The sequence below is a fragment of the Ictidomys tridecemlineatus genome, chromosome 2, assembly GCF_052094955.1.
Source record: "Ictidomys tridecemlineatus isolate mIctTri1 chromosome 2, mIctTri1.hap1, whole genome shotgun sequence".
NCBI classification, from domain to species: Eukaryota; Metazoa; Chordata; class Mammalia; order Rodentia; family Sciuridae; genus Ictidomys; species Ictidomys tridecemlineatus.
In genome coordinates this window covers 170582141-170726319 of record NC_135478.1, presented here as the reverse complement: position 1 = coordinate 170726319, position 144179 = coordinate 170582141, and the positions used below count along the sequence as shown (strand labels likewise).

General features: G+C 33.7%; 1 protein-coding gene and 1 pseudogene across 8 annotated transcripts; both read left to right on the top strand.

Annotated features, from left to right (window-relative positions):
* Nucleotides 1-58057: 58057 nt before the first annotated feature.
* Nucleotides 58058-138161, top strand: Cd36 (CD36 molecule (CD36 blood group)). Of its 8 annotated transcripts, none has more exons than XM_040291695.2 (17): nt 91833-91954; nt 106842-106939; nt 108534-108633; nt 112211-112299; nt 112754-112963; nt 122252-122412; nt 123891-124038; nt 124434-124613; nt 125900-125991; nt 127861-127907; nt 130930-130999; nt 132017-132204; nt 132898-133016; nt 133935-134008; nt 134516-134570; nt 135355-135511; nt 137222-138161. In XM_040291695.2, exons 5-17 carry the CDS (start codon nt 112844-112846, stop codon nt 137230-137232), a joined length of 1422 nt encoding a protein of 473 aa, XP_040147629.2. In that variant the 5' UTR covers nt 91833-91954; nt 106842-106939; nt 108534-108633; nt 112211-112299; nt 112754-112843; the 3' UTR covers nt 137233-138161. The 8 variants fall into 8 exon arrangements, with proteins under 8 accessions (XP_040147630.2, XP_040147631.2, XP_040147632.2 ...); XM_005340670.5 differs by lacking the exon at nt 91833-91954 and adding an exon at nt 105404-105539; XM_040291696.2 differs by lacking the exons at nt 91833-91954; nt 106842-106939 and adding an exon at nt 58058-58128.
* On the top strand, nt 66995-82084 carry LOC101961886 (ribose-phosphate pyrophosphokinase 2 pseudogene; annotated as a pseudogene).
* Nucleotides 138162-144179: the final 6018 nt, after the last annotated feature.

The window sequence follows — 144179 nt, the reverse complement described above, 5'->3', positions numbered from 1 at the left end:
GAACTAGTGAAAATGGAAAACTTTCTCACAGAAAGCTTCGATGAGAGCTTGCAACTTGTTTGCAAGTGTCTATGTTTCTTTCCATTTAATATGTTATCTTAATCTTTGGTTATTAGAAATTATTCCAGGTATTCATGGAATTGTATTCCTAACTGATGTGCTAGCATTTTCTAGCTTATTTGTCACAAGTAGAGAGGATGACTTGTTTCCAGAATTTTAATTTTTAGTGCATTTTGCTAATGAGACTGTAGAGTGTGGCAGTTTGTTCAATATATATCAATTCCTACTATTGCATAACTTTCTTCTTATGCCACTGACTTTCTCCTTCTGTAGGCAGTATTCTCAAAGCAGGACTAATACTGTTAATGAGTCTGTGTATACTTAAATGTATGATGTAATTCGAATGGTTTTAAATTTCTTCACAAACCAGAATGAGTATCTCAAATTCCCATATTGGCCACACTTTAAAAAAGGCAGCTCTTTTGATATATTTATATATTTTTGTTTGTTTTATTTGTTTTAATTAGTTATACACATCATCAGACTGCATTTCAATTCATTGTACACAAATAGAGCCAACTTTTTCATTTCTTTAGTAGTACACAATGTATCATTACACCATTACTGCAATCATGTATATATACTTAGGGTAATGATGTCCATCTCATTCCACTATCTTTTCCAACCCCATATCCCCTCCGCTTCCCTCACTCCCATATATTTGTTTGTATGTTTCCCTATGTTGTTCCCTATTTTCACATTTCATTTCTCATAGTTTTAAAGAATACTGTAAAATTGTGGTTATTTCAAAACAGTCAGTAGAAAGAAAGAGAAAGGCTTTAGTCACTGGTGAGAGGCTGAAATCAATCACTTCCTTTCTTATTCCATAGTAATTTATACTCCAGTGTTGAACAGAGAGGGTCAAGGAAATCTACTGTTCTTCCCATGATTTGGAATTATAACTTTTGATCTATGATGAAGGATGTGTATGTATGTTTTTCTCTTTTTCAATTGATGTTTTATTAACTTATTTCAAAATCTTCCAATAGTTCATATCTCTAATCAAGTTGAAATGTAATCATAGCTAAACCCCCAATTCAATTATTAATTATTGCCACACTACTTGGATAAGATAATATGACACCCAAAGTACACTGAGGACTTAATGACTGAAATGATTCTATTTTTCTTCTTCCTTCTTTTTTTCTTTTCTTTTTAATTTTCATAGTATCATATATACAAGGTCTTTAATAAATACTATTAGACTAACAAAATAAAAAATTAAGTAGTAGTTATACTTTACAACATTATTCAGTTATTAAAAAGATTTTTGGAAGAAAAACCTAGAAAATCTATTCTTCTGAGTAGTTTTAATGAAGACTTAAAATATATTTTCCAATGAGAACTAACTCAAAATAGGTGAATTCAGAATTGTGATGAGTAATAAATAAAGTAATGAATAATAATAAATACATAATAAGTCATTATAGTTTACATATAATTTTAAAATGTAGGTCAAGTATCCCTCCATGGAAGACACAAAGTGATCAGTGAATGGGCTACCTTAAAAAATATTTTCCAAGTTTCTTTTGATGAATAGCTCATGATATGTTAATTTTAAAGAATGGATAATCTTCTAAACAGTTCCATAAATAAAACTATATACAGAAAGCAATAATTGGAGTACCAAATATCAGCTGGATGGAGTGATTGTTGCAGTATTATGAAAAGTTCTTGGGTATGAAGGTTAACTTTGACAGAATATCAGAGTATCCCTCAGAGTCTCATCACCAATTACTTCTCTGAATTCACCTTGGATCTTCTACTTTTATGGATCACTTTGCTATGCTTTTTAACCTGCATTTATTTCTTAGATCAGCTGCTTCTTTAGTATGACTGTATTTGGTCTTAATTGGCCTAGATTCATTATCTCCCAAGGCCATTAAACATTTTAAAACAAATATAAATATATATTTATGAACATGCTCTATTGCTTTTCTTTAAAAGAATGTAACCTTTATTATTGAAGAATGGTATCAGGTCTGAGAGAAAAGCAAAGGATTCAACTGAAAACATTAAATTAAAATTTCAGAATTCTATTTAGGAAATCAAAGGATTCCAAAGCCTTATTCAAATTTACATTTAATTGCTCATTTACTCATTATTAAATAAGGTATTACAGACAAATGAGAATGAATGTTTTGATTTTTGCTATAATTTTTGGCTATGATATTTTAAATTAATATAAGTAGATTGAAAGGCTTGTAATGAAATCCTAAGTTGTTCATTTAAATCTTTTTGATGTTCCATAAAATAAACTTCTTGAATTTGTTCTTATTAAACAATATAAATGCAAAGGATGACACTTGGCCATCATAGGGCTTATCAGAATCCCTAAAATACTTTTGTCTTTGACTACATCAGCAATTTGCCTCTAGGCTGATTGCTTTACAGGTTTTGTGCATTGACTCATGTTCATAACTAGCAAAATGATTCAAGGTAAACACAAAATGAAAAAGTATACTCTTTAGTTTCTACATTCCTTGAAAAATCTTTCCAAGTACAAAGTTATACTATTATTACCATTAATAATATTAGTAGTAGTAGTATTGCTAAAATTCCCACCTTTCAAAATTTATGTAGTAGAAAAAAATGAGAGTTTGTGTTTTTAACTTTTTTGTATTCTTATTTGTTATATATGACAGCAGCATGCAATTCAATTCATATTACACAAACAGAGAACAATTTTTCATGTCTCTGGTTATATACAAAGTAGAGTCAGATCATTCATGTTTTCATACATCTGCTAACGGTAATGATGTGTGTCTCATTCCAACATCTTTTCTACCCCCATCCTCCCTCCGTTCCCCTTCCTCCCTTACTCTATCTAAAGTTTCTCTATTCCTCCCATGCTGCTCTTCAGGATCCCCATTATGAATCAGCATCCTTATATCAGAAAAAAACATTTGGCATTTGGGTTTGGGGATTGGGGATTGGCTTATTTCACTTAGCATTATATTCCCCAACTCCATCCATTTACCTGCAAATGCTATGATTTTATTCTCTTTTAATGCTGAGTAATGTTCCATTATGTATATAAACCACATTTTCTTTATCCATTCATCTACTGAAGGGTATCTAGGTTGGTTCCACAATTTAGTTATTGTGAATTGTGTTGCTGTAAACATTGGTGTGGCTGTGTCCTTGTACGTGTTTTTAAGTCTTTGGGATATGAACTGAGGAATGGGATAACTGGGTCAAATTGTGGTTGCATTCCTAGTTTTCCAAAGAATCTCCATACCACTTTCTATATTGGCTGCACCAATTTACAGTCCCCCCAACAATGTATGAGTGTGTCTTTTCCCCCACATCCTCACCAACACTTATTGTTGTTTGTATTCTTAATAGCTGCCATTCTGACTGGAGTGAGATGAAATATTACAGTGGTTTTGATTTTCATTGCTCTACTTGCTAGAGATGTTTAACATTTTTTCATATTTTTGTTGATTGAGTGTATATCATTTTCTGAGAAGTGTCTATTCAGTTCCTTGGTCCATTTATTGATTGGGTTATTTGCTTTTCTGGTGTTAAGATTTTTGAGTTCTGTGTATATCTTAGAGATTAGTGCTCTATCTGATGTGCTTGTGATAAAAATTTGCTCCCATTTTGTAAGCTCTCTATTCAAAATCTGCTACATCTTCCTAATGCTCTAATTTCTGCTAGAATTCCATTCCTGTTTGGGAGCAGCTTTCCAACATCCTCTTCCTTCCTGAGCAAACCATAGAAATGAGGAAACTCAGCTAGAAGATCCTTCAGAGCAGAAACATGTTGCATTTATATTTTTTATTTTAGACTTTCTAAGAGTCCCTGAGGCACAAAAGACCCTTAAAATATACATATTCACATTCTGTATCACTGATTAAATGTACACATCAATGAAAAAATAGTGATGAACAGACATAGCTCTTGTAACAGAAAATCTGTCACCTTGCCCTCCCCTTATTCTTTCAAGTTACCTGAAGAGGACAAGTATGATTGGCTATTTGCTTATTCTTCAGTGTAGTTAGAATTTTAAAAAAAATTCTTAAGATTATTTTGGCTTAAGGACTAATACTATATTAATGTCTTAAATTTAGTTTTATTAGGTATATAGGTCTTGGGTGTCCTTATAATTCTTTGAAATCAACATTGTTTTCTTTCTCTTTTTTTCCCTCTTTCTTTTGCATCTTGAAAATATTAGGCCCAAGGAAAATACATTCTTCAGGTTGTTGTATTATTTTTCAGAGTGAATCATATCAATTTTCTTGTGATTCTCTACCTTATCCTATAAGACTTTCAAAAAGCAATGTCAGGAAACTGTTATCCTTAGGAAAGCTGAGCAATTGAAAACTGAGTTATAAAATTCATATGAAACAGAAGACATTTTACAACTTATTTGAATAATAATAATAATAATAATAATATTTTCTTAGAGGCATAACCAAAAAATAAAAGTAAAAAATATAATGAATTTCTTACTAAAGAATAATGAGCAAAATGGCAAATAAAGCATACTATAAAATTAGATATGGCATTAACTATAATATTTCATAAATATTTGAGAAAAACATGGTAATTTATTAAATCTGGAAAAAGTCAAAAGCTTGAAATTTTATGGCTACGTGATATTTATAGACTGTATAAAGTATGTGTTAAAATGTTTTATATTCTGGATCTAGATAATTTTTTCTTTTTTATGATTTTTTTTTTGTTTGTTTCCAGTGCTGGGGATTGGACCTAGGGCCTTGTATAGTATATTCTACCACTGAGATATACCCAAACACTCTTAATTTTTCTCAAATAAATCAGCCAATCTAAAACCAAGTTTTCCTTAGTTAAGCCACCCATGGCTTTTCCCCACTTGGCCCAATAGTACACACAATACCCTTTTCCCCTGCTGTCATTGCTAATAAAACATCTACTGAATTCCACATTGTCAAAATAGTCATGAGTGGGTGTTCCCTGTCTACTGTTATCTGTACTATACTCATTTGGGCCACTAGAGTACCTTCTCCCCCACATGGCTCTCAGAGGGTTTTGTATTCACCCCACTGTACCCAAAGCCACTGTTTATAGTGAAAGATGACTTATAGAAAGACTATACTATGGCATTCAACTGGAACCAAACCCAACATAGCAATCTTAGGAACTGAGCCCTTGTCCTGTGGGTTCTGATGCTTTTTCTAGGGAGAAATTGTCAGAACTGAATTGAGTTAGAAGACATCAGCTAATGTCCACCACTGCAGAATTGCTTGCTTGTTGGGTGTGGAAACCCCATTCCCTCTGGTATTAGCAGTGATCTATGTGAGTATGTAGCAAGGGAAAATGCCTAAGTTTGATTTTGAAATTGATTTTTCTTAACACATTAGGTGTTAGAAATGCCATTCACTACAACAGCCCTGGAAAACAGAAGCATGGTTTTTGAAAAGAGAAAGTATAAAAGGATGACAGATGAACTGTGATTCTTCATGATCATGTGGTCACCCATGTTATGGAGTAGCAGCTGCTTCAAAATTACCTATTATTAAAAGTAAAAGTTACCAATGAAATTTAAGATGGATCCAACTTCTGGAGAGTTGGTTCACTGAATACATAAGAAAAGAAAACCAATAAGAAAATAGCATAACATATAGTTCCTTTGTTATTGCTATCTGTAATAGCTAAAATAAAGGTAAAATAGAGCATTATGTCAGGCCTAGAGGTTAGACAAACTCAGATAGTGGTCTATCCAAATTCAGGCCATTACTCCTCTTAGGCGGAAAATTATGCCCCCTTAGTACCTCTATGATCTGTGGTTACCAAGAAATGTTGAGAACCACAGCTGAAGGGGCCTCAGCAAACTTCCAGCTGCCAGCAAACTTCCAGCTGCCAGCTGATGATTGGCTCACAGCGGCCCCAGCAAAATTCTAGCTGCCAACTGATTGGCTCCTCTGCATTGATGCTCATTGGGCTGTTTCCCCGCCCTTTCAGACCACAGAGCTGCTCATTGGGGGACTTTTTTTGGCTCCACCCATGTGACCCAGCCAATCGGCCTCTAGAGCAGGAGGAGTAGGGGAGGTTGAGAAGCTTGTGGGAAGCCAGTGGTGGCAGTTTGGCTCTGAATGTTTTCCTGAAGAGTTGTGTGGTTTGGCGTGTGTGGTTCTAAAAATAAAGTTCGTTTCTTTTGACAAGTGGTTCCTGAATTGTGCCCAGCCAGACTGCAGCAAAGAAGGAGGTTAATGTGGGAGAAGAAGAAAACCAAGAAATCATCAAAACTAGAGGGTATAATGTGAAGAAGTTGTCTCCTTTTATAGATCGGTATAATCAGCTTCCTGAGGAACTTTTACTAAAATAGATTATTAGAGTAACTAATTTAGTAGCAATGTCTTCTATTTAAATGCAGTGGAGTTAAAGAAAATTCTTGATTGTTGGAAGACCCACAACCCATCATAAAACAAGCACATGGGTTATTTGTAATACATATACATAGAAGGTTATTCACCTGGCAAACTGGATAAAGGCCATTGTAAGGTCTATTAACCCTGGAAAGATGAATTGGTTTTCCCTATAAATGCCAAAAGAATGAACCAAATGAGGAACCTGACATGCTTTCTGTGTGAGCCATGTTGGCCTGAATTTTTGATGATCAGAATATACCCATGAATATACCCCAGGTTACGGTAAATGCTGGGGTAAGGAGGCTCCTTCTCCGTGAGCAGCCCACTTAACCTTATGGATGAAGAATTAACAGAAAAGCCTTGTTAAATTTTCAACTTCCCCTCATGGGTCTTATGAATGTTAGTAAAAACATTAGGTTAATTTAAAAAAGATTGGTAAAAGTCATAGAGCTTATCCAAAAAAGATAGGTATTTTTGAAAGTCTATTAAGAAACAAGGTAAGTAAATAAAACATTTGCAGTGATGAAACTAAGAGTTAAAAGGAAGAGAAGAGTCATGGCACTCACCCCAGCAAAGTGGAAATGTTTTTATGGCTATTAGGAAATATGATGGACAAATTGGAAATTGATGGGGTTAAAAAAGTTTTAATACAACAGTATGGAAGGTTAAGTGGAGCAAAAGGAGGCCCTGCTTGATCCCCAACATTAAAGAACCCTAAACAAGTTTCTTACCTTTACTACCATTTGGAGAAAAGTTTAAAAGGCAGAAGGCAGAGAAAACAATGAGAAATTTTGATCAGAACTTGTCTGAGGCAGTCGTCACACAGATCATTCAAAGTGAAGAATGATTGGGTCCCTTAGCTCCTGCTGAAGACTCCAAAGCCTTTTCCATAGAAGAGGGTAAGATGGTCCGGGGATAGGGAAGAGAACTTCTTAGATTGGAACATAAACATGTAAGGGTTATTAGAATTGTAGAAGTTGGAATGTTTCAACAGGCTTTATGTAAAAATTGTGTCTCCTCACGAATGTACAACCAACTAATTCTTGACAAAGTCACCAAAATCATATTGGAGAAAGGACAGCCTCTCCAATAAATGATGCTGCGAAAACTAGATGTTCATGTATACAAAATTTGAAGTCAATTCCTCTCTTTCACTCTGTATACAAGTCAATTCAAAATGGATCAAAGATGTAAATGCAAGACATGAAACTATAAGAAGAAAACAGAGGAGAAACACTTCAAGACATGGTATGGACAATAATTTTTTTTTTTTTGGTATAAGAACTAAGAAGCATAATAAAAAGACAAATAGGATTAGAGCAAATGAAATTTCTGCCCAGGAAAGGAAACAATCAACAAAGTCAAGAGCCATTCTACAGAATAAGAGAAAATAGGTGGAAACTATTTATTTGACAAAAGATTAATCTTTAGAATACATAGAAGACTTAAAAAATGACAACAACAAAAATATGAACTTCAACAACAAAAACATCCAGTATAATTGCGCAAATGATCTGAGTATGCACATTCCAAAAGAAGAAATACAAATGGCCAATAAATTAAAAAAAAAACTCAACCTAGTTATTCTTCAAGGAAATACAAATAAAAAATGCAATGAAAATACTACCCAGTTAGAATGGCTAATATCAAAATGATAAAAAATAAACACTGACAATGATGTGGAAAAAATGGCATTGGTGGGAATGGAAATTTGTACAGTCATTATGAAGTGTAGTTTATTGTTTTCTCAAAAAAATAAAAATAGAATTGCCATATGATCCAGCTGTACCAGTTCTTGTTATATATCCAAAGGACAGAATATCAAAGAGATACCTGTCTGCCTATGTTTACTGCATCACAATATCCAAGACATGGAGTCAACCAACGTGCTTGTTTATGGATGACTGCATACATAAAATGTAGTATATATGCACAATGGCATATTATTGAGCAATCAAAAATAATGAAGTTCTGTAATTTGCAACAAAAATGAGTGGGTATGGGGACGAGAACATCCTGAACTGGAACATAAACATGTAAGGCACAGCAAGACAAATACCGGATGTTCTCTTTGATGTGCAGAAGGTAAAAGTCTATCTGAATGCAGAACAGTGATTGCTACCAACTGGGAAGTGTGCAGGGGAAAGCAGCCTGAGGAATGTTGGATAAGGATTCCAAATCAGAAAGAAGAGTAAGTTTAGTGTTCCACAGTACATTGAGGTGATCATGGTTCACAATAACCTGTTCTGTATTTATGAAACACTGAGAAGAGAGGAGCTTGATGACAGTATTAATTGAGTACCCTAATTTTATCAATGTATTCTGTGCATGTATATTGAGCTATTGCACTATACTCATAAATGTGTACAATTATTACATGTTAATCAAAAATAATATTATAAAATGGGATTGTAAAATTGTACTTGAGAGTGTTCAATTTGGACAGGAAAAGACAAACATTTCATGAAAATGTCTCTTTGGCCAGCTTCCAAAGAACTCTAGTGATATAAAGGAATGGAAGAAAGTGGGTCAAAAGGCAAAACTCCTATAACACATGAATGCCAATGGCAAGAAAAATATAAAAAAAGAACTATGTTGAGGAAATTCTTTTTTGTTTAGTTTAATAAAATATTTTATGAAGAAGAAACGAAAACCAGCATAGAGATGCATTACACTAAAAGAATAGTCAATTAGAGGAGAATCAAATCCAATTTAAGCCACAGAAATAAATCAAAATGTCAGGAAATACAAATTATATGTTATGGTTTACAGGTGAGGTGTCCCCCAAAAGCTCATTTGTGAGACAATGCAGAAGAAATTATTGGGTTATAAGAGTCGTAACCCTATCAGTGAATGAATCCCCTAGTGGGTGGTAGGGTGTGGGTGGTAGGCTGGTAGGTTGTGGCTGAAGGAGGTGGAGTGTTAGGGGTGAGTCGTTGAGGTTTATATTTGGTATCTGACGAGTAGAGTTTCTCTCTGCCTCTGATCATTATGTGAGCTGCTTCCCTCTACCACACTCTTCCACTACGATGTTTTGCCTCACCTTGAGCCATTAGGAATGGAGCTGGTTGTCCATGGACTGAGACCTCTAAAACAGTGAGCCCCCAAATAAACTTTTCCCCCCCTAAAATTGTTCTGGTCAAGTCTTTTTAGTCATGGCAGTAAAAAAGCTGACTAAAACATTCTCTCTCAATAATAACATTGAATATAAACAGTCTAAACTCTTCAATCAAAAGACATAGGTTGGCATATTGGATTAAAAAACAAGATCCAACAGTAGGTTGTCTGCAAGAGACTCACCATATAGGCAAAGACATCCACAGACTGAAGAGGAAAGGATTGGAGAAAATGAAACATTCACATGGGACTCATAAACAAACAGGGGTTCCTATTCTCATATCAGATAAAGTGGACTTAAAACCAAGATTAATCAGTAGAGACAAAGAAGGCTGCTTCATACTGTTAAAGGAAATCATATATCAATAAGATAATAGTCATAAATATTTATGCCCCCAAACAATGAAGTATCTATTTTCATCAAAGAAACCCTTCTCAATATTTAGAATCAAATAAAACAGGATATAATAATACTGGGTGACCTAATATGCCTCTCATCATTCAAACACATGCTAAGTAAATATTCTGCAGAAGTAAAACATACAATTTGCTGCAGTCTTGGCTGGGCACAGAATCACAATCCACTCACAAATTTGTAGATTCAAACAGCAATTCTTTATTCCCGAACTCACACCGGCCTCCACATACGTTCAGGGGAAATCTCAAAAAATGCCCGAACAATTCACGTCCCAAATACTTTCTCAATTCCAGGAGAACTCAGGCAGCAGGAACACCCTATTCCCAGCAGCAATAAACTTAAACCTGGAACTTCCCTAAAACTAGATTGTCTTAAACCAGGAACGCCCTAAACAAGGAGCGGGATACTTCCTCAAACCTGCAGGATACACCTTAAACCTGGATCCACCCTCGTCCTTGAGCAGGGTCACTTTTCTCAAACACACATGCAAGGTCACAGCGGATTTCCAAGGCAAGTCCATTTAACATGGGGTACGCTGGCAAGGAAATTTCGATGCGTCATTCTTACTTGGCAATGGCCCTCAGCACAATTAATAATAATATGTACCTTACAGATATATACTATTTCATCCATAGGTGATTAAATTAAATTTCTTCTCAGTAGCAAGTGGAATGTTTTCTAAAATAGATCACATTTTAGGTCACAAAGTAAATCCTAGCAAATACAAAAAATTAGAGAATATATCTTGCATTCTATCAGACCATAATGGAAGAACAGTGATACAACATATTCAGATCTTTGGGATGTTATGAGGAGAAAAGTTTTAAGAGAAAAGTTCATTACACTAGAATAGTGAATTAAAGGAAAATAAAGTCCAATTTAAATCACAGAAATAAATCAAAATGGCAGGAAATAAAAACTATGTGTTATGGTTTGGAGGTGAGGCGTTCCCCTAAAGCTCATGTGTGAGACAATGCAAGAAGGTTTAGAGAAAACATGATTGGATTATGAGAGCCTTAATCCTATCAGTAAATGAATCTCCTGGTGGGATAAATTCAGTGTTAACTTCAAAGAGAAAAGTTCATACCATTGAACTCATACATTAAAAGAATAAAAAGATTCCAAATAGAAAATCTAATGTTATATTTCAAGGCCCTAGGAAAAAAAAGACAAACCTTTACCCAAATCAGTAGAAAACAGGAAATAATTAAAATCAGAACAGAGATTAATGAAATTGAGATTAAAACAAATTTACAAAAGAGCAATGAAACAGGAACTGATTTTTTGAAAGGATAAACATGGTTATTTAACCCTTAGTCAAACAAACCAAAAGTAAGAGGGAAAAATCTCAAATTATTAAACTCTTAAGATGAAAAAGGAAATATAACTGCAGACATTACTGAAATGCAGAGGATAATCAGAAACTTTTGAAAATTTATACTCCAATTAGGTAAAAATTCTTGAAAATATTGACAATTTGCTAGGATTCATGACCTTCCCAAATTGAACCAATAGGGTATAGAAAACTTAAACAGATCAATTTCAAGAAATAAAATTGCAGCAGCTATCACAAGCCTTCCAACCAAGAAAAGTCCAGGACCATAAGGATTCTTGGCTGAATTCCACCAGACATTGAAAGAGCAAGTAACAATCCTCCTCAAATTATTCCATGAAATAGAAAGGGAGGTAATACTGCCAATCCATTTTATAAATACAGAATCAATGATAGAAAAAATAGACAAAGACACATCAAGGAAATAATAGTTCAGGCCAAGATCCTTGATGAACATAGATAAAGAAATTGTTAATAAAATATTGGTAAACTACATGCAAAAACACATTAAAAGCATAGTGCACCTTGACCAAATAGGTTTCATCTCAAGGATGCTAAGTTATTCAACATATGTTGTTGGTTCAACATACTTCAAAAAAAATGTAATTCAACACATAAATATATATGTAAAAATATAATTCAACACATAAATAGATATTTATTAAAAAAATAAATATCACATGATTATCTCAATTGATGCAGGTAAAGCATTTGACATAGGGCAGTACCCATTCATTTTTTAAAACACTAGAAAAACTAGGGATAGAAGGAACTTACCTTAACATTGTAGTGGTTATATAAAATAAGCCTGTGCTGAACATTATTCTTTTTTGTTTATTTATTTTTAGTTGTAGATGGACACAATATCTTTATTTTTTTTTAAATTTTTATGTGGTGCTGTGGATTGAACCCAGGGTCTCACACCTGCTAGGCAAGTGCTCTACAACTGAGCTACAGCCCCAGCCCTGAACATTATTCTTAATGGATTAAGACTGAAAGCATTTTTTCTAAAAACAGAAACAAGATAGGATGCCAACTTTCACCATTTCTTTTTAACATAGTTCTTGAAAATCTAGCCATAGCAATCAGGAAAGAGAAAGAAATTAAAGGGATATAAATAGGAAAAGAAGAGCTCAAATTATCTCTGTTTGCTGATGACATAATGCTATGTTTAGAATGCCCAAAAACTCTACAGATGACTTCTAGAGCTCATCAATGAATTCAGTAAAGAAGCAGGATATAAGATCAAGACTCATAAATCAACTGTGTTTCTAAACACCAATGATGAATGAGCTGAAAAAAAAATCAAGAAAACTATTCCATTCACAATAACCTTAAAAGAAAACAAAACAAACTTTTGGAATCAATCTAACCAAAAAGGTGAAGAACTTCTACAATGAAAATAAATTAAGAAATTGAAGAAGTTCTTAGAAAATGGAAAGATCTCCCATATTCTTGGATAGGCAGAATCAATACTATCAAAATGACCATACTACCAAAAGTACTATGTAGTTTCAAAGCAATTCCCATAAAAATTTCAATGACATTCTTCACAGAACTAAAAAAAAGTAGTGATAAAATTCATTTTTTAAAAATAAAAGGTTCAGAGTAGCCAAAGCAATCTTTAGCAAGAAGCAAAGCAGAAAGCATCATAATACCAGGCCTCAACTAATACTACAGATGTATAGTAGCAAAAACTGCACTGTACTGGCACCAAAACTGGCATGAAGAACAATAAGATAGAATAGAAGACACAGGGAGAAACCCACATAAATACAGTTACCTGATACTAGACAAAGGTGCCAAAGTCATATGTTGGAGAAAACATAGTCTTTTTAACAAATGGTGCTGGGAAAATGGTAAATCCATATATAGTAGAATGAAATTTAACCTCTATCATCCTGCACAAAACTAAACTCAAAGTGAATCAAAGACCTAGAGATTATATCAGAAACCTTGGAACTGCTAGAAAAAAAATTTGTAGAGCCAACACTCTAACAAGTAAGCTGAAGAACTGACTTACTTAATAAAACTTCTAAAGTGCAAGAAGTAAAATAAAAAAAAATCAGTAAGTTACATGGCATCAAGTTAAAATGCTTTTTTGCAGCAAAGTAAACAATTGAAAGCATGAAGAGTGATCCAATAAAATGGGAAAATTCTTTGCCACCTGGTCTTAGATAGGGCTTTATTATCCAGGATTTACAAATATCTCAAAAAACATAACATAAAACAAAACAAAACACAAATAACCCAACAAACAAATGGACAAAAGAACTAAACAGACACTCCTCAGAAGAAAAATATAAATGGTCAACAAATAACATCTCTAGCAATTTGAGAAATGTAAATTAAAATTACATTCAGATTTCATTCCAGTCAGACCAGCAATTATCAAGAGTACAAGCAACAATAAATGTTGGTGTGGGATGTGGGGAAAAGGGTACACTTATATATTATTGGTAGAACTGCAAATTAGTGCAACCATATTAGAAAGCAGTATGCAGATGCCACAACAACTAGAAATGAAACAAACATATGACTCAGATATCCCATTCCTCAGTTTATATGCAAAGATTTAAAATTGGCATAATATAGTGACACAGTTACATAATGTTTATAGCAGCACAATTCACAATAGCTAAGTTTTGGAGCCAACCTTGGTGCCCTTCAACAGATGAATGTATAACAAAAAGGGGGCATATATGCACAATGGAGTATTGCTCAATCATAAATAAGAATAACTTTATGGCATTTGCTGGTAAATGAGTAGAAGTGGACACCATCATATAAGTGAAATAAGCCAGTCCCCCAAATTCCAAGGTTCAATGTTTTCTCTGATATGGAAATGCTAATCCAAATTAAGGCAGGGGAGGGGATAAAAATATTAGGAGATCAGAGGAGTAGACAAATGGGATAAAAGGAAGGGAGGTAGGATAAGATAGGAAAAGACAGTGTAAATAATCTGACCTAACATTCCTATGTACCTATACAAATATAGCACAGTGACTCTCACCATCATAAATATCCATAAGACACTGAGAGAGAGGGGAGGGAAAGGAGAAATACTAGGGATTGAATTAGAGCGAATTATATTCCATGCTTTTATGATTATGTCAAAATAATTCATATTGATACTTATAACTAGAAATAATTAAAAAATAAAAAGGAAGAATTTTCTCATTTTAATGTGGCTATCCTGAAGGTCTGGAATGGTGCGTGATAGTGGGTACTCAGTTAATGTTTGTGGAATATGTAAATAAGCACTGAACACATTACTTTCTTGAAGTATCTGTGGAAAATTCCAGCAACTAGATTGAAGTATATGTAACTACTAATAACTGAACCTTCTTTACCTGTGAAAAAATGGTGATTTCATGACAGAACTTCAAATGAATGATTCTAATAAAATAAATAATAATAATAATGCTATAGTGTGTTAGAAAAATAGTCTACCAGCTATGCAACTGGTCTCTGATAATGGCAAAGGATTATTTTATTTGATTAGGTTAAATGGTTTAGTATAAGATTCATAGGAGTTTGTTAAAATAAAAATTTCTGTATTCTTTACAATTGGGATGCTACTGTATTAAAGCAAGACTAAATCCATGTGTGGCACTGAAGGACTTTTACATCAGGTTGTGGCTTCTGTGTTCAGTATAGCTCCTCACCAACTCCTTCTTTTCTCTGTACTTATAATGATACATTGCACATTCTTCTCCCCGGCCTTTGTTGTCTTTCTCTGAAATGCACCGTTTTGTCAAATTAAAGAAGCTCTTTCTTTATAGGCCGACTTAATTATTGTCGGGTCCTCCCATTAAGCTGGTAAATTCCCCAATGGCAGGACTATTTGTTGACATCTGCCTGGTACCTTTATATGGTAAATACAATGTGATCAATAAACATCTGTAATATCTTTGCAGTAGAATGGTCTACCATAGTATAAAGCTAAATGACATAAATATAAAACAAAAATGGATATTCTATAGGATGGCCTGCAGAGGTTTCACTTATTAGTTCCACTGGAGTGAGGGGTAGTTTTAACAAACGCTTCATTTAAATGGTGGCAAATCAGGTTTGAGTTTGTTTGAAGGCTAGGGATTTTGCCTATAAGCAAGAACTGACTATGGTTCAGCGTTTTCTCCCTCCCTCTCTCCCTTTCCATTCCCGTCTCTCTCTCTCAAAATGGAATGTATTGTACATATTATTTTTCATTAACTTCTCAAGTGTTATTGTTTCTTAATGTCTACCTGTTTTCATTCTTCAAGTTCTCAATATCACCCTAGTCAGTAGTTCTACTTTTTGTTTTCTTATTTCTTTAATACAACAATATACTGTTACTAGTGTTCTTAACAGCAAATTCCTGTCAGCTTTGTATAATTCTCTTGGAATTTGTGCTCACTATAAAAAGGAGTTGTCTTTTGGAAGCATCCCAGAAATTATGACCTATGATTTATAACATTTACTTAATGATACAAAAGAAAATAAACAAAAGAATGTTTTTTAATAGCTCGGGAGACTTTCCCCATTAATATGTAATTTTAGATTGTTTTAGTTGCTGCTGTTGGAGCTCTTGGAAGCTGGAAGTTCACAGAGTGCTTTCAAATTTGAAGAAGGCAGAGAACATATGGGACCAAAGTCCTGTTTTTTATATTCTACATTTTAACCTTTCCCTTTAAAATTTAATCAGCATGAGAGGAAATAAACACTTTTTGCCTCCATTGTACAATGGGAGTGATATCCTCCTCCATTTCCCCACTGATAGTCAGGTTCCAGATGGCTGCCTTTTACTGCAAAGTTTGATTTAGGTTCACTCCCAAAAACAACTTGATAAATATTTTTACCAAGCAGAAAACATCTGCTTCTAAGATGAGGCAGAGGTGAAGGGCTAAGTATTACTCTAAAACTATTCATAGATTCATATGTCTAAACTGGACAAAAATCATTTGTGAAAATAACTCTTCAATATTGCATCTGAAATATAACCTAGAGGGGAAAAATTACAAGAGGAAGTTAAGGACTTATAGAGCACAAAGTAAATTTCAAAAATTGATTTATGCTTCAGAATATTTTCTGAACAATGATAAAGATGTAAAATTACAAAGGGGAATAAACAGAATATGCAGAGCCCACTACATTTTCTAAGCTTTTAATGGCTTCATGTAAAAAAACAACAAAAGAAGTACTTGTGAAAACACATAGGTTTGAAGAATTTTACCCATGTGTTTGATTCATTAAAAAAGAAAAAGGAAATTTTTAGATATGAATTTTTCCATTCTGATTACATCTGAATTGGAACAGTATAGCTCTATATTGACTCTACATAGTATCCAAACTTCACAGTTCTACATTTTATTGACATCAAAAATAAAAACAGATATTCTCATTCACTAACCTTGGAGGAGGGGATATTATAAATCTGAAAGAAGGGGATTTTATGTTTCATTGATTCTGCTATTTGGATGAGTAACTAACTCTCTCTTTCTCTTCAAGAAAGATCTGAAAATTTCTATTAACACCTAGTTCAGTAAGAGTCTTATGTAGGATATAACTATTCTTTTCCTTAAGTTTTTATTGAGACATCTTCTTCTATGCAAAAATTTTTGTCAGTGAATACATTCTTTCTCCAGATAATTTCAGCCATTAGATCACTAAATCATTCATGAAACTTAAAATATGTGGGCAACATTTTGTGGGATAATTGTTCTCGTTTATTGAGCTGCACTTGTGTGTGAGGGGCCATGGTAAGAACTTGGCACACTCTAGTCTTCAACTGAGAATTGTCATATGTATAAAAGGGGGAGGATAATGGTATTTACCTTTTACCTTTATTGCTTGAAAAAAAAAAGGATTGGTAAATGAAAACACTTGGAACAGTGCTGGCCATAAAGTAATTTCCATATGTATTAAAATATTTCTTAGTATAATATCTAAAACAATATATCAATATTTTACTTTGTGGAATTATCTCATGGCGTTGATAATGTTTAACATTTAAACATTGAGGAAATTAAAATTTTAGAGTTTAAATAACATGTTTAATTTCACAAAGTATGCAGAGAAGACAAAACTGGAATTTATATCTCTCTAAATCCAAAGCCCACGTTTGTAATCTACCTCTTCTGTTGGTCCAATTTGCCCACCCCTCACACTTGTCTCCCAGCATAGAGAGCATCACCATGAAGAAGGCATGTACCTTGACTCCCGTGCTCAGTTATGTAGAGCCTGTTCCAAAGGAAGCACTTGCCCCAACTATGCTCTACATAGTCCATTTTTACTTTACTGTATGCTACTCCTCTTTTTACATCCCATTTCTGTTTCTTGCTTTCTGTTACTCTTACTCGGTCTTACCTCATATTCTTTCATCTCCAGAAAAAGATGAGAAAGTTTGTCTACTTGAAAGCAAAGCTATCCACTCTATCTTGGTGAAAACCAGATATCTTTTTTTTTTCCCACCACTTCTTCATATTCAAGAGAAAGGGCACAGCGCTTGCTTCAATTAGTCTTGAAATCCTGTCTTGATTTTAGTTTGCAATTTGAAGTTTACTTAAGAATACTTACGATTCTCTTAGAAGAGTAAGGCTGTGTGAATTTATAGGGAAGAAATGAAACTCCAATGCATTGTTCACAAATGTGGGACTCAGTTCCAGATAAGGCATGATTACCGTGAGGAGGATAGGCTCATCCCTCTGCAGAATGTCTAACCAGAAGAGTAGTTTAATTTGGAAGAAGTAAAACCACGGAGAAAGGAGTAATTTGTAGACAATAATCCACAAAACAGTAAAGAATTTCTGAAAAAAAACACCACCTTTTTTGAGTATTGATTTTCATCATTGAAATATAGACATAACTACTTACTCAGGTTGAAAGATCTTTCTGCCTCTTTAATTAAGAATTTGTAAACAAGTAATTGCTGTGATACAAATCAAGAGGAAAAGTCGCCCTGTTACTTCCTGCTTTTCAGTCAGGAATATAGGCAGAGCTTCCGTCTCTCTTCCTGTTCTTTCAGCAATAACCTCCATCCTACTGGCCTAGCAATAACCTTTTCTGTTACTGTTTCCCCAGTGAGAATGAATTAATAATAATTTGTCTTATAGAAACCCAATTGCATATCAAACTAAAAAGCAAAGTAAACAATCAAAAATGTGATGAGAGAGCCTAGATAATGGGAGAAAATCTTTACTACCTGCATGTTAAATAGAATTGTAATCTCCAGGATATATAAAGCACTCAAAAAGCTTAACACCAAAAAAATCAATCACCCAATAAATAAATGAGCAAAGGAACTCAACAGACACTTCACAGAAGAAGAAATATGAATGGTCAACAAATGAAAACTGTTCAACATCACTAGCAATTAGAAAAGTACAAATTCAAACTACACTGAGATTTCCTCTCACTCCAGTCATAATGGTAGTTATCAAGAATACCAATAACAATAAATGTTGGCGAGGATGTGAGGCAAAAGGAACCCTCATACATTGCTGGTGGGATTGCAAATTGATGCAACCACTCTGGAAAGCAGTATGAAGATTCCTCTGAAAACATGGAATGGAACCATCATTTGATCCAGTTATTACACTCAGTATATACCCAAAGGAATTAAAATCAGATAATATAGTGACATGGCCATATCAATGTTCATGAAAGCTCAATTAACAATAGCTAAGCTATGGAATCAGCCTAAATGCCCTTCAACAGATGAATGAATAAATAAACTATGGTATATATACACAATGGAATATTACTCAGCCATAAAGGGAAATGAAATTATGACATTTGCCAGTAAATGGATGGAACTGGAGAATATCATGCTAAATGAAATAAACCAACAACTGAATGTTCTTTCTGATATGCAGGTGCAAACTCACAATAAGTGGGTGGAGTGTTAGGGAAAAATAGAAGTACTTTGGATCAGACAAAATGGCATGAAGGGAAGAGAGGGGGACTGAGAATAGAAAAGATAGTAGAATAAATCAGACATTAGTTTCCTACTTTCATATATAAACACATGACCAATATAATTCCACATCATATACAACCAGAAGAATGGGAAGTTGTTCTCCATGTATGTACAATATGTCAAAACATATTCTACTGTCATGAATAACTAAAAAGAAAAAATGGAAAAGAAAAAAAAGAAACTCAATTGCTATGGAAATAGGGGCTACTTATATTGACATTTCTCAACTTACTCTAAAAGAACGACTATGAATAGTTCATTGCTTAAATATGCTGTGTATCATGCTAGGACATATAATTTAGAATATGTCAAAAATGTAGCAATTAATGCATTCCACAATGTACTGAAGATATTTTTCTTTTATAATGTTGGTTCACATATCTTTAAATAAATTTATCAGGGTAAGTTGACATAGCATGACCAACTTGAGATTAAATAAAGGAGTCAAAATTATCTGTTCAAGATGACAGAATACTTATTTTGAAATAAGGACTATGAAGAACTAGTGTTAGAATACTTTTCAAACATATCAGAAAACTATGATAAAGCTTCTAATTCAACTTTCTCTGTGATAGCTTTTATTTATGGAGCCAAACATTCTTATGCAGTTGGTAATTCATCTAAACTTTTCTTTCCCAAAGCATTCATATGTCTTCTGTTCGATTTTCACACCCTCAATAAATACTTTTTAGTTTGTTCAATTTGCAAAATTTTATGGCCTTTAATTCTCTTGTCTAATTCTTCAATTCTCCACATGTTTAAACATGTAATCTACTTGTTTATGGAGTTTGGGGATTAAATGAATGTTGATTTCACTTGGTTGAAAACTCAGATAAAAGTGTCTATCAACACCTTTTTATTTTTTGAAAATTCATTAGATATATATGACAGCAAAATGCATTTTCATTCATTGTACATAATTGAAGCACAACTTTTCATTTCTCTGGTTGTACACGATGTAGCATCACACCCTATAGGCAGTCTTAGGGTAATGATGTCCATCTTATTCCACCATCTTTCCTGCCCCCCTGCACTGTCCCCCACCTACCTCTCCTTTGCCCAACCAAAGTTCCTCCATTTTTCCATGCCTCCTCCCTCCCCATTTTGGATCAGCATTCACTTATTAGAGAGAACATTTGGCCTTTGGTTTTTGGGGACTGGTTTATTTCACTTAGCATTATATTCTACATCTATTTACCTGCAAATGCCACGATTTTTTTAAAGTTGAGTAACATTCCATTGTGTATATATATCACAGTTTCTTTATCCACTCATCTATTGAAGGACATCTAGGTTGCTTCTACAATTTAGTTATTGTGAATTAAGCTACTATGAACATTGATGTGGCTGTGTTACTCAAGAATGCTAATTTTAAGTCCTTTGGGTATAGACAGAGGAGTGGGATAGCTGGGTCAACTGGTAGTTACATTCCAAGTTTTCTAAGGAATCTCCATACTGCTTTCCAGAATGATTTGCAGTCCCACCATCAATGCATGATGTACCTTTTCCCCCACATCCTTGCCCAATATGTGGAAAAAATATCCAATAGGAAAGGATGCTAACTACCACAATTTCTTCAATTCCCTAGAAAATTATTAATAATTCATAGGAGATTTAAACAAGAAAAAAAGAGATGGGAATGAGAAGAAAATAATGAAGAAAAGATTTCCAGAAAATCTGAATAGTTATTTTATCCTTGAGTAACAAATTAGATTTCTTAAATTTTAAACATTTGTTGCTAAAAAAAATTAGAAAAAATCATAAAATATAGTGAAATTCATGCACCCAACCATTTTATTTAGTTATTATTAACATTTTGCCATATTTATTTCAAATAATTGGATTTTGATGATAAAAAATTGGGGGTAGACATTCTAGTCAATGCACATTTCCTAAGGAAAGGCACCAGGATGAGGCTATTCAGAGTTGTTTAAAAACAAGTTAATTAGAATGATAGGAAACAGAAAGGAAATCAAGTTTGTGATACAGTGGTGTCTGGATCACAGGAACAGCAAGCTCAAGAATGCAATGTGTGTGCATTAAGGGGTGACAAGGATAGAATCGAGATAACATTTGTGTGTGTGTGTGTGTGTGTGTGTAAAATACTATAAAGTATCCTCTCATCTATCTTATTTCTAAAAGATTTTCTGTATCTTTTTCTCTAGTGGACAGTAGTCTTTTCCATTAGAGTTTCTCTTTGGGAAAAAACTCTAGCATGATGGATTGAATCATGGATTGAATGATCTTCAGGGAAGAATGAAAGCACAGAAGTCCATTCAGGGACATGGTATAATTGCAACATGAGTGCTAATGAAATAAAGCCAAGAACAGGGATTGGAGAAGGATTGAAGTTATGAGTACTACTTTAGATTAACTTTCAAGACATGACAATGGACTTCTAATGAATCCCAAGGGAAAATAAAAAACAACAATAAGAAGAAATAACAATAAAAAAGAATAACAATAAGCTAATATTTACTGAATACTCACTGTGTGCCAACACAATACTTAAATTATTTCATGAAATATTTGTAAAATTCAAAGTCAAATGTCATTGTTTGTTCTATTTAAAAATACGAAGAAAACTTGAATGTGAAAGGAGTTAGAAAACTTCAAATGAGTTAAAACAAGTTTATAAGTAGAAGACCACTTGTTTAAGTCCAGTCCTACTTGACTTCATAGTCTCTCCATTTTCTATAGTACCTCCCTAAATTCACTTAAAAATAGATATTGAGTAATAGCAGAAAAAAAGATGGTGATGGAAAAACTCTTCATGGAATAAAAAAGATGAGTTTGCAAATATTGTCACAGAAACTACGATTGTCCTTTAATACCATCCTCCTCCTCTTCCATAGTAAATTGCCTTCCATTTTTAGAGTAGTACTAGGCTGTTTAGTATAAATACATTCACTAGAATCTTTTGCAATCAAGTATGAACAGGCAACAAAATTCTAGCCAGTGGGATGTAGGTGAAATACTAAAACAGTGTCCAGGGAATGTCATTAAGGATCAGATTTGTGCTTTCCTTCCACCTCCTGGGAGATGGAAGGTAAAGACCATGGCTGAAGCTTCATCAGGTATCCAGTCCTGGAGACTGAAAGTCCAACAACAGCATAGAAGTGTTTTGGATTCCTTCCAATGTGGATGAGAAAGAGAACCAATTTTTAAAGTTGTGATTACATTGGAATTTCTGCCATTGGAAGCACAATCTTTTCCTATCACTGAATTTGGTTTCTCTTATATTACTTCTTTAGACAATCAATGGCTCTTTCTACTGTGCAAAGGGAAATAAATACTTTCAATGTATGAATGTCTGCACTTTTGTTTTTATTGTTTTTACATCCTTAGATATTTGAATGATAACTTTTGAACATACATTTATTGTTAGTATTGCTTTCTTCCATGAAAGCATTGTGTAAGACTGAAAGGGATTTAGAAGTTAAGTATAATTTCAGTTTGAATCTCACCAGTGCCAAATGCTGTCTGTGTATCCATAGAAAATTCCCTAGTGTCTCTGAAATTCTTTTTTCCCCCATATTTTTTAAAAAAAATCTGCATGAAAAAAAATGTTGTAAACAAACATAGGGAGATATGTATAAATTGCTAAATAAATCTGTTTTTCTCTAATTTATAAACTTATAAGCAAGTTCTGGCATGCAAAAAGTGATACTAGTTGAGTAAATTTTAATTTTACAGATGGTTGTCCCAAAGTAAATATGGTTTAAGTGTTAAACAAAGGCCATATTGTGGAAACTGTGGTCAAGAGGGTCTCAGTAGTTAGTACTATTTTTAAAAACTAAGCACTGGGTATAACTTAATGACTTATATACCTTTTGATCTATATTTTCCAGTGAAAAGACACCACAGAGAAGTTAACTCTTTAATGCAGAAAGACACAAGTTTATGTAAATCCTCAAAATTTACAGCGAGTACATAGATAGTATACAAGGAACAAATATTTAATGTTTACAATTTATAACATCACTTCTGGTTCTTAGTTGAACTTCAGTAGACTTCTCATATATTTATGATACTATATTAGAGCACTTAGTAGTAGTGTACTGAATAGTCTGGGTGAGTCTAAGCCAAAGAACCTAATGTTATAATTGTTAGACTACTGTCACCATATACCTCATATTAATAATAAAGAAATAACGATAACTGGAAATTCATAATGAGAAAGAAACAGCTCTGGAATTAGTAGTGCATTTTATGTAGAATATCTTCCTTGGTTATCAAAAGACCATGCTTGATTTCTATGGAAGTTGAAGAAATTTTAGGAACATGTGACATTTTAGGATTAAACTGTTAAGTATCTGTGTTAGTCAGCTTCTAATTGCTATGACCAAAATACCCTACAAGAACAAATTTGGGGGGAATGGGGTTGTGGCTCAGTAATAGAGCACTTGCACAGTACATGTAAAGCACTGGGTTTGATCTTCAGCACCACAAAAAATTAATTAATTAATTAATGTGTTGTATCCATCTACAACTAAAAAAAAACATAAAAAATTTTAAAAAATTCTGGGGAAAAATTTTATTTTGAGCTAATGGTTTTAGAGGTTCAGTTAATAGTCAGACAACTCCATTGCTCTGGGACCTAGGAAAGGCAGAGCACCACAGCTGAAAGACATGTGGAGAAAAACTGCTCAGCTCATGGTAGCTGGGATGGGGAGGGAGGGAGGGAGGAACCAGAAAGAAGATATATAACCCCCAAAACACCCCCAGTGATGTACTTCCTCTAGTCATACCCCATCTGCTTACAGTTACCATCCAGTAGTCCATTCAAGTTATTAATCCATCAATTGGATTAGTCTTCCTGTTATTAGGGTACAGCTCTCATAATCTAATTATTTTATCTCTGAATATTCCCTCATTGTTGATCACATGAGCTTATTGGAAACACCTCATATCAAAACCATAATGGCATCTATCATGTTTTTGTGGGGCTGACTTTCATTTGTTCTAAATTACTTTCCTAAATAATTTTTTTAATATAATGAATACTCAATCTCTGAAGAATAATTTATGTAGTCTGAATAGTAGAAGAATTTTCATATGGTAGAAGGAGAGTTAATGAGCAAAAGAAGAAAGAAAATGGGTTATTAAGAAATGTTACCCTCAATGCCAGAAATTATATATTGGATCTATTTGGGATACATTAGAGAGATGCCATAAAATATACACCTTACTTTTAATTATTTTGATTGATGGAATATGTTTCTTTGCATGTAACACTGATTACTTGAACTAAATCATGTATAACATATATACATGTATTGTTCCTGGTTTTGACTATTATAAACAACACTCCTGAGATCCAGAATATTTATGTTTGATACTCCCTTAGTACAATTTATGAAATATCAAATACTCTCCCCTAAAACCAAAGTGACATTGTGCACAATACGAAGATAATCAAGCATCATATGTATACTACATTGTAACAAAGAGAGAGAGTTATTGATATTGAACATAGCCCTGGAACTTGACTGAATGCTCACTATTGACTTACCCATGTAAAGTTCAACTGATATTTTTAAGATTCTCTTTCTTTATAGGTATTGAAAACTTTTTTTTTCTTGATTGATAGATATATACTTAGTACCATATATGTCAAAGTGTTCAAATAAAAGTAACATATTCACATTGTTACTGCAATTGAGGCCACTTGGTTAAATCTATGGTAGACTATTGTCATCCACAGAGTTTTTGCAACACTTCTTCAAGTGAATTAAATGAAAATATTGTGATAACCACCATACACATATCACTAAATCTTTGAAGATAATATTAATCCTTAAAGTTCTACACAGAATATTTTTTGCTTCTGAAATTTTAAGAATGAGAAATTTCAAAAAGATCCTCTTGTTTTTTGTTTTTTCCTTTATGTTATCTTAATTAATTGTTCTTACCACATGTATTACAAAACACATATTTTCAGCTGAAAATGTATCCACCTCAGTTTGGACTTGTATATCCACAAATTGACTATAGTGTGATCTTTGGTCTTGGGATCTAGAAACTTTTTATTAACTGGTGTTTTAGTCAGATTTCATTGTGACAACAACTGGAAAAATAAAAACACCTAAGACAAGTTTAATTTTGACTTAAGTTTTCAGAGGTTTCATCATGAGGTCAGCTGGATCTTCTGTATCAGGTATTATGGCAGAAGGGGCATGGTAGAGGGAAGCTACTCACCTTATGGCAGATGGGAAGCGGAGAAAGAGAGAGAAGAGAAGGGAAGGGGAAAGAGAAAGAGGAGAATGCGAATGAGAAAGAGAAACAGTCTAGGGACAAGACAAAGACCCTAAAGGGCATGTTCCCAAGGACTCACTTCTTCATTTAGATCTAACCTCCTACACTTTCCTCCACCTCTAAAATGACATCAAATTAATAATCCACTGAATACTCGTGATTCAATCATTTTTCACAATTTCACCTCTGCACAGAGTTGAATTAGGGATCAAACTTTCAACACCTGAAATTTGGGGGGACATTCCAGATCCAAACCATATCACCTGGCCTATTATAAATCATAGTATAAACAGGGATCTATGCTTGCTTTTATTTCTCTTGATGAGGTAGGGAGATAGATTTCCCATAGGCAGCCAGGATAATGGCATTGGAGAAGGACAGAAAGGGAGGGGGGCATCATGTCCACTTGAAAGGAGATATCAGGTCTGAAAGACATCTTGTGACTTGCTTCTCCCTGCCAATGTTAAACATAATGACTTCTTCTGGGTTAGAATACCTGTTTCTGTTCTGACAACTCCAATTACAGTAACCCTTCTATAGGGCTTACCCCATGCAATGGCCAACCACAAGCAGACTAGTCCCAGAAATGCTTCCTGTTTCCCATGGATGTGTCAAACTACAAGATTGGACCTGCCCTTTTAATTACATAAACAAGGGATTGAAATTAAGCACTTCTGATTGGCTTATTAAATTTGGAGCTTGAGAGTTTGGTCCATGCTAATACCAATTACCTGTGCTGGGTCATCAACTATGTCTTTAAAATCCCTTAGACAACAGACAACCATTGGCATCCTCTCTTGGATTCTTTCCCTTTTGGTAGCTCTGCTTTCTTGCTATTACTCTAATAAATTCTGTTACTTTTCTCTCACCCTGTGTACATGGATTTCATTCCTCAAATTCTAGTACAAATAACCCAACTGGCTACTTCCATTTTACGTCTCATTTGGGTTCCATGAAGGATAAGTAATAGGAACAAGGGAACTCTCATTCCTCTTTTCTGTGTTCTTTCTTAGTAGACAAACTATCTTTAAACACTGGGCACATTCAGCCAGTTAAAAGTGATGAGCTCAGATGCTGGTCTGAAGACTCGGATGATAGTCAGAGATGACCCCCCTTTACCTAGGCAGTGAGAATGTTAGGGCTGACTTGCTTCAGTTTCCTTTCTTTGGGAGAGAATTGGTATGTAAGACAAAGGAATGCTTGAGATAATTGGAGGCAAAAGGGTAGTGTGACTTCCTGATGCTGCTCCAGGTTTTCATGTTCTGAGTCTGATACCAACAACTCTCAAGGGTACCAAATACTGGCCACTACCTATTTTTCTGTTTCTGAATAAGTTGGTCCAGTGGTGAAGGGCACCCTCACCTGACCAACCTTGGATCCTGAGATGAGATATTAGTCTGATCAAGGTCTTTGGGAAAGAGGTGGCCCATTAATCTCTGTAGCATGAGCAAAAAAAATTCTCTCCTTTTCTGCAGAAATGCCTCTTCCCCATGTATACTCTGGTGCTCAGTTTACTTCCAACAATGCCATATATCCTACTAACCCTAACATAACACAAAACATACAGGTCTGCACACATATACATAAAAACAAATAGGAAATAAGGTTTTATAGCCTTTTGCCAGTATTAGATTCCCAAAGGTAGCAGACAAAAGAGTTATAGATGTTATTGCACAGATTTTAAAATTTAACACTTTAGAAATTAAAATAAAGCCTATCAGAGATTTCTTACAGTGTGACTTACTCATAGGAAAAGCCTGTATAGTTGGGGTTGCTAGGAGTACAGTCTGACATCCATGATAGTCCCTAAAATCAAATGTTCAGGAAGTCACTTGTCTTCCATTGGGTCAGATTTACTCCCATCATAAAAACTATTTATTTTTCCTCCTTAAGACTCTCCAAAGGAGGGAGTTCTCTTTTTTCTTTTAGTGTACTTGAGAGTTAACCATTGAGTAACTAGGCTCTGAATAAAAACACTGGGAAAAAAAAACAGGATATAAAAACTCCAGTTTAACCAAACAAGACTAACTGGTGTAGGACCAAAGGTGATTCACAAGAAGATCTTGAGCTCAGAAAGATACAGAGACATAAAAAAAAAAAAAAGGCACAGCCATAATTAATGTAATAAAGGAGCACATGGAAGGTGCTATCAGACCAGACCAGAGTACAAAGAACTTACTGAAAGGACAGAATCCCAGAGTAAAAGAACAGAAGAAACAGATCCCACAGATACTTGCTTTTAAAGTAAAACTTACTTTCTCTGCTCTCAAATTGGTTTGGCCACTGGCCCTTGTACATTTCAGGTAGCTATCAGGCAGGCAGCTAAGAAACAAGGAAAACATGAATTTTGAGCACGAGAAGCAAAAAGCTTATACGTAAAGCACTTTTGACCATTTTTCTCCCTTTTGGTAAAAACAAATCTATCTGTAAGGTAGTATTATCGCTTATGTTTTCCTCCAGAGGCCGTTATCTGTGTCCCCAAGCTGATTGATAATCTGGCCAGGTTCAAGTGCAGAAAACCTTAGGCATTTTTTTTCCTTTAAGGTCTGATAGTCAAATTTAGTGCAATTCCTTTTGATGCATTCCCACGGGGGGGGGGGAGGTGGAACCTGGTTTCCTATCTATGAGACAGAGGGAAGGGTTAGAGAGTCTCCTATTATTTCTTGTCTTCTATGAAATAGAGCACTCTCTGGTTTTTCCTGCACACAAGCAAAACTCACTAGTGGCAGATTCACTCTCAAGTGTGACCATGGGGGAAACAAGTCTATGGACTGACTTTTGTTTACCACTAAGGCCCCATCCAAAGTGCCCTCTGGTGAACTGGAAAATCTCATAATTGAAATCATTTTAACCTGCTTATTTTTAGGGTTTCTTGATCCCACCATGAATTGAAGACTTTTGGAGGGAGAACTGGGCCTCACCCAGAATGGAGGTGCTTGCATCTATAAATCATATACATTGTACCAAAACTGTCATATAGATAAATGAATGCTCATAAATCTATAAAGAATGGACCCAAATGCCGATTAGCTTTTGTGACATAAAAAGGCTAAACAGTTAAGAGTTAAGTTGTATTTAAAGTTAACTCACACATTACTTTAGGTTGTTAAACAGTTCCTAGAGTGTTAGTTTCTATGAATGTTTTAAAGTGTAATGTTCATTGCCTCTAGGATTTTTCTTTTGCAGAAAAGAAATGGCTTAAAATGTCAAGTAGGCCTATCTAATAACTTGGTTTTCAATTTAACATAAATGGAATAAACTTTTATAAATGTGTTTGTTAGGAGAGGAATCTGATAAATTTGCAAAGTTAAAATACATATCAACTGTTAAATATAAGTATTGTGGCTTCTTAAATTCTATAAGTCAACATATATTTTGTCTATTAAATGTGATTGTATAGGTTGTTGGTAAATGGAAAACTAATGTAAGACTGCTTTGTTTCTGGGTCTTCACTGAAAGCAATATTGCTAAGAGTTAAAATTCTAACAGTTAAAATTCCATATACAAATAGTATGCAAGGTTTTAGCTGTTGATTAAAGCACTGTAAAAAACCAAACTATTTTATTTCATTGAGGAAGGGAGTGATAAAAAATGTTTCAGAAAGTATATTTAAGAAAAAATCTGAAACAACAAAAAAGAAAAAAGTATCTTGTTGGGTGAAAAGATTGTAAAATGTCTAAATAAATTGCAAAAAGTTTATGAAAGGTAAATCTTAAAAATTTGTGTGTAATTAAGATGACTATAATTAGCACAAAGCTATTTATATTTTTTTCTAAGGTCAAATTTTAATATAATGATATAGAGTAAAATCTAATTTTCTAGGTTTAACAACAAGAATTTCGTAAAACCTTGGTCTACTTTCATTTATCAAGATGACTTCTTGTTTTTTTTTTTTTTCTTTTTTCGTCTTTTTCCAAACTGGGGATGAACTTAGGGGCACTTGACCACTGAGCCACATCCCCAGCCCTATTTTGTATGTTATTTAGAGACAGGGTCTCACTGAGTTGCTTAGTGCCTAGCTTTTGCTGAGACTGGTTTTGAATTCACAATCCTCCTTCCTCAGCCTCCCAAGCTGTTAGAATTACAGGCATGTGCCACTGGGCCTGGCTAAAATTACCTAACATTTCTGTTGCTTAACATTCCATCTGCAAATGAAATTGTTGGGCAAGATGACTTCTGGATTCCTTCCAACTGGAACATTCTCTCTTTATGTTGGTTCATTTTCCTTAGAAATCTCTTTCTTTTCAATAAACTATGTTGTCCTATTAAAATAAAAACTCCTACATTGGTTTATCCTAATTTTATCTATCCTCCTCCTTCATATTCTACCAAGTTCTTTTCCTGTACTGCATTCCAACAGTACTGGCCTTCTTAGCATTTCCTAAACATATCAAAACCTTTCTATCTCTGAGTAATAACACTTATAGAGTCCTCTCTTTGGATGGGTCTCTCTACCATTAAGATACACACACACACACACACACACACACACACACACACACACACACACACTGTTTTCCCCCATGGTTCCTAGAACACAACTACCTTCCCAAAGAAAGCCATAGAAACTGGAATTTCTCTTCCCCAAGGTGATTCATAGAAAATCTAATCTTCCATGACCTAAACTACCTTGTTTGATAGTAAATGATAAGATGCTAATTTCAGAAAGGGTTCTGACTCAAATTTGCAAGGAAGAAATGCTGAACTGACTGGATACCTGGTAGGAGATAGTGGAAACAAGACTCAAGGTAAGGACTGCCAATGTTAGTAGGCATGTTTCCTGTGGATACGACTTAGAGACACAAAAATGAAATATGTCACATTCCTCTGTCTTTATATCAATTTGAATTTAATTCTGAGTACCCAAATGCCTATAGTACAGCTTAACTTCATCTCTATTATTATGGAAGTTATATCACTATACAGAGTGTTAGAAGATAAATACAGAGAACAACCATGATGATTAACAAGGACAAGATATTAATGATAAACCTGAGTCTAAAGGTTAAATCTAGCATTCTAAAGAGAACAATTTGGAGTTTAGGAGCCAAGTAAAGCAGATGTTATATGTTGACACTATGGTGTGGTTGTATGGATCAAAATTTCCAGTTATATGGGGCATGGTCAAGGTTGGATTACATATACTTCCCGATTTGCCTTAGTAATCCTAATGAAGACAGCAGTCCTAGTTTCCATTTTTATTATAGAAGAACAAAAAGCCTAAGGAGAAGACAGCTGACTGTGCAGTTGTATCTTGATTTCATAGGGTTGAGAAAAGCATGTGAGTCTATTTGGTTGGAATGTTGACCTCTGGCACAGTTATATCATGTGGTAGTCCTTGAAATACAGGAGAAGTTCTCTACTTTCTGATAGACTTCATGCTTATCTGAGATTCCCACAATCAGCACAGCGTAGGTAGGTAACAAAGTAACTCCATTATATTTATTTGCTTCTCATGATATTACTTGAAATTAAAATAGAAAGCATTGGATTAGCATTCTGTAACAAAACAAACTAATAATCAATTTATGATGTGGATGGGTTTGTCTCATAGTCTCACAGATTTCAGCTAATGATCATATAACATCGCTGCTTTTGGGTCTTTGGCAAGGCAGAACATCAGGCCAAAAGTGCATGTTGGGGAGTTTGTATGTTCATTTCATTGTGCCAAAGCAAAACAGAGAGGAAATGGCCAATATTCCAATATGCCCTTCAAAGGCACACCACCACTGAATGACCTAACTTCCTTCTACTAGGCCCCACCTCCTAAAAGTTCCACCACCTCCCAGTAGCACCACAGGCCAAGGATCAAGTCTTCTACACATGGGCCTTTGGGAGACATTCAAGATCCAAATTATATCAGGTATCAATCACCTAAGTGTTCATGGAGTTGTAAATCCCTAGATAGCGCACACCAAAGAATAAGGGAGATCTTAATAGCAGATATATTTCTTTATACTCCTTATGTGTGGGTCTAACACAGGCCCCCAACACCAAACAGCACAAGGAACATTAATGAGGACTTTAAGTGGTATTCATCAGATTAAATTAAATATGCTAACTGAAGTGGTCCATATAAACAACCTCATATTGAGTACAAACAGATAATTAATACTCTTATATTAAACTCAAGAATGTATTAGGGGCTGTGCACAGCAGCTGTTTAAGTCCAATTAGGAGAAAATAAATTCAAGAACTTTAGTTCATTCAAAGGGAGTTTCATGGAAAAGAATGTATTTTTTAGAAGGATTTATGAAGACAAAAATATGGACCCAGTTACTCAAAACCAGGGTCCCAAGGTACAAGCAACATCAGCAGAATAGCCTAATACAGACCAGTGTGGTTGCTGCATGCTTTAAGCCACAAGACACCCCATGACCTGGAGGTATAACCAGCGCACCCTGGTGTCATTCTGGTGAGGTGAATGATCCCCCTACAAATGTTAAGGGAACATGTCTGAGACTCAAGGGGATCCATCCAATCTAGGTATCAACATTTTATTTTATGGAGAAGGGAATTTGGTCATCTGGAACATAACAGTGTTCATTTGCCATTTTAAAAATAAGTTTGTCTTTTACCAAAAAAAAAAAAGTCTGGAGTCTAAATTTTACTTCTAATCAGAAACACTTGACAGCAAAGAGATGCACGCACGCACGTGTGTACAGAGACAGTTATGTTTTTGACAGTAAATTGCTTAAACAGTTTTCTGTTCCTATCTAAATAGGAAGCTGATAACTTTCCTCTTTGAAAACAGAATTGTCTTTCTGCAATGCCTACACTCAAAATAATTGACAACTAAAGCTTTTTAATTTTTTAAATTCTTTTTTTAAAAAAACAAGGACACATTGTAATCCTTTTAGATGGCCTCATTCACATCATTGCATACACGTGAGCTCCTTTTAAAAATGTGTTGTTTGTGCAAAATATATGTGATTGATATGACTATTTTAATATTTTATTATTGTTGAGGCTTTTTGAAGGGGTTATGCTTTGCTTTTGTTGCTTTTTTGTAATGTGAGGAGTAGTAGGGGAGGAAAAAATTACTATACAGTCATATTTACAACTGAATATGGATTCTGGTGAGAATGTTTATTGTGAAACATATGAATTAATAAATAAGAGATAGGATGTTTTCCTGAATACCCCCCCCCCAAAAAAAAACCAAACTTCCTAATTCTGAAGCCAGATAAAAGCTCTTCTGGTGATTATATGAAAGTTAAAAAGCAGTTGTACAAGAAGAATGGCTGTGATAGAATTTATTAGACAAGATTTTTTTTAAAAAGTGAAATCCAGAGGGTGTATTTAAGTGGCTTTGACAAATACACACATTTCCTTTGTTCTTCTGCTATGTTCTTTTTCTTTTTTTATTTATATCTATATGACAGCATAATGCATTACAATTCTTATTACATATATAGAGCACTATTTTTTCATATTTCTGGATGTATACATAGTGTATTCACATCAATTCATGTCTTCATACCTGTACTTTGGATAATAATGATCATCATTATTTCACCATCATTAATTACTCCATGCCCCCTCCTTTCCCTCTAACCCCTCTGCCCTATCTAGAGTTTGTCTATTCCTCCCATGCCCTATCTAGAGTTTGTCTATTCCTCCCTCTCCCTATCCCACTATGAATCAGCCTCCTTATATCAAAGAAAACATTCAGCATTTGGTTTTGGGGGATTGGTTAACTTCACTTAGCATTATCTTCTCTAAATCCATCTATTTACCTGCAAATGCCATGATTTTATTCTTGTTTATTGCTGAGTAATATTCTGTTATGTATATATGCCACCTTTTTCTCTTTTATCCATTCATCTAATGAAGGGCATCCAGGTTTGTTCCATAGTTTAGCTATTGTGAATTGTTCTGCTATAAGCATTGATGTGGCTGTATGCTGTTTTTAAGTTCTTTGGGCATAGACCGAGGAGAGGGACAGCTGGGTCAAATGGTGGCTCCATTCCCAGTTTTCCAAGAAATATCCATACTGCTTCCATATTGGCTGCACCAATTTGCAAAATAAAATACTTGGGAATTAACTTAATGAAAGAGGTGAAAGATCTATATAATGAAAATTACAGAACCCTAAAGAAAGAAATCAAAGAAGACCTTAGAAGATGGAAAGATCTACCTTGCTCTTAGATAGGCAGAATTAATATTATCAAAATGACCATACTTCCAAAAACACTATACAGATTTAATGCAATTATGGTCAAAATTCCAATGACATTCCTCACAGAAATAGAAAAAGCAATCATGAAATTCATCTGGAAAAAAAAAAGAGACCAAGAATAGCTAAAGCAATCCTTAGCAGGAAGAGTGAAGTAGGTGGCATCATTATACCAGACCTTAAACTATACTACAGAGCAATAGTAACAAAAGCATGGTACTGGCACCAAAACAGACTGGTAGACCAATGGTACAGAATACAGGCCACAGAGACTAACCCACAAAATTACAATTATATTCGACAAAGGTGCCAAGAACATGCAGTGGAGAAAAGATAGCCTCTTCAACAAATGGTGCTGGGAAAACTGGACTCTTAAAGACCCTCTTTTTTCCAGGAAGTAATTTATGTGCTTTAAGAGTTTTCATTTGGAATACTTAAACATCAACATGCATGGTTTATTGCATATAATAACCTACGATGAATTTTTATTATATAAAGAGATTTGAAGTTAATAATATTAATATTGAAAATCAGGATGCAAATGTTTTCTATTTTGTTATTCCTATAAATAATGCTTCAATGTTCAAAGAAAGTTTTAGTTCTCTCCCTTTGGTCTTACTCACCATTTTAGACTTTATTCAAGTGTTATTTCCTAAAAGATGCTCTTGCACATTCCCTAAAGCTGTAATAGTGCTGTTTTGGGTGCTCCTTGTACAGATTTCTGTTCTTGCACTTGCCTGCTACATTCTGGTAATGCTGTTCCCTCTATGTCTGTTTTCCTCACCACACTGTGAACTTCTTGAGGGACAGAAACATAACATTCTTGTGTCTTCCATGCCTGAAATATAGAATGTGCTCAATATTTCTAGAGTAAAAGAACAAATAAGGATGTTGTTCATCTTTCTCCATGACTATCTATTTATGATATCTGAAAGAAAGAACAACCAAGGTTGTATACAGTTAAAATACTACATTTCTATCAAATGACATTTGTGGAAGATAAGCTAATTCAATGTAACTGTTAGGAGAGGTAATTTGTAAACATTTGAAATTCTTAAACTGTAATTTCTTTTTAATAATTTTCAGCTCTGTTTATTTATCAGTTAACCAATGATAAATAAACATAAATTTCAATTAAAAAAATACCACCTAAAAGCTAACATTGGAAATGATAATATAACACAACCTAAAGACTAAAAGAGTCACATCCAATATACAGTTAAAGTTATTTATGATGGTTTTAGCCAAAACAAAACAAGACTAGATATAAAGTTAAATAATTTTCAATTTCTTCCAAATAAATAACAGAAGACTTCATCCATCCCAGAGGAGTATCTGACTCCTTAAAGTAACAAGTCCCATCAAAATAAAAAATACTCCAAAATGTTTGGGTCTTTTAATAAGAATTTAAATGAGTAATACGTATATCTCAAGTAGCATCTAAATTTCTTGGTTACCAGAAAATAAATAGAATTAAATTTAAATCACATAAATATATCTAACCCCCTTCATATCAGTAATACGTAATTTTATGTGCTGCATTTGTATACAATGAATCGAAGGGCATTCTGCTGTCATGTACAACTAACTAGGACAAACTTAAAAAAATATGTAATTTTAAATGTGGTAATAAACTAGAAGCAGCAGTACACCCCTGTAATCCCATTCATTACAAAGGCTGAGGCAGGAGGATTGCATATTCCAGGCCAGACTGGTCAATTGAGCAAGACCCTGTCTCAAAATAAGATAAAATAAAACATAAGAAAGGGCTGGTGGTGTAGCCCAGTGGTAGAGCACTTACCTAGCATGTGCAACACCCTGGGTTTAATCACCAGTTCCATAAATAAAAACAAAAATTATGTTAATAAAAACTGTGAGGCAAATATATAATTTTTATTCATGGTAGCCCTTCTATCTCTACTCCTACCTCAGCCCAGTTTCTCTCATGCCATTCTTATAAAAAATATATTGAATTTGATGCTGACTGCCTCAGGCTTTATATATTAGAAAACTCAAGAAAACCTGCCTGCAGAGTAGAGTAAATTGTGTCCTGTGCATGCCCATCTCCCTTCTCTATGTGTAACCCCAACCCTGGCTTTTCCTGTTTTACATCTTATCTTCCCACACTTTCTCCTCAAAGCCCTCTTTTACCATTTCTGTTTGCCATCAACACCAATCTTAGTCCATTTTATCTTGTTTGGAATTAAACATCATGGTGCTAATTTAAAACAGGGCTTTAGCAATGAAATGAAAAGAGCACTTTCTCCAATGACAACGAACTCTTAAACTAATATTCTTATGATGACCCATGACTGAGTTTTACTTATCATAAATATTAACTAAGCAGTATTTTGTTTGTTTGTTTTGATACTGAGGATTGAACCTAGGAGCACTTTACCACTGAACTATATCCCCAGAACTTTATATTTTCATTTTGAGACAGCATTTCACTAAATTGCTTCAGGTCTTGATAGTAAGTTGCTGGGGCTGGCCTTGAATTTGTAATCCTCCTGCCTCCCCCTGTCACTGGGATGATAGGTGTATACCACTATGCCCAGCTGTAGGACATTTTTAAAAAGAGGGGATTAATGGAAATGATTCGAGAGCTTTAAATAATTGGAAAGAAGAAATTTCATAAAAATAAAGGAATTTCATAAAAATGGAGAGTCAAAGAATGAAAGCAGATTTTCATTTATTGCAGATTTTTGCCTAGGAGAATGTCTTAGTGTTTTTGTTTTGGAGGATTTTGTTTTGGGGTATTCACAATCATGTCAAGCTGCTTGGTGCCTGGCTTTGTTACAGTAACTGAGCCATGCCACAGTAAATGGAAAGGTTACAAGATTGGCTGAGCAAATATTTTTATTTCTCTTTAACAGACAAAAAACAAAACAAAACAAAAAAACCCTGAGACTCAAAGAGGATCTTCAAGTGAATTTTCTGAGGTTTCTGAGGTTCCTAGGGTTAGTCTTGGCAGAAGTGCATCAAGAAAGAAATCTTCTAAGACACGGAAAGACACATACTGCACTCTCTCTCTTATGTGTAGAGAATCTAAAAGGGTTGAATTCACGGAAGTAGAGAGTAAATAACAATGATCAGGGACTGGTGACATGGAGTGGTTTTGGAGTAATGGTCAAATAGTACAAAGTTTCATTCAGGGTGAGTAAGTTTAAGAGGTCTACTGTACATCATGGTGACTAAAGTTAATACTACTATGTATATAGATTTGAAAATTGCTAAGAGCAATTTTAAATGTTCTCATCACACACAAACAAATGTTAGTTTGCTTTAATCATTTCACAATGTATGCATATATCAAAACATTAAAAAAAATAAACACTGTAAAAAGAAAAGGAAAAAAAATAAAAGGAGAATACCAGTCACCCAGGTTCCCTTGTTCTTTTCAGAACTTAACTACTATTTAGACTTCAGGCAGATAATCTTAGTGGGGTTTTGTCATGTTTACTTCCGTTTGGTACCCATTTCTTCTTCACTTCAGGCACTGCAGTGTTTTTCTTTCCTATGTTTCTGCCCTTCCCTCTATTTCACAAATGCTTTTTAAAGTTTGCCCTTGACATTGTATATATCGCTCCATCATTTTAAATAGATCCAGTCAGATTCCCATGATAATCTCTGCTCTAAGCATGTCGGCCAACCTGTCAGAATGGCCGGAGGTGTGCCAGCCCATTGCATAAATGTCTCTGTCATGTAACTGGATACTGTGGCACAGGACGAAGTAAGCAGGGGAAGCCAAAAGAGTGAGGCAGAGTCAATGGGGAAAGGAGAAAGCCACAGAACTGCTACTTAATTTCACTAGAAGCACTAACAGGCTGCTAGGTTCTTTTGCAATGTTACTGCTATAGAGAGTTTACTTACAGAGGTTTAAATGGAACCCTGAGTCTAATTATGTGAAACTTTATAAGGTCACTTGATGTTGATCAAGGGAGAGAAGCAGACATATCTTAGAGAATAGAGCATGCACCCTGCACTTAGGATCTCTCTAGAGGAACAAAGATGCAAAAAGCCTTCAATATTGGGACTGTTAAATCACTCAAAATATGTGTGCTTCATTTATCTTTGATATTTGCTGCAGGATTTGTTCCAAAGAATTACAGGCAATTGGGAAGAGTTTTAGAATTTTTTTTATATAATCTCTGAAATGTCACTTGTTTTAAAAATTTGAAAGGAAAGTGGTTCCCCTTTCATATTGTTTCTTCCTACATTAGGCACCATTGACTTCTCTTCGCCTTCAAATTTATATTTGATTTTCTTTGCGTATTTGGCAAAAATATGGGTGATCAGTTCACTCTATTTTTTTATGTATTAATGGTTAAAAAATGACCATGGTAAAGAATACTTGGATATCAATGTCTATAACTGCCCTTTGTAAAAGAGCCTTGGAATTATATTTTTAAAAATCATCTCATTTGACAACTTCCGTTGTCAAAAATATTAATAGTGTTAGTTATCTGTTCCCAAGGCTTTATAAATAGCATTTGTATTACAAAAAGAAACATTCTGGAAGTGAGGTGTATAAAAGACAGTTGAATGCTAAAGAGTTTAGGATATGAGCTCAATTGTTTATTTAAGCTTGATTTCTCTAGGGAGGAAATATATTCCCTTCTCATTTACAGGATTTCCCATGTGGAAGACAATTGTGAAGCATTCCACTCACTCTTTCAATCAAGTTTTAAGGCTTGAAATCTGGGTATTCTTCAAGGCTGTTTAAATCTTGGAACTGGTAGGAGCATTTTGGAAATGGTGATATAAGAAGAATAGAGAGGGAAACATCTGCTAAGGCAATGGTTTGATATGTTATTTCTTGAAATTCCTTAAGGAATCTTTAATTACATGATTAAATTCCCCAAACTAAATGAATAATAATTTAAACTGAATTAATACTCATAATATAGTTATAAAACATATGAAGAATATTAATGGTGAGACAATGCCAATGTTATTTCTCATACCAACATAAGTAATAAAGACATTAAAAAAAGAATATAATTATAATTGGCAATATAAAATGATTTTTCATTGGAAAAATGTATTCAAATCACACCTTTCATATTGGGTCATAATTTGTGATTTTTAAAATACTAATACTGTTTTTTCACTATGAATATGAAGATGTTTCTCACATATAATCAGAGGAATAATTAAAAATTGAAAGCATGTATATATTACTTATTCCTCTAATTATGACCATTTTCAAGTTTCTTCATAATTCCTTCCAGTGATAAGGATATCTCTTCTTGCTTGAGAGAGGCTCTTAATGAAGATTAACTATTGCATAACATCACAAAACTTAGAAATTAATGCTACCAATATTTTTTAAAGATGGCAGAAATAAAATAGGCATCCTTATTAAATTCATCAGAACAACTTCTCATTCACTAAGACTTTGCTATAATTGGATTCACACATCATTTTGGGGGGTGGGGGTGGGAAAGTATTTTTCTGATATTCTAAAGACCTATTATATATTGCATTTTGTCCACTATTTCTAGATATTATAACAGAAATATCTACAAAGCAAGTAAAAATCTTTGATTCTAACATAGATGGTCTTTATGCATTAAATTTTTGAATAAATATTCAATAATTAGGCAACGAAAAATGGAGGAGAGATGGGAATAGTAAAGACAGTAGAATGAAATGGACATAACTTTCCCATGTTCATATATGAATACATGGCCAGTGTAACTCCACATCATATACAACCACAAGAACACAAAGTTATACTCCATGTATGTATAATATGTCAAAATACACTCTACTGGCATATGTATCTATAAAGCATAAAATAATTTTAAATGTATATAGTAATGAGTACAAGGTCAAGTTTAGAATCCAGAAAACCATAATCTAAATTTTGGGGGGCTCAAGATTCTGATACCTTTTGTTCATAGATAAGAAAATGCGATTCTTTGTCTTTAAAAAGTTGGTTGAATTAGGTAAGTATTGAGAAGTCATCTGAGAAACAGTGTTTGGAAAATCCAGAATCAGGGAGATCCATTAGGTCATTTCCCATTCAGAACTGAAATTGTATAGGAATAAAAACCCCAAATGGCTATCAAGATAAGGGAGGATATTATTATCAAATTAAACTTGATATTTAGTGTCCCTTGACCTAGCAGCAAGAATAAATAATATTGACAAGTTGATAAATAAGATAGCTTCTGCATCCTAGCATAATCTGCACTATGAAGTCTCACTTGAGACATGTAATAATGCTTAAATGAAATGGCTACTGCTGTCTTAGCTCTGACTACTAAGTAACTATAAGGTGGAATGTTGGAGTATTGGTACAGAGGTGGTATAAACTACACAGTTAAGGAATATTTGCTTTGGAGATATAAATTCAATGAAGTGCAAAGAACAGATGTCTATGATGGAATTTTCCTTGAATAGCTGCAGAGCCTTGAACAAAACATTGAACTTTTCTCATTTGTTATATATATAACTTGAGTTAGCTCTATTGATTTTCATTCAAATTAATTCAATTACTTTGAATTAATTACTTTATGTATATATGTCAGTCAATCTTGTTTTCATAATTAGAAGTCATTGGAAGATTTTTTTTTCCCAAAAGTCAGCCTTATTCAAGAGGCTGAACTCAAGAAGGCGCAAAGAATGGACTGACATTGGAGGGAAAGCTGAGATCAAAGGGAAAAGATACTGTATTTTAGTCATTTCAAATGTGCTAGAAACTGGTCTGTCAATCATCCAAAGCCTCTGTATGGATATTTGTTCATATATAGTGAACAGAGTAAACAAAAACTTCTGGAAATGTGAAATAGGAAATCTAACCCAGGGTTGCTTTGCCACTGAGATTTATCCCAATTTTTTTTTTATTTAGAGATAGAGAGGGTTTTGCTAAATTTCTGAGATTGGTATTGAACTCAAAATCCTTCTGCCTCAGTCTCCTAAGTCACTGAGATTACAGGTCTTTGTCACTGTGTTTGGTGATAGATTCTTATTGTTTATGATTATGAAGTTTATAAAGTCTAGATTTTCAATCGAACTATTGATTAATAATTAATTACTCCAGTAAACATAATGATGAATTCATGTATTTAAAAGTATTATTACTTACTATGTTTTCTTGGAGAGGCTTTATATTGAAATGTGAGAAAGCCCTTTTTTGCTAAAATAGAATAGAATTTTCATTTGAGCTATCATCAAAAAATATACAGGTGGCAGGCTTGGATTTAGTGATATTTCTATTATCTCTTTGGTCTCATGGATATCTTGACTAATAGTATATAATAGATAAATAAATTAATTGCTTCTGAGTTGTGAATTGAAATGCATAAAATACAAACAAAATTTAATGACTTTTTTTCCAAGCTTCTCCTGACCTTGGTCTTTGAAATTCTAATCTAAATTCTACTTTAGCTTTCAATTGTCAATATTCAAATATCTGGATTTTTTTGTATGTACTCCATGCTTCCTTTTAATCATTAAGGTCTTTCATATTACCTAAGTGATTTTCTGTCCAAGTGGCAAAATGCTAATGAACATGGAAACTGAAGGATGATCATCTGGACTCATTATAGCATTATCTCTGCTTCTGAGAAATGACCATGATACAAGTCAAAAGACAGAGGAAACTAGCACTGCCTTTGTGAATAAAATAAGTATGACATTATCTTTTAACTTTACCACAACAGAGAAGTTTACGCTGAGCAATCATGTTTTTTTTCTGTTTGCTGAAAAACACGTACATATCTTGCTTTATAAATTTTGCACACATTTCAATTTTTATATGAAAGACAATTAGTCTCCTGTGGTTTCCAAGTTTCCTGGAAGGAGTCATGTTAGAAAAAAACCTGATGAGTTAGGCCTTTGGGTAATAATTGATCAATTTTCCCCCTTTCTATATTGTGGTCATTGTTAGCTTAAACTTCAAATTTCATAGATCCATTTTATTTTTACCACAATGCTTGTGCTGGGGACCAGATGTTTCCTTTAGACTAGGTTAGGGTTTCTTTTTTGCTTCCTTTATTTCTCTTATAATATGTATTTACTAATATCTTCTTTGAGGGGTATTATGGTGTAGAAACCTTGAGCTGGAAACCTGGGACTTCCCTGTTTTAGGAACATGGAAGGAAGCTCTATGTTAAAAATGTGGAAAAGAAAAAAAATAGAAAGAAAGAAACACTGTCAATGGCTATTCCAGATGAGACAAAGAAAAAAGTAGACAGCATTCATGAATCTAACCATGATCTCAGTGTAGAAGGGGGAAAAAAAGCTTATGGGGAAATTCCAATTTGTATTGTAACTGTAGTTTAATGTTTAAGTAAACACTTAATAATTGTCTTTTAGAATGGGGCTGGCTATTTATGCAGCTTAATATTAGTTTATAATTACAATACTTGGCTATATGTTATTTAAGGGGAAAATGAAAACATTGATATTATTCACTGTTCTTCTTTTGATGTTACTTCTTTTGATGGCTCCATAATGTTGAATAGAAGATATCTTAGCAAACAAAGACATTGAAAATTGTACTTGCAGTATAAAATAATCAGGTCCAAGTTTCTTCTGAATTTGCAAATGATGAAATTGAAGTTTAAAAAGATTAAGTGGTTTATGATCACTTACCTAAGAGTGGGAGAATCAGCAGTTAGCAGAGGTCTCCTGATTCATAATTGTATCATCTTCAAGTACTTCCATTTATAGCAGAGACACACTTTTTTGGGGGGAAGAGGGGGTACTAGGGATTGAACTCAGGGGCACTCAACCTCTGAGCCAAATCCCTAGCCCTTTTTTGTATTTTACTTAGAGACAGCATTTCACTGAGTTGCTTATTGCCTCGCTGTTGCTGAGGCTGGCTTTGAACTTGCTATTCTACTTACTGCCTCAGAGTCTGGAGCCACTGGGATTACAGGCATATGCCACCACGCTCAGCCAAGGCACACTTCTATAGTAAACTAAGAATAACATTTAAAAAGATATCTTTCAGTTTTTCCAAAGTCTAGAGAGTTACATGAATCTCAAATAAAGCACTATTTAATTTTCAAGCATATTGAGCTATTGCTAAGAGTTCTGTATTTCATACAAAATTCTTTGCAAGCGTTATATAATATTTACCTGTTATATAGTATTTACTCTTTTTATAATCTCATTAGTTGTAGAACTAATATATTTCCATGGAATGAAAGTGGAAGGAGAGCTCATTTTAGGGATAAAAGCCAACTTTTTAAAAATTATGAGCTTATAAGTACACAGTATATACATAAATTCTTTAAATACTTTTAAATGCACAAATGTCTCTTTCAAAGTGTATATTCAATAGGTGATAGATGAGTTCCTGAAGTTTAAATAGACTGTATTTTTAAGCTCCAAACTGGTAAACATAAGCTGGTCATCTAGGGCACCATTTGAATGACAGGTAAGAGAAGATGATTGATTTTTGAAGCTGCAAGACCTCACTGAAAATTTCCTACTCAAGAAACTCTAATTGCTGATGGAATGAAACTAAGCAAAGGCCAAAGCATAAAGCTTAGATCCATAGTCCAGGACAGAACCTAGGAGCACCAAGTCCAGTTGACTTGGGGAGAGAGATGAAAACCAGAGAAGTATCCAGAACTACATGAGAGAGTTAAGAATGTGAGGAGCATGGATTAGAAATGAGCAAGCAGATTTGAGTTTCACAACCTGCCTCAGCTGAACAGTAGAGTTCAGAGGCCAGCGGATGCAGATGAATTTCTCACATGTTCTTGATGGAAACTTCTGTCACTAATTAGATAAAATGTTTTAGGAATATTCTTTTTCCTTCCTGCTGACTTTTTCTTCATCAGGAAAAACCTGTGCTCACAATGTTGGCCACCCACCCTCATCTCTACTCTGCACGTGCACATAGTGCACAGCCTCAAAGAAATGCACATGCTCACACATACACACTTGCACTCAAAGCCTGTTTGAACTAAAGGTAAAAGAAAAAAAATTATATAATTGCATATTTAATAATTTCTTGGCATCACCCTGCTGACAGTTTAATAGCACCTTACACTAGGCATGTCACATAGCATTTAAATTTCCGAGTCTTCTGTCATTGAAAAAATGCATAGCAGGCCCCCATCCAGTATATTTTCATTCCTTTTGTCACCTGTTAAAATATTTGAAGGAGTTTTAAAGAAAACAATGTCCTCAAATTCCACAATCAGGGCGTGTCTCAGAACAAAAGGCTACCAAAGGATATCATGCAGGGACTTAGTGTGAGAACTTTCCTAGTGACTCATGTAAAATGCACTGCTGAATGTGCAGTTCTGAAATACCTACATTAACGAACAGGAAAGATCAGTAAGAAGAGTTTTTTCCATTAATGCATAGCTAGGGTGGATCCATTCCATTTTAAGACTTTTGACCTTTGTTCAAATAGTTTATATTTTATCTGGTTTTTAAGGGCTGACTGATATGTAATAAATCTGTAGGCTTTCCTTAAGTTTCCATCAAAGATAAAAATTCTGATATGAAATAAAAAACAATAGTTGCTATAGGTATCTCAAATGAAAAGGCAAAGGTTAATATGTCTAAACTTGGTGCATACTTTTAGAAATCTATTGCTGCAGTGCCTAAATTTGATAATATATCAAACAAGTATGGACAGGCAACAAACAGGTTTTATTATCTAATAAATGTAACTATAACAACAAATTAATAGTTATTTGATTTTACACACAAATATCAAAACATCTTGTTATGTGATGTACTTATGAAGTCATTGGGCTTGATGCCAAAATGTTCCCAATTTAATAGATATGAAATAGCTCTCATATATATTGTTGTATATAAATATATATGTACATTATATATAGCATATGCTTACATATATATAGCTTATTATAAATTATATATGTGTATATATGAATGATTTCTGGATGTGGGTTATCTGCTGAATCATGGACATGATTATCAATTCTAATCTGAACTCATTGATAAAATACATGAACTTGACATGGATAGACATATCTTTTAATTGTAATTGTTATAAGCAATATAAAGTATTAGTAATTGTTATAAACAATATAAAGTATAAGTGTTCCTTATAGGTACCTAGATGATAACCCAAAGATGGGCTGGATAAAAATATTCAGTTTATAAGCCATGAGCTCCTGGTAAAGTTTACTAACCTGGTAATGTAACACCAATTAGTGAAAGTGAGGAAATGCAAGATCATGGAGAGTAAGGGATTGACTGCAAAAGTTTTAAAATAACAGTAGTCTCATCAAGGACAAAGGTAGCACAGGAATCTTAAATATATTCTATATTATTAAAAATCTCAGACACTTATAGTTTTCAAGGGAAGTTAAAAGTGAAAAAGCAAAGGAAATTATGAGCCAAGATATGCCAAACTCCAAAAAAGTAAATTGCACCAAACTTTGTAAATTTTCAATATTCCCCAATCCCTACTTCATGGATACCTTGGTCAAGCATCCTCTGCTGTGATGTTTCCTCTTATTTTTTTTCCCCATTTAATTTTGTTTGTTTATTTTTATGTGGTGCTAAGGATCAAACCCAGTGCTTCCTGCATGTGAGGCAGGCACTTTACCCCTGAGCCACAACCCCAACACCTATTTTTACTCATTTAAAATTACTTCCTACTTCTTGATTTATTAGAGTTGGGGCACTCTTAATCCCTTTCTAATTCTATTCGTGTCCTGTATTTTAAGATTTTAAGGACCTCCATATCTCTCTTTAACACCACTTAGTTCAGAAGCCCATTTCATTGGTGTTCTTCATCACATATCCTACAAAATTTTCAAAGTTTTACATAATATTCTGCTATTTCTATGTTTACTAATTTCTTGCTGATGTCTCAAATTATTGATTCATGTTTATAGTTTTATCACTAGCTACCTTATCTATAAGTAATGTGTTTTATATCTATTATTTTAAGGCAGTTTTCCTTAACTACTGATGTTTAAGAATAAACAATGATAGAGGTGGTAAAGGTATTTGCTTTGATTTCTTTTTAAATCAACTTGGAATATAATTATATATATATAAAAAAAATTGGCAGTTTGGGATTCTCTTAGTGGTGTCAAATAAGCATCCATTCAGTTTATCAAAACTGAGCACTGTCAGGTATAAAGATTAAAGATTATTCAATTGTAAATCATTTTTTATCATCTTAAAAACTATTTTATATATCACTGATGAAAAGTTTTGAGAAATATAAGGTTATTAAAAACCACAGGTGAATGTAAATAAAACCACATCTATCATCTATTCCTCTCTGCACATAAGCATCTGCAAAGTTGCAACAATGCTATCTTTATTACATTTAAAAATTACATTAAGTTGATTAATATTACTATAAGACAAAAAGAATTATCCCTAATATTTTAACACAAATGATCAAAAAGAAAATATAGTGTTATATGCTACATTTTTATTTACAGATACAAACATGTCGCATCCAAATTAAACTACAAATGGAAAAGTGTTTCCAGGTAGCATTTCTTTCTTATCTCATAATAAAAATTATGCATATGAAAATGAATATGATACATTTTTAATTGTGAAATTATAAAAATTAAATAGCAATGTATGAATAATATTTTTCTATATTTAGTGTCAAAAATTAGTTGACTTCCAGTTTTCTTTTTATTATATATTTGTTAATGAAACTTTTTAATTTATGCACTATCAAAATTACATGTTTTATAACTATTTATTTCAAAATAAAATTTTCTTGTTAGGAAAAATTAAATTTAGTTCTCTGTTACAGCTAAAAGAACTAAATTTAAATTTTGAACAAAAGATCGTTATTCATTAACTATATAATTAAACTAATGTAACTAAAATTATCATGATATTAAAAATGAACACTATATTTTTAAAATATTTATTTTTAGTTGTAGTTGAACACAATACCTCTATTTCATTTATTTATTTTTATGTGGTGCTGAGGATTGAACCCAGTACCCCACACATGTGAGGCGGAGCTCTCTACCACTGAGCTACAAACCCAGCCCAAACACTATTTTTAAACACTATATTTAACAACAACAAAAAATGAGCCATAGGCAAGAACATGTTTGGAAATGTTAGTTGATGAATATAAATAAATAAAAACTGAAAATAATAATATTAGTGCTTTACATTCACTCAGAAATTTGATATATCAGTAAATAAAAAGATGTGCAAATATGGGAGGTGGAAGGTGGGCTGAGTAGCCAGATTTGTTGGAGGAGAAATTATCTGTAAAGACAGAAAAACCTGGTTTGAATTCCCACACTGCCACTTAAGAACTGTAGGACTTAAGGAAGGACGTTTACACAGAAACTTTAGTTGTAGAGCACAAGATTACTAAAAGTAAATACAATAATATCTCTAATACACCTAGGTTTGCCATACTCCCCAAGAAGTTTCTGTCTTACATGCTGTACTTTAAGTGTGGCCACAACTTGTTTGTGGTATTTATGAGGCTCAGTGTGTGTTGTTGATAAGTTGGGGAGGGATATACAAGCCCTGGAAGTTGGTACTTCTTCCCAGCCTTACTATGTGCTGTCTTCGTGTGTCCAGACCCAATTGCACTCTAGTATTGTTTGATAGCATCCCTTAACTTTCCAGGGTTTAAGACTAAGAGCTTAGTGCTCCAGCTCATCTACATCTTTATAATTCATTGCACCAAATTTTAAAGATTAAAAAGTTTTTATAAAATTTGGTCTAACAAACACTTGATAAATAAGTTAATATTAATCATTTTAATGGCAGGATTATATAATATCACATACATATTGCTCATAAGCTTAGAAAATCTTAATTTATCATGCTCAGATTTTAAAGTCACTGGCACCATGATAGCTTCTTCAGTTGTATTTGTTTAGAGATCTCTGCACTGATCCAGAAATTGTAGACTTCTCACTTCTTCATGTACTCCCCCACCACTTTTCCACAAATATGACTCAGATTGCTCCTATACAAAGAGAAAATGGGCTGCCAGTTTTACATTTAGATATTGACTATTACATAGAAAATATATATCTATAGTGCACTAATTATAAGATTGGAAATTGCATTAGGATTAGAAGATGTGTCTTAAAATCATGCAGTTATCTTGACAAGGAGCAGGGATTCACATTGCATGACTACTGTTATAGCAATACCTGATATGAACAATCCCTGATATGAGACTGCATCTTTTTAAAATATAAGGCATAACTCTAAAATAAGGTGGTTTGTGGCATTGGTAACATGTTAATATTTTAGTATTCCTGGTACCATTATTTATATTATTGTCTTTAAATTCAAATCCAATAATTAACGAAAGATGGTGATCAAAAGTACAATAATTTCTTTTATTTTAATTTTTTCCCAGTACTGGGCATTGAATCCAGGGCTTCGTGATGCTAGGAAGCACTCTACCACTGCATGCCTTCATAGCCCTCGAGCACAATAATTTTTAATACTGAGAATTATAACTACTGGAATTTAAATAACACTATTATCCTGTTTAACTGCAGGAAGCTTCAATGAGAAGCTTCAATAGCTGTGCCAATTCCATAGAAATAAATAGTCATTTATTCACTCTTCAGGATATGACTATTAACAACTTTGATTAGGCTTCACTTGGGATAATAGCATATTACATGTAGTAGACAGAATTCTGTGTTGACCCCCAACATTTCTGCTGTCTAGCATACACATCTATGTAATTTCCTGCCTTAAATGCAGAAAGAACTATAAATATGATAATTTTAACTTCAGTGATTAAGGTATATGCTATGGTTCAAATACAGTTTGATTGTGTCCCCAAGTGTTCATGTGTTTGGTCCTTAGTTGAGTGATATTAAGAGGTGGTGGAACCTTCAAGAGGTAGCACCTACTGGAAAATGGTTGCCAAAAAGATTAATGCTGATCTTACAAAGTGAGTTATTTCTTTCAAGAGCAAGCTGTTGTAAAAGAGAAAGGCTGATGCCTCCCTGCTCTCTAATTACCTGTCTTACAGTATTTCCCCACAGATGCACATGCCATTTGGCATGATGGAACACAGTGGGGTGAAAGGCATGTGCCAGAACCAGTGTCAGGCTATTTGGACTTTCATCCACTAAGTCTGTGAGCTAAAGAAGTCTCTTCCTTCCTTCCTTCCTTCCTTCCTTCCTTCCTTCCTTCCTTCCTTCCTTCCTTCCTTCCTTCCTTCCTTCTTTCCTTCCTTCCTTCCTTCCCTCCCTCCCTCCCTCTCTCCCTCTTCCCTTCCCTTCCCTTCCCTCCCTCCCTCCCTCCCTTCCTTCCTTCCTTCCTTCCTTTTTTTTTTAAGGCACCCAGTCTTAAGCCTTCTGTTTCAGTGATGGAAAATAGACTAATACTTTATGTTGTGTTGTAGATGTTTTGTGATAAATGTGAAGGGATTTTGTAGACCTTGAGTTAATCAGATAGGAAGCCTTAAAGAGGCAACTGGAATTTAAAGTCTTCTATTAATTTTAGGGAGGGCAGCTGCCACATTGTGAAGAAGCCTCATAGCTGGGACCCTAAGGCAGCCTCTTAGTGGGTAAATCCTGAGAATGTACCAGCATGGAGACAGGAACCTCAGTCCTCCAACTGCAAGGAACTCAACCAACAATCATGTGAGCCTATAAGAGAACCCCAAGACTCAAATGAGAATTCTGCTTAGCCAAAACTTTGACTTTAGCTTTGAGAGATACTAAGAAGAGAATCTAGCCATCCTATGCATGGATAGCTGACACATAGAACTATGAAGCAATAAATGGGTACTGCTGTAAAATACAAAATCTGTGCTAATTTATTATGCAGTAATAAAAGATAATACAAAATGTTCTTTTTTATTTTTTTATTTTTTGTATTAATTCCCATCTTCCTGTATCAAGACAAATGATCCAAAATCTGTGTATTGAACTATAGGTTTTTCATTGACCACAGATATTCTTTCAAGGAATTAAGGTTCAATGTTAAATTCTGAACAGTTTTAATTGTTTTTAATGCAATAAAAATATACCAAAAAGTTTCTTCCAGTAGCCAAAAAAAAAAAAATATGTCTTAGCACACCAGATATATCTCTGTGCTGAGTATTCTTCTGATCAGTGTGGATAGGGCAGAAAAATTCTCCTGGTCTTAAGGAGCTTACATTTTTTACAGGGAATATAAATACTAGAGACTTTTAAATACAAAATTAATATGTGGTAAAATATGTATCATCATAAATGCAATAAAGTGGGGCTAGAAGACAGCATATAACGAGAGACCATTATGATAAAAAGTGGCTTCTGTATATATAATATTTGAGAAGAGACACTGAATGAAAAGAGTGAATAAAACTAGGGTGTTGATATCTGGGAAACAAGAGTCTATCTTGTAAGAACAGCCACTGAAGGAATGGTCCAGAGGCAGAATATAATCCTGAATATTACAGGAAGTCAGAATATTTTGGCTGAAAGTATGAATTGGAACATAGGCTGGTAAGGATGAAGAAATAATCAAGGATCCAATCATGTGAGATCTTACAGCTCTGAATCCTTGAAGACAATCTTTTCTACTGAATATTTTATTAGAATATTTTGAAAACATTGTCTCTTTTAATGTATATTTTTATAAAGATCTTCAAGCTGTCTTAGAGTTCAGTGCACAAAGAAATTTGATGTCTCCTGAAGAACTAAGTTTTCCTTTATCTGATGAAAGCTTTGACACACTGCAGTTGCCTGTGATTCTGGCTTTCAGGGAACTCAAAGCTTATGCTCCAGTGAACTAACATTCCTTAGCAAAGGTGTTGGGCAAATACATCTCCCACCTCAATTATTTTCTTTGTCCTTTGTTTCATGTCTCCACTGATGTTCCATTGTTTAGTATTATTTTAAATACTTTTGAAATGGGTATAATAAAAAAATCAAAACCACCATATTTATCACTCTACGGTCCTTTTGAAAACAATGACTCATGAGATATCCACTTATTAAATAATGGGTTTAATATCCAGGGACTCTAGATTACATTAAATAGAATGACTAAATGCAGACTTAAATTGACAGATAAAGTAAGGCTTCATCTGTGGGAAGCTATCACAGACAAAGCCTTTGCCAGGGAAATGGAAATTGAAGAAGACATCACATATGAGATGCTTTCATTGAATCTGGAAGACTATTGTGCGATGCTGAATACTGTAATGCTTGCTGTACACAGCACAAAAATAAAGGGTGCTATTTATATTGTGTATGTGAATGATTATATATGCTATATTATTTATAATTCAAACATTATACATAGTATGATATACAGAGTGATAATATAAATACATATGTATATCAATAGACATATATTATGGTAATGTTCTTGCAGAGTACGGTAAAGTGTCTTGAAGAAGTGGTTTCTTTCATTTGCACAATGATGTCAAATGGGCTTATGAAAACACTAACAACAATTTTTAAATGTGGAAATACCATTAATTCATATTCAATTTGGCTGGGATGGAGACTGGACATAGTATTTTAAAAAAATTCTCAGGTATACATAGCTTGTTAATGTTGAATTTGGAGAGAAAAATTGAGGTTAAGAATTAAAAATTCTAGATAAAGGGAATATTTGAAGCAGTGAGAAATGCTGCAGGGATTGTTTCATTGAAGAACAGACTACATACCAGAATAGAAATTATAGTTGAGGGTCTTAAATACTGGCCTAAGGAGCTTAAAGTCTTTTAACTAGAAAAAGATGATCATTAATATTTTATTTAAAGTAAATAAGTCAAAATATAAAATTATGTTTTTAGGAAATTAATCTTATAGTTTAGAGGGGAGAAAATCTATATGCAGAGAGATCAATTAGGCAGCCATGGTGATGGTCAAGGTGGACAGTGATTGAACTTTATATAGGGGAGTCAAAAATGAAATACAGGAGAATATGCAAAGTGCATGGTGATGTTAGAGTTGTGAGGAACTGGAAGATGATTGGGTGCATAAGGACAGTTTCAAGCTGGTGACAGGAATGTGGTGATATAATTTACAAAAATTGACAATGCACTTAGAGAAAACGATGGGAAGACATGTCTAGGTACCTGGGTGGAGGTGTCCATGGGAGGCTGACATGCAGTTGAATCAATAAGTCAATCACACCAGGATGTATAAGAGCATATGAGTGTATGTGGTGTATAAGACCTGGATATGTGGGGATCTGATCCCAAGTCCAGCCACCTTAGCACTATGAGAGTGACATGTGTCACTTAACTTTTCTAAACTTCCATTTGAATTTATAAAATAGTAAATATTACTATCATCTCAGGAGTTAAAATATTAAGTGATATAGTAGATATTATAGTAAGGTATAGACAATTTTCAAAATCATGAACTAATTTTACTATTAAGGTAGAATTTATGGGTCATAAAATAGATTTTTAAATTATTGGGTAATGATACAAAATTAAGTACAGAGAGAGACCACATGTCAAAGAAGGGAAGATGCAGGAACGAAAAGGGAAATATAAGCCTAGACATTGACAGATACCTACATTTAGAATACAGGTGGAACAAAAAGGAATGCAAAAAGTGGACAAAGATGCCATTCTTTGCCCTGAAAATGAGCTAAGCCAGGTGTTTGACCCATTGACACCTCTGCTAAATAAAGAAGAGCTTGCTGATCTGAAAAAAATAAAATAAAACAGTAGACAGAAAGCAGCAAAGACAATAAGTACCCGATCTTTAACTGAAAAAGATACACACAAAAAAATAGAGGGACCATATATGAAAGAATCATATGATAAAGATTGATTGTCTCAGTTCCAGAACTTTTCTAAAACTGTTTGATCAACTTTTGCCTTATACTGATTAATCTTCCCCACGTTTCTCTTGAACAAAAGAGGTTGGAGTTACACCTCACTAATGCCACTCTATACAGTTACTCTTAAAGTTCATAAGAATTGATTATTGCTGGTGATAAACTGATAATGTCAGAAAAAAATTTTATGAACAAAAAATGCTACAGCATGCAAGGAGTAATTATCATAAATGAAGGCTCTATGTCTGATTTAAAAACCAGTGGGACATCTGCTTGGCTTCTAGCATAATTGGCTATCAGCCTGTTGTTTTGTTGTGCTGGAAAAGGGACTGTATGTCCTGTGGATATTATTTGCTCTTGGTCCAGCGGGACCTAAGTTTCCACTAGATTACAAGCTCTATACACATAACCAGATGTGTGTTAAGAATCTTACAGAGTGTTTCTAAATCATAATTAACATGTTTCCTTCAATATTGGGTTTCTTCTAGTGTCCTGTTGTCTTTGCTCTGTGAAAATTAAGTATCTTAATTTTGGTCTCTAAAGTATCATATGGTATATTGTTATTCTCTACATCACAACCCTGTAAACCAAACTAAAGAGGTACACAATTTTCTCTTAGTATACTTGCCCCCAATCCTCAGGACTCCTGAGCATTCCAAAATGTAAAGATACTCAAGAACCTAAATAAAAAGTTTTCATGTTTGCATATAACCTACACAATCTTCCCATATACCTCAAATCATCCCTAGATTATTTATAATAGGTAACATAATGTAAGTGCTATATAAATAGTTGTATTATTTAGGGAATTATGACAAGAAGTAAGTCTAACAGACTCAGTACAGATACTTTTTTTCAAATATTTTCCATAGTTGGTTGGTTGAATCTTCATATGCAGAACCTCAAGTTGAAGATCCCAAGGAGACTAAGGACTGATTGTGTTGATGTTGCACTATCACAATACCCTGAATTCACATGGGATAAAATTCCATTCATGTACTCATCCATTTATTTATGCTTTCATTCAGGAAATACTTTTCAGCACCTACTACATGCTGATGTGTTTTCATGTGTTATATAAAGAATGAGTTTTCTTGTTAGTGTTTATAACACTTTCTGTAATATTTTTTATTAAAAGTCTTTTTCAAGTAATCCATTCCCTTTTCTTCACATACCACCACCATGACCAAAACCTATTGATTTGACCTCCTAAATATTTCTTTAGTCTAAAGTTTCCCCCATTTTAGGCCAGTTTAGCAAGAGTTCCTATTGCTTTTGGTCCACATCCGTTCTCACTTCTCTTCTATACATCATTCTCAATGCTGTCAGAGACTTTGTTCTATCAATGTAAATTAGATTCAATCATGTATCTCTGCAGATTAAAATACTTCAAAGACTTCTCATTGTTTTTTAGGATAAATCCCTACAAATCCCAATGACATCTGGACTATCCTTAACTGTCCTGTATCATATCTCATTACTCATCCCAATCCTCTATCATCCCACCACATTGGCAGCCTTCTGCTTTCTACTTTCAGTTACCTAAATCTACCACGCTCTTTTCTATCCATGGCAGGCTCACTGCAGTTGCTGATTCCTTGTCTTTGAATGCTTCTCTAATTTGTTGCCTACGAAAACCTACTGATTTTTAGATATTAGCTCATCTAGCTCCTATGCACACATGAACACAAACACTACCCTTATGTATCCAGGCATATTTACATGTATACAAAAGATATGTATACACATGTATACATATACAAGTTTAAACACACACGTGTATATAGTCAGTGGATTTTCAACTTTGTCTCTTTTTGGTAAATAATAAGATGATTAAGAGAACAATCTTTGGCTCTTAATTTATCATTTTTCCCCTAAATGATTATTGTAATATTTTCACATAAGCAATCTTAATATATCTTGCTATTGAATAAATAAATGATTAAATTATCACCCATCCATCTTAAAAATTAAGAATGTAGCTTTTGGTCTATATTGTTTCATGCAAATTGTAAGGATTTTATAATTAATGAAGGTGACATTAGAAGAGAGGGGAGAAGAGGATATAAAGTTCAGCAATAATTTTAGGCTTCAAAAGCTTATTAAATTATTTTGATGGCGCTGATTCCCGTAAACCTTTATTAACTTTTAATAGCAAGCACATAGCACTCTTCTCTAAAGTATGCTTTTTCCAAACACATAAAATGTCATTTTATTTTTTAAAGTTGTCAGATAAAATTGCAATGCATTATATAGGAGATGATGTTTTAAATTATATTCATATTATGAATCACTAGTTTTCTAGCTAATTAACATCTGCATAAATACACAGAGTTATCACTTGTGTGGTGAAAACACTTTACCACTCAACATTTTTAAGAAAGGAATATTTTAAAGTCAATTTTTAGAGAAAGTAACAATAAAAGCTTTACCTTAAACTGATGTTTACAATAAGGAAATTTCAGATGTGATAGAGTTGAGGAAAATGATTTAAGCAGAGAAGTTTAATACTAAACCTTTACCATAGCTATCCTGAAAGTGTTCCTTAGGAAGGATATCTTTAGGTGAACTTGTTTATTCCATGCTAACATGAAAAACAAACAGTGAACCCTGGAAAGAAGAGTATGCTAAGAGAAGCAGTTCCAAATGAGTGCCCCAATAGCTTTTCAGGTCCTAAATACAAACTTTTAAAAAGCTAATTATTCAACGGTGTTTCTCAAATGGGTTTTTTCCTAGACACAAGTTAGCAAAGTTAATGTGCAAACATTTCAGTGAATATTACTCATTGTTTTTAATTAGGTAGTTCAGTTTATGCCAATTTTCCCTGGAAGGCCACAAACTGTTCCTTCCCTGTTAGGTTCAGAGCCAGATGTTCAAGAACAGTTTGCTGCTAACTCTTACACAATGGGCAGAAACATACAATTGAGGGACTGATCTCTAATATAAAATTTCAGTGTATCTGAGAGGATTTTGAAAAGCATCACACTATTAATTTAAAAGTTCTAAACACAGTGAGCATGACATACTGAAGGATAAATCAAATGTCACACTGGCTGATGCTGGCCAGATAAAGAACAAAATCTGAAGAAGGGATAGCAGAAGGCAGGGAAGAAACAGGACTTGGGAACTATTGGGAAGGAGAGAAAATATGAACATTACTGGGACTCCTGTGTCAATGTGACCTTACATGTGGACAGATGAATTTAGTTGCTTGTTCTGAGAAAAGAATTTCACAAAGATTTGGGAAGTTCCACAATAACGTCTAAGAAAAACATTCTAGCAACAGCTGGTAACAGCAGCACAGTTGTTAGTCCAATTTTAATGGCTCAAAATTATATTGCTCACTTTTCCTCAGAAAAGGTCTTGGTATTGCCTCATTCAAAAGTTTGGTTCATAAACACTAGAGAGACAACCAATGGGGTATAGTGAGGACTCCTGGGTTCAACTGACATTGTGATAAAATGTTCAGTTTTGAAGACAGTTGATGAAGAGAGTTTCTGATGGATTCCCTGAGTGGAGAGGGTCAGTAATCTCATCCAATTACTTACCATTTACTTAGTTCAGTCCATCACTACCCTTCCTTGGGCCTCAATACACACCCTTCATAACATGATGACCAGCAAAGAATGAAAACTTTAAAGACGATGCATATATAATGCATGGAAAAAAAATTTTTAAGATGTTTTCATCTTACGTATAGGATAGAATTCATATTCAGAAATGATGGTGTTTAGAATGTCAGAGGCATTCTATTACACCATACTTCATGTGTAGCTGGGTTAACATTTGTCTTCTCACTTCGTTAATAAAGCAATTTGTTAAAAGTTGTTGTTTAGGCTATAATGCTAAGTGAAGTTAGCCAATCTCCAAAACACAAATGCTGCATGTTTTCTCTGATATAAGGATTCTGATACATAATGGGGTTGGGTGTGGGAGGATTAGATGAACTCTAGATTACAGAGAGGATTAGCCCTCTCCAGGCTTTCCTAAGTCAAACTCTGCTTTACAAACTGGCAATAAGAACTTGACAAACATAAAGATGAGAGCTAACCTGGCCTACAGATTGTGGCTTACAGATCTTGTATCTTTTTTTGTGTGTTAGAGATATAAAATGCTTCTGGGGATTTCCTGGTGTCATAGCAATACTCCATAGGGACAATTTCTATGCTCTCCCTAACTTTGCTTAAACAGAAAAATAAAAGAAGCCTTGCAATTGCTCATAGGATGGCTAATCTAATACATATAAAGGGCAGATGAAACTCATTTTTAACTTGTAACTGTAATGTAGGATGAAAAAGAAAACTTGCTCTTAAGTCAAAATTGTGTGGATTAGGCTCACAAATGAACTACTTATTAGCCATATGTCCAGCTGTCAATATTTATCCTTTACTTTCAGTTTTCTTTTCTGGAAGATGTGCTTAAAATATTAAATTGATTTGAAAAGTTCTTTTGAGATTAGGAAAAAGTTCTTTTGAGATTAGGAAACTAGAGTGAATGATATGATATGCATAGACAGTGCTCAATGCATGAGATGCATTAATAAAAATTATGAAAACAAAGGTTTGGCTATTTGATAACCATTTTTCTTCCTGTGGTGGTGAGTACTATTGGTTACAGCAAACTTTCACTTAAAGAATGATAACTCAGAAGTTTATCATTTTCCCTTGATACTATTCTGTAAAAGGTACATTAAATTGAAAATATTTAATACCTCAGCATATCGAGAGAGAAGTATGTCCCTTCTAGTTTCTCTTCTTACTTTGCTTTAAAATAGATATTCTTAATGTATGAATCCTAGGAGGGTATTTGTTATTAGAAAGGTCATTATTTCTTCAGAGTAAAACTTTGTAAACACAGGACTATTTCAGGCTGAGTAAGAGCCTTACTCATAGGTGCAACTTCCATTTGGAATCAAATACATTATACAATTGTTTCAAAAGATTAAAGATATATCAAAAAACAACATATAAAAAATAAATAACAAAAAAATAAGTAAATAATTTAAGCCTAAGCACCCTGGCAACACATGCTACATTCCACTTCATTAATTGAGGTAAACAATTACTACTGAATTACTCCTAAAAATACATAGGAAAATGAATACTAAGAAAGTTTATAGACTTTATATTTCACTCACTTCACCTGTAACAGTGACTGAAGCAGAAACCTGTTTGTTGACTAAATAATTCTCAATATTCACTATAATAGTGCATATTGCTTTTTTATTCCATCAGGAAAGGGAAACTTGAGCCTGCCTCTACCATCAGAGCAACCGGTAATCATGAAGAAGAGCAAATTGATTATTAACAAGTAATAATTTGAATTTTCATGTTTCATAAGCACTGCAATTCTTTGTTAGGGGCATAACAGGTTTCAGCAGGAAAGGGATTAAGGGTTTTATTTTCCTCAAGTGAGGCACAAAATGAGTAAGATTTTTCAAGTTAACTTCCATTTCATTTGTCTCAGGTGTCAGGGATCTATATTTATCTTGTGTTTGGCATGTGCCTGAAGTGTTAGAATGCTCAGGATATCAATGGCTTTCAGATGTTAGGACAACCTTGTAGATAAATGAATGCTGGAGAGCCTGGGCCTCCTCTCTGAGCTCTCAGCTGCTGTGCTGTAGAGATCATGTGTTTACTTTCTGCCTCTCCTCCCACAGTCTCTCTGAAGCTGGTCTTGAGGTCCTACGACTGGGCAAGCACGCTCTTCTAGAAGGTGGTGAGCAAAATTCTTCTTGTTTGGGAGCATGGCTATAAATACTATAAATATCATTGTAATTGATACACTTTCATCTACTAAATAACAGTCATTAGTTTAAGGCCTTGAGGAAAATAAATGCTATCTGCTATAATAATTTAGTGTATAATGCTTTTTTAATGTATTTATGAGCTTGCAACCAAAGTTGATGTTAACCCTTAAATTTTACATTTTCATAAGTCTCTAAATTCATCCTATGAAATTTCCACTTGCACACTTCATGTCTTTTGTTTAGAGAGTATAAAAAACATAACTTCTCATGTAAATTTAGTTGAAATTTTTATTCCTACATATTCTCTAAATTTAGCTGATGAGTCCTTATCTAATTTCATATTTTATGTTAATTCCTATTTTCTTGCTTATAGGCCTTTTATAATATTAATCCCATAAAAAGGATCTCTAAGTCCCAACCGATTAGATTTTTCACTTCCAAGTTGGAAAAAAATGTTTTTAAAATCGGAGTAGAGGTTGCATGCCCTTTATTTATAAAACTCTGAAAGTTTATGTTTTGGCTGCTTGTCACAATTGGCAAATATACTAAAATAATCTTAAAGAGGCCATCTTCTTAATTCCTAGAAAGGAAAAAAAAAGTTTTTCCACACCATGAAATGTATTCATCATTTGTGACCATGAAAATTTTACTGACTTTAGGCAACAGTTCTGTTGTTTGTGGGGTCGTGGGAGATTTTGTTATGTAGCAGAATTTTTTTTAAGGGTGTGCTCACAAATGCTGTATAAGTCTAGGAAGCTGCAAAGAATAGAGTAATTCTAGAGTAATGACTTATCCAGAAAGGGAACTTAATAAGGATATGCTTATTTAGAGAGGAATCAGTTGCTGACACAAAACAGCAATTCTCTGTGTCTCTCCATGCTACTTTTCAAAGCCTGAGCATGAATTAGGCTGTTTTACTTTTTGAAAGTCAGTAGCTTTTATTTTTGCAGAAGAGTTGCTTGGTGCTATTCGGAATTCTGGGGAAAGCATTCTGGCTGATTCTCATAAATGTGCAAACTCCTTGTTCCCTTTCTCTGAGACAACTCAGGTGAGGTTTGGATCAAATAAAGAATATACCTGCCTTGTTCTCAGGTATACTCTTAATAAAAGTGGAGGTGTGGAGCAATACATGAGACTCCTGTAACCCTGACAGAGGGAAGGAGAAATGTCTGAAATGTTTTCAAATGATGTACTACACAAACAACAATTATTTGAAATCAGATCCTTTTGTAAAAGACAATGACAACTTCGTAATGAACTGTTCTAAGAGTTTAAGAAAACAAACACCTGAGGATAATAAAACTCACCTGGGAAAACAGATAAGCTGCTGAACTCAGAAAAATCGCTGTCAGGAAAAAGTAAAAAAGAAAAGCATTCAAAGTGTGGACAAATCTCTAGCAAAGAATTTAAGACTGAGGGTTAGGACCTTAAGTGAGAGCAGATTTCTCTTACAGCAAAGAAATATATAATATAATGCTCCTGATGTGAAGATGACTTATTTTGCTTTTGGCACAAATTGTTCATTGGGATTGCTACTTGAGGAATTTCATTTGATATCGATATTCTTAGTTTTTATGAACTAAACTTTGCAGTGACTTTAAAAAAATATATTTTTAAATATTTTTTTAGCTGTAGATGGACAAATACATTTATTTATTTATTTTTATGTGGTGCTGAGGATCGAACCCAGGGCTCCACACATGCTAGGCAAGTGCTCTACCACTGAGCCACAACCTCAGCCTCTCAGTGATTTTTTTTTCCCAACAAAAAGTCATAAAATTTTGAAATTAAAAAATTATTTAAAATGAATGAAAAGGGAAATGTATCAGTTAGTTGTTTGTGTTTTTTCTTAAGGATAGCTTTTTGAATGAAAATTGTAGGGTGTGTCACCAAAAGGAGGGATGTTGACTAAGAACCATGGGGACATTGAGAAACAGTTTTCATATTGGATGACTAGAATTCTAAATACTGTCTCATTCAACATGACTCTCTGAAACTCAAACAATGAACTATGTGTCAGGAAAAGGAAAGACTTACCCAGGAATATTAAAACAAAATAGTCTGATAATAATTAGTTTTACTGTTTTGTTTATTCTAAGTACAAATGCAGAAATTGCCTAAACCTCTGGACACTTTTCTTTTACAAGGGGACATTAGTATGATGAGGTTCCACAGAGGATTTTTCAATTTCTTTGTGGAGAAGGGTTAGATGAATTCTACTTGGTATCTTCTCACAAATTAAGCCATGTTGAGAACCAGTACCACTTTTAATTATGTGCTTGGTAGTACTTTACTAAATAGTTGAAGATGTTTTGCAACATTCTCGGAGACCTTTGTCACACAAACACTGTCATATGAGAGGAAATGACAGACAATTGGCAAGCCTTGTCGAGGGGATGTAGGAGACAGCTTGGCTGCATTCTCCAAGGACTCCAGAGTGTACTAAGCTAGGAAAGAATTGTGTGCTTGCCCTTCAGGACTTGTGAAGTTTAAAAGTAGAACAAGGACAATATTTCTAACATATCATCAGTTTCATCTCTAAATTAACCTGTGCTGTCATTAAATGTTCTCAATATAAATCTTACATTTCTTCTAATGTAATTTTAGGAAATCAAAAAATATATTAGTCGTTATTGTCCTATCATGTTTTAAGACATGATTTAATAAAGAACACCTCAGTCTAGCTGAAATTCATTTACTGGTTCATTTATGTCCTAGTCTGGAACTTGAATTATTCTATTTGAAATGTGTCAGATGCATTAAAAGGTGTACTTCTTGAATCTCATTCTGGGAAATTTAGAAATGAAGTAATTTTCAGTACAGTGGTTAATGACCATAAAACCCCGAGCATAGTATCTTTATAGAGCACATATAAACTCCTAGTAAGTAAACTGGATCTTTGCAAAATTATTCTTCCTTAAAAAATTCCTGAACCTTAAAAAATCCTTAATTGATGGTTTTGCTGTCTTTCAGAGTAATTTATTCATGGACACATTATACAAAAAATATTGAATGAGCACCTACTGTGTGCCAGTAGGCTCTAGAGAGTACCATTTGAAACAATGCTATGCTAAACATTTATACAGATTCAACATCTTTTTATAGGTCACAGTTCTGAATTTTGTTCACATGGAATAAAACCCTTTGAAAACTAAAAAACAACACAACAACAACAACAAAAAAAACTATTAGTAAATGATGAACACAGTCAAATTCATAAAGCAGTTTCCCAGGGACCACAAACAGATTCACCCCTGATTAAACCCACCGGTGTTTTACCACTGAGCTACACCTCCAGTCCTTTCAGTCCTTTTTATTTTTATTTATTTTTGGAGACAGGGCCTTGTTAAATTGCTGAGGTCAGTCTCAAACTTGTGATCTGAATGTGGTGCTTCAGCCCTTGGGATTACAGGAGGATGCCACCATGTCCAACATCAACAGACCCATTTGGTGGGCCAATCTTTTGAAGAAAAAAAATGGATCAAATGGGTGAAAAACTTATAGAATTTGAAGGAAGATAATAGGCAGAACCGTTTCTCTTGCCTGCTGTAAGCTTCTTGTCATTGCCTTTTCAAATGCATAATTTATTCTTAAAATACTAATTTCATATAGCCCATAGAACTCCTCGAGAGTCAAATAAGTACAGTATGGACCTTGGGCTTTTTGGTTATTTAATCTCTCAATTTATTTCTTGTTGAACTCATTGTATGAAATGGGAACAAAGAGTTGTCTAAATTTTAGCCTAGTCTCTTGGGGAAATGTGTAGTTTCTATGAACCACATCCTTTTAAGAGCTGCGAGGGCAATATTTATATCAAAGTAGGCATAAAATGGGCATTTACAATGCAATAAGGTACAAGCTCTGATGCAAGTAGTATATGGTGAGCAGGTCATGCTTACAGATCAACACTATTGCTTAGAGTTGGCTTCCAGCGAAAACAGAAACTCCAGGAAGGCAATAGTCATTTACAACTTCTCATGTCAGTAGCAGCATTTTCCCAGTGCCTGCCATATAATAAGTATTTGACAAATGGAAAAGACATACCATTTTTAAAACAAAATGTAACTAAATTGTTTACTTTCTGTTAATTACTATAAATAAATTATCTTTTATTTATTTATTCTTTGGTATCAGGGATTGAATCCAGGGACACTTAACCTCTGAGCCACATCCCTAACCCTTGGGGTCTCACTGAGTTGCTTAGGACCTTGCTAAATTGCTGAGACTGTCCTTGAACTTGTGATCCTCCTGCCTCAGCCTCCCAATTACTGAGACTATGACTAAACCTTTAAGAAGTTTTAATCATTTAAACAATTTAAAAATCTATCTTTCATCTCTTATACATGATTCTTTTAAAAAATATTCAGATTGACATAAATCTCTACCATAAAATACAGCTGTGAAGCATTTTTGCGTGCAATCCTGTGATAGTTTAATGGAATATTATTAATACTGTTCTTCCCAGCAAGTCTGGCTGGGATTTTTATTTGGTGTTCTGTTTTTGCTTTTGTTTGTTGTTTTTAAAATAAATAACAGATCCTCATACAACTAATTGTGGAAATTTAATGGATAAATAGTCTATAATTTACATCGTGCTAATTACGTAGACTTAGACACTGAGAATTTCTCAGTGAGTCAGTTTGAGAAGCTCATTCATTGGCATCCTTGCACTGCAGTCTTACCAAAATAGTTAAAAAAAAAAAAATCAGGGGCTGGGATTGTGGCTCAGAGGTAGAGCACTCATCTAGCATGCTGAAGCACTGGGTTTGATCCTCAGCACCATATAAAAATAAAATAAAGGCATTGTGTCTGCCTATAACTAAAACCAAATAAATAAATATTTTAAAAAATTCATGACTTCCTAGATTAAGTCAGGAAAGACAGGATTAAGAAAGGGAGAAAAGCAATTTCTGGTATTAAAAGGCAAACAGAAAGGAAGCTTAGTACAATTATTCCCATTGTCTTCTCTATCCCATTAATATTCCTCTTGAGTATCCATGATGCCATTTTGTTCTCTTAAATCTCCCATGCAGGACTTCTGTACATAGTAACAGGAGAGCATTTCTGAAGCTGAAATCCTGTAGAATAAATAAAAGCAATGATCCGGTCTTTCTGAAGAAGAAAAAAAAAAGTGCTTAATTATTTACCATGGCAAAGCAACAGCTATGAAGCTGGGCTTGTTTTCTGAGTTAGAGGAGGAGATTACTCTTAGCTACTTTCCTAATAGTTGCATTTTTTTTTATAGCAAAAGCTAAAGCCATTAGAAGTGTGGATAATTCTTAGCACACCTTTAAAGATCCACTGACTCTTTTCACCAAGAAGAACCCCGAGGCTCACAAAATTTAAGTGAGCTTTTAAACTCTTACCTAGATTAAATTGTTATTTCCCCAATTTTCCTTTCTACAGGTTTTCTAGGCTCTCCCTCTCCTTCCATCTTCCCACCTCCTAAATGATCTTGTCTATTTTCATAGTTTCACTTATAATAAACTATGTTGAAGAGAACCAAATCTACATCTCATGGCTCCAATCACTCTCCTGAGTTTAGCCTATTGTTCAAGTTCCAGATGTTGACACTTCACGTCTTGACTGTTGAAACCCTTTGGGCACATAAACTAGCCATTTTGTTGTTATTTCATGGTGTACGTTTTAATCTTCAAAATTAAATTATAAATGACTCCATGATAGATGGTTTTATTATGCTTATAGCTAGTGTTCAGTAAAATGTGTAAGTATGTTTTCTCTGTATTCCTTTTAAATGAATGAATGGGTGATATATGCCTATTTATCCCTACTGGGTGCCTGCAAATCCTATAGATAATGATTATGCAAAATGATTAGTATTTAGGGAGAAGCAACATAAACTATAGGTTAAGGTTCAGCATCCTTTCTGTGGCCAGATTTCTTTAAGTTTGAAATTATGATCTACCACATCCCAGCTCTGTGACACTGGGCAAATTAGTAAACCTCTTTGCCTCTGCTTCCCTTTCTGTAAAATAGGGATAGATAATAGTATCTACCTCATAAGATAATTGTTCAAAATGAGCAATTTAATGTAAGTAAAATACAATGCCTTTCATGTATTTAGTGACATAAAAGACTTAACTAATTTTTATAATGATTTTAAAGTCAGTGATATTTCCCTCATTTGAGTAATTAAGAGATATTAACAGACTGGTCCATTATTGTTTAGTAAACATGCCAATATTAAAACCAGATAGTACTAACCTCACTTCTCCTCCAAATTTGGCCCTACTTTTCCCCTCCAGGTAATTATCTCTCTCTTCATCTTGTCACTCAAGCCTGAAACCTTGGACTCACCCTTGACATTCCCTGCTCCCCCACCTAGCTAATTACTAAGCAGGCTTTGGCTATTCACATACTTTTTAAATGTCTCCCTTTCACAAACTAAATATTTCCAAAATATTTTCTGATGCCTTCCTCCAATAGCCACTTATTAATTCAAATAATCAAATTTCCTGTCTAGGTTACTTCATTAGGTTTCTCCTGGCCTTTTCTTCAATCAAATGTCCATGACACCAGAGTCACCTCCTAAATGCAAGTTTTATCATACTCCCTCTTTAAAATTCTTGTGTGGTCCTACATTGCTTTTGATGAATTCCTGAGAATAAGTTTCTAGTTACTCAAGGCAATTTGGCATATTCTGTGTTTCATTTTGCTTCTGATGTCATTTGTGCTCCTCTTTCCAATGATTTGTCTTATTTTTTGTGACCTCCTATATTATACCAAAGTCTTGCCCAAGTACATGTTCTTATGCTTTCTTATGGGTCTCTATTTGGTGAAATGCCCATAAGCCCTTATATACTCTCTCATGCTCCAAACCTCGACCTGTGTTCTATGGTCCTCAAGTAAGCCATCACTTCCTGCACCAACTGTCTCTTAGCACCCTTCTCCAACCCAGCATCCCCTCTTAACACCTGGGGGTAGGTGTCTCACTGTCATATTATCATATTGTGTATTTATGAGTCTGCCCTTCTGTCATGCAGATATCAGATTTTTGTTTTGTTAATCCTCACATTTTATTCCAATTAAAGGTTCCGGAATACTTAGGAAACTTGTTATAATAAATGAAATAGTTGCCAATGTCACTGGGGGTTTAAAAGCATAAATGAAAACTCTGATTACAAAGTTATGATAAGAAAATAATTTCAAGTATAATTTGCACACTTCACTAAGAAGAAAGAATTTGAAAAGGGAGATAATAGTCTTAAGAATCAGAAAACAAAAATAAGAGCAAAAAAAAATGAGCAAGAATTTACTATGTTCTGATATTACTCTGCTTGTGGAGAGAGAGAGAGAGAGAGAGAGAGAGAGAGAGAGAGAGAGAGAGAGAGAGAGAACTTGGTTCAGGTTGCAAGCATGACTGCCCAGCAGGTGCTTGCTATGTAGGCAAAGGGTTGAGGGCAAGATAAGATTAGGGAAGGACATGCACTGTGGAGGGTGAGCCAAGCTCAGAATCAGACAGTTTTAAATGCTTCCTTCTCTTGGAAAACAAAAGATTAACAAGCAAGTACTAAAAACTAGAAAGGGAAGTATTATCTTGAAGTATATAGCTCAGTTTTAACAAGTGATTAAATGAGACCAACCTTAATATAGTAGTTCTCAAAATTTTGTCATGTGAATAACTTTCCGCACATTTCTGCTTTAAGAAATTCGTTATTGCTATGCTTTTGTAATAATCACCATCATTACTCATTTTTCTAATCTACATTTGTACCCTGTAATTCTCAATTCACTGATTAAGATTTTAATTCTTTCTAAATACAGAGTTTGTCTTAATCCTTCCTAAGAAGTTATTCAAAATTCTCCTACTATAGTCTTAGTTGTTAACTGGGAGGAACATTAATTCCTTAATTACATTATACTTTTCTTTTGTAAATATAAGAACAATATATGTAGTGGCTGAGACTTCTTCCTTTGAGTGAAACTTTGTGACACTGACTTAAAATTCTTCACTATCTTTTGAAAAAGACTTGTAACACAGCTGTTGGGCATTGTATGGCCTTTCAGCCGATGGTCTCTTCCTCTAACAGCAAAAGCTCTGTCCACCCATTTTACACATTCATAATACTTTCCCCTGTTTCTCATCATTATGGCATTTTGTAATTTGTATTTTGAAGTTGTATCTCATCTTCCCAAAACTTCCAAGAGATTATGCTACCAAGTACATGAGAGTCCCCTGATAACACTGGTATTTGGCATGGAGCTCTTTAGATCCCACCCCCAATGCCAATGTCCTTCAACCAGAGACCACCAGGAACATATCTGTGGACCAGTTGAGTTTATTACTTACGGTAAAGAAGGACAAGCATACCACAGGCCAGGAAGTAGGTGTACAATCTATTATAGGATATGGACTTTGGTTGGTTGATTTGAGGTAGGAGTGAAGTAAAGGAAATAGTGGTTTTCTCTGAACTTCTCCAGGTGGCAAGGAAAGATAATTTTATGACTGCTCTAATTTTATCTGAGGGGAAAGAAAAACAGACTGAATTGATAAAGAAGCAAAAGTTACATTAGGTGGGAAAGGGAAAGCATGTAGTCTGTGGCTTAGGTGGGGTTCATAATTGGGCTGTGTTCACATATGATTATGGAAGAATAAGACCATTTTGTCTTGATCTGTTCTGACCTTAGAGTGTCCAGTCTAAAGTTATTGTTCTATGAAATTGCTTAGGTTCACTAGGACACTCAGGCCTGGCTATGAATGCCAGGCAGTATCTAGAAGTAGCAAGACTTAACTGCTTGTCCCAGCACAATCCCTGGAGGGTGGGCTCTTTTCTCTCCATGACCAAGTTCTTTGTTACTTCATGAAATCTATTCATGGTGAATGCGATTTCCACAACTCCAAGGACTAATGAGGTAAGATTCTGGTGAACTACAAAGGATTCGGGAGAAGTTCCTTTATAGTTTCCTCCCTAGCTCCCATGAAATGATCAACACATTGGTAATTAAACACAGAATTTCATTTCTGTTTTGCTAGTAGTTTGACCACCAAGGGACACAAGTAGAGAAAAATCTCTGCACAATAGCTACAACATGCACAGATCGTTTAGGTAATCAATTCTTCTTCTGTACTTATACTGTAAAATCTAATTTGTCATGTAAACGAAAAAAATACATATACCTTTGGCAGATATAAAATGTATGAAATTTAATTTTATTTAGTGAAAGTTTCTTGTGAAATAAGGTGTCTTTTCCCTTATTACACAGAAAACTAGCTTGATAATCAGATTGTAGAATGTTAGACTTGAATTACCTTAATTTGGTATACTTTCAAAAACATGCATTTCAGTATAACTGATATAAATGTGGTTATATATATATTGTTAAACTTTTAAAGATATTCTTTATCTCCTGAAATCAATGGGATAACATGACTTTGTTTTACAAAGACATTTTTAATTTTTTAAACTGACAGATAAATTACATGTATTTACCATGTAAAACATGCTGTATATGAATGTATATATGAATGTACATATGTATGTATATGAATATATGTACATTCATATACACAGTCTCTACATATTCATTATGTATACATATTGGAATATATATAGGAATATATATTAGAATATAATATTGTAATATGCATTGGAATGACTATATAACTAGCTAATTAAAATATCACCTCACATGGTTATCATTTCCAAAGTGAAAACTCTTTACATTCATTCTATGAACACTTATATAAATATGTAGATTAAAGAAAGAACATTTAGCAAATGATTCAAGTTAATGATTGAATAATACTCAGTATATTTTAATTTATGGAGACAAATGAGTAGAAACATTAATAAATTTCCCAATCTAGTCATCTACTTTCTAACTTCTCATGTCTATAGTGGAAGTGTTGAGGAGTGGGAGGAAGAAGGAAATGAGAGAAGTCTATAATTAAGCTTGATTCTACATGAAAAAGGCATATTTCCTCTATAGAAATGTAACATGTATGATATTTGAAATACTTTAATTTAAACATACAGGCTTTTAAAATGAGCTGTACAATAAATGCAACATATGTGAGAGAACATATCTCACCTAGTTATTATACATTAAATATCAACTAATTGATATTTTTGTGATGAAAACATCCATTTTCATAACATTTTTCAGGATACAATATATTAGATACTAGCTATAGCTAATATATTGGCTAATGTATTGGGCATTAGCTATAGTCACCATGCAGTACAATACATCTCTGGAACTTATTATTATCATCTAACTGCAATTCTGTATCTTTGACAAACAACTAGCTCCTCAACCCATCCCCCAACTTCCCCAGTTTCTGGAAACTACCATTCTATGAGATCAATGTCTTTCAATTCCACATAGAAATGAGATCATGTGGTATATGTATTAGTGCTTGACTTAGCATAATGTAATTTAGTTTCATAAGAATTGTCAAAAATAATAGAATTTTTCTATTATGCGTAATAGTATTCCACTGTGTATATGTACCACAGTTTCTTTATCTACTCACCTGTTGATGGATACTTAGGTTAATTCCATATTTGGGCCATTGAATTTTGCATAAAACATAATGTTTTATTTCCTTTGGATATATACCCAATTGTGGTATTGTGGGATCACATGGTAGTTCTATTTTTTAATTTTGTTTTTTGTGGAAACCCTATATATTGTTTCACTTGGAGGCAGCACAAATTTATCATGCTAATGATATTCTCCTTTCTATAAGACCTCTCCAACACTTATTATTTTTCCCTTTGAAAAAGATCTCTCTCTCTCTCTCTCTCTCTCTCTCTCTCTCTCTCTCTCTCTCTTTGGTAGGTAGGGTGGGTACTGGGAATTGAACTCAGGCACTTGACCACTAAGCCATATCCCCAGCCTTATTTTGTATTTTGTTTACAGACAGTGTCTCACTGAATTGCTTAGCATCTTGCTTTTGCGAAGGCTGGCTTTGAAATCTCAATCCTTTGAATTCCTCAGTCCTGCCTCAGCCTCCTGAGCCACTGGGATTATAGGAAAAAGAGAGATCTCTTTGTTTTTATTTATTTTAGTTATTCTATTTTGTTATATATGACAGCAAATGCAATTCAATTCATATTACACAAATAGAGCACAAATTTCATGTCTCTGATTGTACACAAAGTAGTCACACCATTCATGTGTTCGTTCATACATGCACTTAGGGTAATGATGTCTCTCTTTTCACTGTCTTTCCTACTCCAATCTCCCTCCCTTCCCCTCCTTCCGAGCATTGCTCTATCTAAAGTTTATCTATTCCTCCCATGCCCCCGCCCATCGCCATTATGAATCGGCATCCTAATATCATAGGAAACATTCATCATTTGTTTTTTTGAGATTGGCTTACTTCACTTAGCATTATATTCTTAAACTACATCCATTTCCCTGAAAATGCCATGACTTTATTCTCTTTAAATGCTGAGTAATATTTCATTGTGAAATATTTCATTGAGTAATATTTCATACAACATTTTCTTTATACATTCATCTAGGTTGGTTCCACAATTTAACTATTGTGAATTGTGCTGCCATAAACATTAATGTGGCTGTGTCCCTGTAATATGCTGTTTAAGCACCTATCTCTCACCATGCACAAAATTCAACTCAAAGTGGATCAAGGACCTAGGAATTAATCCAAAGACTGTATACCTAATAGAAGAAAAAGTAGGCCCAAATCTCCATCATGTTAGAATGGCCTCAACTTCCTTAATAATACTCCTAGAGCACAAGAATTAAAATCAAGAATCAATAAATGGGATGGATTCAAACTAAAAATCTTCTCAGCAAAAGAAACAATCAGTGAAGTGAATAGAGAGCCTACAGAATGGGAGCAAATTTTTACCACATGCACATCAGATAGAGCACTAATCTCTAAAATATATACAGAACTAAAAAATCTTAACATCAAAAAACAAACAACCCAATCAATAAATTACCAAGGACCTGAACAGACATTTCTCAGAAGATGATATAAATCAATCAAAAATTTTATGAAGAAAATGCTCAACATCTCTAGCAATTAGAAAAATGCAAATCAAAAACTACTGTAAGATTTCATCTCATTCCAGTCAGAATGCAGCTATTAAGAATATAAACAATAAGTGTTGGTGAGCATGTGGGGGAAAGGGCACACTCTTACGTTGCTGGTGGGACTGCAAATTGGTGCAACCACTCTGGAAAGCAGTATGGAGATTCCTTGGAAAATTGGCAATGGAAACATCATTTGACTCAGCTATTACACTCCTTGTTTTATACCCAACTGACTTAAAGGAGACATCTCTTTATAGGAGTAAAGTGACATCATTGCAGTTTTGATTTGCTCCTCCCTGATGATCTATAATGTTAAGATGTTTTTATATACCTGCTCATCACTTTTATGATTTTTAAGAAATATTTATTTAGATCATTTGCCTATCTAAATTGGGTTCTTTTCTTGCTATTAACTTCTTTGGATTCCTTATATATTTTGTATATTAACCCCTTATAGGGATTAATTTCCAATCCAAGGTGTAGTTAGCAAATACTTTCTTCCATTCTGTGGGCTTTATTCCCTTGGCTATGCAAAAGGGTTTTAGTTTGATTTAATATTCCTCTGCTCTTTTCTTTTTTTTTTTTAAATTGTGCTTTTGAGTCAAACATTTTTTTAAAAGGGGAAAAAAGATCATCACCAAGACCAATGTTATGGAGATTTCTCCCTAGGTTTTTTTCCTATTAATTTCAATTTAAGATCTTAATTTTAAGTTGATTTTTTTTATATGGGGAGAAGGGTTTTATTTCACCCCCCCTCCTTCCCATATATATATGGAATATATATTCCATATATATATGGGAATATATATATATATTCCCATTTAGTGAAAAGACTATTGTTTCCCTATTGTGTGTTCTTGACACCTTTTTAAAAAATCAATTGGCAATAAAAATACATGGGTATATTTCTGGGTACTCCTTTCATCCTGTCTCATTCGCCTTTGTGTCTGTTTTTACATCAGTTTCATGTTGTTAGGCTATTGTAACTGTAGTGTATTTTGTAGTAAAGTAATGTGGTCTTCCAACTTTATTCCTTTTGCTCAAGATTGGCTTTGCTTTTTGGGGCCTTCTGAAACTGCGTACAAATTATGTTTTATTTGTTTATTTACTTATTTATTTTATTTCTGTGAATATTTTCCTTAGTATTTTGATAGATTTAATGGAGCTTCTACATTGATCTGAGTAGTATAGACATTTTTAACAATGTTAATTGTTGCAATTGATGAATAAGGGAATCTTTCCATTTGTGTCTTCAGTGTCTTTCATCTTCTGATCTTTTTTTTTTTGGACTTAAATATGATAGTCAAAGCAAAAATGTTTTGCTTTCTACTTCTGCTCTATTTATATTATTTTGCTAATAAGCTATTTTAATTGAAATTTATAGTTTGCCCTTTAACTTAATGATATCATTTAGTCAAAGAATGATGTACATTCTTTACTTTCCCTTTATGGTTTATATTTCATCTTTCCTATTTTTAAGTTAAATATGTAGCTTGGTTTTATGTGAGACAAAAATAAAAATTTACTTAAGAATAATGTGGATGTATAACCGATGTGATTCTGCAACTTGTATTTGGGGTAAATAATGGGAGTTCATAACCCACTTGAATCAAATGTATGGAAGATGATATGTCATGAGCTTTGGAATGTTTTGAACAAATAAAAAAAATTTTAAAAAAAAGAAGAAATAAACTTGAAGTTAAAATTCTAATTAAACTTTATCTTTTAATGGAGCAATGAGGTTTCTTTGTTTTTTTTGTGTGTGTATGTGTGTGTATATATATGTGTGTGTATATATATGTGTGTGTATATATATGTGTGTGTGTATATATATACACACACACACATGTTTTTTTAAGATTAAGGATGCCCATCATATGTTTGGGACAGGGAGTTTACTCAAGTTTTACAGAGTTCATGGTAGTACTTTTGACCCTTTAATCTAAATGGTCTAATAGATAAATGAGTGGGATCCTGATAATTGAGTTGACTTTTTGTTAGTAGTAATAAAAGGTAAATAATGTGAATAGCTTTATACAAGTATTTATCATACAACCAATAAGAACTGGTTATTTAGGAAATTAAAATAGTAATCTTGGAACCCATTATACACACACACACACACACACTATATTATATATATATATATATATATATATATAATCAAATTTGCATATAATTAGATAACATACTTTTTGGAATATATTAAGTTTTTTAATATTAGTGTCTGGAAGGCTATTACAGATGAAAATTTATTACTGGTTTTCCTGTTGGTTAATGGGATATTTTGTATGCCCAGCTTTGTAGCAAATATCAACTTGAAATGGAAATAAAACGTAACTGTAATCAGTTTTCTTACAGGAAATATTCCTGTACTTGGTTGTGGAAACTTTTATAGATGACAAATATTTTTAAAGCAATTGTATAAATTATACAAGAATAAAATGGGCATCTTGTGTTTCTTTATGTTTAATCTTCATTTCCCAAGAAAAACGTAGCCTTTTGGGCAAATAGTAGTGATTGTTTTTAAACTGCAGAAACTCCCCATATCATTTCTTAGAGTCTTCTTAGTTTTATTTGGGTTTAGACATAAGTTCTCTTTCTCTTTTTTATCCTACTTCTTTAAATGTCATAATGCACTTACATATTATATACCCAGTGGCCATTGAGATAATCTACATATATGCTTACCAGAGAGCAGATTAAAGTAATCAATCATTTCATTCATTGCTTCTTCCTGATGTTCTTCTTTACCTGATTCCAGTTCCTAACTCCACACTCTGTAAAATGAACTGATCATCTCTCTTGCCTATTGGTTTGTGGAATTTTCAGGGAAGGCCTCTGTCTCTTGACTTTCACTCTCTTAATACTTCCATCTTCCTCTTACAGCCAATTTCCCACCTCACCCCATGTCCCATGCCACTGAGGTGCTGCTGGATTCTGTGCTACCTTGGAAGACACACCTTGGAGACAAACTCCAACACCAAGATACCAGCCTGTTACCTCGGGTGGAGCAAAATGGGAAATTAATCATTCCATAGTATCAAATGAGCTCTGTTGTCTGCTCGGCTATTTCTTAGATGTATACATGTATTTATCATTTCACCCAGAGCCAATATAAATGAGGTCCTTCTATTCCTTCAACCTTTAGTAATTTATCTGCTTTTACAGACTATCACTTTAGTTCTTATCCAATTCTTTTCTCTTTCTACCCCCCAAAGCTTATGTCCCAGAGTGCCATCAGAACAACTTACAAGAGTATTTCTCTCACTCATGACGAGTACTCTCACAGTTGGCTTTCCAAGATTATAGCCCTCTGTACTGCTGCCATCCAATGCAAGCACATTCTTCACTTATCCAAACCCTGTTTAGATAGAATGGGCCCAGCTCACTTCAAAAGGCTGAATACAAGTTTTAGTTCAGGACTTTGTCTTTTTAGTGTCATTAGTCCTCCAGTCAGATTTATCCTGATTTACTGCTTTTCATGTGACCTTTAGAGATGGAAAGGCTTATCCTGACAATACCTAGTTTCATAATTAATAGTTCTATTTTGTTTAGAGATTAAATTTCAAGCTCCTTAGAATATTAAGCAAGGAAACTAAAGGTCTTCCCTACACAACCCTGTTGCTGTCTCATTTCACTACAAACACTCTTTCATTCCCTTCCTGAAACTGAATTTATGCAAGCTCTTTTATTTCTACTGCTTCTTCTTCCTCTTGTTTTATTAGAAATGTCTATCCACCTACTGAAGCCCTTTTATTATTTTTAATCTCTTTCCTTTCAACAAAACAATATTTTAAAGATCATGTTTCATTTGTCTTTGTATTCCAGTGCCAAGCTTAAAGTTTGGAATATAGTCAATGGTCAGGAAGTGTTTGACTAGATTAGATCCTTAACCCCTTCCTCCCTCTACATCCTTAATTTGGCTTGGGTGTTCTCTTTGCTCTTTATAATTAGTTCTTTCCAAAAAAAAAAAGAGTTTTAGAAGAATTATTCATGAAAACTCTTAAAATTTCCCTGATAAGATTTTGAGACCTTGATATAATTTCTAAGTGCCTCAGTTTACTCGCTTGGAAAATGGGTACATAATCATCTCATGGTTAAGATTTGAGAAGACAAACCACATATGAACAATCTGAAACTGTTGTTTCATTTAGGGGAAAAAATGAAATAACTATGAATATGTGTGTGTATATATATTTATATTTATTTATTTATATAATTTTTTTGTTTTTGGTCAATGGTTCCTGACTCATAACTTTATCCCAAGGAAGGCTGTAGAAACTGCAATTCTTCTTTCCACATGCAGACTGTAGAAACTCCAATATCCATCTTCCCTCCCCCCACAACACACACATACACACACACACACACACACACACACACACACACACAACTTCCTGCTTTCTGTCCTGGAAATGGTCACAAAGAAATTATCTGACCTACCTTTTGTCTAATAGTAGGTCATAAGACCCTCCTCATTCCAGAGAGGTCCTGCCCCATCCCCTGGAGGGAGGAATGTTAGCACACAGACCAAGAAGAATCTGAACAGACTGCTCTTACTGCGTTTCCCCACTCAGTCTTACTTTAGATCATACCCTTTGTGTCCAATCATATTTCAGCACAGTTGTCCATGCTTCAATCATGCCCAGAAAAAAATCTCCAAGAAAATCTAAAACAGTAGGGTTTGGAAAGCTTCCAGATAGCTGAACACACCTGGATGGTGGTATACCTGGAGAGGGCAAGGAAGCTCTGTGGTTTTTCTTTCTGTACCTCAATCTATGCATCTCTTCACTTGTATCTTTTAATACCCTTCATAATAAGCAGGTAAATGTAAAAAATTAAAAAAAAAATGTTCTTGAGTTCTCTGAGCTGCTCTAGCAAGTTAAAGACTATGAGGGTATTTTGGGAACCAAGATTTTTAGCCAGTCAGAGCACAGGTTACATAACCTAGGGCTAGCTGCTGGGATCTTCAGTGGGGCACAGTATTGGGGAATGAATCCTCAACCTGAGGGCTCTGATGTTACCTGCAGATATATATTAGCAGTTTAGAATGAGGCCCACTCTGCCTAGTATGCCAATCACTGAAATGATCAGGTTTTGGAAAAAAGTTACAAGATAGCCAGTTGTGAAGACCAGAGAGAAACCTCAAATCAGCCTCCCAGAGAATGTTTTGGGATATTTATGGGATAGAAAAACAGGGTGGTGTAAGGTGTCGGGGAAGGTGATTGGAGGTGAGGAAAAGTGAAGTAATTTGGTGTTTGTGCATGCATAATCAAACTTCATGGTTCTTCATAGGGTCCATATTTAGAAGTGTCTGTATTAGCATGCTCTGAAGGTGAACATCTGGACTTCTGGTGTCAAAAGGTCACATCTTAGACACTTGCTCAGGCCCAAATGCAGGGGTGGTAGTTTCAACTTTTTGGAGATAGACCAAAGCAACCTCCAAGTTCCTGGGGTGGCGGGGAGGGGGGAGGATTTTAGTTATTATCTATAGCAAAGCTAGTTGCTTAGTTATGTGACCTCCACAATTTGTGATTTTAAAATAAAAAGAAGTGCAGCTAGTTGAGTCTAGAGGATTTATTCTGATTTTTCTTTGGTTTCCATAATGTTGGAATTGAATTAGGTTAGAGGCCATCCATTTCTTGTCTGCAGCATTCCATTGCTTGCTGGGTGTGTGGGGGAATCCTCCATGCATCTGTTGTCAGTGTTCACCGTGGTGTGAGAGCAGAAAAAAAGTAGATAATTTGTTTCTTTCCTGACATGTTGATCTTTAATATCTCTTTTAGATTGCAGAATTGAGACTTGAGCTTGGTTTCCATCTTTTTACTGTCTGTGACATTGAAAAAGTAATTTCTAATGGTATATTTCTGCTTCTTAGAAAGTTGTACCAGTTACTGTATAAAGAATATTCCAATGCTGTAGTTCTTTTTTATTAACTATGATCTGAATTCATAAATATATTTTTTTCTTTCCCATTTTGTATAGTAGTGTATTAAAGTGTCCCAAATGTGTTTTTAAATTTTTTGACAAAGAAAAATGATTACAACAATAGAATCTTCTAGAATTACAGGGCAGATGATTGGGAACTGGTAAGCAATTGGCTGTAATGTCTTGGTCTGTTCTAAGCAAAAAAATTCATGCTTTCTAATTAGTTGATTTTCTGATATACAGGATGAGATAGCAATAGTTTATAAAAACATGCATGCCATTTTATGTATAATATCCAACTATAATACCCAATTTGCAAATAATATCCAAAAAATTATTTTACAAGAAAAACTTTGGGATATTTTTAAAATGTGTAAATATTTCTAAAAAGTACTGATGGTTTGTTTAAGGGCCATTAGAAGTGTTGAAGAAATGATGAAATCTTTGAGGTCACAAATAATCCTGAAGTTTACTGTAGCGTTAGTGTGTAAGTAATAAGTTCACAAGAGAAAAATCTGACCCCAAGGCAAACTTCAGTCTTGTTCATTGTTTAGTTTCAGAAATGTGTGATTAGGAATGCCAAAGCCATTTAGCACATTGTTTTGTTTTTCTGCATATCTAGAATCTAGACCTACCTTGTAAAGAGCACAGAAGTACTAACAATTCCAAGGTACCCTCATCTCTCCCTGCCTTGTATATTTGCTCCATGTAAATTTATTTACATACTAATCCTTCTGAGATCTATGATTCTCAAGTTGTTTTTATATTTTAGTTTTCTAAATGATTCCCTTTAAAATTATTACCCTTTTAAGGAGTGCTTAGTTTTAGATATTTTATACATTTTGTGATTAAGGAAATCTTAGTTTCTGGTATATAATTCTAATCACACATTGAATTATATTATTGGATAAAATTAAGTAGTGGAAATGAGTTTTATACTGGTGCTATAAAGGTGTATTGGACATAATACTCACAAGGAAAATATAGCATAATTCCACTGAATCCAGATGTTCAGGCAAGAATAACACTTCTTTATTAATGTTCAGGCAAGAATGATATGTCTATAATTTTTATTACAGAGAAAACACTGTGTGTTTGTGTGTGTGTGTGTGTATGTATGAGAGAGAGAGAGACACTGTTCTCCATGTTAACAGATGTTACTTAGAAAACTTCATCACATAATTAATCTGTTTGGATGTTAATTATCATTCTAAAATGTATTACTAGACATATTTTAGCATTCTAAAGAGTTAGTTTTCAATGTTTGTAACTAATATATTCAATTTCCCTATTTGGGGATATTATTAAACTATATTTTATTAAACAAGAAAAATCAATCTCTTCTGCAGACTGCATTGTGCATTCTCCAGGATCCTGGTTATCAACAACAACAATTCTTGTATGTAATAAATTTTTGTATTTCTATCAGAGAAGAGACTAATGTTGTATTCATCCCAACTTCACAAACCTGGCATGGGTCCTGATTGGCCCTATTTGCTCCAGGCACTCATCCTGGGATAGTAAAATATGACCAAGTCTATGCAGTATTGCATGGGTCTACCTTTGGTCGCAGTCCAAATCTAAGCCAATCCCTAGCCCAGAGAAGTCAAAACTATAATTGAAAAGGATGTGTCCAAAAGACAGATCTTCTTTCTTTATGAATGTGATTTCAGAGAAAGGGATCGCTGATTTACAGGGACAGTTTTGCAGAGAGGTCAAGACTATAAAGTAGATGGACTCAGTCTTCTCTATAGTAGAAGATAAAGGTATAACCTAAGAAGACAGATTTCCAGAGATATTCTTAAAGTAAAGGAGGCAAGAAAAAAATCACTACAAGGAAGGTAAGAATCACAAGATGGAGGCAGGGGTAAAGGATTGGGAAGCAGAATTGACCACACTCAACTGAAATATAATCTTGGATAAAAATGTATTTGAGCCAGGTGTGCTGGCACATGCCGGAATTCCAGTTACTCAGGAAGCTGAGGCAGGGTTGTAAGTTCAAGGTCAGTTTCAACACCTTAGTAAGACCCCATTTCAAGTTTTAAAAAGAGCTGGTAACATATCCCTAGATTTAATTCCTAGCACCGCCATGTATATCAACTGAATGTTTGTCATTGAAAAAAGAAATAGTGTTACAAAAAACAACTGCCTTATTTTTGTAAACTGTAAATCCTTATGCTGTTTTCTAGGAAGGAACACTTGAAACTATTTCTAGATATAGTGGTATTACTTGATTTTTTTGAATGTTTTAACCATTAGTCCTTATGCCTCATGTAAAAAAGGATTTAGCTTTTGTATTACCATTCCATACCCTACAACTATCTCCACATAAGTACTTCTCATTTCAACTAATTAATGCCGTTGCTTTTTTAATACTGTTGATATCTACATCATCATTATTATAAATATTTTTAATAGAACAAAAAGGTATATAATAATTAATTTCTTTCTGGTACAATTTACTTATTTTTGTGATAATAATTCCCACCTTAAATTCTTTGTTCTTCTAGATAAATTGTGTCCAGGGCCTGGAAGATGGTGTTATAAAGTCAAGGAGCTATCATCTCAAAGTTGATAAAAATAATCGGCTTCTTCCTAACTCATGGGTCAAGACTCTCAACCTCTCTCTGGAAAATCCCTTTGTATCTTAGTTGTCAGATAAACTATTTCCTCATTTCTGTCTTATTTTTTTGGTTTACATCCTTGTTTTGAAGTTTATATTCTGGGAGCTTAAACAATTTACTTGGTTAATATTCTTGTAAATTGGGTTGAATTCATGAAGGTTTGATTGCACAATGAATAGCAGGAGGGAATTATTTTCTCTCAGTTTTAAAGAGATTTATTGATTTATTTTTAAATTCCAAGTATTCCTGTGAAAGCGTTTTCTTTCTGATTCATGTAATATTACACTCCCATCCATTAGTCTTTTAAGATCTTGTGCTTATTAGTTTGATCTTCTGTAATGCTTTGAAGATGAGTAGGTTGGTCATGGCATGTGGTCTTTTAAGTTGTAGACAGATGGGCTCTTGCACAACAGAGAGTAATGTCTATCAATTACTGAAAACATTATTGCATTCTCTCTTAATTTCTCCATTTTGTTTCTGGTTTTACTTCAGTTTCTATGGAAATCTCACTGTATAGCAGTTGAATTTACTCTACGACTCTAATGTTGTTCTAACGTCCCAATCATTGTGCTGGATTATTTCTTCAATCACTATTTAAATTTTCTAGTGTGCTATATTTCATTTTTTGATTCTTATAGTGCCTTGGTTTTCTATTCTACCATCTTCATTAATGCAATATCTTCCCTTAGTTGCCTGAAGATATTAGTCATAAAAAATTTTGTTTATTTAAACATCCTTTTTACATTCAATCTTATTAGCTGCTTATTTGTAGTAAAATTTTGTCTTATATTTGAGAGGTTTTCCTCAAATGAACAATTTTCCATTTATTCTTAAATTGTGGGCAATAAATATGGATGTTTCTTAACATCTATTGTCCCATCCAAGACAGTAGCCACTAACCATATGTAACTACTGAGAACTTGAAATGTAGCTAGTCAAAACTCAGATGTGCCATGAGTTTAAATAAATATCAGATTTTCCAAACTTTGTAGAATAAATATAAATTATGATTTTGATTAATTTTAAAATTGTATGTTGAAATGTTAGTATTTTTGATATTCACTTGTTTTCTGTCCTATATCATTAACATCTATATTCATATTTTTATAAATTTTGTTCATTGTATTTTTATGAGAGTTCAGGTGCACATGAAAATAAACATAGGTATTCAATTTGCCATGTTAACTAGAAGTTTTGGTCATGTTTTAAAATTTTTAAATTATCTCATCATCCCCTTCTACAGTAACTTGTACCTGTTGGGGTGTGTTGGGGCATGTAAGTGTCTGTCCTATGTTGGGGTCTCTATTTTTCCCTCTGATAGATGATCAATAGGCTTAGTTGGTTCACATGTCCTTTTTCAAACCATGCAAACTACAGCAGTGTAATTATCCAAGTGCTTTATGTAATTACCTAATTTTATTTGCTTAGGATTTCACTTCCTTTTACTTAGATTCAGTTAATCATCTGGGATAGATTAAGGATCTAATAATTCTGTGAACACACTTTTAGGGGACTTGACTATCAATCTCACTCTCTCAGTTAAGTTTCTCTCATTGTTTCCTGCAATTTATAAGTTTTAAAATATAAGATGATACTGTGAGGTATTATCCACATGGCTTTGTTCCTTCTAATCTCTTCATTCTCTTTTTGGACTGAATGATATGAATCCATAAATTGGGGAAAGGATTTTAATGGTTCCAAGGAATGGACCTTGGAAAGTGATTATTACTCAACTTGATAGAGTTGTTCTTAACATCATCCCCAAACAGACAAAAGGACCATGAATGGAAGTGGGGTCATCAGAGCTTAAGTCTGAAAGTTCTGTGATCTGGCTTGCTGCAGACTAGTTCCTGAGGATGAGCTCTCCCTCCCTTTCACCCAGCAGGTGAGTGTGAGCTTCTCAGGGAGGATGTGATAAGCCCAATGCTGTGTGCATTCTGGCCCCAAAGCAGTAGGTTATGATTGGCTCTTTGTGTGGACTGCAGGCAGCTATATTTAAAAGTAGATTAATGGAAACATTATGACCATAAAATTGTGTCCAGGGTCTGGAAGATGGTGTTATAAAGTCAAGGAGCTATCATCTCAAAGTGCTCATGGCCAGAACAAGGGAAATCCATAGCCATGAATTTAGGGAAGGCACACATTATGTCCTCTGAACATAATCAGTTGAGAAAAATATAACTGAGATCTAAATATGAAATGACCAAGCAATATCAAAAGTTGAAAGTTTCCTAACAACAAATATATGGAATATCCTGGATCAGACAGAATGGAGGATCAAGGTTAAAAAGAAAATGTATAAATTGCTTTTGGGCCCAGCTGCTACACTTTGCCCTCTCCTGCAGCAGCAGCCGTCTGTGTTGCTATAGTTGTCCCAGCCGCCCTCGCAGTGTGCCCCTCAGAACCAGCACCTCACCTTGCCCAACATCATGCTCTTCAGCAGCAGCTCACACCAGGACCTGTCCCAGCATGGCTGACCCCCTTGGCCTGTAGCTAGGCATGGTGGTCACCAAGGAGTTCAGTAGCCAGGAGACCATCATTGAGCTTGGTGAAATGTGAGAGGGGAAGATGTCTATGTCATCCAGAGTGGCTGTGGAGAAATCAATGACAACCTGATGGAACCTGCTCATCATGATCAATACCTGCAAGATTGCCTCATCATCCAGGTGACCGCAGTGATCCTGTGTTTTCCATATGCCTGACAAGATAAAAAGGACAAGAGTCATGCTCAATTTCTGCAAAACTTGTGGCTAACATGCTCTCGGTTGCTGGGTCTGATCACATCATCACAATGGATCTGCATGCCTCTCGGATACAGGGATTCCTATATATTCCTGTGGATAACTTATACATGGAGCCTGCAGTTCTGCAGTGGATTTGGAGAACATCACTGAGTAGGAGGACTATATCATGGTTTCACTGAATCCACGGGGAGCCAAGAGGGTCACATCAATTGCAGATAGGTTGAATGTGGAATTTGCTTTGATTCTGCTGGGGGATGTGAAGGACTATGTGGCCATCCTCATGGCTGACAGGGCTGACACATGTGTTATCATCTGCCATGCTGCTGATAAACTACTCTCAGCTAGAGCCACCAAAGTTTATCCTATCCTCACTCATGGTATCTTCTCTGGGCCAGCTATATCCAGGATCAATAATGTTTCCTTTGAGGCTGTTGTCGAAAACACAATTCTGCAAGATGACAAGATGAAACACTGCTCCAAGATTCAGGTGATTGACATTTCAATGATCCTGGCTTAGATGATCTGAAGGATGAGAATATCTGAAGGACAATGGAGAATCCATGTTTTATTTGTTCAGCCATGTTCCACTGTAAATGCAAAGTGAGAAGTGTTGCCTCCTCAGACTTACAACTTTATTTATTTGCTTTTTTAGGTTTAGGACTAGGCAATGGTAGGCTAATCACTGGCAAAGACATCAGATATTTGTATAGTCTGAGATACATTATTTCCCCTTCTGAAGCCCAAGACTATTTCTTTCTGGTTTATTGGGGAAAAGGTTATTTGTTATTTAAGTGAACCTTCTTAAATGAATCATGTTTTTATTATCTTAACTTGTTCTGATAGGTGATCTTTTCTTTTGTTTTTTTTAGTATTTTGAGGTGACAACTTTCAAGTATAAAATTCCATTATGGAAGTACACCTTTTATACATTTTGAGGTTGCCAAAGGTGACTTCACGTTAAAACCTTCTGTGTAAATATATAATGATAATTCCTATGGACATTTGGGTAATACCCTGTATAGTCTTTTACTTTGGAGTGAATCTTAGAAAATTTATTAATACCAAGAATTTTGAATTTTTTCCTTGTTTAAAAATTGTATCTGGGTTTTAAATAAGCCACCTTAACTGTGCCTAATTTGTCCCAAATTTTATTTAGCTAAAGATAGCCACTGACACATTAATTTTTTGGTAAATATTAGAATATTTCAAAGGCAACATAGTTCTGTATGATTTTTTTTATTGCTACTTTTAAGTTATAACTATCATTTAAAATACCATGTCCCCAAACTCCAAAATTATGTTCTACAATCATTCTAATTTATAAACCATTTTGAGTTGTGGTTGCTGAGCTCAGGGTCATATTTATACTCTCCTCTGTTCATCCCAGACATATAATTATTTGGGATGTACCTAGTGTTCTTGTCATCATGTTTCTTTGCGCCATATTTTTATCCACAGGTTTCACCTTGCATTTTTTCCAGTAATTTTGTTTAAGGATTTCTACCAAATGATGACTCTCTTAAATCCCCTCAAATTTACTGAGCTGATCATTATTTTGCTTTTGACTTACATAAATGTGAATTTTTTAATGAGTAGCACCAAATGTTTATTTAATCATGAGCTTTGATTAAATGTTATTTTGCCCTTGGAAGTAGTAGGTATCTGGCAAACAAATATCTTAACTAAATCTGGTACACCCCCCCAAAAAAAAAATGTGTGCAGGAGAGGCCTATGGAAAGTCAACATCAATTGCTTCATTAGGATAATGTTCAAAAAGTGGCTCAAAAGTCATTTAAAGATTGTGAAGGGAAAATTCACTGAGGAATGCCTTCTCCATAAATGGCCCTTGATAACATCCTCTTAAGTGAAGTGACTTGCTGTCTCTGTGGCAGAAGTCAAGCATTGACTCTCTGAATTTATTATATGCATGTTGGTGGATAACCAACTGAACTTGTCAGCCCCCAAAGAACAGGATTCTTCTGCATAGATAAAGCCTAGAAATGAGAAAAACGATACCCTCTGCTGAATCTTTCATCCATTGTTTTATTGGAACTGGGGATTAAAATCTCTGCTGAGTCTTAACACTGAAAGAGAATAAATGCTCTGATTAAAATTCTTCAGGTAGAACAATCAAATCTAAGTCATTAACGAACTTAAACAGCAGTCTTTAGAATTTAAAAATTTAAGACAGCAGAAGTTAAAGTTAGAAAATATCATTTAATTTGTTAGCAAAACTAGCATTTTGTTGTACTTTAAATTTGTTTTTTGAGAAAGAGTGATGAAGCCTGATAAAAAGTTGGCTCTGCAGTGCAGATTGACTCTGTCTAGAAAGAGTCGACTGGAGATGGGTAAAGAACCTATATGGGTGCTTTGGAATTTTCCTTTTTGATAAATGTCTGATATATGTATTTCATTGGATTGCTATGCTTGTATGAAATGAAAATAAATGTAAACGCTTATGTAGACAGCTTGACATACAAGTATGCAAGTTCAGGTGTGTTGACTAAAGCCAGTTGATTTAAAGGTAACCATTTTATCTAAGATAATTAAAGTCTAAGAATTTATAGAACTAGTTTTCTAATAATAATTTCCAGATTTAAAAATATTGCTACTATCATTATTTAGCCCTACATTTGCATTTTAAAATACTCCTGAATACAGTTATGGACTAATTAGATTGGACTTAGCCTTACACCATGGAGATACAGGCTTTAACTATTCAGTGGTTTCCAGTGGACAGAGATGATGAAGAATGCGTTGTGGACAGCCTAATCCCAGAACATACTCTTTCCTTGCAGTTTTTTGTGTGAAAACTTGAGACCACCAAATGTATCAATCCTGTCCAACTCTCCTGAATGAGGGCAAACTTTGCATATATCTAGCCAAAAAGGGGATCCACCAAAATATGACTATACCAAACTTGTTTAGTGCCGAAGCCCAGCTGGCTGGGCAAAATAGCCGACCGGGGTGGGGGGGGGTGGGGGGGGTGGGGGGGTGACAAGCAACTTGTGTAGATTGATACAGCAGGAGTGGGAGCCATTTATTGTAGGACCGGAGGGGTATATATATATTCCACACACCTTATCTTAATTAACATAAACTAGATACAGCAGTCAACCAATAAGGAATCTCCACACTTAATGGCTCGCTGGCACCACCTCACAAACCACTCCCTCTGGCAAAATGCCAGGCGCCATCCCAACTTGTTTACAGACTCTAACAGTTTAGCCTCCAACTTAAATTATACTAGTCAATTTATAGATGTTCAGATGATAACTGCCCTTTAGTAGATATGCTTCCAACTAGATTCATGAATGTATCATTTGCAGTGCTTGCATTGGTTAGAATTTAGGATTTTAAGATCCTACAGTGTACTAAAGCATTTCAATAAAATCCTGCTGACTAAAAAAATAATAAAAATAAAAATTCCATTTTGCATGCCAGAGTTTATGATGGGGACCTTCATTTCTATTTCAGTAATATACAACCATCCTCATGGTTTCTTGTGATCATTTGCTTATGAAAACAAATGAAAGATCTTTCCAAGTCTGTGATAGCTTTACTTTGGTTCAGCTGAATTTGATATTTCACATTCCATATGTCAGAGAATCCAGTTCAATTTCTCTGAGTGATAGAATCGTGGACTTAATTTTTATTTTGAATTTTGACTTTATTTTGACTTCTTAATGTATACCAGTTCTTCCCTTTAAAGAAAGAGACTCATATTTCCCATAGGTTTAGGAGATCCTACAATATGTCAATCTTTAATTCTATTGATTACAATAGAATATAAATTGAACAAGTAATTATAGTATCAAAGTGTCATGACAGTGTAATATTTTATAATGGTTACTCTAGAGAAAAGCCGGAAGTTTTTTTTCTTAATTTTTTGAAATTTATATGTTACAGTGGGATGCATTACAATCTGGGCCAAATTGACATCTGGGTCAAATGGTGGTTCCATTGCCAATTTTCCAAGAAATCTCCATACTGCTTTCCATATGGGCTGCACCAATTTGCAGTCAAACCATCAGTATGAGTGTACCATTTTCCCTACATCCTTGCTAACACTTATTTTTGTTTGTCTTCATAATAGCTGCCATTTGACAGGAGTGAGATGAAATCTTAAGAGTGGTTTTGATTTTTGCATTTCTCTAATTGCTAGAGATGATGAGCATTTTTTCATATATTTGTTGATTGATTGTATATCATCTTCTGAGAAGTGTCTGTTCAGGCCCTTGGCTCATTTATTGATTGGGTTATTTGGTTTTTTTTATGTTTAGATTTTTCTGTTCTTTACATATTCTAGAGATTAGTGCTGTATCTGATGTGTAAGGGGGAAAGATTTGCTCCAAGATGTAGGCTCTCTATTCACCTCACAGGTTGTTTCTTTGGCTGAGAAGAAACTTTTTAGTTTGATTCCATCCCATTTATTGAATCTTGATTTTAATTCTTGCACCAAAGGAGTCTTATTAAGGAACTTGGGGCCTAATCCCACATGATGGAGATTAGGGTCTACTTTTTCTTCTATTAGACGTAGGGTCTCTGACTGTATTCCTAAGTCCTTGATTCATTTTGAGTTGAGTTTTGTGCATGGTGAGAGATAGTGGTTTAATTTCATTTTGTTGTATATGGATTTCCAGTTTTCCCAGCACCATTTGTTGAAGAGGCTATCTTTCCTCCAATGCATGTTTTTGGCACCTTTATCTAATATGAGATCATTGTAATTTTGTGGGTTAGTCTCTGTGTCCTGTATTCTATACCATTGTTCTACCAGTCTGTTTTGGTGCCAATACTATGCTGTTTTTGTTACTATTGCTCTGTAGTATAGTTTAAGGTCTGGTATAGTGATGCCACCTGCTTCACTCTTCCTGCTAAGGATTGCTTTAGCTATTCTGGGTCTCTTATCTTTAGAGTTTTTTTTTTTTAACAAGCATTATGGAAATAAGTTTCAGTGAAAGATCTATAGTTCTATGAGTTGGGATAAATTTATCTGTAAGTAATAAAATAGTCCAATAAAAGCAACTTAAAACATGGGGCACAATAATTTGTTTCATATAACAAGGATGCAATATGCAGGATGATTCTAAGCTGACTGATTCACAGGGTCAACAATGATAGGGCTCTTGGTGGATTTTTCTATAATTTCATTAATGTTTATCTAATGGATGCAAAGTAGCTGTAGGAATGCCAAACATCATGTCTTTATATTGTAGGATAAGACGTATTTGTCTTGTGTCAATTTTTTAAAACACAGTGAACCCATCACTATAGTTCTGTAGCTGTATTTTCTTTATGCCTTAATTGTTAGTATTGTGTTCTACCTTGAGTGTACATCTCTTATTGTCAAAGAGAATTATTGAATTGATCAATATTCAGCCTCAGTATCTTGAAAGGGGGTCTTAGAATTACATGGACATAAAATATCTGAAATATAATATCAGAGCTTGTTTAGAAAATATGAATATGGAGGGTCAGTGACATCTGTCACAATGGGTTCTATCTGCTTTATGTAACGTCACTATTTGAATAGTAAAGTGTCCTGAAAATAAGTTTCAAAAAGTTAAATTGCTGTGTGGAAGGTAACTTCATACTTGAAGATTTTTTCTTTTCTGACATCATTATGGTATTTTTGCAAAGAAACCTATGCTCTATATGCTGGAGTAAAGAAAGACAAGATAGAGTAGACTTGCAAAAATGTGGTGAGGCCGAAGTTGCCCAAATCAGATTTGAACAGGATTTCATTTTCTTTATGTAAATTAGATAAGTGTTATATGTGAAAAAAATACTAATGAAAAAAGTTAAGAGAAAATATATAATTTTTAAAAAATATTTCCTTTTTAATATTATTTTATACAGATAGCAATAGGTGATCATGTGAGATAGTAATATTAAAGGATGGAGCATCTGAGGGAAATGGTGATATTGAACTCTTAGCTCAGTACTGACTAACCTTGAGCAAGTTACCTAACTTACAGTTTCTCGAAGGATGTTGTGAAGATTAATATAGATGACATGAAAGCCCATGTAATATTATCAGGATGCTCTTTGGTCTGTGTTAAGCACTGTTGATGTTAGCTATTAATATAATGTAATACAGTTTAAATGGTTTTTCAATACATGAACTTATGGAAATATAATTTCATAGGTTAAAATATGAAGTCATATTTCAAGGACTAAAATAGGTGATGGGATTTTTTAAACAGACAACACTCCACAAGAATATGTAAACTCCTCCTCAATTCCAATCAGATTAAAGGGATAAGCATAATGACTTTTAAAACAGTCACTATAAATAGTTTTGGTTCTACTTAGCCCCAAGGAGGAAGGGGTATGAGATACTAAAGGTTGGAATTTAGTAAGATATAAATACCTATTTCCCCCAGTTGTCTTATTCTAGGAAGTTGCTCCTAGGTCTGACTATGTATCCATTTGTTTACATGGAAGCTCAGTTAAGTTCAAGGCAAAAGGAGGCCAGTGCTTGTCCCAGAGATTTTGAGGGTTGTTGTCTGATGGGGGGACAGGAAGATTGAGCTGCTATTGACTAATCCAGTTGAGCAACAGAGGGTGAGAGACTCCAGAAAAAAACTGTTGGTCAGAGGCCAGGGAGTGAGCTTCAGGCAGCATGAGTGTGCTGTCCTTAGCTTAACCCTAGCTTCTGGGAAGGGTAGCAGAACTTGGAAATAAATGTGACTGTAGTGGCACCACGAGAATGAATTTTACAAGAGTTACCGGGATTGCTAGGAGATTTTTAAGTGGTCAAAGGGTGGGGGAATAAGGGAGATTAGTACAAAATCTGTACTTTTCAAAAGCTCACTTCAGTAACACAGTTCTACAATGTACACTCTTTCCATATCAAAGTGTAAAATAGAAAAAAAAGAAACATTTTAAAATATTCAAGTTTCCTTGTGTATAATTTCTTTATGAACATATCAGTTAGGCTTCTATATTGGTGTGGATGATTATTTATCCATCTCAGTTTTCTTATTTCCATAGGCCTGAGCACTGGCTTTTTCTGCCCCCAACATTCATAGTCAGATGATATGCTTTTATCCATAGATACAAAGAAACATACTAAGATCTTTTTAAAACGTATATTACTTCAGAAAGCAAAGAGATCTGTACTGACAGAAACACTCACTTTTTGATATTTTTATTCTGAATAGTGTAAGGCTTAAAAATCATGATAATGCTTCCAAAGTTATAAACAAATCTCTTAGCTTTTGTATTTATTATTTTCGAATAAGAGTTTCTGCATTTTATAACAAGTCAACAGATTTGCCCTCATTTAGGGTTTTCTTTAGGCTGAAAGTTGCCAAATAACAAAACGAAGATGATTATAAAATGCATCAAGTATTTTGTAATTTTTTAGCATTGAGATTTGTGTGACTTGAAATAGAGTGTTTAGTTTTTATTTGTGCTTCCTAATGCAAGTGATGTGAGAACTTTTAGCAGTCTGGCTGCTTTGGAAACCTGCATTTTCTTCTAGTGAAGCCTGAATTTAGGTACTCAATTTGAAATGACTTTTCTCTTTTATTTTGAAGCTACCACAACTCCATTTCCCTTCTCAGAGTCCTTGGCTACTGGTGGAAATTGCTAAATCCTCCTCTGGATGGGGTAATGTCCTCTGCCTTGGCCAAGGCCTGGTGCTGGATGCTGGATCTCTTAACTCCAGCTTGAGCATAGAGATGGTCTATTGTTTTCTCTATGGAGCCTGCCATTTGTCCTCCTAAACCCCCCTTTAGGATTGCCACCTCTGTGTAGGTTGAACCATAGACCCTCTGCTATGGTCTCCATTGTGCTATTTGATAATAATTTTTCTGTATGTGTAACTAAGCTTGTTTCCATTAAAGGTTTTGTCTATTTTCAGATCCTCTGGACTCAGAAATAGCTACTGTTTAGTTCATTAAAGTTAAATGACTCCAATAAGTGTTTTAATTATAAAAAAATCTATGTGGAAATAAGATAATCCTGAAACATCAAAGTAACAGAGAAATGCTTCTGCTGAGAGATTTATATTGACAAAAGGCAAAATTTAAATATGAACAAGAAAATGCTTATAGTTTACTAAGCATCCTCATGTTTTCCTACCAATCTTTAGTAATACTTGTGAACTAGATGCATAAAATCAAGGTTACCTATTTCATCCCAATTGTGGACATGTCTACATTTATCTAATTTTCTTAATTTCCTCAGGTCAGTTATTTTCTTTGTAAAAAAAATATATATGGCTAAAAGTACTTAATTCATAGAAATTTTCTGGACATGAATATTTAACATGACACCTGACCCATGGTAATGTGTGCATAAATATTTGTCCTTTTCCTATTCTTTCCTTATTTGGGACAACTTGACAAATTCTAGGAGAAAGGAATAGGATATATTGTTTAATTTACATCATTCTATTAATAATTTAATTAAAAAATTCAATTTGATTAATGTAGCCTATTTTAATTCTATTTAATGATTTAATTTAAAATTAAACACACAAGAACACTGGAATTAAAGTTTTAAAAAAATTAACTTCATACTAGTAGCAGTAATATTAACAATGTATGGAAATCAAAAAGAAGCATAAAGTATTAAAATGACCCAGGAGGTTATTATTAGGTTGAGTAACATCACTGACGAACAAAGAATAATGACATACACAAAACACGGAAGCAGTACCTTGTCCAATCACATGGCAGAGCCAGGGATAAGAGATGTGCAAAAAAAGGCGACAAATAGAGAAAGTAGGAACACAATGATAAAAATCAAGCAATATTTGACTTGAGGGCTTTAAAAATAACCATTAGGATGATTTAAAACAAGATTTTCCTGACTCCCTAGCTCTCTAAATCCTTATTTTTTTAAATGATGTAGAATCAATGATCAATAAGATTTTTTTCAACTTCTGCAATATGAAGGTCATGAAGGAAAGAGAAGAACTGTATCACATGTAGATGTGGGCAAAAGGGTCTCTGGACTGTGAGTCACAGCTATTTATATCTGAGCAAATGTGCATGTCCTATGAGTCAAAGGACTTTGTGGTCTCCCCCCCCACCCCCGCTTGAATCTTTGTGAAATTGTCTTCTGTGTATGTACAATATAAGCTCCTCTATACTAAGTGCCAGTTTAGACAGGCACTACTATTGGGTTGTCTCCGTAAGTATTTGTAACCTCAATAACAGTTCATCTGAGAAATACATTTAATGTGTATCTAAAACCCTCTGTTCAATTGGATGCAGCCAAGACTGCTTTAAATCAATGCTTAGACAACAAGCCATTTCTGAGCTAGCTTCAGACAACTCTACTTGATAGACTTTTTAAAAACTGTTATATAAGAGTAGAGAGTTAGCCTGTACTATTTATAGCCAATCCATAAATCTTTGAAGTCATTTCACCATTAAAACCTCAATATTTATTATGCCAACCTCCTGAGGGAATAAAGATAACTAAATTTTGGATTTGTATTAAATGCTAGGTAACTATCTCTAGAATGAATGTTCTCAACTAGGGTAGGTTCAAAGTATGGAACACTTGGATACACGCTGTAATTTATGTTGAAGTATTTGAAGTATATTGCAGAAAATGTCATGGTAGGAATCGTGCTTTCTTCTTTGTGGCAGAGTTCTCAGCATGTAGTGGCTACATGATAAATATTCATGAGGTGTGTGTGAGTACATGAGGATAAATGTCATCACGCTTGAAATCTGCAATTGTTTCTTAAATGATTTGGGAAACAATCATATTTTTGGTTTCATTTAGTATATATTAAAATGCCCTTGATTTTTAGAGTATGTTTGTTTTAAACTATAATTATGTATTGCATATTTAATGGTATGCTCATCAAATAGTACCATCTTGGTTGTCTTATAGGGCAAAGGAGCGTCACCACTATGGTGAGCCTGAACTTGATAGGGACAGTTTTCCATGGCTCTGTTCAATGCTATCTTCAGCTTTCCAAAACCCAGAGTATTCACTGGTGCTTTTTTTCCTCCTCCCAAAGTCCAGCATACATGTTCTTCAGTGCTTCCAAGGAAGACCATAAAGTCCTTCAACTAAGACACAGAATGGAAGGAGTCCAGGGAATTGCTAGGGGAAAATAAGTAGGGCCATCCCTGGAGAGGGAACTGCTACAGTGTTCTTTTAAACGTCACAGAGTAATTGTTTCTTTTTTTCAAAAAAAAGAAAAGGACCAGGATAAAGAGAGCTCATTTTCAAGCTGGACAGGTTAGCAAACACTGGGTACAGGGTTTACTTTGGTTTAGGAGTCTACTGCCTCACTGGAGTGTCAATCAAAATTCCACAGCCATTCTTGGATACTTGGAGGTGGGGCTATCTGGCATACAGCAATGATTTGATCCAGCACTTGCAGCAAACAGACTGGAGTCATCAGTGTTATTCTGTGGCCTTCCAACAGCATTTTCAAAATACGTTAATATTCGTGGCCTTGCACTCTCTCATCGGACTTCTAACCGGTAATTACATCTATATAATAACTGAAAGTTACCTAGTTTAAAGATGTAAGAGTCCAGACTGGTGCCTGCAGTACTAAACTCTCTTGCTTTGTTCTGATTTTTGCTCTGTCCTTGCCCTGTTTAGGGTATACTTGAATTTCTCTCTTCTCTCAGGGAGTAGAATATGTGTGGTATTGTAGGCATTCAGACATTGTTTCCCAAACTTTTAAATAAGGATTATACTTAAAGAAAGTGGTGAGAGGCCAGGTGTAGTAATTTAATGTGATCTAACCTATGTCTACACTACTAATTGAAAAGAGGGCATTCAAAAGTATTTGAAATTATTTAAACCCTCCAATATATGGTTCCAATTTTGCAATGACAGAAATACCTTAGTAGAGCAACGTACTAAAAAGTACAACATTATGTGCAGGAATATTTTTTTCTGAGGGATATGTATGTCCTAGGAAGACTTAAATTGTACATGGTTACTTTCAACCCAAGAGGAAATTAACAGAGTTATAGAAGTTTTGGTCTCCCTTGTATTAAGATTTTAAGGCAGAGTGGCTGTCTTCTCAGACAGAAAGAACAATCTGTGCTCCCTGCTTCTGATGATCAGTGCAACAAGTAGAGGTCATAGGCAGTCACTACTGCTTGAATTCCTGGCATGGCACTAGTCAACAGGTGCCTTCTGTGACATGCCTAAGAGGTGATTTTGTAATTTTACTTAGGTTAGAGAACTCAGTTATTGTAATGTATTGACTCTGGCTACTAAATCTCTGATGCAATAGCAAATAGGATGTATAAGGTAACAAATAATTAACCAGTAAATTAAAGCTGGCTTCCAATTTGCAAGTCATCCCTCAAGATGTTTTTCAAGGAAAGAATTTACTATATAGAATGACAGTGGAAAGTATAGAAAATTAAGCATGGAACTAGGCAAAATTGTACTGATTAGTTACAATCACTTTGGTCACATACAATCATTCCCCTTTGTGACCTTTTATTTGGACTAGCATTGTAATACTATGATCTGTAGAAATAGACCATATTTGTATGTCTTAATTTTATTTATTGCAATTAAATAGTTAGAAATGCAGCCTAGTGAATTAAAACAGTGCAGAGGCAAAGGTTTATCTCAGTGGGCACTCTGAAACAGGAGACTGAAGAGGTGTTTATAGACAGGAACAGGAAATGCTAATATAAACTCATTGAAAACATAACTTTTCATCCACATTTATGTAATTTGTGTGTCTCTTGGGTAGTTAATATTGTTACTCAAATATTCTAGAGAAGCCATAATTACAAACTTTTAATACAAGATCTCAGGCAAAATTACTGCTTTACTATTATCGAGGTTATTGTAATATACAATAATTATGTACAAATTGAAGGGACATATTAAGACTACTAGATATATATGAATAGAAAGTAAATCATGAAACTAGCATTATATAAATGACTCTCTAGAAGTTAGATTGTATGTTTCATCTTTGTTCATTCATTCAATAAATATTTGTTTGCTCAATACATAATATATAGGTACTGACCATTTTTTTAATACTTATTCCATCTAGTACTGAGGTACTGACTATTTTCTGCACTTAACTTGTTCTACATAGCACTGAATATTCAAATAATCCCCTAATACAAGTTCTATTCTTCTAAAAAAAACTGAATGCCTATCAGTGCGGGGACATTGGATGAAAGTCACTTCTTGACTGGACAATCAAGGGATCCTCCACTGATTTTGCTATAGTGTTCATATTTGTTCTTTAAAGATGATGAAAGATCAGTGGACTAGTAAGTATCTGCGGTCTGTGGAGTTGTAGGTTGCTTAGAAACTTGGTGACTATGGGCTTGCTATGGCAACCCAATTTATCAGTGAATGAAAAACTAAGCTGGCTTTGTGCTAAATCTCCATATTTTGCTGGTAAGAATATTCAGATTATCCCTTTTATCAGTATTTTTATTATTTATACAATCAAGCTAAATATTGTAATTTACTAAATATTGAAAACAGTTTATTAATATTACAAAAAAGTAAAGCATAAATTCTATATTTTTAATTCAAATTTATAATGTCTACTAGTTCTATTTTCTGAGTTTTAATATATACAGAAACATGATTTTTATTAAATGTATGCAGAAAAAACTAGTACAGCATATTATCCATATGCAAATAAATATTTATGTAAATCTCAAATATTATTTCTGTGTTAACCTAAAATTCTATCTAGTATAATGTCATTTTTATTTTATATCACTAACTCCTTCACAGATCATTTAAATATGAAACTGTATTAGTTCTATTTTGAATCTTATGTTTTAAGTAATATACCACATAATCTGCTACACAAATGTATTTACTGGAAAAGCAAGTTTGGGTGATGTGGAAAGGCATTAGGGAACGTGCTTTTACCCTTAGTTTGAGCAGTTGCTTACTGCAATAAATGTATGATGAGATGATTTTACCCGTTGTTTTTAGGCATGCTTTTAGATTCTAATAGCTTTCATTGTTCATATATTTATGCTATTTGTGTACTGTAATCTTCTCTGCACTTCTTCAAATGTAAGTGTTGTGTTTACTTTATCTCCCTATTGATTGCCTCTGCTGTGTTTATCACAGTCAATAGCAAGGTAGAGTTAGCAGGCTCTCCTGAGACAGGACTACTAGCAGGCTTTTTTTATTGTCCTTTTCTCCTGGGTTTTGGCATTTATGCATTTTGTTTTGATATTTAAGGTTCACCATATTAAAAGTTCTCTTGAGAGTGAATGAAGCAGTCTGACTTAGGTTTTCACAGGACAGTGCTACGTTTGATGGTTTCAATTTTTCTTTACGCTATATTCACCTCCACATAATTCTGAAGATAATCAATCTGCTTTACTATTTTGAATCATCTATTTTTTCAGTTCAGCTATGCATTGCCTCTGTGGGTAATCATATGCCTCATCTCACAGATGGAAAGAAGTGCAAGAGATAGAACTTGGGCCATTTCGCTGGAATTAACTTCCCTGAAAAACTCAATAACCAAAGTCCTTATTTAAAGATTCATGACTAGGCTATATTGATACCTCCCTTGACAGGGAGCATTTGGTTAAGTTCCACTGATTTGAGAAAATAAGTGAGCAGTCCAAAATATTGAACACTGCAAAGGAGTCAAACTCTTATCATGTAATCACATATGTGTATTATAGTCTATTAGGAGGCAGTAGATTGGCATGTACAAATTAGCAGAATATAAATATTCTGGAGACATGAAACAGACTCGGAAGAGAGAACAAAAACATATAGTACTACTTACTGATCTACATTTCATGTTTAGTCATGCTTGTTAATGTGATTGAATTATTCTAATAAATTTAAAAAAAATTCATTTTAATCAAAATGTCTACTCCTGGCAATGAATATAAACACTCAATCGACACATAGCATCATTTAAAATATTTGGGTAAATATTTCATAGAACCAAGTAATCCATTTTATAACTATTCAATAAATGTATATGGAATGATAGAATTAAAGTCCTTCATAAAAATATTCTCTACTGTGAAATTGCTTTATCTGTTCAATGTTCAGATTTTTGCTTAAAGCAAACTATATATGCGTGGTATCTATTAACACACACACACACACACACACACACACACACACACACACACACACCCCTAAAACGCATATCTGGAAAATCAGTTATTTTAAATTTAACATCTGATAACTTGAAAAAGCAAAGATACCATATCTCCTACAAAAGTATTTAACATGCTCATGTCTATTTTTAACCTATGCTGTGATACTCATAATAGTTTATTCAGCATCTATTCATGGAATATTTGGGCATGCATTATTATGTGTCAGACACCTTTAAACTCTGGAATATAATAGTAAACACTACAACATGGTTCCCAGTGAATACATTGTAGGAAATTTCACTGTGACCTGCTCCTTTGCTACTCATGAAAGAACAAATGCATGATAACTTGAACTTTTCTGGAATACCTTCTATGGCAGGACACTAAAGTGCTCTGAAGGTATATAGAAGAAAATAATGCCACATGGTATTTTATGTGGTAAAAACAAGGGTTAAAATAATAAATGCCAGAATAAGGTTCAATATTGACTAAAATTCTTATCATAATATTTGAAGGTTCATTTTTGTGTATTGAACTGCCATTGGAGGATGTCTCCTCTTAAAATGGAAACATCACTAAAGTGTATAAAATAAGCATATCCATGCAAGGATTCAAAACCCCCTAAACTCATGGTTTCTTCTAATGTAGGGTTATTTGTAATTTTGTGTGTGCAAATTGCATTAAGTTAATTTAGATGCAATCACAAATTTATACACCTAAAACTGGATATCACTGAGAGAAAATTAAGATAGAAAACATCAATTAGTCAAAACTCAAGAATCGGGGAATATAGGGTAAATGAGGAAGAAAAGAAGGAAAAATAAGAAAAAAATGGTGAAAGAGAATTTCATAAGTCCACATGAAAACTAATTATAAAACGTTTTTGAAAATATGCATGTTTATGACATAGGCAGCATTTAATGTTTGTACTTGGGCTTGCATGAATGTCGTTTTCATATTTTCATGGATTTATTTCACCTCAGATTTTTGCTCACTTTTATCTGCTTTCCTCCAACCTACTGTGATTACCTGATTTTTCCCTGAGGAGTTATTGAAAATGAGAGGAAAAACAGGCCAAGCAATAATCTTGGATCATGGCCAGAAAATATTTTTAGTCTTTAGGCTGCATGGAAGATGCAGCTTGGTAAAATGGTATCCTTAGCATATTCACACTGAGCACCAGAGCACCATGTTAACAAAGGAACATCCAAGTACAATGAAACATAGACAAAACAAGCATCTTGCCTCACATTTGTATCTGGATCCATGAACAGGAGGCATTTTGGAGCAGGAGAGCTTGCTAACCAAACTTGAAATTGCGGGCTCCAAAGTCAAACTGAGCTGTGTTCTAGAAATCTCTGAGGATCTATGTCCTAATTTAGCAGTGCAAAAGTAGCAGGGCGAGTAGTCATTTGAAAGATGACATTCCACAGCAAGTAAGATTCTGTAACCCACTATTGTTTGCTTAAATCTCATCTCCAAACAGGAAAGTTACACTCATAAAACTGAAAAGGAATGGTGACAATAAACATGTCAAGTTATTGGTTGTTTACTGAAGAACAATGAGGATTATAGACACTTGCATAGATAGGGTTCATGAAACCAAAACCTACCAAGAAGAGCTAGGAAGAAGGAATTTTTTTCTATGTGACCCACTAGGTAAAATGCTTTAGTTCATGATCATTGTTCCATAATTCCAGATAAACTTTGATAGCCCTAATAAAGTGTCAGGGCTAATAGGTAAGTGTTAAGATGGTAAGTCAAGCTTCTCTATTATTGAAAATTTGAATTAGGAGTTTCCAAAGTGAAGATTTCAGTCTACCCCTGTCTGACAAGTTTTCACTTCTTCATACAAGCAGTTAACCAGAAATCACAAACACATATAATACAGTCAATAGTTTAATAATTTAGAATGATTCTGAATTTATAAGACATCTCTGTTATATATTACAGATTAGTAACCTGGATTTTTTTATTTTTTCCGGATTCTAATGTTACTTAGAATGTTTATGGAAATATGGTATAAATAAAGCAATGCAAATGATTCATAAAATTTCGAGAAACACATTTGTTTCTGGAAGTTTAAAGATATATTATATATTGCATTATATATAATATGTTATATATTACAAATATTATATATAACACATTATTTTAGTTATATGTCTATATAGGAATGATATGTAAAACATATTTACATATTTTTGCAAAGAATATTGTATGGTGCCTGGTCAAAAAGAAAAGTACATTTAGAGTAAGATTTTGCCACTTTCAATCCTATAAACTCTAGACAATATTAAGAGCATATTTTAAGGTATTCCAAGAATACCTACGAGAATTAATATTCCAAGTCAAACCTACTGATACCATGAAAGAAAATTCGGGCTTCTCCAAGAATTGGTCCTTCCTTTAAGAACATGAGACTCAACCTGTAAAGTGAGGTTTTGATTTCACTGTATGGTTTGATTGTTTGACGTTCTTTAAAAACTGTTAGCAGAAGCTTCTATGTCACTCAAACATAGGATTTGTGCCAAGTGGTTCTTTGAACTGTCAGGGCAGAGGGATTACACTTCTCTACTCAATCAACAATAACAAAAATACACAAAACTGAAGAAAGTCTCAGAGCTAAATTTTCTGTTTTTTTTTAAATAAGTTGTTGTTACATAACATCATTCTTAGAAACTTTATAAATAGGTCTAATTAGGTGGGCTTCCATATGCCTGGAAACTGTGTGAGTATGTTTGCTTGTGAGTCTGTATATGCATTTAACTGTTCCAAGGAAGCTAATGCTCAAGAGTTGTGTGTTTTAAACATAAGATGGTAGAAGGTACAGATGCTAATATAATTGTTTTTAGAATATTTCTTATGTTTATTTTATCCCCCAAACTTGAGAGATATTCTCACTCTAGTTCAGGGGTATAATATTTCTCAGCATTAAAATTGTTGTACCCTGAATTATGACAAATTTTGTCTTTCTGCCCTGTGAAATTTCAAATTAATTGACCCTCTTAATTTTATATTTGGTATTTGTCAATTAAATTCTGATTTTAACTACCAATTATTGTTGAATAATTCATGCTTTGAGACCTAATTATTCTTTTCCCCTAAAAATTTCCATCTACTCTATGAGCACAACTTACCTGATAAATTATGCTGAACATAATATTTCTTGTTTCTTAGCATAATTTAAGGAGAGAAAAGAAAGGAAGTCAACATTTAAAGAGTTAAGTCATGTTTGCAACTGTTCAAAGTAAGAATGATGTCTGCCAACATTTCTAGATGGCCTGAGAGATTTACATATTGATCTGGCCATGCCCACATAAGGTCTGTCTGTATACACAGAGGTGTTCTCTGTTTAATCTCTTTTACACACAACTTCTACTATGACTTCCGGGAAGCATTTAGGTAAGATTACTTTATATTTTTAATGAGTATGTTTGTCACATTGTCTTGATTCATTGAGCCATGTGGTTTAAATCTAGATATTACCTTGACATTCTGCATTTTATCTATTAAGAATGTTTTTGAAGTTTTCTCTTAACAGGCACTAGAAATCTGACATTACATTATACTGTTGACTTTTGCAACTTAAAATTCTTAAAATCTATACCTACATAATTATTTTTATTCTTACATGTCATGTCCTTCCTTATCATTTTAAACAAGTGAAAAAACCTTTAGTTTAATACTTCTAATAAATACACAAGCTAGCAATTGAAAAATGTATAACTACACATATATAAGCATGTGTTTACATATGTGCATAAAGGTTTGTATGTATAAATCTATATTGTTATTCCCTAAGGATTAATGGGATACATTTTTTCCTATTTTACATTGCTAAATAATGTTTTGAGACAATTTCCAGATCATTAGAATCCATTTTATTTAATAAATTTGAAAATGATTGTTAATTGCCAACTACAGAATATGTTCATCATTCATTTGTTATATGTAGAAAATTTTCTCTCAGTGTAATATTAGGTTATTTAGAATCACTATTGAATTTCTACAAAAATTTTAAAGAATATGTAAAATTAGTATTGATCAAGAACACACTTGATATTTCATTTTAGAAAGGAATATAAGCTCTTCAGTTAGTCTGGATTTTAACCCTTGTTTTGACACATCCTTCTGTACCTCAGCTGGTTATATAAAGAGCCTAATAAGTGGTATGAGTGGTCAATAGGTAAAACATGTGAAACACTTAGCTCAACATCTGGCAGTTAGTATGCTCCTACTGTTTGTTGCCTTTGTTATTTTATCATCTATAACTTATAAGTGTTTTGCTTACCTGTACAACCTAGCTTTACAATGCAAGTAATAATGAAATGTTTCATTTGCTGTAGGATATTTCATTTACTGTCAAGAGAAAAATATCACTTAAATTTAAAATATGCTAACCTATTACTGTGAATGACAAATTTATATTTGTGTATGACTGCACATTTAAATCTATCATCTAATTTGATTGTCAGCTTGAGGGTATAGACTCTACGGTTTTCCTCTTTGATAAGAAAGACATCAGGAATATAATGACTGTGTCATGTCCACTTCACCAATTCCATTGTGAATAAAGCTGAGCTAAGAATTGGGGCCATGTGATCTCTCTTCAACTTTTTTTTAAATGCATCTGTCATCTGCTTCTCAAATATGTTGCAATATTTGTGCTACTCAATTTATCCTGTTCCTCTTTTATTTCTCAAGAGTTAAATTCCATGAGTCAGCTTGTCCAACATACTGCTGCAAAGAATTTGTATGAACCATGAACTCTCTAGAAGCAACCCTGTTAATTTTCATATTCTCAAAGTAAAGAAAGCAGTTCGAAGAATGACACGAGTTTTAAAAGGAAATGACTAAAACTTGTATAAATTACAGAAATTTGAAAATTTTATTCATCAGTACACATAAAGTAAAACATGACAAAATTTTAAAATGGCAAATATCATAACATTGGTTATTGGAAAAAACTGAGGATAAGACAAATCAACACTGAAAAAAATGAGGATATTATAAGTGTTTTAAAATAAATGGCTAGTATACTTTAGAAGAATGTTATATTTCATTGAACTAAATATTCTTTTAAAAACCACCAACGTACTTGTTAAAATCTTAAATTTTTATTTGTACACAGCCATGTGTAAGAATGCCTGTCTTTATAAATATTCACACTGGTTTATACTGAAATTTGACAAAATCCTTGGAATTTTGGAAAAACAGCATACACTGGTGTCCAGGGTACATGTACATAACGCTATGAGAATTTTGTGCCTTATCTTTATAAGAACAGCAAACTAGAAACAATGATATTCATTCATACAGCATTTACTATTTAAAACGAGTACAGCACTTATTATGAAATATCTTGCAATAGAACAATAATGGACTATTCATGATATAGAAATACCTACAAGGAACATAATATAAGAGGAAAGTTTCAGAAAATATGATTCAGTATATATTTTATGCCACATACATGAATATATAATTTTGACATTATTAAACTACCTATAGTAGTTAATATAGCTAACATTGCTTCTAAAATTGGAAATTTCTCATTTTATACCTTTCTATAATTTACCATCTTACTTGCCTTCTTTAATAGATTTCCTGAAATGAAATTTTGCTTATTAGCAATGATAACTGCAGCTATTATTAAGCAAAAACTATATTAGGCTCTGTGTGAAGTCCTTTATATTATCACTCTCAATCTTTACAACAATTATGTGAAGGCTACCAGAAGTAAAGAAGTTAGCCACAAGTCATACACTTAGGAAATAATGAATTCAAACATGGATTCTTTCATCTTCATAGCAGATACTCTTAATTTCCAGTTCCAACCATTACATATATATGCTATAAAAATCAGCATATTGCTCTCATTTTCATAAATTCTCATTCCTTTTTCTATTATAATAATCATTGTATAGGTCCATTCTTTCAACCGATTAGCAACTCTGACCCTGTTCCATGCTCTTAGAAGTTAGACTTTTTCCCCTCCTCATGGACTCTATATTCTAGTAGGTACAGAGATAGGGGGAAAAAAAGTTAGAAAGTCAATTGTGGAGTGTGCCCAACACTGAAAAGTGACCTGTGGAAAGCAAAACAGAGAAAGAAGAAAGGAGGAAGAGGACTTTAGAAAAGGAAGTGATTATAAGGGAAGCATTCTAGTTTGGGGGACCAGTAGGTGGTAGGGCCCTGTCAAGTATTGTGTACTCCTCACCTCAGTTCTCACCAGTTAGATAGATGATGGTAATCATTTCACAATGCATATCAAAACATCACATTCAACTTGATAGAGCTAAAAAGAAGAAAACTCCTATTTAACTTCTACCTAATATAGCTAGTACCTGGTAGCATGATTCAAACTTATGTCTTTTTAAAAAATTTATTTTTTACATACATGACAATAGTGGAATGCTTTACATGCATTATTACCCATTTACAGCACAGTATTTTTGTAACAGTTTGGTATTTTCACACTAAATTATGTCATTATACATGTACCTTTTTTTGCATTACAATTCTTAATACACATATATACCACAATTTTTCATATCTGTATATAAGGTATGTTGACACCAAATTCAAATCTTCATACATATATTTTGTATAATGATTACCATCACATTCCCTCATCCTTGCTATTTCCCTTCCCCCCTTTTTTCCCTCCCATGGCTCTTCCCTATCTAGAAATAATCTTCCTCCCATGCTCTACCTCTCTAACCCACTTTGAGTCAACCCCCTTATATCAGATCAGCATTTGTTTTGGGGGGATTGGCTAACTTCACTTAGCATAATATTCTCTAACGCCATCCATTTACCTGCAAATGCCATGATTTTGTTCTTTTTTAGTGCCGAGTAATATTCCATTGTGTATAAATGCCACATTTTTTTCTCCATTCATCCACTGAAGGACATCTAGGTTGGCTCCACAGTTCAGCTATTATGAATTGTGCTGCTATAAACATTGATGCAGCTGTGTCCCTGTAGTATGCTGTTTTCAGGTTCTTTGGGTATAGTCCGAGAAGAGGAATAGCTGGGTCAAATGGTGGTTCCATTCCCAGATTTCCAAGGAATCTCCATACTGCTTTCCAAGTTGGCTGCACCAATTTGCAGTCCCACCAGCAGTGAATGAGTGTACCTTTTTCTCCAGATCCTCGCCAACACTTAATTGTTTGTTTTCATAATGGCTGCCATTCTTACTGGAGATGGTATCTTAGAGTAGTTTTGATTTGCATTTCTCTAATTGCTAGAGATGATGAGCATTATTAAATATATTTGTTGATTGTTTGTATATCCTCATCTGTTCAGGTCCTTGGCCCATATATTGATTGGATAATATGTGTTTGTTTGATGCTTAGCTTGTTGAGTTTTTTATATACCCTAGAGATTAGTGCTCTATCTAATGTATGAGGAGTAAACATTTTCTCCCAGGATGTAGGCTCCCTGTTCACCTCACAGATTATTTCTTTTGCTGAGAAAAAATTTTTTAGTTTGAATCCATCCCATTTGTTGATTCTTGATTTTAATTCTTGTGCTATATTAAGGGAGTTGGGGCCTAGCCTTACATGATGAAGATTAGGGCCTACTTTTTCTTCCATTGGGCTGGGGATATAGCTCAGTTGGTAAAGTGCTTGCCTTGCATGCACAAGGTCCTGCGTTCAAACCCAGCACCACAAAATAATAATAATAATAATAATAATAATAATAATAATAATAATAATAATAATAATAATGTCTCTTTTAACCCTATGTGCTTTTTTTTAAATCATCATGTTTTAAAGTTGATTTTCCAAACTATTGTGGCTAAGTGAACAATAGTACTGAAGTTTTTAATTTGTCATTCTAATAAGTTTGTCTATGGTTGTGTGGATGTACATAAGGATAAGTGTACCCTCACATAAAATAGATTCTCTCAAAATATGGTGGGTGTGCACTCTAAAAAATGCTGCGTTTTCATTTTTAAGGCAGCAAAAGGCTATGCCTATTTTATTGTTCAAGGTCTAGATTTTCCTCAAAATCCATGGTTGTAGATTTGGTTCAGCTATGTGCTTTTCCATTCTGGAATGCCAAGCTACTCGGGGGGTGTTGTCTATAGGACTGGACACTTCACAGTTGTCTCTGGGGATGTAAATTTGATTCCTTGGACTGCTCATGGGAATGTGTGACATTTTCCTCTCCAAGCATAGTCAGATTTGGATGGCATTAGGCTACTGATTAAATAATGATTCACGTAAGGTCATTATCCTTTTACATCCACTTTGCATGTATTTTTTTTTCTGAAATATCTTTGTTCACATTTATTATAACTTAACTATCCCGCCAATCATTTTAAATATACTCTTTAAAATAGATCTTAACTCTTGTGTTTGCAAGCTGTTTTAAAATTGTCATACTGGTATGTATATATAAAGCATATGATTTATGTTTGAGAAGAAAATACTTAAAGCAGAGTACTTACATATACCTGCAAAATAGTCAAAATAGTTAAGATTGCCCTTTATACTACACTTTTAACATCATACAACCAAGATAAATGGTGGTAGTCACATGGGAATTGCCTTATGTTTCTGGAATCTCTGTACACTTTTTTTTTTAAATGAAAAGTATAAATCATAATGAGAATGCACTAGGCTATTTCTACTTTCTCTAGATAAGGATTTCATTTTTCAAATATCATATCACTTATCTATTTTTAGGGCTTCATAGTTATTTTAAAATACTCAGTAAAAACACTGGAAAAACAAAAGCAATGCTTGGCAGAGGGGTTGGGGTTCCTTTCCAGTTGTATTGTGCTGCTTGCAAATGAGAAGAAACATATCTAATATGAACAACAGAGACAGCAAGAGTAACATAAGGATAAGGGTTTTTAAAATATAATCTAATGAACTAAATATATTTCTGCTCATTATTCTTAGGTCAACTGGATAAATGCCTACAAGTCACTCTTGAAATAAAGTAACCTATCCAATATATGCCAGATTAACTTTCTGAAGATTTAACCAACTTGATACTAAGAATTACTTTGTAAGATTAAGGGTCCTAATGTTGAGGGTCCGCTTACCCCGAATGTAATAACTATTTAGATTAGATATGAACATAATTCCTTTCTTTGAAAGTAAAGGGTCTATTTTTTTTTACAGTAAAAGATCATCTTCAATAGTATGTTATTTTATAGTCTGGCTTCAGATTATTAAGGGATTTTTTTTTTCCCTTGCAGAAGGATCTTGCTGTGCTCCTGAAACTTCTCTAAAACTAACAGAGTGATAAACAGTTAAGAAGGTCAAGCTAGAACAATAGGCTATTTCCCTTTTTAAAGTCTGTTTGTCATCCCTGTTAATTGACAGTTTCCAGCTGTTTTCAAAATTATTAGTCTCAAAAGTACTTCAGATTTATGGTGTGTTCTATGGAAAAGTACGTTTTCTTTCAGCCTCATCAGATGGGCTTGCAAGGTCAATCTTGTCCCGCAAGTGAGAATGTGATCATGTTCCCCACTTTCCCTTTTCTACCCCCAGTTTGGCATCTGGAAAAATGATTGTGTAGTAAAACACATTAGGGGTGGCTCAACAAATCAGTTCCTTTTGTTTCTGGCCTCTGACTTACTTGGATGGGAAGATGGCCAAATTGGGGGTGGGGGGGAAATACTGAATATCTCAGATATAGGTAATGGGTCTTTAGCAGACCATAAAAATAGACCAATCCCAGTAGCATGATATCTGTGGGGTTTCTTTCTTTCTTTTTTTTTTTTTTTTCAGTTCCTCTGGCAGCAAACCACACACTGGAATCTGACGTTGTAGTTTTTTTTTTTTTTTTTTTTTTTTTTTTAAAGCATATTTAAACTCTAACACACATATGCTGGTAAGGGTTTCAGGATAGGATTTTTCTGCAGTATGTCATTTGGTCCTATGAAGAACTGTCTGTTCAAATGTTGGAGTATTTGACTGAAAATTCCTTAATAACTCTTTTAATGGTAAGTCATGATTTTTCTTTAAATAGAAAAGATCAAGAAATTTTCCATTTTCTAAATGATGGGAGAAGATGATACTATATAAGTACTCCAGACAAGTCACAGAGCAGGAACAACAAAAAGTAGTTACTGTTTTCTTAATGTATCTAGGTTTTATTTTAAAATCAGGTTTAGGTTGTTTTTTTTGTGAATCTTGTTCCATTTTATGCTTAAATATTAACAGTGATCAATGAGCAATGACATTTTCATTTCTGAATGTTTAATATCATGTCTATACTTAAACATTTGTTAGTATTTAAAATGATTTATAATCAATGAAAGCAGAATTTTCATTTTATACTTAGGCTATTTATACATAATATTCGATTAGGATGAACATTAAAATGACATTAGTTTTTATAAATGACTTTCAACTCTGTCAACGGCCTTTATACTGTGCAATTGTTGATTACAGTCATTAGCTTTTCTCATTTTCAATCTGATTGTATAAATTTTGATGAACCTGACTTTGTGTACATGGTTAAATGCAAGGTATATATCAGATATGTGCATATTAATCCTTTTTTTTAATGAACCCTGATGCTGTAATTGCTGCTAGGAATGGTAAAAAATAATATCCATTTTAGACAATAATCTGAAATTTAATAGTGCATATTATAATTTGGTAACAAAAATAAGCCAAAATTTATACTTTTACAATTCAGGAAGATAATTGTAAACATTAATGAATTGTCTTAAATAATTATACTGTATATAGTGGACAAGTCATTCTGGATAAATTAATTAAAAGGCTCAATTAATTATAATGAGTAACTTTATAAATATAAATGGCACAAATTCCTTTTAGTAAATTTCAGTTCTGGAATTATCAAGTCACACATTGAAAGATGATTTTTAAAGATTTTTCAGGCTTTTTCATCCTTTTCTATATTGTTCTAATCTATAACATCTTTTTATATTAAAAGAAAAAATTACTTTAAATATTGACTTGCAAGGAAACCAGAATGAAATCTTTAAAAATTTTTATTATGTAGATATTACAGTGGATCCTTGGAGTTAATAAGAAAAAAATGTAGAAACCTTGAAATCTCCTCAAGTCATTATTGAACCAGAACAATGAAATAAATTCAGAACCATCAGATAACATGTTAACCTGGAAGAAATCTTAAATTAACACTGGGAGAGGTACAGAATGTACTGAAAATGTAGGAATTGACCTTGAGGATTACATTTGCTATCCTTATTTTTATGAAATACTGGCAATGTTCACTCCCAAATTATTTGTGTGTTGTTTTCTATTTCCAGAAGGAACTAATTCTGTAACTATTGTCTAATTTAATCACAAGATGTTTTAGTTCACTGTCCCAAGATATGGCTAAAACTTTCAAGTAGCATGTTCTAAGGTAGAAGCTTCTTTTTTTCATTTGTATGATAGTTTAATTTCATATATGTCTTTATCGATATATCTGATTTTATTGTTTTGCCAATAGTCATTTCTATTTATGTAAAATATGCATTTTATTTTCTATGAGAATTTTTAAACATTTTCTCATTTAATACTTGCAGACTTACTTGATATATAATAGACTTATTAGAGAAATTGAATCACAAGCTTCCACATGAAGACCCAGAATTAAATCTCTATTTCCAAACTTCAAGTATAGAGTTTTAACCACTATAAATCTTTTAGTTTCTTCCATTTACAGTGAATTTTAGGTGTAGAAATAACAGCATTAAAAAATCACATTTGTATATAGGGTTAAATCATTAAAAATGGGCATAGATAATTGTATTTAAAGTCAACATGACTAAAAGAGTCATTTAAAATTTATAGTAATTCCTAGTTCATATGTCTCGATAAGACATTTAGTTCTTGAAGGATCTTAAGCATATGTGAAGCTAATGAATGTATTGTATTTTTTCAAGATTATTATCAAAACAAGTTTCACATTGTGATATTTAATAAGCATAATTTAGATACATTACTGTTTTAAATTATACCTATACATTTTTTCCTGCTATTTTTAACCTTAATATATTCTGTTGGGATTCAAATGAGCATGTATGTCAAAGGATAGGTGTTGGAAGCTTCCTGATCCAATTTAAATTTTCTGTAGAGTCCTTTAATTTTGTGGGGATGACTTGAGCCTAAATGAGGGAACAACAGTTGTAGCTCTTTGAATCATCTTTATAGCTGAAGATTATGTATATGCTTTAACTAGAGCTGACTCTATAAAAACTTACCTAATCAATCATCTCATTTCCACAAGATGAAATATAGTCAGATGTAAATGATGGATTTGCACCCATTTCAAATATATTGGAGTTGAGAGTATAGTACCCATGTCTAAGGAACCATGGATTTGTAAACACACATAAATATGGTGTAGGATAAGAGAATGGAAAGGAATTTAATTTTAAAACCTAACATCTATACTTATATTGAATTTGATTATCCCCAGTAACTCCATATATTGGGTTATATGGGCTTTTTTTATGGTGGGAAGATTATACTAAAGATTAATAGGGGAAAGTAGAGGTGCATGGCCTTGCTTTATACCTTCAGAAAAATTGAAGTTTGAAGGAAAGAATAGGGAAATTTTAGATATCCTCCAATCAATTAAAACAAAAATGACATTCAGGTCTTTTCACTTATTTCTGGTACAAGTACCCTAGAAATGTGAAGCTTTTTCAGAATGTGACCCAGTGAATGTTACCTCTGGGTCATACCGCTTCTGGGTGGAGTGTCCCAGGGAGCACAGTTTTAATCACACATAGGAATGACTATAGGTTCTCTGAGGATTTGTTCTAATGTTCTGGCCTATTTGCTAGAGAGCCTTCTTATAACAGCCTACCACAGGCTTTGTGAAATCTCTGCCTCTTCATTTCTATCATGTTCCCAATATAGAGGAAAGGTATTAAAAAAAAAAAACTTCATTATAACACTATCAATCTGACAGAAAAAAATATATATTTTTCTCTTTCTTTCAAATACAGCCCAAGGGAATAAAATCCACTCACAGTTCTACAAAAGGAATCTATTTATAACCTATAAACTGAATGGGTGGCAACTGATGTACCTATAGAATCAAGAAAGGTATGTAATTAGTGACAAAGATACCCTTCCATTCTCTCTTCCCCCTTAGCATAGGTTTTCTATGCCTGTGCTTATTCTCTGCCTTCTCAATTTGTGCCCTGAAGTAAGAAATAAGACATCAATATTATGTCCATTTCTTATAAAGGGCAAATAGTAAAAATGATTTAAAATTAGCCAATGAAATTAATGACCTATTTTAATATGTAAGAAGCTGTGTTATTAAGAAAACTTAGTGTGGTAGATCCAAATTTTGTGTGCCTGAATAGCTAACTCTGGTGTAAAGGAAGAAACAAAGAATTTTTCTTTGAAGTTAATTATGTATTTTTTTTAAAAAAAGCTCCTGGCTAGAATATGCCATTAACTTTCATATACTTGGTACATGTCTCACATATGCTGTTCAGTCCTCCTCCTGCCTCAAGTGAATAAAACTATTTTGAGCTGGGCATGGTGGTGCATAACTGTAATCCCAGCTAGTTGGGGAATTGTGGCAGGAGAAACACAAATTTGAAGTCCCTGGGGCAACTTCATGAGACAATGTCTCAAAATTTAAAAGGGTATGGGATATCTGGAGATATAACTCAGTGGTAGAACACTAGCCCTTCCACTTGTGGAAGACCTGGATTCAATCATCTGTTACTGGGGAGGAAAAAGTCGCCAACTATATAGTACCACAGCATCAGGACAAAGTCTGATTATGCTAGCAAAGCATCATTATTCACTGTGTCAGGGCACTGAAGGATAATAAATGGACCTAAATATGTCATGTGTGTTTCCTATTCTTATAGGGAAATAAAACAACCTTATGTCAAGGTAGTAAAAGTTAATCAATCAAGAATTTGAACAAGTAGAAAAACTTAACTTAGTCTCTCAAATATCAGTAAGTGATTGAAATAATGTTAGATTAGTACTTTTATGTGTAGTACAGATAACTGAAAGTTGTCCAGCTATGTGATTCAACTGAATACATTACTTGATACTTCTGTTTTCTAATGAACTTTAGTCAGTCGAAGTGGAAGGTATATAATCTCACTTCAGTTTTAGGTTCAAAGCAGACAGAATCCCGGGAATAGCTAGGCCTGCCCACTGCTTGACACATCTGGGCTCAAAGTCCACACAGTCATAAGAATTATCCTCCAGGTACAGCTCTTGGAATTCTCTACCCCTTGCACAGAACCTTTCATATAGCGTGTGATGAATAAAGAATGGTTCTGAAAAAATATTCACAGGTCATGATGTAGAAATCAAAAAATGGGTAAATCTATGTACATATCTGATTAAAGTAAAATGTGATTTTTTTTAAAGAACTGTAACTTTTAAATCATTCTGTATTTCACCTACAGATTTGGAAATTACATTACAACTAAAGAAATTACATTAGTGAATTTTGTATCAGACATAACTTTCCAAAAGAGATTACTAAATCTTTGAGTTATATTGTTTTTACATAAATTCATATTAAGTTCACAAAATTGGAATTGGATTTAAGATTTGGGGCCTCATTGATTTTAATGGCCTCAAATACCCACAGGTTCTTACAGAGCTTCTCCTGAAGCTTTTTAAGGGTGAGAAAGGACAGATGCAGGAATGGAGACCAAGTGAGGAATGAGGGCCTCTGGGTTATTACCACTGCTATGTGAACATAGTCACTAGGCTTTTTGGTCTTCTGTAAGGACGGAGCGAAGAACCATTTCAGCTACTGAGGTTGAAGGCTGATGGTGGTGCCTTAGATCTCTTAGATCTACAAATGATGAGACCCAAGTGTCAAGAAATTAAGTGGCTTGCCCGTGGTCACCTAGCAAGAGTGGAGAGTCAGTCTTTGGTTGATTCTCCAGTCTCCGAATGCAATTGCACCAGATTGGATTCCTGTATTTTGATTGCTGCTTATATATAATCTGCAAATATAATTATTGATTTACAGCTTATAAAACACCAGAATGATATTTTCAATTTAGCAAAAAATTCAGTTGCTTAAAATATTGTTTTAAGAAAACTTTAAGTGCTTCATCATTATACTTTGCAAAGGATATTCTATTTTGATAACATTCAGTCCTTATCAGCCTTAAGTAACTTATTTCATTGCATTATGACAACCTTGATTAAAGCCATAGGAGGTAGCTTATTGTATGAATTGAAAGAATAAGGAAAGCTATTCTTCCCATTCCCTCCCCCAAACAATTACTAAAAATCCAGCTTCACTTGTTCAGTGAGACATAAAATGCCACCATAAAAAAAAAAATCACTTGTTTAGGAATGTGTTCCCCATTTGCTTTGGAATAAACTTGTGAATTAATGAATTCACTAATGAATTATTCATCAAGTGTCTTAGTCACGAGGGCCTCAGGGTGAATGAGGTGCATGATTCCTATGGTTTACAATGTGAGTATCCAAGGTATGAGGAGTAGGTAAAGGGAATTCCCAAGAGGTAAAAAAGTAATTAAAATGCCAACAACAACAAAAAATACCATTTCTATTTCTCCATTTGAGGGAAAAGTCTCATCTCTTTCCATTATGTTCTTAGCTGCATAAGGAATATTATTTTTTAAAACTAAATGGTCCTCAAGTGGAAATGAACACCAATGAAATCATCAGTGATTCTTCTGTTGCAACAAATATGTGAAGGGAAAACCTGAGACCATGACAAAACATACTTGTTATTGTTAATATGATGCTGGCAAAAGTACTGTGTGCCTCTTTGTTTGTCTACAGCCTTTGTTCTATTGGCATCTATGCTTGCCTTGGCCACCTGCATTTGGAAGTTAAGTATATTTGTTTATAAGCCACAAGGCACATTCTGACTGTACATCAGGGACAGTTCAAGTCCATCATAAAAAATGCAATTATAATCAATATAGCTCAAATAAAATTCTTAATCATAAATGACATATTCTTATTAATTTTTACAACAGCATCCATTCATCCATAAATTCTTTCCTTCTCATTTTTATATAATAACCAGATACTGTGTAATGATACCATGAACAAGACTGGCAAGATGAAATCCGTAAAAATAGTTTAATAGAATTTGTGTGAAACACCACATATGACAAACAACATTGTATTTGAATATATTAAAAAACCTTTAAGACTAGTAAAATCCCTGTCATTAAAATAAGAAATCATCTACATTTTGTGTATTTTCAATTCTTCCTATGTTTGGTCTATTCAAAAGTCATTCACGGGGCTGGGGATGTGGCTCAAGTGGTAGCGCGCTCGCCTGGCATGTGTGCGGCCCAGGTTCGATCCTCAGCACCACATACAAACAAAGATGTTGTATCCGCCAAATACTAAAAAAAAATAAATATTAAAAATATTCTCTCTCTCTCTCTCCCTCTCTCTCACTCTCTCTTTAAAAAAAAAAACAAGTCATTCACCATGAAATTAAAAACAAAATGCATTTTAAATAATTCAATGTTTTCCACACTGTTTATAAGATAAACATTTTAAGAATAAACTCAATGTACATGTAAATATGACTTTCTTTAACAGTTATAATTATGGTGATATTAGAGAGCTTACTAGTATTAATTATTTGATAATATACTTTCTCATACTTACCCATACTTTCTTGTTTTAACAGGTATTTTATAATGATTAGAAGTATCGATTCTTTCTGCTAATCACCAGGTGATTTCCTGTGAAACCCATATCTTGCTGTTTGTGAATAAGGTATATTCACATCTGTTACCATGTGTGGGTTAACATTCAGATAGAAAAGACCTCAGTTCAAGCAAATTGAGTGCAGGAGAATTCCTAGTAGGGTGGAGAGGGCTGTGTTTGGGTGCAGAAGATATAAGGGGTGAGGTTATCAGGAAGCATCTCAGGCTGAGGGAAAGTAGTGAGGGTAGGAGTGCATAAACACAGTTCTCCTAGACTGTAGTAATCAGCCATAGGAAGAAAACTAAAGAATTTTGAAGAAATGTTCTAACATTATTACGATCATCGGTAGGTAGGTAGAAGGCAGAGAAGAGAGAAGACTTAGAAATTCAGTTTGGTAAAACTGAAAGAAAACTATTTTGTTTATAGACAGCAAAGTCACATCTAAATTGTGTGTTTTCTTTGTACTTTGATCTTCTTGTGCTGATATTTAAGCTTCTGTTTTATGATCTCTTTCTAATGATAGAACCACACCTTGTAGAAGACACCTTAATCATACCTGAGAGTTTAAAAGAAAACAGGTGATTAACCTCAATTCTTCTCCTGCACAAGAAAAATGGGCTGTGACCGGAACTGTGGCCTCATCACTGGGGCTGTCATTGGTGCAGTTCTGGCTGTGTTTGGAGGTATTCTAATGCCAGTTGGGGATATGCTTATTGAGAAGACAATTAAAAAGGTACAAGTAGTCTAATTTTATTTTATTTTTTTGCCATTCCGATTCATTCTATCTCTCTCTCTTTTTGGCTTTGGGCCTTTGTTTTATGTTTCATGGTAATGGTAATATTGTGCCTTCAACATGAAAGTAATTGCCAATTTCTGCAACTCTACATGATAATGTGACCATGAGTAAAATGTGACAAGTATTCAACATGAATACATTTCTATCTTAAATTTAAGTATTATTTCTGATAAAACTATAGGCACATAGGTTAGTAAAAATAATTGTTTTTAATTATGTTCAAAGTCATGTTTACATGTTTTTGAATGAGAAAAAAATTAATGTTGTAGAGGGATATTTATCAAGATTAATACTGAATTTTGGTTAATACTGAGAAAAGTGAATTATATATGTGTGTATTTGTAAGCATTGTGTTTACGATTGAAGCAGAAATTTTTTGGTAAACTGGTGAAGTACAGATTTTTATAGTAGTATTATTATCTCAAGTATTTCCTATTTACAAAAGTTTATATTTGACTCAAAGTATAATACTGATTATCTCAAGTATTTCCTATTTACAAATGTTTATATTTGACTTAAAAAGTAATTCAGGAAAACATTTCTGGAACATGTTATATATGTAGGAAAATCTCAGATATATCAACAAACTGTAGTTTTAACTAAAATTAGAGGGATTTGGTCAACAGGATTTGCACAAATATCATCTGCTACCCTATTTAATTCCAAGTAGCCTCAGACTTACCAGAAATTTTAATTGATGGAAATCAGAATAAGAGAAAGCAGATCTGCATAAATCCTTAACCAGGTATGGCAAAGGTAAATGGCTTAAGGAGTTTGGCGATGCGGGTTACAAAGACATTAAGCTGTTAAGAACAAGGTAAAAAGAAGGAGGAACCTTTGTGAACTCAGGACTTCTGTGCTGTTTGAAGGCATGAATGTTTACTGGAGGTGAGCCTGTGGGGCATAATGCTGGCCAACTCAGAGCACTGGCTTCAGCTTTCTTCCTGGCTAGTATCCTGGTAACCTAGACAGAGAGTTAGTAAGTGTGGGGCACAGTGTAGAGAAATGGGAATTGAAATAGTTACTTATTCATTTATTCTGAAATGTGTGATATTGCCCAGACCTTCATCTCTCTCATACATACATTCATGTTTAGCATCCTGAAATACCAGGAATATAAACAAATATCATTTTGTTTTCCTGATGCATTGACTTAATTGACAACCTGGAAACTGATTTCAAATATAGTTTACTCATGACAAGAAGTTACTTTGAATTTTCTTTAGCAAAAAATGCTAACTGCTTTAAAGTTAAAAGAAATCTCTCTGTACTATTATAAATGTACATTTTTAAGATAATTCCTATATTTGCTTAATGATAATTTGGTCATTAGTATCTCTTGTATTGTAAACAAACTGCAGATCTTTAGCCTCATGAGTTTAAACATTATGTGAATATATAATATATATATATATATATTATATTGTATATAAACATATTATAAATTGAACCATATCCTGAGCCTTGGAATTCCTAGTTTTCTTGGTAGTATTTTTTTTTTTTTTTTGATCAGGAATTGAACCCAGGGTCACTTAACCACTGAGCTATATCCCTTGAGTTTTGATTTTTTTTTTTTTTTTTGAGACAGGGTCTTACTAAGTTGCTCAGGCTGACTTTGAACTCGAAATGTTGATAGTACTTTTGATATAGGCCAATAAGACTGACAGGTGTTGGTGATGCTAATTCCATGTCACTGTTGTCTAACAGCATCACTCCAATACACAGTCTGCTCCATAATCTGAGCTTTTCACCTGGATCTTCTGCTAAAATGAAATTAGTATCTATGTTGGATTATGATTTATCTATTGGAAAATTTTTGGAATAAAAAAGTCTGTCTCCAATGTAAGGTATTTTAAACTAAGACTGTTTTCCTTATATATTGATCAATAGCTGAGTATGGATCAACTAATGTTTTTTTCTTTGTGAGACAAAATGAGTGCATATACTCTTGAATGACATGTGAGTGCTAGCATATATTTTAGGTTAATTATTTAGAATTTATCTCTAAGCTCATAATGATTAATCATGAGAATTCTGTGGCATCAAAATGTGCTTTTGTAATGATTGAAAGAGTAAAATAAATTTTATCTCAAGATATAACTAGAGTTTGCTTTTTCCACCTGAATATTTATACCTTTAAATATAAATGAACTTGATATTACAATTAAAACTACTGATACTGTTGGGAAAAAAAAAACAACACCTGACATAAAGGTCAGCGGAAAATTGGGTAAATGATAGTTTTGATGTTGTATTATTTTGGAAAACAGGTTGAATAGTTCTGCAGTCAGGCTTCGATTATTGGAATGCTTTTGTTGCAATTATTTATTCTCTCAATTATCATATGGCACACAGTCACAGATTTATTTTATTGTTTGTCAACATTTTTTATGTGTATTGCAAATGTTAAAAAAAATCTTGGAAATGAAAGGAAAAATAAATCAAATGAAACATTTAAAAAGAACTTACAGGAAAACAGATAAGAGGAACCTGTGATATTCTAGTATTAAATTATGTATAATATAGAAAATAAATATTATTTAGAAAGAGAAATCTGAGTATTCAACAAATGTCAGGAAGAAAGTGGAACTGAGTTGGATTTTGAAGAAGTACCAAATTTTGAATGTCCAAAGAGGATTGTAGCAAAGGTGTCAAAAGGCTAATTAACAGTATGGAAAAAAAAAATGTATGGAAATGCAACTAGATACAGTGATGAGGGAAGGAGGTAGCAGATGTGACAGGATTAGAGAGGTGATTGGAAAAGCAGTTTGGGATTTGATTTATCCTTGAACATAAGAATATTTAGTTGATGATATACTATAAAATGGTAGTTGATGTATTTTTTTAAAAGTAAGATGTAACAAAAACTGTTATTTAGGGATTGATATTGTCAAATGTTGAGCTTTTTTTGTACTTAGTGTTAAATGAATCTTTACACATTTAAGGTAATATTACCCATTTTATAAGTAAAAATCCTTACATCAGTTGGCTAGCTGAGTTGGTAGAGTTGGTTTCCAAACATCAGCAATCTAAGCCTAGATAATACATAGCCATTTATGCTATGCTTATAAAATAAAAAGGGTTGTAAAGTGAGAAGACCAAAGAGAGGAAATAAGAAAAAATTATGACATGGCCATTTTTTAAGGAGAATTTAAGATTTTTTTATAAAGATATTTGAATAAAAGGTCCAATACAAAACCAAAGGCACTCTGGTCTACTGTAGTGAAGTACATAATTGAAACTTGTGTATGATGGGATGCAATAGAAGTTTGGATAGAAACACTAAATCAAGAGAGAGTAGAACAAAAATAAGAAACCAGAGTCCAGTTGAGTTAATAATAGAAAAATGTACCTCAGAAGAAAGGTTCAACCAGTGGTGTGATAGGATCGGTCTATATTTCAAAGGTCAGATCTCTTGATCTTTGCTATTGCAATCACAGACAGAAGACTAAAAACTAGGTTTATTTTCTAGAGAGCTTGAGCATAAAAAAGCAGAATTACTGTAAAGATGTTTTTACATAGAGGCAGGAAGACAAAAGCAGAAAAAAAATAAGTGACTTTTATATAAAGAAATGGAAACCAGAACTCAAGGAAAGACAGAATAAAATGTTTTCTGGATGATGGAAGTTAAGGAAATAATGGTTGGAACATGGTCAGCAATGATTTTGAAATCACAAAGGGATGAAATTAAGAAATAGAGTACTTTTCCTTATTTTTTAAATGAATGTTATCTGGCAATCTTTTACAAGTCAAAATGGGGAAATATGAATGTAAACTTGAGGAGGAGGTACTGAACTGAAATTGGATGGAAAACTTAAGTTTCAAAGAATGATTGAAGGCTTGTTTACCTTGTATGCTCACTCCACATCATCAGTTTCCCCACAGTGATCAAGGTCTGTGGCACATTTAAGGATAAGATAGATTTGCTCTCAGGTTCCTATGTGACCACACTGACTTTACCAATGTTAGTTGTTTAAATAAGCTGTGCAGCTCAGGAAGCTGCTAGTGGGAGGGCCTGGGCTTATCAAGTATAAACTCCTGGGTTCAATCCACAGCCCTCCAAAAAAGAAGCTAGGATTTTTAATTTGTTTGTTTCATTTATTTTCTTTTTAGTTTACAAAACTAATTTTAAAATTATACTAGAGCTATGTATGTCTTTGTCATATAGTACGGGCCAAATCTCTGAATCCCTGCCTTAGGAACATTCAGAGTTTTGTTGTTATTTCACAATTATTTAAAAAATTTTAGTACTGGTGACTTCTTATTTATCATCAAAACTCATTGAATACTATTCATTTAGTTAATAGCATATTGAGAAAGCTACTGATGCACAAGTATCATTTTGAAAAAGATCAGAAAATCATTTCCCATTGTTTTGTAAACATAGAGTTGGAGTTCTATGATAGTTCCCTTATTTAAAAGATGACACTCTGACACTGTTATTTGAAGTAGCCTAAATAGTCCAGAAATATTATTTCTATTTTATTTTATTTTTGCTCTTTATTTCCAAAGGATACTTTCTGGAGACTTCATGAATTTTATAGCTATAATTTTTTCAACTAATGTTATTTAGTATAATCTCTAATATATTTGTGCAGAGCTAGTAGGTTTATGCAATCTTTTTAGACAGACCAAAAGTCAATAGCAGGAGCTTCCATGAATGTACAGACTATCAAAGCAGGAGCTTCCATGAATGTACAGACTATCAAAGCACTTTAAAAAGTTCAAAGTTATGCAACCCATTTGCAAAATTTAATACTTGATATTGTTATTCACTAAACATTTTATCATTATTTTATAACAGATAATTTTAAATAAATTAATTTTCTGATATAAACCATAAAACATCAAGAAAGATTAAAGACTTCTATTAAAAGACTAATGTTCAATTATTACTTAATTCAATTTTGCAATCATTTACTTCCCCATTCTTGAAAGTAACCCTCCAATAGCTTGTTTAAAAATTCCTTAGGATAAAACAAATTGGTTATTTATTTATTAGAAGGGCTAAACTTTTAAATCAATAGTTATATAATTTTTCTGTTACTTTAATATAATAGTATTTCTAGACATGATAGTGTGAATTTTCACAGTATAATAAAGCTCAAATGTCTGAAGTATTAGTTATTAAAGATGATTTTGTATTATATTTCATAACTAGAGGAAACAAGAAATATCCAAAAATTTTTAAATTCATACAATAGCATAGAAAAAAAGATTAAACAGTATATATGAATAATAATATACTCTACTATATTTTACCAAATTTTATTCTGGATTTTAATTGATGATTTCTAAAACAACTCTCAGCACAAATATTGCTAATATTATAATTCATAGTCTTTTAGGTTGCACTCATAATGAATAAATGTGAAACATTTTTTAAATGAGAAAACTTTGCTGTTTAGGCAGTTAATGAGTAAATTGCAGTAGTGGGTAGGAGGATGGAGGCTATTTTCAGTATGTATCTGCTCATCCAGGAAGTGTTTATTTTAATGAAGAGGGAATAGATATAAAATTATTATTAGAAGAAAGAAGTGTCCCAGGACATTGCATGACTTACTGGCAATGGATTAGGCAAAAAATACTACTAACCAAGTGGTTAATGCATTGTGGAAACTAAATGATAGAGTTGTCCCTCTAGAGAGTAAACTGAATTTGCATAATACTAATAGCTAGCACTTATTGAATGTCTGCTAGGGCCTGACACTATCCTAAATGCCTACATTTATTAATCAATTGGTAAGGATAAATGTTTAGATCATATGAAAAAGTAGTCATCTTGTTTTCATTTTCAAGAATAAAATGTGAAATATGGTTCAAACTAATATCATCCTCACTTTATAAATAAGGAAGCTGTGTTACAAACAAATTAAATAAGTGCCCCAATTTAAATGGTTAAGTGTCCAAACTGGGCCAGACTTCTAGCATCTAGTTCTACAGTTTAACCATTTCACTCTATGCTTTTAAAAAAGTCACTACAACGTTAGAGCAAGGTAGGTACAGCAAGAGTTTAACTCAGATTCAAATCTGCTATATGTACTTTGTAACATCCTTGAGAAATGAGACAACATGTTTTCTGCCTTTATACTGTATGTACTCCACATAGGAATACAGCAAGGACATTTTAATAATTATGTTAAATCTGCCAGTTATGTCAAGGAGTTTTCATGCAACAGCAACAATCAAGTGGGTATATAGGAGATACTACTATCCCAAACCTCTGCTTTCAAATTAGCACAGAAGAATAGAAGTTTCAAGGTCAGTGGCTTCCAACACAACTGGAGATCATGCAATGTGAGAATGTCCAGGTTAGAATCTAGTCCCTGCATGTTTAACCACAGTAGCAAATACTGACTTAACTAAGTGAGGGGATCTTAAATTATATTTCTTTTCCTGTGTACATGGTTAACAATGTTGTACTTCAAATTTAGTGAGATATTTCCAAATAGGCTAGATAGTCCAGTCCAGTTTAAAACCATATTTTTTAATTCACAAAGGTCATAAAATATCTTCTTTTGAAATTAGAGAAATATGTAGCATTCTTGGCATTCAATAAGCAGCTATACAGTTTTATAATACATATAATAGTATTAGCATCAGAGGAACTGATTCCTATTTTACCTACTCTAGTACTTGTCTTTGAGGTTTCCATTATGCCACGACTTGTCCAAAGATTGGGATAAAAAGACTTGATTTCTTCATTATCCGCTACAAAGTTGGCATGTGACATTGAACTATGCATCTATTTTTCTTGGATCCATTTTCTATCTTTGAAAATTAGATGGTTTTACACTTAACAACTGATAATTCAATGTTTTCATTTCCACTTTTTGTGTTTCAACTTTTCCATTATTAAAAAAAAAATCTCCAGAAACAAGTCAAAACGACTTATAGCCTTTAAGAAAAAGGCATAATACACTTCCAGTGTGTTTTGGGACTTAGAGGCACATAGATTAAAGATAGGGAGTCATTCTTTCCTGCCAGGCACATTCTGTCATAAGCCCTTCTCAATTTCATAAAAACTGAGTTCTTATCATTAAGGACTAAAATGCACACCTTGAGAGTCACATGATGATAGATATTGCCTTTGGCCTTCAGTTTCATATAGTGTGTGAATAATCTTGTGTGTCTTCTCCTTTCATATAATCTTTTAAAACAGGAAAATGAGCAGTTTTCAGTTTCCACATAGTTTTTAGTTTCAACATTGACAAACATCTTTACATTTAAAAGAGCAGTCATAATTTATGCAATTTTTTTCCTTAATATTTGAGCATGGTGTGGAAATAAGCCTTTTGGAGAACAAACAAAAAGTTCTTCAAGGACATTTTGTTGTAAAATAGAGATTTTAGAGTCACTTTAGCAACTCTTGTTCCAAGAGTATGTGGATTGCACAAGCACAGATTTCGTAATTGCATTTTAACTGGATATCCAGTTCTTCTCTAAAGAATTCCCTTTTTCCCTGCATTAAACACCATAATATCATGTAGATGTAGAAGCTAACTTAACTTCCACCAATTTAATATGGATAGTGACAGAAAGAAAAAATAAAAAGCCAGTACTAGCATGATGTACAATAAGACTAGTATAAAGGTCAAAGATCAGTATATTCACAGGATTATGCCACAGTTTGCCTCAAGCCAGCTCCATGGCTTTTCAGAGCCTCAGTGAACTTTACTGGAAAATGTGATAATATCTAGTGTTCTTTCCTGTTATTCTATGAAAGATGCTTCCAGGTGAAGGAAAAAACAAAATAGATCTGATCGTTCCTGAGTCCCTAGGTTCATTTTCTATGAAGTCTTTTTCTTCCTCTTCCTCTTGCACACTAAGGTAAACTGGAGTTCTTGAACCAGGTGCATTCTTCCCCAGGCACTTCCTTGGAAATGCTACCAGCTATAAATGACTTTGTTCACACTGGTTGCTGCAGTTTCATAGACTTCCAGCTCTGGGAAGGAAAGATGAGGAAGGAAACTGGGAGAACATCTTGGTAAAGCCTCTTCATCTTACAAAGAAAAGGACACTCAAGCATTTGATGACTTTTCACTTAGTCCCAAAGCTTTGAAAGTGAGGAACTAGGTTTCTTTTTTTATTATTTATTTTTTATTTATATATTACAGCTGAATGCATTACAATTCTTAACTCATATACAGCACAATTTTTCATATCTCTGGTTGTATACATAGTATATTTACACCAATTCCTGTCTTCATACCTGTTCTTTGGATAATAATGATCATCACATTCCACCATCATTAATAACCCCATGTTCCCCTCCCTTCTCCTCCAACCCCTCTGCCTTATCTCTATTCCTCTCATCCTTCTGCTGCTCCCAACCCCACTGTGAATCAGCCTCCTTATATGAAAGAAAACATTTGGCATTTGTTTTGGGGGGGAATGGCTAACTTCACTTAGCATTATCTTCTCTAACTCCATTCATTTACCTGCAAATGCCATGACTTTATTATAGGGTTTCAAAATTCTGTCCTTGGCATATTTTCTACTTGTCTCCAAAATTAGGGACATCAATTATTAACAAATTTCATACACAAAACAGGGCATCTTCCTTGTCTTGTTCTTCAAAAACTAGTAATTAATAAAGAAGTATTATTCAGCCATAATTTTTGGATACATGAATTAATGCATTACTACAAATATTTAAGAGTTGGGGAGGTCATATTGAGCAAATCTCTGAAGAGGAAAAATTCATTTGCATTTTTCATCCATAAGTACTTAAGTCACCATCCCATTAGTCATCTGACATTTAAAGGGAAAAAAGCTTTCAATACTACTAGATTTTCTTAATTTTGCTTTTTGCCTCCTCGATATAGCTACTTAGGGGCAGAATATTCAACCTAATTAAGAATTTTTTGGGACAACTTTAATGAAACATGCTTAATAAAATGTGGTACCTAGTGTTACAATATTGTACAGTGTCGCTATAAAACTTACCTTAAAATCAACAGCCATGGCTTCTGTATCACTCTGATTCTCTTCCTAAAAGGTTAACTAAATAAGGTTACTGTAGTATGTTGAAAATATTCTAGCTGAAGAAAAAAATACAAAAATATCTGGCTGCAAGCGTGTGATAAAGTTGCAAAGGTCCTCGGGAGTAAGATGGTTGGGAGTGGTCCTTTTATTCTTGCTGCCTAAATGTTATAAAGGAACTTCCAGAAGTGCTATTTATTTACTACAGTGAAATAACTCAAACTTGTTTTCTTTTCTTAGGAAGTTGTCCTTGAAGAAGGTACAACGGCTTATCAAAACTGGGTTAAAACAGGCACAGAAGTTTACAGACAGTTTTGGATCTTTGATGTGCAAAATCCACAGGAAGTGGCAGTGAACAGCAGCAACATTAAGGTTAAGCAAAGAGGTCCTTACACATACAGGTGAGTGAGTCCCTGCACAGGAGGGGCACTCTGACCTTGAGCTTGAATGCTGCTGAGAAGGTTCCCACCTGATGTATTACATTGTATTGAGGTTGACTTATTTTCAAAGTATATTATTGCTACCTGCATAAAATACTAATCTAGGAATTTAATGGCTATATTTTGAAAAGGTGGAATAAAGAGCCTTTAACCTCTTTAATGGACAACTAGGGGATGTATTAGATAGACTTGCTTTGCTAGGGGAAGCAACAAGGGAGATATGGAGAGGAAGAGTTGAGTTTAAAGTTAAATTTTATACTCCTCCTTGTATAACAATTTTAAAAGGATTCCTGATCAACTGCAGGTTATCTTTTCTCATACCACCAAAATGGAGTCTTTTTTTTTCTTGCCTGAATGACTTAATCTGAAAAATACTGACTTTTTTTTTAAAGTTACTACTTTACAAGTCTTCTATGTTGAGCTAAATGTGCTTCTGTATCAATTATACCCTGAACCTAGTTGAAATCGGAACTATCAGAATATGTTTCTCCTAAACAGAACCAAAGACTTACTTGTCTAATGGCTTCTAAAGTGAACTTTATAAAACATTGACATAATATGACATTGGTCAAAGCATGAAATTGCCTGGATCAAGACTTAATTCTAGTTCAACAAACACCATCTCAATGAATACTGTAATTCCTTCAGACTATTTTGAGATTCAACATAGATCATTTTTAAAGTTACCTTTGGCAGGAATACGAAGGAAGAAGTCTTGGGAAAAATCCATAACAGATTCTTTCCCTTGACCTTATTAACTAACACTTTCCAAAACTTAGGATTTTTTTTTAAAGTAAAATAATAGAGCAATGTTCTTATTGAAAGTACATTCTGAAGGTAGGGCTCAGTTTTAAGGATTTTCCTCTTAGTGACTGCCATCTACTGGTATAATCTTATAAGTACACTTCAATTTGGACAAGACCCTTCAATTGGGATCACAATTATTTTGGTAGTTTTTCAATTACTATATATCCACAAATGCTCCTAAAATTACAGTAGCTTATTCTTAAGTAATAATTTATACTCAAGTTTTAACATAATTATTTGGGAGAAAATACATTACTTGTAATTTTGACTTGGGTACTGTTTGGTATTTTTATATTTTTTAAATATAAAAACTATTCTCAAAGGAGAATAGAGCTCTGAACAAATATCTTTAATATATATGTACAGAGATTTTAATATATCTTAGTATCTTATTTTGAACCCTCTTGAAATAATGTGAGCCATTGATTTATTCATGAGGAAATAACAACATACTTCTGATTAGTTGGCTGGAAACTCTACTCTTGTTAATTCATCTTTTAAACAGCATTGTTCAGCATAATTTCTGACATATTCTATGGATTCAAATAGTGTTTGTTGAATAAGTAGCATTTGATATCTAATGATCACATAAGATAGTTTCTTTAAATCTTGCTTATGTCTGCTTGTTTCAGAGTTCGTTTTCTAGCCAAGGAGAATATAACTCATGATTATGAGGACAACACAGTCTCTTTCGTTCAGCCCAATGCTGCAATCTTTGAACCTTCACTGTCAGTTGGAACCGAGAATGACACATTCACAGTTCTCAATCTAGCTGTAGCAGTGAGTAGACAGACAACAACTCTGGTTATGCTGGGTCCTGGAGTATTTAAAACAATCTCATCTTTGAAATTATCATTAGATTTTAGTCATTTAGCCATTTTTATGAAAACATAGTCTTCTGTTATTTAGAATGGACTTATGGTCATTTGTAAAGATGAAAAAATCATAACAAGTGGAAATAAAAGACTGCTTAAGCATATCATGAATCAAACATCAAAAAAGGGCTTAACTTGGAATGTTACCTTATGGCTGGCAATGAGCTAGAGAAATTACACTTTTAGGCCAGGCAGGATTTAGCAATAATTTTAGACATAGTTTAAGAAGTTTTATTCTAATAACGAATTCATTTATTTGTTAGAATTATGTGCCTTAAATGGTGTTTGTTGTTTTTTTAGGCTGCACCCCATATCTATCAAAATGCATTTGTTCAAGTGGTACTCAATTCACTTATCAAAAAGTCAAAATCTTCTATGTTCCAAACCAGAACTTTGAGAGAACTGTTGTGGGGCTACAAGGATCCATTCTTGAGTTTGGTTCCATACCCTATTCCTACCACAATTGGTGTGTTCTTTCCTGTAAGTATTCAATATGAATGGCATGTTGTTATATTTTAATTATATAAATATTTATATGTGTGTGTGTGTATATGTGTGTATATATATATATATATATATATATATATATGTCATTGGCAAAGTATAGTTTAGTGTATTAGCTCTCTTCCTGACCTGGGAATATAAATCCTAAGTTTTTCAAAAAAGTATCCCTTTCAGATGGCTTCAGTTTTCTAGTTGGAAAATTTACTTAATTAAATTAACTTTAAGAGTTTCTATTTTTATAAATATACAATTTTATTTAAATTTTTTATTGCAACTCTTTTCACAAAGTCAAGTTGCATGCTGTATTCTTGCATTTAATGATTTATCCTGTTACTCTTAAAACTTAATTAAAAACTTGTCTTATTGAAATGTGCAAATTCAGGCTAGGTCAGTATGCCTTATTTTAGTGGTTCACAAATATCATCAAGTGGCAGTCTGGAAATTAAGAAAAACATTTGGACTCAATGGTTTGTTAGTTATAGGATGATGGTTTAAATTGCTGAAAGAATAAACTGTCTTGAATTGACATTTTTGTCTTTATTTAGCACTATATGTGAACATTATATTTTTCAGTTCTTTAGTGTTGTTTTACTTTTACCCAGTGTTTAGGATTGCAAAGTTATATGTCAAATAAATATCAATGTAGAAAGCCTTAAGGAATCAGGGATTCAATTAGTATTCGAACTCAAAAGATTCAGAACTCTTTCTTTGGCTATTTTTTAAAACTTGTAGTCTGATCATTATCATTTTAGTCACCATTTATTAAAGAGATTTCATGAAGATAAAAGGTAGACCATTAAGAGGGAGGAGGGGGAGATTATAGGGGCTTGAAATTAATCAAATTATACTCTGTTTGTACAAATATGCCACAATGAAACACAATATTTTGTATAATTAATATGCCCTTTTTCTAAAAAATCAAAAATTTTTTAAAACTCTAGAAAATCTATCTTTGTTCTTGGAATTTTTATTTAATGAGCCCTCACTTCAATATAATAGGAATGGTGATAAAAATGGTCTCATTGGCTAAATTATGACACAGAGGGCTTGAGTTTGTGTCACATAAGCTTCTGATATTTCTAGGTAGTTTTTGTATTCTACCCTTTAAAATATTAACTCTTATAATTTAAAAACTTTATTGCGTGATATAAGCAATAATATTGTGAATTACCAGTATTTAAGAAATGTGCAAGTCACTTAACATATAACTTGGAAATATGACTTGTTCTGCAAGTAATTTTTTCTTGGACATTTTTTTTCAGTACAATGATACTGCTGATGGAGTTTATAAAGTCTTCAGTGGAAGAGATAATATAAACAATGTTGCCATAATAGACACTTATAAAGGTAAAAGGTAAGTTTCTGGGTAAATTGTGTGTGTGTAGTTACTAGGGTGGTATTTAAGGCAGAGGACTCAACTTGTGACCCCAGTGGCAGCTGTATATCAGCCCTAGAAATTACCGTTCTGCCAGGCATTAGCCCATCAAATATGAGAACTGGCAGGTTCACAGCAAAGCAAAGCTTGTGCTGTTGAACATGTGCACTGCTTAGTTTGGTTTGCCTTTATGCACAGGTTCTCTTATATAAAAAAAATGCACAGGGACTATTATCATCTCTGCTGCATAATCAGCATTTTTGTGTACCTGTACAATGAGATAAAGATTTTTCTGAAAAGAAAAATCAATACATTAATTGGTAGTCTAGTGAAATAGAATATATTTTAATGTTTTTATAACTAAGTGTGTCAAATAAAAATTGTGCATTTTAGTGACATATCCTAAATGTGTCTATATAGACGGGAACTTGATGAATCTATGCAAAAGCTTTTTTCTCCTGCTAACAATCTTGAAATGATTTCTATAAGAATGGCTTACCTCATTTTACCTATCTGAATGTAAGAATGAATTTACGTACAGTGCTAGAATTTGCATATTAAATGCAGAAATATCTTTGAAGTAGTAAGAGAACAACTTCTTATAATAATGCACAGCTTCTTAAGTGCATTATTTCCCTTCTCCGGTCTCCTGCAACCTCATCCAAAGGAGTCATATTTTTTCATATGTGTGAAATAGAACCTTAAAAATATCAGGTGAGCAAGAATTTTCTTAAAGTTTATAACTATACTTTAGACCAATTATTTCCTGAAAAAAATAAGCAAAACTGAAAGATTACATGTTTTTATTAATTATTGCCTCAAACTGGATTGTTATCTAATACTGCACGCAATAGTTAAATATTTACTAGTGTAGTACCTCTTTCTTCTAAAGAGTTCATATTTATATCTTTTCATACCAAAGTCCAGTGGAAGAAAATAAACACTTCTAAGTATTTATTCTAGGGGAAATCACCAACTGATGTTTACATTTTGAACAATGAGCATTTCACTATTGACAGTTAATTAGTACTACTAATTAGATTAAGAATTACCCATTAATTTAAGACTATAGGGTTGACCTAACTCCTCATGACAAGACCAAACATTATTAACAACATATTATGTTTAAAATAAATTTTAAAAAAACGGCTTGTGTTGACATCTCAGTAGGTAATGAGTGGGAAAAAACTAATTTTTTCCATCACCAAAAGTATGCCTACAGATGGAGGGAAATTATTATTCCTATTTTTCTATCACATCCAGAGCTTTCTCTAGCTCTTACATAGACATTAATACATAAACTAGTAAACACTATCCTACTTTAATGCCAATCTATGCAAGTGTTATAATGAGGAAAACATAAAAAGTGAATATTTACATGTTTTGAATTCTATGTATCCAAACATCTGCTTCTTTTCTTTTCCTTCTTCTGCCTCATAATGAGCTTTCATTAGTACCCCTTTAATGTTTTCCTCCTCTTCAGTATGAATACCCAATACGCAACCAAATATTTATTTATTTTACTGGAAGGAAAATTCCCTAAGTAGAGATCTATATTTCTGCTAAATGTTTTTCAATGTTTTCTTTTAGAACTATCTATTCCAAATAGTTTCTGATTAACTCGGCATCTCAATTTTTATTTATAACCTGGCTACTGATGGTATTTTATTGCAATAAGCTTGAAAGATTTGAACAAAATGTGAATCAAATGAATTAGAACATTTCTTAAACTTTTCATTTGTCACATCTTAATTTTCATTATGTTAGCAGAGGTATTGAATTCTAGTAGAAAAAGTAATGCAAGTAAGGTGTTCTTTAAATATTTGTTCAATTTCTCTTATTCTTAAGGAATCTCTCCTATTGGCCAAGTTATTGTGACATGATTAATGGTACAGGTAAGAACACTTATGATAATAATCACCATGAACCCAACTCACCTGCTCGCAAAATACAGCCCCAAACCTACACTATTCTGAAGGTTAAGGGTGTGTTTACTTGTCTTCTAGTCCCCACAAAATAATTCAGTCTCTATTTTTATGTGGGTTTAGTAAATGTGTGTTTAACATTATGGTATTTATGAATATTAACTGCAGATGATTAGTTCTTACTGCATTACTAGGAAATGTTTGCTTTGTAAAACCTGTACTTACTGAACTCTTATCCTCGCAATGGAAAAAAGTTGCTTAAAAGGAAAAAAAAAAAACAGGCTTATAGACATAGTTACTTTTGAGACCTTTTCCAAATACCATAAAGATAACAGAATTGAAAAGTAATTAACATAATTACACATGGGAAAACACTCTTCTCTGAGATTCAGAGCTGAATGAGAGAAGCTGCAGAACTGAACCATCTATTTTGGATGTCAGAATAAGAGAGCAAAGAAAAAAATAACAAGATTAGTTATTAACCTTAAAAATATGTTAAAAATAAGTTCAGAATTAGAATGGGAGAAAAAATTAAGAACTTTGAGGTTTTGTTAGATTTGGATAATTATTTTCCTGAAGAAAAGAAAAGTACACATTTGACTCAGTCTAAGTGCCCTTCAACAGATGATTGAATTAAGAAATTGTGGTTTAAATGCACAATGAAATGGTGCTTGGCCATAAAGTATGACTTCATGACATTTACCAGTAAATGCATGGAAGATTATGTTAAGTGAAATAAGCCAACCCCCTCAAAATCAAAGGTCGAATGTGTTCATTAATATGCGGAAGCTAAAACACAATAAGAGGATAGGGAAAGAACAGAAGTTCAGTACATTAGAGGAGGATAGGAATAGGAGGGAAAGAACAGAAGTTCAGTACATTAGATAAAGAGGAATGAAGGGAAGGAAAGGAGGATAGGAATAGGAATGTCACTGGAATTAATATGACATAATTTTCCCATGTACATATGTGAAATAACCTAAGCAAATCCCACCATCATGTACATCCACAAGAATGAGGTTCTAATTTAGAATAAGATAAATATGCATGTACAATTTTATCAAAACAGATTCTACTGTTATGTATAATAGAAAAGAAAATTTTTAAACAATGGGAATGAAATACTATGAGGTGATTAAAATCAGGTGAGTTTATCTGCTTAGAAATACATGCAAAATGTTTACAAAGCAGGCAAGGGAATGCACTATAGGAAAATGATAAAGACAAAGGAAATTATGTAAAAAGGAAGCACCAGAGCTGTTTACTTTTCCAAAGGTATGACTGAATTTTGCCTGTTTATTAAAATCTTATAAGGGAAAAAAAATCAGCAAAAGCACTATTGTATTTTCTTTGTAGGATTTTAGGCCTTGGAAACAATTCTAAGAGTATTTCTACAAATAAACAGACGAGTGCCTTAACACTATTAACTCTAAGAGTTACCAACAGAATACTTAGTCATTTAGGACTGAGAGAAATGAACTAAACTGCTCCTAAAGAAGAAAGAATCCTGTATGGGTTTAATGGGAAAAAATCATTAAACAATTCTGTCCAAAGCAAGCAGAAGATAAGTGTAACAAAAGGAGGCAGAGGTCAGATGACTTGTTAGTGACAATGACAATTGTGAACATTAGGCATGAAGGTAAAGATATGGAAGCAGAAAATAAACCAAGAGCAGAGGTAGTTTGGCAGAGGCAGGGGACAAACTGAATGAAATAAGGATGCCCATGTGTTTTCATCATGCTTAAGTAGTGCATCTCCTACCTTCAGTAAATTTGAAAAGACAAAGTGAAAATAAGATCCACATTTAGAACATTTCTTTTGGGGAAGAAAGGTAAGCCACCTTATGATCATCATCGTACAAGGTGATTATTGAGTATAGTTATGGCATATTTTCAATGATATTTCAGATACTGATTTTTAAAGTTTTTCAATGTATTTTCTTTCAATTGTGGATGACCTGAAAGACAGCTGTAGGCTATGCCCTATAAGGACCAATATGGGGATTTTTAAACTCTAATATCCTGTCCTCTGAATGCCAGGATCAAGCAGTGACCATAGTATCATTGTAATTTTATTATAATAGAATAGACATTATGATTGCTGTATGTATATAGGTGACTCTATGACTAGTGTGATTCTGCAATCTGTACAATCAGAAAAATGAGAAATTATACCCCAATTGATTCAAATGTATGAATTGCCACGATCATTGTAATGTCATGTGTAGCTAATAAAAAAAAAGTCACATATAACAAGAGCATCGGTGAAGGATAACAAGGTCATAGGGTTTAAAATTTTGCCAGAAAAAGAACCTGAAATGCATAATTGAAGGATGAGTTTAAACATTTTAGAATGCATGTATTCACTGGTGCTCAATTTGATAATATTTTGGAAGTAACTGGAGGAGTTACCTAGTTATTTCTTCATTTAGTCAGTGAGTGCTATGGATTATAATCATAGTTATGGAATTCAATAAACTCAAAAAATGCCTCTTTAAATTTGATGGATGTTTTGAAAGCATTTGCAAGAAACACTAGTTAGAGAACTTCATGGTCTTAAAAATATTAATCAGCCATTAGTACAAATGAATGAATCACAAGTAAAAACAAGAACAATGACAATATAGCTAGAGTTCTCAATAAACTTTATCAAAAAAAAAAGCCACTCAGGTGATGATGAAGGGCATTTCAAAAACCACATAAAAATCACAACTTTTACATCTGATTTTACACCTATGAATGCACATGATATGCAAATTTGTTGAAAAAGGATAGCTTTTAGCCACATGCTGTTTTCAAGCACTCAAACTATAGCTAGTATTATTGAAATGTTAGTAAAAATGCACACTGGAACTTAAATGAAAATATTTTTTGACATACTGGTTCAAAACAAAAGTACATGTTACTTTTTTTTAAAGTTACTGTGGTATTAGATAATTTTTATAGAATGCATTTTAATCTAATCACTTGCCACTGGATTTATTTTTAAATAGATGCAGCTTCGTTTCCACCTTTTGTTGAGAAGACTCGATTATTGCGGTTCTTTTCCTCTGATATTTGCAGGTAAGAGAAAGACATCAATGTATGTCTGAAGGTCAGACAGTTTCCCAAATGATAAAAATTAAGGTCAGGAAACCCTTACTTAATAATTGTCATTTGGAAAAATGTAGTTAAGGAATTTTTTCTTGATTTAATAAATGCAGCATATGGCATTCATGATGTTTAACTCTGCAAATATCCTTCTATACACTTCCACTTATAATAATAATTTTCTTTGCCATTTCTAAGACCTAATATGCATTTATTTTTAATAACATGTCTAAAAGGATATGTCCAGTATTTCTAAAGATGATGCAGCTATCACAAATTATTGATCGCTATCCTCTGCCACTACAGCATCTTTTCAAATTGGTGGGGGATCAATTCATACCCCACAAGCACTGGAGCCCATGCATGTTACTACCTTTGAATCTCAGTCCTGTCCCTAAGGACTGAGACTGTGGGCAGATCTCTAACATCTCTAAAACAGTCCTCTCTCTCAGAACAATGAGAGCAGTGTTTCTTCACACAGGGTTATTGAGGATTAGAAGGAGTATTATGGAGATCTTCTACATTTCCTAGGGTGCTGGTGGATGCTTGTTAAATGTTAGAGGTCTATGTGTGCATGCACATGACTCACTAAATGAATGGCTTTTCTCAAGATTTAGTTTTGAAAGATAGAAATGTCACTTAATTTACACTGGGTACAAATAATGAATTCTGAAGTAAGTTATAAATATTTACTTTCTTGGAGAAATTTACTATGATAAATATATTTGATATAAATATTCTATGATAGTTCATAAGCAAAACTTGCCCTAAATGTCTAAAGCTTTTGAGAACAAAAGAATATTTCACACTCAGGTAGTGAATTCTTATATGTCTTAAAACTTCAAGAAAACTTTCTTCTAATAATTTTAAATTCTAGCAAGTATCTGATATTTCTAAATTAAAGCATGAATATAAACTAAAATAAAGAAATACTAGATCTTCAGAATGTGCCTCTGATTCTTGAATAAAGCTATTTTTATCACTGTTTAGGTCCATCTATGCTGTTTTTGGATCTGAAGTTGACCTGAAAGGAATCCCTGTGTATAGATTTGTTCTTCCAGCAAAGGCCTTTGCATCTCCAGTTGATAATCCAGACAACCATTGTTTCTGCACAGAAAAAATTATCTCAAAAAATTGTACATCCTATGGTGTTCTAGACATTGGCAAATGCAAAGAAGGTATGTAAACGTGCTCAGTGTCAGGCTTCATGATGTAACTGGCAATATTCCTTAAGTAGAAATTTTGCCTAAACTCCCTTTCTATCCCCAATTTAACATTAAAGACAGTGATGGTAGAATGTAAGTGTTGGTGACAGGAAATGTTGGTCTTAGTTTCATGTGATTTTTTGAGACCTCAATTTTATCTCAGTGTTGTAAAACTTAGTTATTGGGGGGGGTATTCATAACCTGTGCTGCTTTTAAGTTACCATGCGCCATTGTTCTAGCACTTTTTCTCCTAGAAAATGGTAAAGAAAGGTAAATGTGTTTTCAGTATGTCTCTAAAGCAAGAATTGACAAAACTTCTGATCATATTCTTCATACAAAGGAAGTGACTACAAAGGAAGAAAGAAAAATTATTCCTAAATCCTAGGTCCACTGACCTATTACTGCTCAAAAGATGAAAAAATTATAAGTTGAAACTTTGTGATTAACTGCTGAACTTTGCATATTGAAAATTGACATCCAAAGAAGAACTGAGTAGTAGGATGGTTTTATTTTTGTAGAATAGTAACCTGATATACTTTTCCTTTACCCTTAGCTGTAATCCATGTTCAAAACTAATTATATAGTTTTTAATCTAATAAAGATTTTTAAGGAAATATTTTCTGAGTGATAAGAAATTTCCAATTGATTCTAAAAACTTGTTTTCAGGTAAACCTGTGTACATCTCGCTTCCTCATTTTCTACATGCAAGTCATGATGTTTCAGAACCTATAGAAGGCTTAAATCCAAATGAAGAAGAACATAGTACATTCTTGGATGTTGAACCTGTAAGTATATATATATATTATTATTAAAAAATGAAAATTATCTCATTAGTCACATATTGAGCATACTTTTTGAATCATTCTTAATGAAACTTTCACTGAAATTAGGTTTCAGTAATTAACTTCTTCCTATTGCACATACATAAATGGAAAGAAAATTCAATTTGAGTTTCAGCATATGGAACTTCCTAAGCCTTTTGAATGTTTCATAGGTCAGGAATCTAATAATGAAAATAAGACTAATTGCCTGATAAGAATTAAATGTATCTGTATATTTAACTATTTTATTCTAATACCATGTCTTTCTACAGGACTTCTATAAGGAGTCAGTGTATTCCATGAGGGATCAATGTGTTATGAGTGTATTTCCTGTCAATAAAAATCTAACAATTCATGTAGCACACAGTTTTAATATTTGAATTATTTTAGTCTTTTTTTCCTTCCAAATGTTAAAGGAGGGCTGGGAATACAGCTATGTCAGAGCAATTGCCTAGCATGTGAGAGGGCTTGGGTTTGTTCTTCAGCACCCTCCCAGATACATGGATTCTGACCAAATATATTTGACCACACATAGTTCAGGAATTAAAAATTATATAAGGTCTTTTGCACTTTGTTAATGCTGCTATTGTTTTTTCAAAACCATTTTAGGTAAATAACATAAAACTAAAACCTTGATATTAGGTTAGACAACAAAAATGTGTATATGAACACATGTATATGAAAGTTATGTAGACCCATAACTGCATAAACACATTCTATGTGTATTTGTATATGGAATAATAATTAGGTCCAATTAATTTTTTTATAAGCTTCAAATTTTTTTTTATTTTAAAAACTTTTCTGCTATCATACCCAAAGTGGATTTTGGATATTATAAGAATGTCTTTAAAACAATTTGGTAATTATTTGTTCTCTTTTTAGATAACTGGATTCACTTTACAATTTGCAAAAAGGCTACAAGTCAACATATTGGTCAAGCCAGCAAAAAAAATTGAGTGAGTCTTTGATAAGATTAATGATAATTTGGAGCATTGTCTTGAAAGATTATAAGTAAATTTATAAAAGTGGAAAGAATACCAAATATTGACTTCTCTTTAGCTTCATGTCATTATATATTAACTATTTTAAATACTTAGGATATATTCTCTTATAATTCAGACTAATACCTAGAGTTTATTGAGATGGTATTTACATATTTTGGAATACTTCTGATTGGATTTTGGGTCCTTTCATTTCACAATTATTCCTATGACAATAACTTTTGAACGACACTTTGCTTCCCTGGGTAGAACTTGTTGAAAAGAAAAATGAGTGCTTGGGAAACTTTTATTAGTGAAAAGTCTGAGGAACAACTGTTAAAATTTAAATGATTCATTGTAGAGACCAAAATCAAGAAACTTAAGCTGCCCTGGCATACTGGTTATTTCTGAAAATTTATGCTAGTAGTTATTATCAAATAGATTGACATATATTTTAATAATTATTTCCAATGTTTATTACAGAGCATTAAAGAACCTGAAGAAAAATTATATTGTGCCTATACTTTGGCTTAATGAGGTTAGTATGTTCATTTATTAGTCATTAGCAGTCAATTTATTATGTAAAAAAGCTTTTGATGTTTCAAAATTATGTCTACATAGTTTGAAGTTGTAATCCCATTGCCCATATGGATGAATTTTCACTTAATTCATAATGTATGTTTGAGAGAACCAAATTGCATAGAAACTTATTAAGTATTCTGAAAAAAATGAACATTAAGTGTATTTTGAATCTAAATTTAAAGTGCTTATTACATATTTTTCTTCATGCTTCATCTCTTCTTTAGGAAGAGTCCTACAGAAGACTCACTGAACATGTTAGTGATAATAAAAGCATAGTTGGCTTTTATTATTTTTTTAGAGTAGGTGCAGGCACTCTTTCCTACTTCCTGACTAGCCAAATACAGTGTAAACCACTGAATTGATTATTTTCAGAATTAAAAAATGCCTTGCAGAAGCCTTCAAAACAAAAGGTCAACAAGAAATGTTGACCATTGTAGTTTCCCTCTGCCAGTGGGGAACACTTGGAAAATCATGAAATATTTCACATACTTCTAAAGATCATACGAGTCCTAATACATTGAAGAATACTACCTAGCACACTTAAAGGGAAGGGTATTATTACTCTATGTTGACATGTCATGTTTGGCATGCCGAAGGAAATCCCACTGACTTGTCCTATAGATGCAGATCATTAATACCTCTACAAGGATTTGAAAAAAAGAATGGTAGATAATTAGAGGATTTAAACATTTTGTTTCACTAAAATTCCAAAATAATGCTAAATATTCATTTGATTGCAGACTGGTACTATTGGCGATGAGAAGGCAGAAATGTTCAAAAGTAAAGTGACTGGAAAAATAAAACTCCTTGGCCTGGTAGAAAATATCTTACTCGGTGTTGGGGTGGTGATGTTTGTTGCATTTATGATTTCATATTGTGCATGCAGATCAAAGAGGAGTAAGTACATGCAATATATATTCCTTAAGTAGCATTAGTTTATGTAGTTCTTCTTTACATGTTGTCTAAGAGGGGTGGCATATTGGTTGACAGATTTTCCAGAGATATTTAGCACTTCAAAAATTGGAGGTTGTATTAAGACACAAATTCAGACTGAGTAAATAAGGCAAAAACTGTCAAGCAGATCACTAAGTTATAGCCTTAATTCTGGGAGGAATGGAAAAATACAATTGTGCCCATTATAAAGTTAGTATGGATAGTTTTTGCCCCAAATCTTCATTTCTTATATTTCATTATGAAAAAACTACAAATACATAATATTACTATATACTAAGAAATTTATGCAACGTTAAATCTCTACAGTTTTTAAGTAGGCCAAAACTTAAAAGGAAAAAAGATATGCTTTTTTTTCAAAGCATAGAAGCAAAATGAATTATAAAACAAAACATATTAAGGAGAATAGGATGTCTATATGTCCAAATCCTGGGTGTGTACCCTAGATATTTCATATGAAATACTGATGAATAATTAAAAATCATGATATAAAAATTTGAGTGTAACAGTATTAAGAAATAGAATTAGTCAACCAAGTTATTCACAGGCTAGAAGATAAACCCAGTAACTCTGGAGAAGAGAGTTATGGACAAATTGCAAAAGGGGTTCAGGTCACTGATGTAGATATTAGTGACCATGTTCCCTATACAGTAACAGAAATTAATCTTACCCTACAGTCCCTAAATAAAAGCCTTTCTTTAAATAGCCTTTTAGGGAGGTATTTCCACGTCAAAAGTGCATGCAGTATAAATAGGATAAGCTTGCTATGAAAGTCACAACATCAAAATGTTTTAAAGAATCTTTCTAATCAAACAAATAAACAAACTATCTTATATAGAAATTCTCAATTTTCTTTTTCTTTCTTTCTTTTTCTGAGTGATGACTAGCAATCTCTGCCAAATCTAAAAATTTATTCAAGTGGTAAAACATGCTTTTATAAAGAAATTATTTTAAAAATAATTCTGTGTTAAACTTATGTGATGGATTTCAGCACAGGAAGATTTCTGAATATCAGCTTCCTTGGGTCTACATATAGCCATGTTATAGAACTGAAAATGGTCAGTGCTGGTCAACAGATATTTGTTTTGCTCATACATTTAATGGTTATAAGAAAAAATTATTACCTTTATAATGCTTTTCCCCCTACAAATTTTTTTTCTTCATTACTTGATTTACTAGAATTGAAGGAATTATAGGAGATACAGTATTCCTTAAGCTCAGTGGGGAAATTTATTAAAAGGAAGGAGACAGATGTATAGGAGAGAAGAAAGTTTATGATAGTAAAACTAAAGTGTGTTTTTCTTATTGGATCACAAGGAGACTATGTCAGTGGTCCTTTTGAGAGTAGTAATACATCCAACTCTGCAAGAAAACAATGGTCTCAAGAGGGTAGAGATGTTTGTCCAGAGCAGTTTAGTTAGCTACCAGTCCCTTGGCTTGTTATGTGCTCATCTTGAAAGTTGGGAAGCAACTGCTTGAATCCGTGAATGGGGACGTGCATTGGCTGAATGGTGAGCTACAACAGAGAACCCCTCTGTTCTGCTTGAGATATTAGACTGCCTAACAGAAAGCATCAGATCTTGGATATATAGGAATGCAGTACTGTTATTATTTTGCTGCTTTCTAATAAACAGTATTACTTATTCTACTTTTCAGGTGGTAAATGAGTCTGCACTTAAGCACCAGCTACATCAAGACCTTTGGTGATACCAGTCTACAAAATGGATATTTAATGCTTTATTTTTTACAAAACACACATTATCCTTTAGTTGAAGAAATGGTGGCACTTTCTCTCTATATATTTTTTTGCACTAAGCTGCATCACATTTCAAAAAGATTAGGATGTCATTAAAATCTATACTTTGAACAGAAAAAGGTATCTTTTAAAATTCATCATTTATACAACTGAGTTGTTTTCAGTTTCTGCAGACCTGGCTCTAGCATGAAATGATTGTTTTTACTTGGTTCTGGTGGTAAAGGAGAGGAAGTGGACATTATAAACAAATCCTGGGCTCCCAACTCCCATCTTTCTCATGAACTGTGAAAAACCCATTCACACTCAGAGGAGTGTCCCTGATAACTGGCAACAGACAGACCTCAGGAATGTCAGTACATTGCATTTCATGAGCATCAAATGTTTTGAAAGACATTTAAAAATGGAAAATGAGTGATTGGCTTATGAGCCATTTATTACAGCTTAAATTCCTTTCTCTATGTAATCCTTTGTACAGCAGACATCAAAGCCACTTTTGTACTTTATAACAATGGGCTTATATTGTTTGTCACTGATCCTGCAGATGGTCATAATTTTTCACACACTGTAGCTCTTTGTATTTTAAGTACTTCGTTATGTTTTCATGTTGTATAGCTCTTCTGGAAGTGAATAAATTTTGTCTTTCCATTTAGCTGCAACATATGCCTGGCAACCTCAGAATGCTGTTCTAGTATTAAGAGATGTATATGATATAAAAGAATTATTGTATGGAATGTTACAGAGAGAATATAAGCATTAAATGTTATTTGTTGTAATAGTTCTTGCTTTCATAGTTGCCTCAGAAATACTGGTTTTGAGCATTAAAAGATATTCTTCCTTAAATTCCTGTGCTTTGTGTAACATGTTGTGCTACAAAATGTTTGCCCTTATTTCCACTTGAATTATGCTAGGTGAATCCACACTTTTTTATGAAATATTCTTTCTTAATTTAACCATTTGCTTCTGTATCTTTTTTATGCCAAGTGCAAGAGCAAATATATATTTATAAATATATATAATATATATAAATATATATATGTATATATATATACACACACACACACATACACACTTTTATCTTTCACAATAGCAGGATTTGAGTGCAAAGTTTATTTTTATGTGAAGACACATTAGTAGGTTTTGCTGCTTTCTTCAGGAGGGATGGATTTATCTGTTACAGAAAGCACTAGTCTTACAAATTTCCAAAATAGAAAGGAAATACAGGTAAATCCTATCTTGTGTTTAACACAGAGGGCTATAGAATAAATGATCAGTAACTGACCTGTTAGGATACCAAAATTAAGACTATCGAGGTCTCTTTATGCTTTATGTAAATATTGAAAATTTATCTTGAAAACCTCAAACTAAGACATTACACCTTTGGAGGAATCTTTTGAATCTGACAATACATGAAACATACTAAATTAGAGCTTTTCCTTTAAATTGAAATTAAAATAGTTATCTCTCCAAGATATTGACATAAAATTAAACTCTAAACATCTTTCCTTGATAATTAAAAATCAATTCTCTTTGCACTAGGGTATATTGATCTCAGAAATATAAATTTAATTCTTGAATATGGAGGGGTGAACTATGTAAAACTTATAATTTCTATTTTCTCATAAACCTTCTAAAATGTGTTAAAAAAGGAAGTTAGTCTATATAACAGTAAGATTATATTAAAATATTCAGTAGAAAAAATGATTCTGTAAATGAGAACTTTTTAATATATATGAGGAAGAGGGTGAAGCACATTGATGAAAGTAATTGTCCCCCTTCAGAAGCAAAGATATCACTGTCCATACCTGGGGCGTGGGGGACCTCCACACAAGTGCTGAGAAATCCAGAAACCAAATGAGAGATCATACAGTACCTGGTTATAGCATAATAGATGCACTAGACAGAGTTGGAAGAACAGTTTTATATTATGCATTTCACCTCTTCCCCAGACAACATCAGATGAAGAGAAATACTATTCACTTATTAGAAAGAGAAAAGCAAACATGGGACTTTGTCTTACACCCCAACCCGAAGTGTACCACAGTAAAACCCAGCACTGGGAAGACGCCTATTAAAACTCTAGGTTGATACAAATAGCCATTAGAAGTGCCCTGGAACCAGGAAGAAACTGTAGGTTCCTCAAGGGTAGATTCAGTCCATAAGTGTGCATCACTTTTAGCAAACTACTATGAACTTGGGTTCTAGACAAAATTCAATGACAGTCTCCAACAGCCATAATCGCCACATGTGCTTGGGAGCTGCATTTGCCCAGTAGCACAGGAGGCCAGGTGCTACCTGCAGTCCTGGACATAGGACACTCCCTAGCTCGGCAACAGACACAGTGATTTCATATACAGGGCCCTCACCAGATGCTCTGCTCATATTCTCTAACAGTTGAAGTGCTCTCCCAGACAAAACTAGTCTGCAAAAAGTACAAAGAGTACCTTGCTTCTTCAAATTTGCAGACATTGACACGTGGCCACACAGATCAAAAACAATCAGGGAAACATCCACAGAGCAATAAAATGTCATTGAATGAAAGAGACAGACATATATAGACTGTCTAAAGATGTAAAATAACTGCTTTATGGAAGCTCACAGCTTTAAGAAAATATAGACAATAAGTGATCAGACAGACATTTAACAGATTGAATGAAATACAAGAGCAAAAACTCAGAAATCTTGGAGCTGAGAAATACAATCAATGTAATGAAAAAAGCCAACCTCAAGCATCAAGAGCAGATTTGATCAAACAAATATTATATATATATATATATATATATATAAACTCGATGACAAGTTATTTGAAAATACAGTATTGCCTCTATATCTGTGGGTCCCACATCCATTTATTCAATAAAGAGAAAGTATTTGGGAAGAGGGGAAGATGGTAGACTAGTGAAAGGATGGCTATCCCAAGAGTTCCTCAACACCAGATTTAAAAACAGGAAGAAGCTTCTCAGTGAGGTAGGTACCAGGAGGAATGCACTGAAATTTACCAAAACAAAACCAAGGCGGAGGTGCCTCGGGGCTGCCGACCGCTGGGACCCAGACCTGCATCAGTCACCATGGGCTTCGGCGGAGCCGCTTTCCCTTCGCGCCACACCCCATGACGCGGTCCCGCACTTGCTGACTTTTTTTTCAGGGTAATCCTGGCCTTATAAAATGAGTTAAGTATTCCCGGAGATCCAACATGGCGGCGGGCGCAGAGAGATCAAGTCTCTGACATCTTCAGCTGCGCGGGCATGGGGAGTCGAAAATGTCTAAATGCTGTTTGCTCAGGATCACTAGGCAATGCTGAGCTGACGTAAATCTGGGGCGAAGAGTTTGGGCCTCTCAGAACACACACCAAGCCCAGATCGGCTGCATTCAAACTCCGGTTCACCTGCTTCTCGAGACTCAGCACTAAGAATCCCGCTGAAATAACTGCTCAGCTCTTCTGAACTTACAGAGGTAAAAGCCAACCGAGCCTTCATAGGCAGTGGCCACAGGATTGAAACGGGGCTTGGGAGAGACAGTCAGACACACTCATTGCATTGGTCACCCAGCAAAGGGAACGAACGGTCACCATTTGCATGGGATACCACCATGGCAGAGAACTGACGTCACAGGCGGAGGAGATAACTTCATTGAAACCAGCGGCGACAGGTGTGTAATCCCCTAGCCATCCCTCTCCACACAGCAGGGAAACCTTAAGGGCCCCTCCCAGCTCTCCTGTGAGCACGATAGCCAGACCAAGGGAATCAGGAGTGGCGCAGGACTCGCAGCTACCGCTCCCACCAGTGCTGACAACTGAGGTCTCTTGCACCAGCTACTGGGGGTGTGACTACCGGAAGGCAAGCAAATTTGCTGGGGGTTCTCAGCCCCAAGCTCTACAAACTTAGGGTCTGAGGAAGGCAAACAGGGAGAGTGTGCCCAGTCGTTCATGAAAACAGGGCTCCCAGGAGCAGACCTGGCGTGTAGCCAGTATTGTGGTGAGTGTCACAGGTGAGCGGGGCCTGGCTTGAGGAAAAACAAGAGAAGGCCCTAGACACACAGAATTGGAGACCCGCCCAGTCTGGGAGGAAGAGCTGCTGCACAGTGATTGGTTCCCTCCTATTGAGAGAAGCTTGGCCCAGTGGGCACAGCTCCACCTACTGGAAGAGAAGTTAACCAAACTCTATGACTGCACATATTATTATTATTATTATTTTTAATTTGGGTTTTTTTTTCTTTCATTTTCATTTTTTTGTTGTTGTCCTTTAACTTTTTTTATGTTTTTAATTTTTTTTAATTTTTAAATTTTATTATTATTTAATTTTAATTTTAATTTTTATTATCATTATTATTTTTTTAAAAAATTTTTCTTTATTTATTTTCTATTTTTTTCTCTTGTGTGTTTTCATTTCTTTTCAATTTTCTTATTCCCCCTTCCTTAAATTCTACCTGCCTACTCTCATTCTCTTTAGTGACTTCTTCCCTTCCCTTCTAATATTTTTCCTCCCAAGCATCAAATAAATTCATAAGAGTAAACAGTAACTCATCAGTCAAACAGAACAAGAAGTAACATGAGCAGCATAAAAAAGCAAGGAAGAAAAGGAGTACAAACAATGAAGGACACCCTAAATATTCAGGAGGACCTAGAGTCATCAGAAAAATGGTCATATAAAGAAAACAAGGAATATCTTAGACAGATGGAATGGAACCTTAAAGAGGATACGAGACAGCAAATCCAAACAGTGAAAGAACACATTGAAAATGAATTACATAAACAGATAAAAGAAGAAGTTAAGCATCTTTATCAGGGAGATTATAAAAAAAATCAAACAATAATTCTAGAAATGAAGGAGAGGATAAACCAAATTAAAAACTCAATTGAGAGTATCACTAACAGAGTGGGGCAAGTAGAAGCCAGAACATCAGATAATGAAGACAAAATATATCATCTTGAAAAGAGTCTAGCCAACTCAGAAAGGCTGGTAAAAAGTCACGAGAAAAACATTCAAGAGATATGGGATAACAAACTTTCCAGAAATAAAAAAGGAAACAAATATACAAATTGTAGATGCATACAGGACACTGAGCACACAAAGTCACAGTAGACCAACGCCAAGACACATTGTTATGAAGATAGCCAATATACAGAACAAAGAGAAAATATTAAAAGCTACAAGAGAAAGGAGGCAGATTACATTCAGGGGTAAACCAATAAGTTAACAACGGATTTTTTATCACAGACACTGAAAGCGAGAAGATCCTGGAATACCGTATTTCAAACACTGAAAGACAATGGATGCCAACCAAGAATTCTGTATCCAGCAAAATTAAGCTTCAGGTACAACAATGAAATAAAAATCTTTCATGATAAACAAAAGCTAAAAGAATTTGCAGCCAGAAAACCAGCATTGCAAAGCGTCTTGAACAAAACACTACACGAGGAAGAAATGAAAAACAACAACCAAAACCATCAGTGGTAAGTGCCTCGATAATGACAGAGGGCAGAGGGTAAAGCTAATCATGGAGAAACAAACTAAATTTTTAAAAAAAAGATAAATAATCAAACATGGCTGGCAGTACAAACCATATATCAATAGTAACTCTAAACGTTAATGTCTTAAACTCTCCAATAAAGCGACATAGGCTGGTAACATGGATTAAAAAAACAAATCCAACAATATGTTGCCTCCAGGAGACACATCTGATTGGAAAAGACATATACAGGCTGAAGGTGAAAGGTTAGAAAAAATATACCATGCACATGGTCCTCGTAAGCAAGCAGGGGTGGCCATCCTCATATTGAATAAAATCGACTTCAAGACTAAGTTAATCAAAAGGGATAAAGAAGGACATTATATACTATTAAAAGGAACCATTCACCAACAAGACAGAACAATTATCAATATTTATGCACCAAATAATGGTGCTGCGACGTTCATAAAACAAATTCTCCTCAAGTTCAAGAATCAAATAGACCACAACACAATAATTATGGGTGACTTCAACATACCTCTCTCACCATTGAACAGATCCTCCAAACAAAAGTTGAATAAAGAAACTATAGAACTCAATATCACAATCAATAACCTAGACTTAACTGACATATATAGAATATATCAACCATCATCAAGTGGATATACTTTTTTCTCAGCAGCACATGGATCCTTCTCAAAAATAGACCATATATTATGCCATAGGGCAACCTCAGTAAATATAAAGGCGTGGAGATAATAACATGCATTTTATCTGATCATAATGGAATGAAACTGGAAATCAATGATAAAAGAAGGAAGGAAAAGTCCTACATGACATGGAAAATGAACAATATGTTACTGAATGATCAATGGGTTACAGAAGACATAAAGGAGGAAATCAAAAAATTCTTAGAGATAAATGAAAATACAGACACAATATATAGGAATCTATGGGACACAATGAAAGCAGTTTTAAGAGGGAAATTCATCGCCTGGAGGTCATTCCTCAAAAAAAGAAAAAACCAACAAATAAATGAGCTCACACTTCATCTCAAATCCCTAGAAAAGGAAGAGCAAAACAACAGCAAATGTAGCAGAAGGCAAGAAATAATTAAAATCAGAGCAGAAATCAACAAAATTGAAACAAAAGAAACTATTGAAAAAATTAACAAAACTAAAAGTTGGTACTTCAAAAAAATAAATAAGATCAACAGACCCTTAGCCATGCTAATGAAGAGAAGAAGAGAGAGAACTCAAATTATTAACATACGGGATGAAAAAGGCAATATCACAACAGATGCTACAGAAATACAGGAGACAATTAGAAATTATTTTGAAAACCTATATTCCAATAAAATAGAAGATAGTGAAGACATCATCGATAAATTTCTTAAGTCATATGATTTGCCCA

Bases quoted from the DNA above. Each gene is read 5' to 3' on its own strand.
- Cd36 (XM_040291696.2), top strand. From the start codon at position 112,844: ATGGGCTGTGACCGGAACTGTGGCCTCATCACTGGGGCTGTCATTGGT. The intron at 122,413-123,890 runs GTGAGTGAGTCC...TGCTTGTTTCAG, and splicing joins AGAGGTCCTTACACATACAG to AGTTCGTTTTCTAGCCAAGG. The intron at 133,017-133,934 runs GTAAGTATATAT...TTCTCTTTTTAG, and splicing joins CATTCTTGGATGTTGAACCT to ATAACTGGATTCACTTTACA.